This window comes from Limanda limanda, chromosome 14 (genome assembly GCF_963576545.1).
Source record: "Limanda limanda chromosome 14, fLimLim1.1, whole genome shotgun sequence".
Lineage (NCBI taxonomy): Eukaryota > Metazoa > Chordata > Actinopteri > Pleuronectiformes > Pleuronectidae > Limanda > Limanda limanda.
Window position 1 is genome coordinate 16,671,256 of NC_083649.1, and position 111,538 is coordinate 16,782,793.

A 111,538-nucleotide genomic window follows, 5' to 3' on the forward strand; every position below is an offset into this window, starting at 1 on the left:
CTAAAAGCACACTAGATAAGGGGTTTATTTATGGGAAGTACAGGGAAAGGAAGAATTCAAGTAACAGGTGAGTATTTGTCAAGTGACTGAAGGCCAGGAACTGCAATTACAGGGAAATGTAGCTAATATAAAACAAAAACAGGATATAGAGTTCAAACAGAAAAACATGGAAAAACCTGCCTCCTTACTTCTCCTGTGGTGTCATCCAAATGTTGCGATACGCAGCAGTAACTGCAGCTATGCAGCAATGCTACCGGAACTAGCGATGCTTCCGGAAGTTATCGTGTGTTCTCACTGATATTTCTCTATGAGTCTTTCACAACAACGATTCTTGAATGACTCTCGGACTCTGGTGGTAGCTGCTCTTTTCAAAATTTTAAATATTGATTATTGGACTCTCGTGGTTCATTTTATCGCCAGAGACAGGATGGCCGCCACTAGTTCAAGGTTTCATTTGGGAATTTTCAAAAGAGCTAAAAACAGTTTGAACTAGGTCAAGGTCCATCCACAAAGAAAGTCAAATAAACAAGGGGGGAGGTGTCAAAAGGTTGGAGATTACCATCCATCATTTTAGACAGAAGGTCGATCCTTTATTAAGGAAATTAATACAATTTTAAAGTCAATCCTCAAAAATCTCAAATCGACAACTGGAAAGATGATCAAACAACAATTTTTACACATCTGCCGCCATAAAGGTTATTCTGAAGTTGTGGGTTGTAGCCTGCTCATACTATGAATGGTCAGATTAGCCAGCTGACCTCTATCAATCACAGCAATCAAACCACTAGTTATCCATGATATATAGCATTAACTAATTATACACTGTATGAATACATCTTTCATTCAAAATTGCATAGAGACCCCAAAGATTCAGAATGAGGCTGTGACAGCAGCATGTTGTGTGACCTAATTTGTTTGAAACATACTGAGACCTTGAGAAACCCTTAATGTGTTCTAATGGTTTCCATTTATACTAATGAGGACATGTTTAGATGTATTGGTATACAGCCTCTGTTGACTGAGTGAGGCCCCCATAAGACGAGATGAAAATGAATCCTGATAGCGATCAAAAGTCATGAGCACATTTTAATTTGGGTCCTGCCCTGGTCTGATAACCTGGAGAGTAACTGAAGTCAGTGTGTTGAGGTTTCAGTATGTTTTTGTAATGTAGCTAATTTAATGTGAACCCCGCTTCATTCATTCATTGGCCTTCCAACGAGTTTACACTATGATTTAATTTAAGATAACAGTCACATGACTCAATGGTTTGGTTTTACTGCTGAAAGAACTGTGAACACACATATTTACACAAGCTCTGAAAGTGAATGATGTTTGCCAGTTCAAGAAACAAGAACCTGCTCAAATCTCCAGAACTTATCTTTGCCAGAATGTCCCTGTGGTGAAAGAAAGTAGTCAGTTTGTCACAGGTTGTGTTCTCAGCATGAAATGTAACATCCTCAGTGACGCCCACACTGATATATGATAAACTGTATTAGTGTAGTTAAGAGTAACTGTCTCACATTGGTGTAAAAGTGTTCTAAAGACAGCAGAAGACTGTACTGTAATGCTAATGTGTAAAATTTACCTTGAATTTCCAACTGAACTGTGTGACCTGCATGACCTCTAAGGATGAGGGCAGGTGGGCTGAACACTGCCTGTGCTGACTGAGGGGGGGTCATCCTGCACCAGCCTCATTCCTCAACAAAATCCTCACTGTTTAATACACTTTGTGACAGTGGAGTTCCGCTGTGTGTGACTTCAGACGATGTTAAATGAAGTTGTTTGTAAGAGTGACAGTTTTCCAAAAACCCACAAAAAAGGGAGTAAATACAGTATCTCCCATCAGACTCAAACTGAGCTAAGAATTGATATCAGGTGACTTTACTCTGCATTATTTCACCTTTAAATGCTGCTATGATAAATACACAATTTAATTATTTTATTTTCTTTAATTGTAAATCACATGGTGATCAATGTACTGGATTTCTAAAATATATGGATGAAATAGAAAATAAGACTGTGACTTTTGCACAGAAGTAGGTGTGTTATGTATACGATAACATATAATTCATATATGCATGTATCAATTTCATAATGAAATGTAACAATTTCTTTAAGTTTAATCATATTTGTTCAAGGTCGCTACAATATGTTCATCCTTAAACAAAATGTTTCTATTAAATTAAATTATGATCATTATGATTTTGGCTCTTGTGCCACAACACAATTCAGTTATGTTTGCTGACTTCCTTTCAATGGGTTTCCATGGCGTCCAAACCGCAGACAACCTTTAAGGTGTGATTCATCGTATCACGTCTACGCATTTCAGTCTTTACTGTGTCCTTTTAACACTGTTTTAATTAGGGCTCTGACTTATTCACTAAATAAATGATGTTGCTTGAAATGACATGCAGTGGTAATAACACACTTAAGAGCTTGGAACATTATTCACACGTTTATATTTTGTGATACCAGAATTAAACATATAGATACACATAAAAAAAACAGTCTTTTGAAATGTATAACGTCTCACACATTTTGTTTAATTTAAATTCTCTATACTGTGGTGTCCAATCACATTTACTATAGACTAATGGCTATAATCCTCAAACATTAGAAAGGCAAAGACAGTTGAAAAGGTCCAAATATAACTGGTTTCAGCCTTAATCAAATACAAAAAATATGTACAAATATGAAGATGAATCCAATACATCACTGAGAAAAATGGTAGGAAAAATCCCTTCAACACTTCAGAGGTACAATATTTTGAGGTATGAGTGTTCATATATTTATTGATATAGGTTGGACTGAGATTTGTAAACAACCATTCTTAATACAGTCATACAAAAAGAGTAAAACATCATTTAAAATCTTCATATACAAAAATGTGCTACAGATAATAATATGTACACCATTTTAGGTCTGTGAGACCATGTAGGCACAATGAACTGGAACACTTTCCTTTAAATATGTTTGGTGGAGTAAAGAGTAACTCTGAAGTCTTGGTCAGTTGGAAATCCCCAACATTCCCAGAAGGTCAATTTATCAGAAAGTGATTGAAACAGCTTTAATTGATCACCATGTAATTTGAGTTTAACCAAAGCAGTTTTGAAATGTTTTTACAGATTCATGCAGGACAGACTTTCCTACAGAGGTTTGTGTGATTGAAGAGAAATGGGAGGTTTCCCCCCTGACAGCAACATTCATAATTAAGGAGTCTAATAAAGCTAAACTTAACATGCAGACGCTCATTAATCTCATATTCCCCGACACTCACATTCTTTAAACAGCTCTTCATAACAGCATGGAAACATTGGAGCAGGGAGCTTTTATAGCTTTAGATGTTTGATATGCATTTTCATTCCAGATTTTTGGATGGCAACTGTGTAGCTGTAAATTCCTTCATATGTATTAGTTTCATATACAATAAAATACAGTTCAAAAACATCATGTAACTCAAATAAGTATACACATTGTACACAGCACAGGCACACATCTTTTTACAAGTAGAGAGCTGCAACAAATCCAACAAAAAACCATTAAATAAATATCTTCATTCAGTATATGATTGATGAATAGAATTCAGTCATAGATGCAGTTTGACTCATGATCTCTGGTGAGCAGATATAGCTGATTATTTGACTACAGCCCTTAATTTGCCAGCACTATACTGTATACTATATCTATATCTGCTGTGAGGTGTTGGTTAGATATCTCCTCTTGAATTTATCCTTTTGTCACAGTGTTTATTATAAAATTATGATTTAAATAATGTTGATGTGAATCTCTATGCAGATGATACACTGGTTTATCTAACATTTAAGCCAAATTATCTCACTAGGGTTAACATCTGAGTAGTCATTTGCCAGTGAGGGCTGGATGCTACCTTTATCTGAAAATCTTTCCACTGATCAGACCATGGAGAACATCATGGTTTGGCAGATTTGTGGATATTCAATTCAATTCAACATTAATAACACGATTTCAGTGCCATCTTCAAAACAATGAATTTCAAGCTGGCATCCAGTACTGGCCCCTTTCATGAAATGGTACCAGACTAGCCCAAAATCATATATATTGACAAATGCATCTACGTTTTTTTTCCAGCACATTTCAACCAATCACAAATAAAAAATAAACAAATATTACATATTTCCAGTTATTCACAGGCATGTAAACAAGACTAGTTTGCAAAATAAGGCTGGTCTGTCATTCAGTTTTTTTCTTGAGATGTTCAGTGCTGTTATGAATGACAACAATTATGTTTTAATTCTATGTCTGAATGATGAATTATCATCTCTAGTGAGAAGTAATAACATCCACTGTTATACATGGAGCTACAACTGCAAACGTTTGTAAAAGAACTGTGTTAGATGCTCTGTGGAGAGAGATGGATGCAGCTTCTTTTGGATTTACATGTTCCAGTCTCTGTATGGTTGTGAGCATGATGCTGAGATAACCTGTGAGGGGAAATGGAAAATGTTCATTGACAAGAGACATTCAAATAAAATTGTATTTGTTGAAAGTTGAATTAGTTGTACTTACTGCCAAACTCATTGTCAGTTTCCCCTTTTGGTGAGCCATCGTGTATCCTAGCCTGACACCCAGCTGTGTGTGGTGGTCTTCACTCTTTGGGGAAACCCATGATGCCCAGCTGCAGGGTCAAAGTTAAAGTCCAACGCACCGCCGTCCATGAGCGTGTCATGGAGGACGGACTCCATGTCACATTCGAATCTCTCGATGGACATGTTGTCCAGGTCACTGGGAAGCCGCTCCTGATGATGACCGTGTGGGTGACCCAAGTTAAGTTCCCTGTAGCCGTTGCTTCTGCTATAGTTCACTGAGACATTGTGGGCGTGTGCCGGGTGGCCCCGGGGCATCTGCATGCATGTCCTCAGGTTTGTCATTTGAGGAGGGCCCCCTGAAGGACTAGTCAGGGTAGTCAGTGGGATCATGTTACAGCTATTCAAGTCTCGTGAGGTTGAAGGTCCCTGGTTATGTATAGCCTGTGGATTTGCACAAGGAACCGGGTGCCTCTGCGGAAGATTCATCATTTTGACTCCACTGTGACGGCCCACATGGCTCTGGCTGCTGTAAGTGGCCATTAGGCAGCCTCCCATCTCGGTCTGAGACACCAGTGTATCCCTAGAGGCCATCATGTCCCTACTGGCGTCTGCATCTGATGTGAGCAAATCTTTAAGGAGACCAGCAGAGCAGATATACTGGTTCTCATAAGCCCCAAAGCCTGGCTTGGTCTCTGGTAGAGTCTGCATGGGAGTAGGCGAGAAGGAGTTCATCCCCACTGGGCCGTACATGCACTTTCGGTAGTCCTGCTGTGAGTGCTGGGTCAAGCCAGATGAGCTGTAAGGGCTACTCTGGAGCATGGCAGCATTTGAGGAATGTTGGGAGTCAGAACCCAGCGTTTGGTTTTTAGGAGACAGCAGTTGTAGGTTATCCAACAGACTCCCCATGACGATCTCTGAGTCGTGTTGGCCCAAAGTTCCAGCCACCTCAGACAGGCTGGGCAGAGTGGAGGTCATCTTGGGCCCCACTGCTCCAGAATAAATCATGTGGCCGTCAGACTCCCCCAGGTCATCCTGCTCAGGGGGAAAGGGCGAATGGTGACCGCTCAGAGTGCTGGCATCAGAGCTGGTGCGCGTCCTAAAGGAGCTCCAGGTTTCAAAGTCCTCGTTGCTGTGGGAGTTTGGGCTCCCCAGCCAGTTTGAGTACTGGGAACTAGGGCTGCCAGCTCCTCCCTCAACCCCTTCTTGTAGAGCCATCTGGACACAGAAAAACATGAAAGACCTCATAATGACAAGGGTATTATACACTTCAACAGAACGGTGATGACACATTATAAATGAGTTGTACCTTTTTCTTTGTCGCCCTTCCTCTGCTCTTGGCCAGCTTACTGTTGTTGTCCATAGACGCAGCTCTGCGTCGAGGTGACTTTCCACTTTTTCCTCCCTCTGGATTCAGCATCCACCAGGAGCTTTTTCCTGTCCCCTCGTTCTGTATGCGCATGAACCGGCTGTGCAGCGACAGGTTGTGTCTAATGGAGTTCTGGACGAGAAAAGAGTGAAAGTAGTCTGACAATCAAAGTTCTGTCCAGGCATCAATTCAGCTAGAGGCATTAAGAAAAACTAGTTTTGTTTTCCCAACCTAGCTTTTAATGGCACTGGTCCAAAGGTAGGTCAATACATGAAAACATTAAATGTTGATTAAAGGTTTTAAAGTCATGTCATTCAAATAAATACCAGTATTCTTGCACAAGAGTCCTTAACTGTCAGTCATCCCTTGTTGCAGGTGTTTTATCTTGTGGAGTGGAGAGTAAGCTGGTAGTTGAGTGGGATTTCAAAGTCGGCAGAAAAACAGCAAGTATGCATACATCCATATCCACTGCTTACCGTATTATTTCTATCAAGCAGTGTCACAGTTGACTTTATGATGAGGAAGCGAGGATTGGGTGGAATATGTGGGGTTCATTTACTAAATAATTACTCGGGACCTTTGAAAGACAGAGTTAATGAAAAGTATAACAAAATTAAATTGACTAAAAGCACCTAAGGTACAGTTACTTATAGTTACAGCATTTTAGTGCATTTTACCTGATGTTGAGTGGAAACTATTCCAGGTGAAATAACTAAACAGGAAAAGATTGATGAAGGAACTGCATCACACACTCGGCTGAGGGAATAAAACGACGCATCAGCACGAGCGACTTCATCCATCATATTTAAATGTATTTTTATTACATAATTACATGACTGCACAAATGATACTTGGATATGACATCATCAGTTACATGGATCTTTATCTTGGTAATTTTCACGTCATAGAGAAGAAACATATAAAGGATAGGTGAGAATATGGCTGATAGCTAGTAAGAAAGCAATCACAAGAGGTAGGGATAAGGTGGACCCTCCGAACCAAGAAAAGTGGATAAAGGTTGTAAAGGAAAGGTTAAAACATGGCCTAAAACTACAAGAAACACAGCTGGAAGATGAGTGGGAGAAATGGACCTCTTTCAGAATGAAAAACAATGACAAAGACCATGGAGGACACCAACAGATTCAGTTTGTGAGAAGAGAATGGATAAACTCAAGGTGTAATACCCCAAATGCTTATCTTTTTTGTTTGCTTCTTTACTACCGTGTCTCCATCATACTGCTGTACTGTTCATTGAAGTATTTTTAGGTCTATGTGGTTTGACTTTAGCTGTGTTTTTATTGGTGATCCCTCCCCACCCCTCTCAGTATGCAGTATTCATATGTTTCCTGTGATTTCCGAGTTTTATCTGCACAGCCATGTCCCACCCTCCCACTGCTCCAGTGAACTGAAAAAACCCCAACACAGATAAAAACAATAGTGTGATTTTAAAAGACACATAACAGAGAAAATAGATTCGAATCACGACAGCTGTTGGAAAAACCAACCTTGCTTGTGTTTTGTCTTAAACCCCAGGCTTCTATTTTTACAGCTACGCTACTGAAAGAGCTACTTCAGACTGAATATCTCTGGCTTTACCCAACTGCCTCAGTTTTTTTTGTATGTGGTCACATTTGTCCTTGTGTGAACAAGTATACACCTAAAGCCTCACTAGTCCGCTGTATCTAATGCTACGTTACGAGACCGAAAAAAGGACGCGGAGGCAACTCCTGCGGTACAGTAAGACACAGGACACAGACGTAGACTGTACTGCTTTGGTCTCTCTGGACAAAATCGTCCTAATATGCTATTCAGAGCTGTGCTGCATGGTGGGTGCAATATAAAAAAAAACTAAGAGAAGCACAAGATGAACTAGCAGGGAATTTCCCCTCAATACCCATGTGAACCCAAAAACAGCTCCCTGCAGTTAGTGAAGCCAGATGTCCCCAACCGCAGGATTCAACAGGGATGTACAAAGTATGGAGATAGAGACAGTCACATTGAAAACAACAGACAGATTGTCTGAGTGGTTCTCTGAAATGCTTCTCTTGGGTCGGGGTTCGGCGACAGATCCACTCAGCACATCTTATTGACAAAATTTGAGTCGTATTCAATTGAATTGTCATGCTAATTTGAATGTATTGCTGAATTGTTTAATTTAAGACCATAAACATTCCTTTCTAATTGAAAAAAAACAACCACTTGTAAAAGAACAGTCATATTGAGAATCTTTCTGTAAAGTTCATTTCAAAATAAAGCATTTTAGGTAACTGCATAAGCAAGACCAGAAGTGCAATATTTGGAAGTTAGTCCAAAAAGAAGTGGACCATGTTCATCTTACAAAACATTTATCCCAGAGTTAATCAACTCTTGTCTTCTGAAGCCTGATCCTGAAGCACAGAGCTGTGCGTGAATGAGGTTACAGAGTTCGAACTGAGGATGGGGAGGGTGGCAGAGTGAGATGTTTTTGCCGGCAGAGCCGCTGGGGTCAATGAGTTCACTGTGTGCTGAACACGAGCTCCTCAGCCCGCGCTGACAGAGACATGCAAACAGGTTGGATGGAGCAGGAACACAGGAAGGAGGAGAAGCTACTGGAGTAACTCGAGGTGGAGCTAACACACATTTACAGACATGTGCACGCATATTGCCTGGCCACAAAATGCAATGCTCCCTCTGACCTGTGTTCATTTACTTCATAACCTTTTCTCCACCTTTTCTCTCTTTTACTATGATCACAATATGTAACTGAAGACAGGAAATGAGTCATTAGTGGAGGAGCTGAGATCTGAGCAGTGAGCTGCACAAACTCAGACTCTGCAGACTAACTTTTATCTTACAGCCCAAATGACGTGTCTTGCTCACACGCGGGTCATATGCAAATGTGTAGAGGCTCTGATGAGTGCCCACAATAGATCCTGGACTGGATGACTGGGCACTGGGAAGGGGCATTCTCTACTTGGCCTGGGATAATCCTCATCTGAGACAGACCTCACCTCACCCGAGGAGAACAAAAGACATCCCCTGCCTCTTAATTCATGAGGTGCCCCATTCACACATTACTCCCCTTAAAGCCCGACCCAAGGTGCCCTATATGTCTCATTGTTGCTAAACTTCTTTATAGGATGTGTTGTTATGGCTCTTTACTTTTAACAGACTTTGAAGTAGTAAAATATGTGCACCTGTAGCTGCATGACAGCTCATCTGAATGTGGGCCATTAAGAAATCCACAGAAGATCATACGGATTGACCTCTCTTGGCAACCGGGGCCGTTCCCATGCTCAGCTTATGGAGGGCTGTCTGCGACATACATGTTTAAGAGAGAAGCTCTATTGAGTAGTTGGGGCGAGGGATCCAACACAAGCTTGCACAAGAGTTAAGATGCATTACGAACTGTTTGTGTCATGACTAAGTATTGTAATGTGATGCAGATTTGCTTTGGCTCTTTGCTGCTCTTGGCCTGGAGGACAGAACATTTTGCTTAGTGTTGGTGACAACTGATGTTTCTGCACTTAAAGTTTGCCCAGCTTTGCACCATCCAAAGAACTGTTTTAGATGTGTGCAACTATAGCCTTTAATACCTCCATTGACCATATATGTCCCATGTGTATATTTAGCTTACTTTCCCATTGGAAATATTATTTTTCCATAATGTCAATGCAGCTGACACAAACACAAACGCCTGACATGGGGAAGTTTTTTTTTGCTTGTGACTAAATCTATTTACAGTTAATCCACAGTACATGATTGGCAGCATGTTGTAAATGCGTCTCCTTATATCGTCTCCCTATGCAGACATGTGCTCCTGTGAGCCCACCGGCTGCAACCCAGCTCACATACATATTTCAGTTAGAGAATTGTCCCATGTATCCAATGATCTATTAATCATCCGCGGCAATAATCATCATGAAGACGAACTGCTGCAGCATGAAGCGACTCCTCCTACCGGACTTCAAAACAATCGACACAGCTGCTGTGTCTTGTGTAGTGAAGCATGAGGCTCGCAGTAACGGTCGCAGGATAAGTAAACAAACAAGGCCCAGTTGCGGGGCACAGGTGCAGCTGCAGTGAAAGTGGCCTCATTCGCATCGGGTCCAAACAATTACACACCCAGCATCAGACAAAACCACAGACAGGACACAGGATCCCCCAGGAGGCCGACTGCTGGAGGGCAGCTGCTTCTCAAATCAGGAACCTCGGTTTGATATCAATGGGGAGGTCTGATGTTTAGTTAGTGATGACAGACCGGAGGAAAAAATACTTGACCTCAAATTTGCATTGACCACATGCAGCTACAAGCATAATAGAAATAACCGAGACCGTCACTTTTTTTGTGAAATTTACATACGTTTTTTAAAAGCTGAAATTCTAAGCAGTAAAACCACAGGTAGATATTTTCAGTACACTCAAGGTGCAAACTGAAGATGCTTCCTGTGTTACTGTTTTCTCATGTTACAACATTTATATATTTGTGCTACTGCAACGCAATGTTTTAGCATGTCACATATTAACCTCTCAATGGTTTTAACACAAAAATAAAATGAGAAGAAGACATACTAACACGTGGAACAGTATCTCAAGCAAAGAAGTCAGCAAACTTGTTAACTTAACATTAACTTACATAAACTACCAGCAGGTAATACCAGACTAAAAGGCTGTGTCCACAAAACCCCATAACGGTGTGATATAGTGTTCATGAGTTAAACTTTTCTTTCTGCAGGTTAGCAGGCGGGTGTGTTCTAATTGGTGGCGTTGGTCTGACTGTCACAGCAAAAACTCAGGCAGTTTTAATCCAATTTGGAATCAACTTGACAGGTTGGTTGGGGGTGGGGTCACAACCTGCACTATTGTTTTTTGTTTTGTTTTTTATCCATCAAAGGTCCCAGCATGGGATCAAAGCTTAGCCTAATGCTAATGCATGGGAAATACATTGAAACCACACGTGTACTTGTAAAATTCCGATACAGATTGTTATAATTAAAGGTAAAACACAATTTTAAGAAATTACCGTTATTACATTAATAATAATGGTAACAACAACAATAATAGCCTAAGTAGATTCAGGAGTACGCCTACAGAAAAAAATCGATCAATTAATAGAATTCTGCTGTGCTTTAAACTATTTGGTTTGATTTGATTTTAACAGTGCAACAGATATTGAATATTTTAAGCATCTCTGTGAGTCTTTTTTTCTTGGTTTCTAAAACAAATACCAAAGTATTTGTTTTAAAAACCTATATGTTCTATAATTTATTTTATTCTGCAGCAATTGTGTCAGAGAACACTTTTTAATCTTCTACTTCTAATCTCATCAACTTCAGCAATGGGTTCAGCCACTCTTAAGGCAAGACCTTTGAAAAAACAAAAGTTGCAGGGACTGAGGGAGAACGTGATACACTTGTACGCCGGCCAAATCAAAGTCAAAACATTAACAGGAAGTATGCTAATCTGCCAGTAACCACAAAGACTTCTTGACTGGTTTATAGACTATGTCTGCATGTCGGCTGGATCCTTGACCGTCAGAGGAAATAAATCGACTTCTGTTAACTGACTGATTGCAGATCACATTGTCAGTCACGGTAGTTTCCTATTAGTGTTGGATGATGCGTGTGCAATTAGTATCAAAGCCGCGATGCATATTCGTGATATGTGGTTTCAATGGATTGCATTTACTAAACTCTTTCCACGTGTAAAACTAAAACTTGTTATGTAAAGGATATTCACACGATACCAGTTGCTTTAGTTCCCAGCTGCGAAGTTAAAAAAGTAAAAGGTCATGAAATGTATAGAAACATTAAGAACCGCTGTCATACAGCCCAGCAACCGCAACAGAACAGTCAGATATGAGGTGAGTGTAGTATTTGCAGAGATTACAATAAAAGCACAAGCCACTTCCTGACTGTGTCTTCCTGTGCACCCCCCCTTCTCGCCTCTGTCCCAGCGAGCCCGAGCGGACAGGGTTACAGGGTTTGGTAAAAGAATGAAAAAGGCGAGCCAGGAGAAGAAGAGCCCTGCAGCTCAGTGTGGACACCATGTCCCCCTCTTCATAGCTCCAGGGACAATGCAGGCTCCTTCATTAACACTGAGCATCAAACTAAGTGACCTACTTCTGCAGTGGCTTCAAAGTGGGACCGTAACAGGAACAGGAGAGCTTTGTGTTGGGGAGCTCAGCTTTAGATGAACAAGGAGGGGGCAAATGAGAATGACAGACGGCAGATAAACATCCACACGTGATTTACTATTGATGACAAATAATAGTACACACAATATTCCGAAACACCAGGGTGAGTAGAAACTTAATCTTTCACAACTTGCCCACTTTACAGGGTAGAAAGGTCAACTTGTTTTTACAGGATTGGACATCTCACTTCTGATCCTTTCCTCTCTTTCTTTACAGTTTACACCATATTTCTTCACCTCCCTCGGCCACCATGTCCTTGATATTTTGAATAATGGCTCAGAGGCCGGTTTCTCGTTGTGAACATAATATAGAGGGGGATTATTATCCTGCACAGGAGGACAATGTAGAAGCCCACATGCCACAGATTCCAGAGACTCACACATGTGTAGACAGCAGACTGTATACACAGGCCTCAGCCCACCGCCAGTCAGTCAGCTGACTGCTCCCCTCATTCCCTCCAGCCATGGTCGCTCCACTTTGAAAGCCCCTGCCCCAAGCCTCCCTTTCTTCATGGGGTTACTTGAAGCATTCAGTGGGCCTCTTAAGTTCAGGGCAGGCCTCCCTTTTTAACCTTGTGATCCCAAGACAAATAGCTGGCAGTTATTCCGTTTTTGTTTTTTTTATCTACTTGCCTCGTTCAGTAGCAGTTGTATCTTTTCAGGCCCAAATTCATCAACAAATAATTAAAAAGTTGCTTAAATTTAATTCAGTTGAAAATCAAACATTCATTCTAAAATTTAAAATTCAACATTTTTAAGATTTCCCCTTCCAATCCAGATTTTATGGAACATTTTGAATTGCCTGCAGCAATACTAGCATCAAGCTGTCAATGTCAGTATGTAAACATGCTGTTTGGTTGGCATAATATTTAGCACATTCATAACCTAAGTTTGCCACATTGGAATACGAACAATTACTAAGAACATGTGCTATATGCATAGTCATTCTCCTGCCTATTGAGGCTGATGTGAGTGTGGACACTCATCGCTGTATTATAAAACCTCGACAACATGCTTAAAGCCCCAAAGAAAGAATTGCAGCCATGTCTAACAGCCCATTGCACATGTGCAGCAGTGTTTCCATTGCGGACCAGACTTTTTATTAACATTGACTACATTGAGATGTTATTAAATACTTAAATTTGCATAGGAACCTTTTGGAAATATACAAGGCTCAATGATTTAAAATTAGCACAACAGGGAATCCAAGGGAGTCAGTTGGATTTATCCTCTGGGAAGAATGCTAGCTGCCAAATTTCATTGCAATAGATCCAAAAATGGGTGAGATAATTATGTTTACTTTAGTGAGTACTTATACTAGATTTACTCATAAGTAAGTATTGGCCATGGTACATCTGTCTTTTGGCAGTTGGAACAAATTCAGGTGAGACATATTTTTAAATCATGACACTATCCTCTACAAACAGTAGTGTGACCTTACAGTGGAATTTTATGTAACCTGCATTCAACCTGGTCTGCAGGACAATTTGCATTTTGTCAACTTTGCAGTTCCACTTTCATCAGGTGTAATTTGATCCAGGGGATGTCGTTCAAAAGGTTGGAGACTTAACTTTTCCACCGAGCAGCTCAACTCATCCTGAATAAATACTGTCAGTGTTGTCTGTCACACATTTCCACTTGTGCAAACATCAGACACCAGATATGACAATCAACAGGCCACTGACTTGTACAGTAGGGGATTCTATGACAGCCGTGCTGGATGCCAGATACCCAAACTGCCTTCGGGTTGCGTTTCACTATAATAATTGTTTTTACTCACTTCATAAAAAAGTTCAAGAAGGTTGCTTAAACACTTGCTTTGGGGAAAATTACCTCAAAACCTCACTGCCAGTTAATGTGAGAGGTGTCACTTCCTGTTCCATTATATAAGGTCACAGTTCACTGAGAAAAACAGTGCCACTACCAGTAACACGTTAAAGTAGCTAATGTGCTGCAAACTGCCACTCATGCACACATGAATATCCCAGGGGAACCAGTCCTCCCAGTTGGCGGGGGGCCCTGTCTTGTGGCAAACGCATTGTGATCACTCAGCCTCGACACAGCTTTTGGAGGGAAAACAAATAGATCCATGACACGAGGAGGACAGGAAGCTGTAGCGGCACCAGCATCGTCCCCGTCCTGGCCTCCACCCACGTTCAGTTTTCTAAGTGAAGCTGTATAATCACTGAGGTGCAGACTCAATGCCCTCCACCCAGCATGAGGTCTAGCTTATCTCTGTCCCTTGTTACAATCAGGCTCCACACTCACATGCATGAGGATTTTAAGGTCAATACATACATAAAACATAAAAAAGCAGGAAGGTGATTTCTTTAACCAAGTGGTGGGAAAGCTGAAATGGAATAAAAGTGACTTATGTAGAATTAAATGCACAAACAAAATGGTCTGTATATGGTCCCTCCTGTCTGGAACTCCTCTTTTTCCAGCCCTGACCCTCGTGTTTTGCAGGGCGGGGGATGTTAACACATGGCACTGTTTTCCATCCACTCGCCAGGAAATGCATCATAGTTCATTGTGGGGGGACTGTCGTGTTTTTTTAACAGGAAAGTGTAAAAATAACTATTAGCCGGTGGTTCCAAGGCGAGGCGAGCGTGCCAACATTGAGGAATGCAGAGGTTGAAGTCGAGATGTGTTGGTTTAATATTAAAAGATAAACAAGCTGGACCGGCTGTTTTTCACAAAGAAGGTGTTTGCACGAATAAAACTAGAAAGTTACCTAAGGCCCATCTGTCCCTTTAAAGTCAATAAAATGCCATACATTCACAGATGTACACTCAATCTCCTTAATGTTACTGATTTATTTCATCAAGATCCATTAATTATTTCCTAAACAATCAGTGGAAAGGTTTAAAAACAACCCAACCAAAAAACAAATCACAGGGGTGAAAACATAACTTCCTCGGCGGAGGTAGTGACATGGGCTGGATTCACACTGATGTGGGCCTGTGGTATGTGCTCAACATACCATCCTGTGTTACTTTGAAGCCACTGAACAGCAGAATACCCGTTTCCTCTGATACCTACTTGTGTAGATGCTCTCTATATTATTTTAACAATAAATTAGGACTAAAAGATCCATAACACATCTATTAAGAGAGAGGTGTGTCAGAGAACAGAGAGTGGACCAAACATCCAATCGAAAAACAGAGACTAAAATCAGAGTGATATTGTTTTTTACAAAGTTGTATTCCATAAATTTGACAGGTAAGATGATTATGATTGCTTACATGTAGTTGTTTATTTATAACAGGTATGTATAAGATCTACCATCACCTCCGAGGTTCTCTGCACTCAGGAGTAAGTCGAGCTCAGGGCTTCCAACTGAGCAAACCAAAGTTTTCAAGCAACATCAGATGTGCATGATAATCAAAGAGCTGCAAGTATCCGCCCCATGGTTTACAGAGGTTGGTGCTACTGGCCTGTAATTCTGCATACTCTCCGAGTTTCACTTGAAAAAACACATACACCTTCAGCATTAAGGTCTGAGAGAGGGCACAAGAGGAAGTGATGGGATAAAGAGCAGTGATCCCTTTCTCCGAGCTGGAGCATCCGCTGAGGAAACTCTAGAAGACAGGAACACAAAGATATGAGTGCACGGCTCAGGAATGGAGGATGTTTGACGTTGTTCCCAGCGTCCCCTTCTCCCAGCCCCTTCCCCTCCGACACACTCCCCAACACTGATTGAGCTGTTTGTGTCACCTCCTGTTATTGTCGGATAATCACAGAACAGCTAACTACACACACAAAAAAAACAATCTGTCTGCATTCCCACCAGCCAGCGCACCTACATTCAAGAAATTGAATTGCAGAAAGACTAAGAAAAGGAGGAAAGGGAGGCATGAGTCAAACTTTTAGATGGAGGTATCAAACAGTGGAAACTATATATGACTGAGGTTCACAGAGGCATTTCCTGACATAACTTCAAAATGACGTTTCACAAGGATGCAGGGTTGACAGGAAGGGCTGCAAGCTCAAGTACGAATCCGACTCCCAATTTGTTTTGTGCGTTGGTTTTATTTGAAATCGGTGACATTGCTTCTGTCCTGAGTTAATTTGTGTCCTTCACAGTTAATTTCACCTCATCATATGAGACAATAACAAGGCCTTGATCTGTGCTTTTCCAACTTTTCCTTGCTAAATATTTCCAAAACATTTCCAGGCCAAAAAGCACAACCTTTCAAATCGCGGGACTTCACCAAGTTTTCCTGTGACTGTGGAAATGCTGCATAGACCATGAGTCAGTGTTGTGTTGCGGAAAAAGCTATTCTCATTTAAGTTTGTGCAAGATTAGGAAAAGCAACTGAAATCTTTGCTGATCTGCATCTCCGGATTTCAACCACTGCTCAGTCAAGTCAAACCTTGAATCTCATCAGCTACTTGACAGGTGCAAAATACAAGGAAAGACTGGACCTATAATCCTCAGTATTCTACACTAAACATCTAACCAACCGTTATTTTTGCAGTGTGCTTCATATAGAGACAAATATTCTCAACAAATATGTCCAGGATGTTAACATTCAATGCACTCCGCCTGGTGCTGAGCTGGTTCACAGCTGAAGTGTGTTTCCTCACTGACACAGCAGAGAGGCGTGTGCTACCACTGACAGAGGAAACCGCTCCACAACTTCAAAAGGTTACAGAGACGCCAACGCTCATCAGTCAGATTTAACAACCGAAACTCTGTCATGGTTCTTTCTTTTTTTTAACCTTAATACACAAGAAAAAACATTACACCCTCTCTCGGAGATGAGTAAATGGTAATAATAGTAGCGTTATTTTGATGTTTGATCATAATCATTCATGAGTGTGTGCTCAATACCTGCAAGTTAGAACCTAAAACCAGTATGAAAAATGGTATCTGCAGATTGATGATCGGAGAAGAGTTGAATCAGTCCTATTCTGGTGGAGGTGAAAGGTTGATTTTGAAAGGAACCTTTTTAATGAATCTCTGTGCAAAACCAAGCACTTATCGATAAAGCGTACACACATAAAGAGTTGGGAGTGATTGCTATTGCTATTAAGCAGGCAGCCATTACTGCCACAACAGGTTAACATATAGATGCATTAAAAGTGCTGATACTTGCTCCCTCTCTCTCTCTGTAAAATGTGACCACATCACTGACCGTGGCAGAAGGAAACACATGGATGTTACTGATAACAGAACCACTGGATTTCAGCCATCATTGATATTTTTTTAACACCTGTGATATGACATAAGAAAGGCCTATTAATCCACATATTTCCCATTGGGGTACTCAGCACTAGGAGAAGGATGGAGCTGATTTTATTGTTGAGTTTTTTTCTTTTTGGAAGTAGGGCTACTGACACATAAAATCTGCACGATACCTCATGCACAAAATCCCATGCAGCTTTCATAGAACTTGACTGCTCATAATAATGTGCAGAAAGTGTAGAAGGTGAATCAGTGCAACCAGACGCTGATGAAGATCAGCCAATGACATGTCTTCCTGTCGGTTTCTGCACCTTTCTGCTTCCTGCACATTAAGAAAACCAGTCTTTTGAGACGGGGATGGGTCAACCGAACAACTGAGTCATTTATTGCAAAATCTAACATGAGCTCATTTTTGCACAAGAGCCCTAACTCTGTGTTGTGTCTCTTTATTTATAAGTTGACTGGTGTGTTGAGAGTAAAAGAGAGTGAAGAAAACACAAATTCACAAATGGTCTAGCTAAATATGAAACAAGGCGACAGTATTTGATAAGCAGTCACTTGTTCCCACTCCTTTATCAGGCATGATTTATCTATTTTGAATATTTTTTTGTTTAAGTTCAATTGTGGCTGTGCCTATTTCTTACTTACTTATGTAATGATGCCGATGATCCAGCAGTGTTATGCATCACAGAATCCAATCAGTATTTGTATTTATTTCATTTTAGTTATTTAGTTAGAATTACACGTTTGGGGAAACACACCCTTATGAGGAGGTTTCTCCCCAGAAGTTTCCAAAAGTTCCACATTGACACTGCAGGCCTATACATGCCAGGTAATACTTTTTGAACAGTGTTTAATTAACAGTAATATAAATTAAATATAATAGAATGCATATTGGATTCTGTGACACATTACACTACTTTATAAGTATTTATATTGAATGTAAAGAGTGAACATTAGAGCCTTTGATAAGAGAAACCACCAGGGGAGCATCTCAGGTTCATGGAGCCAGTCGCTCACCTTCCAGCCGGCGGAGCTGTTGCTGTCTCCTTTATCCTTGAAGTACGGGACGCTCTTCACCATCCACTCGTAGATCTGGGACAGGGTCAGCCTCTTCTCCGGAGAGTTGTCTATGGCCTTGGTGATCAGGTCAGCGTACGACATGTTGCCCCACGCGTTCCTCCGGGACGAGCTGAGGCCGCTCTTCCTCTGCGCGGAGCCGGCCACAGGTGAGACTCCCGCGGGAGGAGGAGGCACCTGTTGCGGCGGCGGCGGCGGAGGCTGCTGCTGCGGACCCGGGACCTGCTGCTGCTGGAGGTGATGGCGGTGCTGGGGATGCTGGTGATGCAGTTGCACACAGTTTCCGTCCCGACAGTGGAAATCAGTGCAGGGCTTCCCCGGCGGCTTCTGCTCCTCGTACTCCTCATAGTCCTCCTCCAGCAAGCCGAGGCTGCGGATGAACTCGGGGTTTCCCCCGGACTCCTGCTGCACCGACGGGGCCGGGGAGGACGTGTTGGAGCCGGCCGGGTCCAGGAGCTCCGGCCGGGGCAGCGGCCAGGTGCACGACCTCGGCCGAGAAAGAGGCTCGAAGTCCGGGTCTATTTCCACCGGCTGCGTGTGCGGTGGAGGTGGCGGTATCTCAGCCATGGCACTGTCACTCATCCACTCACATACATATATAAAGTATGACTATTAGTGAGTTGACTCTCAGAGCAGTGGGACTGTAAAGTAAGTGTTGAGTTCAGGTTCCTCTGTGAAGTTCACACCATCCCACATTGACTGGTTGTGACCGACCACAGTTTACATGTAGTTAGAATGGAGTGTGGTGCTGCCTTCACGGCCCACCCACAGGCTCAGACGTCTGCCTTTCCACAAGTTCACGACGCATTCATGTGCTTCGCAAACCATGCCTTAAAGGGATAGTTCCCCCCCCAAAATGAAAGTGCACTCATTATCTTCTCACCACTGTGCCGATGGAGGGAGTGAGTGAAGGGACCGAGTCCACAAAACGCTTTTGGAGTCTCAGGGGTAAACAGTGTTGCAGCCAAATCCAATACATTGAAGCAAATGGTGATACATTCGTTTAAACGTAATACACACTGAACCTTTAATGAATTCACCCTGATTTAATAACTATATGCGTCACAGGAGCAATTTATTTCTTTAGAATTTTCAATAAAATTAACTTAATTAATTTAGGATTTATCTAACACCCATCGTTAAACGGTGACTAACGATTATAAAATGTTGTGTTTTCACAGCAGCCATTTTAACAGGAAACAGTAAAACCAAGTGTTACTAATCATGCCCATTAAGGTGTTACCTGACTCATGTTAAAAATGGCTTCCGTGAAAAAGGGTCTAAACAATTCCTTTGACACGTTTCTGCTACACTAACCTGATGTGTCACATTTGGAATCATTATGGAGAATTTGAAGTGATTTGCTGTTGAACAGTTTAGTTTTATTTTATTACTTATTTAATTTCATACATAAGTGTAAATGTATGAAAACATATCCTCTATTTACGGTCTTCATAAGTCAGCCAAAAAAACTGCTGAACTTTATTGATGCCTTTTCCCTTTACTATTATCAATTATTAGGGTCCGAGCAATGACAGGCACTGACAGACAGTCAGGCCCTATTGAAATTGTAAGGATTATTATTATTTTTTTTGGTTTTCAATATTATTTCATACAACTCCTTGTCTTGTCGTTGTCTGCATGGTGTGCTCCATTCTATGAAGTCTATATATAATATGTTGTTGTAAAATATATTTTGAAACATAATGGAGGATCAAAAATGTGATTTGCTTTTGAACAGTTTACTTATAGTTAACTTTCATTTTATTACATATTTATTTTCATACATAAGTGTAAATAAATGATTGGATACTTTATAAGAAATCCACAAAACTGATTAACTCTATTAATGCCTTTGAAAAAAGTCCCTTAACTATTATTTAAGTATTTATAAAATTAAATTTATAATTAAAACATTTTCTATTTGATTTAAAAGTCATACTTATATAAAAAAAGAAACTTATCAAACATCCTTACCAGTTATGGCACCGTAGCCGTTAGTAGTGCCATCTAGTGGATCTTTTGCAAAACAGACATTTCTGAGCATAACCAGGTGTCTCGCCACACAAACACAATTCTTGTCCTGTTCACACTCCGCACGCATACCAGTAAAGAAGTGTTGCCAACATCTTATCATGCCAATCCCAACTGTGTTTAAGGAAAAGTGAACAAACTGTGGAAATGAGGCACTTTAAAATGACGAGCTCTCCGTTTCCACGCTTTCTCAGACAATAGTTCACTGAGGGTGTTTTTAGACCAGGAGGAATCCGCGTGGTACATTGTTAACTTGTTTTTAACTTTAAAAGCACTTCCCCTGCAAAGGGCACACGGTTCAAGGTCTAATAATGCTTGTACTGTAACCCCCGATCTGACGTCCTAGATGCTGTACACACACAACTTTTTTTCACAGCCTGCCTGGAAAAACACCATCAATCATGGTCCCAGCTGTTTGCATTACCTCTGACACTCAAAGAATAGAAAAATATTTTTCAGGAATCCTATTTTCTTTGAATGTGAAGATCCTTATCAACCCAACTAGCTAATAGTCTATTGTTTTTTTATGCACTCTTGTCTGTAAACAGAACTTTATCCAAAACTACAGCTTTTCTAATAACTTTTAAAATAAAGAAGTATGATCACATATCACTAATACAAAAAGTGCTACATTGACAGACTGCTGACAATTACTTCTGTAGCAAGTTTGGTATCCCAGATGCTGAAAGTTTTAATATATCACCACAAAGAGTGGCTAAGTAAAATCTGTTAGCTGCTGTGAATTAATATTGGCCTATGTAAATACAGTGTGAACACATGATCAGTGGTAGATGTGGGCAAATTAAATTGGAGAAAATCCATGTGCTGTATCTTGGCTGCTTTATATAGTTTGCATACTTTGTACAAGCACTTCATCATCAGCAACATTTCAATTTCTTCCATAACAGTTTTCCTCCATCATGTGTCAGGTCAATAGTGAAATTATTTAAGAGTGGTTCTATGGTCTGATCACCATTTGAGAAACAGTTACTGTACAATGGTTGACACTGTGACACAGATGTTATACCAGTCCACTCTAACAAGCCTGCTGAAAGAGTCAAGAAATCAAAACCAGGTTTCTACTGGAATTTGTTAAACTGTTCGAGTGAAGTTAGTGGGGGGAGATAAAGAGCCTGCTTGGGAAATAGTTCTTGCATTCATGTTGAAAAAAATATTGAATAGTCCAAGCTTTAGTTGAGGTAAACTTCAGCCTCCTTGAGGACATCCTCTTTTTGGTGGAAGTAGTCTCTGAACCAGGAGATGTGTTCCCTCTTCTGTAGGACGGTCAGGTAGGGGTTTCTGGAGAGACCGGCCACCACGAGCTCCATGAAGTGACGCACGGGTCCCTGACGGGGGAAGCCCTCCTTCAAGTGTTCATCTAAGAAGACATGCTCGTGGAATGGGACACTAGCTTCCTCCTCCAGGCCTGACATAAGAGCAAGAGCACACCTTCAGTGAAGCCCTCGGACTAACTTCATTTTTTCTATCTATACATATTAAACATAAATACACCATTTATTACTCACCAGCTTCATTGTTGACTGGGTACTGCCACAATTTCCCATCTTTGGTCCACTGGATCATTTCCTCAAGCCCATTTCGGGGCATATGGTTGACTGTTAGAGACAAGCTAAGAGCAAATTCCATGTCCCACAAAGTTGGCCGTGCTGAAAAAAGATTTTGCCAAAGTGACATGAAATGTATTTTAAAGACAAACTTCATGACAACATCCCATGACAATAAGCATCAACAAAAGACTCAGAAGAGACTTCATTCTAAAGAACAAATGAAAACAGTGCAACAAAATCAATAAATGTTGGATAACACACTGCAGAAATATTTCAAAAGGACTACAAAAAAAATGTAGACAAATAAAACAATAAATCATCCACTGTAGGCAGATAGTTAGTAATAAATATATTATTACCAACTGCCGATTCCTCTCCAGATTTGTCAGTAGTGGGTGAGAAGAAGTTAAATCTTTTCCCTCTGAACAGGCTCCTCCAGAAGAACATTAACATGATAAAAACAAGCATTAAACACAATCCATCACAAAACTTCAAGATGTGATAAATGATGTGATAATGATATTTACCTTCTCCGAACACTATCCAGCTCAGCAGTGACTCCTCTCTCATGCGTGTATCCTCGCCCATCTTCATCAAACTGGATCTGATTGGCCGGACGAGAATCCTGACGGTTCTGATTCTTTCCAACCTTCATGTCAGCGATAATTACTCTGTGAAAAAAAGTATTATAAATGTTTATCAAATAAGAAGAAGGCTTTTCTTTATCCAGGTAGAAATCCTGTTCTCCATTCAAATATTCATTCAATCAACAGTCCCATAGTGGAAATGTATGTACGCTGGACTCCAGTGCACATACCCTAAGTTGCTCAAGTCCCCTTTCTTCTGAGCCTCGGTGATAGCCTCATGCTGCCTCAGCTGCTTCAGCAGCTCAGACTCGGCCTGGCTGTGGTTCGGCAGAGTGGACGCTGCAGCAGACGCAGCTGAAAGCAGTTCAGGATCCAGGGTCTCACTGAAAAAACACAGAGCGTGATGCTGGAATCAGTGGGTGAAGTGGGACGACAGCTTCTGATTTCATCCAAAGAAGAAGAATCTAAAATAAATAACTCAGACACAACAAGTCAAGCCCCTCTTTTACCTCTGTGATGAGGCCTCCTCTGTAGCCTTCTGAAACATACTGATGGTGCTTTCCATTGTGGCTGGATTTGATCTGGGGGTGGACTCATAATTTTTCTGCGCTTTCAAGCTTTTGAGCCTCCTCTTATTGGTAACTTCCACCTTCATGGCACCGAGAAGGTCAAGGAGACTCTCCTTCCCAGTCTTAGCTGCATCAGTCATTACTTCCTCTGGCTTTGCCACGTCCTGTTTAATCTTCTCATCCAGCTGCTGCTGCATGGTGCTTCCATCATCTGTGTTTAACACTGCTGGCTCATCCCTTTGTTCCGCCATATTGATGACTTCTCTATCCTCTTCAACTTTCTGCTGAGCCAAAGCTGGGGCTTCTGTTGGGTCTGCATCTGCTTTCTCATCCTGATTAGAGAGGACAACATCGTCTTTCTTTTCACAGAGCCTGACTGAACTTGTGCTGAGGGTTTTGACTCCACCTCCAGTTCCGATCCTATGACAAGAGCAAAACACAGTATATCATCACAAGTGTCAGAAATAACATTGATCATATTGAAATATTCAAGATGAAAACATGACAATTATGATTGAGGTGGGGAAAGTTCCGAAAGGGATTCTTCACAAACTGAATTTCTTCCGTATATAATATTAATAACAACACTTGATACTTTCATATTATGTTAAGCAACATATAACCTACACATCATTAACCTCTGCGTTTTTAATTGACATGGGGAAATTTCATTATCCTACTCTGCCTATTTGCTGTTAGGATCCCCCCCCCCCCCCCCCCATTACAAACTCATCGGTGAGTGAAGCCAGCAGCAACACACAAGCAGCTGTAAACCTGAACGTGAACAATTTCATACAAAAGGTCTTAAGCGTTGTTGTTTTTTTGTAAAATGTGTAAAACGTAAAGCCGCATGAATATCAACAGCAGTTTTTTTCACATCCGGGTTACCATGGAAACGACCTGCAACTGAGAAATGTCATTGAAAATGTCCTGCCCTTGTTTTACAGTTTACTCTCCACTGTCATCTGTTGTCTCTCTCTTAAACAGGCACTGGTGAGTAAGTAGCAGCCATAAGCACGATTTAATAATAATAATGTATGTGTGTGTGTGTGTGTGATCGTGTCAGACTCACCTGAATATCGCAGCCTTGTCGCATTTAGCTGGAAACCCACTCCGCTCGCACACACCCACTGAAGAGCTTCGAGCAGCGAGCACAGTCCGAACTAAATATCTGTACATGTTCGATTCCTGAAGTGTCCTTCCACGCTCCTGACATTTGCCTTTGATGCTACAGCCTTAACTGTCCTCCGCAAACCCGAGGATGACAATGGTTCCGCTGTCCCTCTTTCAAAAGGCTCGGTACTTTCCTCGGGGGTGGAAGTTAGATATAACAAATAGAGTGAAACAATTCAATTTAACCTAGTTTTTTTGTTATAAAAAACACGTGCCGTTAATTCATTTTTACAGAGTTAACTGTTTGATGAACTTAAGGCGGTTACGAGTCCGCATCTGTAGTCTCGCGATGCCTCAACCGGTACGTGATTCAAAATGGCGACGCGATACAAGCGCTTATTCACGAACGGTCGCCAGCTTCAAACCGTGAATAAGTTTCCTCTTTCTGTTTAGAGATGGATATTCACAGAGAAGAATCAGCTTTACGGAACTTCCACTGCTGCAAATCGCACAAGTGACTGTTTTTACTCGTCTCGGTTCCAGGTTGAACTCAGAAAGGAGAGGGACAACTTCGCTCAGGTACAAAAAAAACGTCAGCGGAAGCTAAGTTGTTAGCATGCAAGCTAACGCAGAGCGACTGTATTCCACTGTAAGTTCATTTTAGAATCATGTGCGGTCGCCAGAAGCCCAGTGATCAAAGCCCAAAATTATGGCCGACGTGAAGATGTTGCGTGTGAGTGCATCTACTTTTGTAGAGCTGGTGATTTGCGTGTAGCTTTGTGTTGTTATTCCGTCAGAGTGGTTAACGCGCTTTCTCTGCAGCTCAGTGTGTTTGTTTACACACGTGAAGTATCTACAAAAACACTTAAAACTGCTCGTTTATTGTTGTTGTTCAACACTGTTCCAGGGGGACTGGGATCTGGGTTTACCGAGCTGACTGCAGAACTTACACTTGTCACTCCGCATATGTATTCATGGGAAGTTCAGATGCAACACTTTCAAAATTAGTCATTCATAGTCTCACCGAACCTCAAAACCAAGTTGAACGCTGTGTGTTTTAGTTTCCTACACGTCACCTGGCACACAAGAGGAGATCTCGTGTAATTTCCCCACAATAGCTCACTCTGTGTCCGGGTCCCACAACCTCAGCTAGCGATAGCTGAGGTTCTGTTTTGTGATTGACCTCCTCCTTCTCTCACCAGTGCCCTTCATGCATGACAACTTGAGTTTCTGACATTTCCTGCTCTAGGCAGATACATAACCTACCTGTATCATATTTTTGAAAAATAATTTATTGAGTATCTACATGGAGGAGTCATGAAGAGTTGATTATCAGTTAATATGCCAATATGTTTTATTTTAATATATGAAGTGTTTTGTGTATAAAATGACAGCTTTTATTTTACGTCAGATGTAAGTAACGTATTCAAGTGCCTTGTTTCATTTGACCATCAGTCCAAAATCCAAAGTTACTCAGGCTACTGAAACATGTGACAAAGAAGAGTGAATCCTCACATCTAAAGCAAATATTTGACATTTCTGCTTAAATAATTGCTGAAACTACTTGGTTCAGTCTTGGAAATTCCCATATCAGGATCAGGATACCCGTTCTGTTACCATTTGTCAGTATGTTGAGATTGACACGTGTGCCTTTTTTTTTAGTCATGGCAGAGGAACGACGGCAGAAGCAGTGTACGGTCGTGGTGCCGACAGAGTCCATGAAGGCCATAGCAGAGTCTGTCGGGGTGGGCCAGTTGCAAGAGGAGAGCTGTGTCGCATTAAGTGAGGAGGTCAGCTACAGAATAAAAGAAATTGCACAGGTAAATTGTTAATGATTGAAAAATTATTTTTGTTTTTGGGTCTGTAAATTGTTCAGAAACCACATTCTTGAATGTCATGGTTTGTGTTTTATCTGATATGTGAGTTTAACTTTTGAATTCTTTGTGGTGTTCTTCTTTTCTACATTCTACATAGGATGCTCTCAAATTCATGCATCATGGGAAGAGACGTAAATTAACCACCAGTGACATAGATAATGCTCTCAAACTGAAAAATGTAGAGGTAAGAGACAGTTTTTGTATATGACTCACAGAAGACCGTTTGCACTGCTCACTTCTTTGAGGTTATTTGATAGAAAAACAGGAGTGTTCTGCTCTATGTTTAATTTCTGCAGTCTAAATAAATCCCTCTCTGTTATAGCCTCTGTATGGGTTCCAGTCGCAAGAGTTTATCCCTTTTCGCTTTGCAAGTGGTGGTGGAAGAGAGCTTCATTTCTATGAGGAAAAGGAAGTCGACCTCAGTGACATTATAAACACACCACTCCCCAGAGTTCCACTAGATGTGTCTCTCAAAGGTACCCAGATAATCAGTATTACTCGCCAATCTGTTGTATTGTCTTGTTTAGACTGTATGCTTTGTGTGCTTTGTGTGCTCACACATCACTTTTCTGTTGATCCATAGCTCACTGGTTAAGTATTGAGGGGGTGCAGCCTTCTATTCCAGAAAATCCACCACCAGGTTAATACTGTTTTAAATGTTCTTTTTTTAAAACACAAAAAAAATAGGACAAATTTAGCATCAGCTTTTATTTACTACATTCCAGCATCAAAAGAACAACAAAAGACTGAATCGACAGAACCTCTCAAAGTCGTCAAACCTGGGCAGGAGGATGATGCTTCGATTCAAGGCAAGGGTCAGGGAGCAACATCTGCTGATGGCAAAGGTCAGTATTTCGTTTTGTATTCAAATTAAACTTTTTATTCAGTTTTCTTCTCTCGTCGACCCACATTACTTCCGACTTCCCTTTGTCTTTCTTTATGTTTTTTTTTTCTTTCCTCATTCCATGTTTGTGTCTTTCAGGAAAAGACAAGGGCTCAATAAGGTTGAAGCCACGCAGCACTCATGAACTGTCTGTGGAGCAGCAGCTCTACTACAAGGAGATCACAGAAGCATGTGTTGGCTCCTGTGAAGCTAAAAGAGCTGTAAGTCCCGCCTGAGTGTTATTATAAGTTGTTTATTTTGTACAAGCTGGGTGATAATATATACGTTTTCTCATTTTGGTAATGGCAAACCTGTGCAGCTAAAAAGTTGTCGGTGAAATTACAGAATTTTGACAAATGTGAATATTTTTTCTAACCTTATTTCCCATCTTAATTTTGATTCATTTTCCTCTTGTTTCATACAGGAAGCTCTTCAGAGTATTGCTACAGATCCTGGACTGTATCAGATGCTTCCAAGATTCAGCACATTCATTTCTGAAGGAGTGAGCATCTTCTGCAACTTTTTTCTACTGTTCTGAAACACTACTCACTATGCACAAATGATCCAGTCATATCTCTACCAAAAGCACTGACTTCCTTCTCTCCCTAAAGGTACGTGTAAACGTTGTGCAAAACAACTTGGCTCTGCTGATTTATCTAATGCGGATGGTCAAAGCTCTAATGGACAACCCCACCCTTTATTTGGAGAAATACGTGAGTGAAGAAAACAAAAACGTTTTTTGTGTCATCACATTGTGCACTTTTATTCTAATAATTTTTTTTCTATCTTTATTTTCAGCTGCACGAGCTCATCCCAGCTGTGGTGACGTGTATTGTGAGTAAGCAGCTGTGTTTGCGACCTGATGTTGACAACCACTGGGCTCTACGAGACTTCGCCGCTCGTCTCATGGCCCAAAGCTGTAAAACCTTCAGTACCACGACCAACAACATCCAGTCCCGCATCACTAAGACTTTTACTAAGGTGGGTCACCAAAATATTATGGTAAAGGCAACTATTATTAATAGCGCAAAGCATTAATGTTTCATCTAAAATTATTTTAAATGTTAATGATTGATTCAGTGATGAACAAATACTCAGGTTTTTTCTTTTGCTGCAGATACTGTTTGTTTTGTTAAATGTCACCCTTAACTTAAACAGCTCTGTTTGAAAAACACAACAAACCACAGACTAAAGTATACTAATGTGTTTCCCCAGAGTTGGTTGGATGAAAAAACTCAGTGGACAACACGCTATGGCTGCATCGCTGGACTTGCAGAACTGGGAGCTGATGTGAGTGTGATTCTGTTTTCCCTCAGTCTCTTATCATTTTCTTTCTGTTTTTTGATCGGCACTAACATCCTGATTTCGTCCCCCGTAGGTGATAAAGACGTTGATTCTTCCTCGGCTTACTATAGAGGGGGCTCGCATCAAAGCGGTGATGGAAGGACCAGTTGTCTCCAACATTGATAAGATCGGAGCTGACCATGTTCAAAGCCTTTTACTGGTAATAAAGGAAGCTCTGCAATTAGACACCGTCTCACGGATAAACTTTGAAACCCAAACTGTCACATTTCACTTAATCTAAAACATTTTGTTTTGTTTTTGCAGAAACACTGTGCAAGTGTTATTGCCAAGATCAGACCTCAGCCCGACATGGTGGAGCAGTATCGGGTGGACTACGGTTACCTCGGACCAATGCTTTGCTCCCACGTGATGAAAGCCAGGACTCAAGCAGCACTGCAAGCTCAACAAGTCAACAGAACCACATTAACAATCACACAGGTACATTTCAATACATAATGAAATTCTAAACAAATATGAATGAAGGTGAAATGGTGTAGAAGATGTTTAATAAAGGCCAGTTGTGAATTTCCTGCAGAATAGCCAAACATACACAAAGAATGAGAGCACAACCTGGTTTGGTTTGAAGAGTTGTAAGAAGACCCTGATGTAGAGTGGAACTGAACATTTATAGTATTTTTGGAGGAGATACAGAGTTTAGAGGAAAACCAATTCTATAGCATTCTGTCACACTCACTCATGCCACACGTAAGCCACACGTTTGAGTCGTGGCCAAATAAAACACGCCTCTCCTTATCAAAACCCTTCAATCCAGCTGAGGCGTTTGTTTTTGTAAGGGTTAACAATTTGTCTTTTAGAATCATAAACCAATCATGGGATTTCATAACATATCATTTAGGCGTCAGTACAAGTTGTTTAGTAGTTAATTGTGTTTTCTTTTCTGTGCAGCCTCGTCCCACTCTGTCTGTCTCACAAAGCGGGATGGGTGGCTCGACTGGATCTCGCACTCCCAGCATCATCAAGGTTCCCAGCTCCCTCACCCTGATGTCCCCTCGGCCGGGGACCCCATCGCAGCCATCACCGCCGGCAACAAAGTATATCGTCATGACAACCAGTGGAGGCGCCACCTCAACTCAGCAGGTACTTTGAATCTTCTCAGTTTTACGCTAATGTAAATGTCAATGCTGCAGGTCGTCCCCACAGGGTTGATTCAGGTGCCCACAAAGATAAGATGACAAGATGAAAATGTAGGACAATTGCTACATCAACAGAACAGCTGTGGTTTTATAATGGCAGGTATTTAGTATATTTCAGGAGCATGAATTAAAACTAGAATAGCAAGCAGTAATGTGCATACCTCCGCCAAGGCTCTACAGTTCCCTTAAATTCTTTCAAACTGCATCAAATCTCATGCGTCCAGTAGCTTTTTCTGAATGCTGATAACTTGGACAAAAACATAACCGCCTTGACCGAGGTATCTATTGAAAGCAGACGTTTGAAATGTATAGTTTTATTTCGTATTAACAGAAATCGCTGTGAGCTCTCAGGTCTCAAATTTTAACTTGACGGGACTTCCTGAACCCCCTCTCTTTAAAATCCAAAGTATGGATTTACATCTCTCTTTGTTGTCCCATTCAGGTCATCACCCTCAGCTCGTCCCAGTCAGCCTCATCGATAACCAGCACTGTTCCCAGTGCCTCCTCTGCCTTGCAGCCTTTAGTAAAACTGGAGTCTGGCAGCGGCCCAGGACTGACAGCTTCACGACCTCTGCAGAAGTACATCGTGGTATCTTTGCCCTCATCTGCCTCTTCCTCTTTGGAACCCAAGAGCACCGTGCTCCCAACCTCAATTTCCTCAACCCTACTAGACGCTGGGATGAAGATGGAGCGGTCCGAGTCTCCCGGAGCGAGCACGCAGTCACCACACTGAGACTTGTTTAGGTATTGGAGATTTTGACCATGTCGGTGCAGCTGAACACACAAGGAGGTCACTGTGGGCTGAACTTTAAAAGGGGTAAACTCTGGAGGGGTATGAAGGGGAAAATCTGAACTCTTGACTGAAGAAAGAGAAAATGTGACCAGACATTGTAAATATGTTAATGCCCAATGAAAACTAAAGTCAGTCTGTGAGATCTGTAATGTTTCAGCTTATATTCAAATTGGTATCATGTTCTTTTTTTACTCTAAAATAAATCAGATTTTGTATGAACTCCTTCATCCGATTGTTTTTTATCTGAATTTTTAAGAAACATGTTTCCTAGAATACAGAATATTATAATATCTGTTATTAGTAATGTTCGTCATCCCCTGCTTGTTTTGGTTTAGTGAGTGTTAATAATACAAATATCTGAAGTAAGTCAAAACAACAAATACCCTCGATGTGTCATGTTGACCAACGAGCATGCAGAGAATCCCTTTGATGTCTATCAAACATTGATCTTCTGATGAAATGTCTGACTAGTTTAGATGCTTCATTAATCACTGTGCCTTTGTTTTCCTCAAAACCGCTTGAAAATAATTAACAGTTTTTTGTTGACCGAGCTGAGGGGGGGGGGGGGGGGGTCAGGATCATAAAAAGGACGAGAGGAGACAGCGTTGAATAGGAACATCCAGTGACATCATCTGAGGAGGAAACTGATCTCAGAAGAGAGGAGGCTGAGTAGGTCAGTCACCTGTGAAGACCAGCATCATTTACCCCTGAACCAGCGTGGAGTCATGCGCTCCCTGGGCCGCAGGGATGAGCCAGCCCCACGCCACTACGCTGCCATGGGTGGAACCAGGACACCAGTGGACACAGGAGCTGGGTCCGAACTCATGGGGAAGTTTGGCAGGACTTCAACCACCTATTCGTTGCACAATATCTAATAATATGTACATTTAAAAACTAAAATGAACCATAACCATTTCAAATCAATTATATAAAAAAAAAAAAAAATAATTAAATTAAATTAAAAAACATTTAAATGAAAAATAAACTTCACGCGCACATCCTGCGCAGAAGCCCATTGCGCACATCCTGCGCAGGAATATTTTTTGTTATATATTTTTATTGTTTTTTATAGCTTACAATTTTGTCTGCCTGTGTGTGCATCTGTATAAAGTCCAAAAGTTATTGTGGATGCATGACAGTTTGCGTGTGTATGTTGGGCGTCGCCAACTGGAAATCTCGCCTAGAGTGACAGGAAATCATAAATTTTGTGCTTGAATTAATTCATAATTTATTATATCTTAAGGAACTTAAGTTTCTATCTATCTTAATTCATTTTCTATGATTTATCATATAGTGCATGGATGTTGATAGAGATGGTGAGTTTAGCGGACTGGTATTTATAAGTGTGTACAATTTGGTATAATTTTGGTAAAAATAAAAATCAGGATCTAGTGAATCTAAAAGTGGTTTCTAGGGTGCGTAAAAAGTGGCGTGAGTCCTGCATCTCACGCATTTTTTTACGTGACGTGACTGACGAGTGACGTATTTTGTCCACGATGACTTGCCTTGACGTCATTGTCGCAGGATTGTGACGTACAACTAACGAGTGAATCAAAGTAACGTGTGTCTGTAGTTCCCCACAAAAAAAAAGTTTGCAGAATCGTCTCGGCAGGAACCTTGTGTTGAGGCAGCTGTTTCCTTCCATGCGCGGGCACAGCAGAGAGAAGCTGAACCACTTTGTATCGTTTGGGTCGAGCCGCGTCTGAGAAGCAGAGCAGGTGCGAGTCCGTTAGCTCACAGACTCGAGTCTCACTCTCTCGTTTCTCTGCTGTGGACATGGATTTCAAAATCCGCACTGGGACCAAAGATGACTGCAAAGACATGTCGAGGATGATAAAGGTGAGTGTGTTACAAACCAGAAGGAGAAAAAGTTTGTTCCACTGAGTCTGAGTGAAAACCTGTGATGTCCATTTTCACCACTGAAGTTCACATGTGACTGTTGTTCTCCTTCTGCAGGAGCTGGCTGTTTTTGAAAAGAAGCTGGATGAGGTAAAGACGTCCCATGAAGGTGAGTCTAAAACATTTGCATTCATGTTTTTAAACATATGTTGTCATATGTCTGAACTGTATAACTATATAAACTGTATATAAACGCTATATAAACTGTAGATACTTTGATTAGGTTCATGGTTCAATCCAACTGTTACCTAACACTCGTCCTCACAGGAACAAAAGCATGGGTTATATAATCTAAATACACATCCCATTTTAGAACATAGGACAAGATGGAGAATATCCGTTGTATGTTCTACTAAATAAAAAATAATGTATTCTTCGCTATCGTCTCAGTATCATTACCATTCCAGTGTGTTTTCCCTGCTTTTAATGATCAATATCTGCTGCAAAAAGAGTTGTTGGCAGTCAATGCAAGTGGAGCTGTTTTTGTTGATTTCTTGCTTTGTAACTGACAGTGTATGCATTGTATGAACAGTGTGAGATTAGATATTAAAGAGTATCAAGACGTTAGGATCAGACTTCGGTAATAATTAACATGGGGGAATAAATCAGTGAAGATGTGGTTGTGTGGGTTCACACAGGGTAAATTACCCGTTTTGTTTTCCTGTAGAACTGGAGAGGGACGGGTTCTGCCAGAATCCCTTTTTTGAATTTCTCGTTGCCGAAGTTCCTGAGGAGCATAAATCCAAAGAGGGTAAAGTGTGGATCAAGGACTATTTTTATTGTTGTCTTCCTCATCAGCTGAATATGCATCTTACGCAGATCATAAAATGTCTTTGCTCTCGACGTTTAGCTAATGACCAAATAACCACCAAATCATGACTGTGTCACTTATCAACAGTGTCAATGTAGTTCCTCCTCTCGTTTTGTACAGCCCCACTCTGCACTCACAACACACTTTTTATTTTGTTGTTATCCTTCCTGTTTGTCTTTTCGCTGCTTGTGTTCTCTGACCTTATAGGATTCAGAGTTGTCGGCTACGCCCTTTACTTTTACACCTTCAGTACATGGAAGGGTCGGGCGATGTATATGGAAGACCTGTATGTGATGGAAGAATTCAGAGGTATATGTTATATTTGTAATATTCTTGTATGTTTGCTTATATGCATTGTTTCCAGTTTCGTATTGAACCCAAAAAGTTGTTATACTTCTCATAACAACATAAGAGATCATTTACTTGGTGTTTTGCTCTGCTGCTGCATTGTATAACTGTGTGCAGCATTATTTGCTTTCCATAAAATCTTTATTGTCCATGCAGACTGACTGACCTCCTAGTATTCTAGGGCCTTCTTGTACATACACCAATTTACCTCTTTACCTGATATTTTATTTTGTCAATATTTGTTTTGCAGGAAAGGGTATTGGCAAGGGTCTAATGAGCAAAGTTGCAGAGGTAAGAAAGTTTAGGATTTCAGGCCTAAATTTGCAGGAATACTAGTTGCAGTCTTATCGCATATAAAAGGTATTTTTAAGCAAAAAAACCCTGTTCAAGTAAAGACCAGTAAAACCATCAGCTGTATGGTAGAGAGGTAGAGATGCATGGTTATATAAATGACTGTTTTGTTTGCTCAGATGGGGAAAAAGAATCTGTGCGTGCGGTTGCAGTTTTCCGTGTTGGACTGGAATACTCCTGCTCGAGAGTTCTATACTGCTAAAGGAGCTCGGGACATCACTGAGAAGGACGGCTGGCACTTTATTCGTTTTGAAGGACAGGAGTTCGACGATTTAGCAGAAAGTGCACCTAAAGATTAGTTGTTCTACAAGGAAGATCTACAGTGGATCCAGCTAGGAGGTTATTCTTCATTTTGTTATTTTAATCTTCTAGCAGGATTACACAAAAAAGTCTCAACAGAATTCTTTTGAAACTTGGTGGAAGGGGGTTGTGCCAAGAAAGAGATCATGAACCTTTAGAGCAGATCGATTAAGTGGGCGGATCCAGGATTTTATTTTCACTTTCCATATCGATAATGAATTGTTCCACACTTTTGTCAATTTCTCCAGAAATATTACAGACACCTTGATGATAAAAATAGAAATACTTAGGGAAGTAATATCTATGAGCGTTTATAATTTGGTGCAGCCTGTATTAAGTGCTATTCTAGTTCTCTGTGTTGGAAAGAATTGAATAATATATGTATTTCTCCACTGATCATAAGTCGGTCTCAGTCGTCAACCCTGATGTTTGTACAGAACCAAATGAAACTAAATCTAAACTGACAGAAATGAACTTTGAGATTATGTTTTTACTTGTACTTTCAAATGAGATCTTAAGATCAGAGCTCAGCAGATTCGGAAAATTTTCTAGCGGGTTCAGAACGTTAAATCTCGGTTGCAAGGATCCCAAACTGAAACATGTGCAGTCCCTGATACGGCAGGCGTTCTTGTTTTGACTTGTTATTTCTATCCAATATCTTAATTTCTAGGAATTTTTAAACAACCGTGTGTGCGCTAATCTTTTGGTATCTGAGCTGGCTTCCTCACTCTATAAGGTATTGCAGATTAACATCATTATTTGTATCTTTTTTACCCATTTGTGGGAAAAACGAGAATTAAAACTGCATTAATCAGCGCAATATTTAAAGGATTAGTTGTAATGCCAATGTACCAATGATATGTGACAATGTTGAAGTAATTCAAAGTATTGAAAATATGTCACTCGCTGTACTAATCTAATAGTATACCTTACAAATTATGTCAATGGGTATGTATTCTGTAATCTGTAATAAAGTACATTTTAAGGTAATGTGGGAACATTGGAATGATGGATTTTGTAGTAATTGTTATTTAGATATTTTTGTATTGAGAATGTTGCTCAAGCTAGAGGTAGCTAAATGCACCTGAAATCCAAAGTAAAAGCACTCACTTTTGTTTATTATCATACCCGGGCCATACCAATTAACATGGATGTAGCCTTTTAACTGGCATTAATTCAAACATTTTAACGTATGCTGCTAGTTTATACTAAAACCTGTATTGTGAGTTATACTCACTGTGTTTATGATATCAGTTTGAATGGGTAAATAAAGTTATGTAAAAAGTACAGGAAGTATCTTTCTGAAATTTGGAATCTAAATACTTAATTGTATGTTTGCTGTTTGTAATATAACTATTCAAGTGCAATAATTGTAATATTACTATTTTTTTTCCATCATATTAATTCAACACCATGTGCACTATCCCATATTACTTTCTTAGTGCCACTTTGGTTGAGTTTTATCATGTAACTTTTTCTATTGTTATTTCTGCTTGGCACTGGTTCTGCATTACTCTGCATATTGTGTATATACAAATTCAAAAAATATATCTATTTGTAAAAATATATATATATATTTTATAATTTTAAATTTTGTGTCACTTATATTTTTAGATTGAAAACTTTGTTCTTTTATTATCTGTAAATCTGGATTTTATTCTAACTTGCATCCCCAAAATGTCCTAATCTACCTGTAAACACAAGTACCTCATAACCTTTTCTTCTTCCAGTAAAAAACTGATTCCCGGGCTTGATAGTTAAAAAAACTTTAAGCCTGAGCAGAGTGAGGCCGATAGGAAACAACTGGTCTCATGAACCCAGGTGGTGGTGACACTGGGGCTTCCACTGTAAACTGGTGTGTAGTTTGAATGTTGGATGTAGTACTGGGGGGGGGGGGGGGGGGTCATAGTTTAATCACCTGTGATTGACCACCTCGCCGCCGCGGAGCAGTGAGCCCTGAGCGGGGGACACAAGCTGCCCTCGCCCCGTCACCAGCTCCACCAACCTCGGGGACATGAACTCATTAAGTCCCGCTGCGGTGCTCGTCTCCACTCAGCCCGCCTGAGCTCCGTCTCCTCGGAACATGGCCTGTCGGTTCCTGCTACTTCCACCGCAAACCCTTCCACCGCATACCCTTCCGCATGTCGCTGCCGCTCTCGGGCTGTGACGTGTCGTGCTGACGGCGGCCTCGGAGCTGCTGGAGGAGCGGGGGGCTGTAGCACCACGACGAGCTGGCTCCGCACGTCCCGCCGCTTTGCGTTCAGCGGAGCTCCAGAAACTACACCCTGACCCCTCCTTCTCCGCTCCTCTCCGGCCCGCCCAAATCACACCAAATTCCCGACTGGATCCTGCCCGAGTCTGGGGGAACCAGGCGGCCGCCAGGGGAAGCCGAGACGCGGACCGAGGCCATCCCTGCTGCACCGATCCGGTACGCGGCTCGTTTTTACTTGCGACGAGCCGGTTTGCAGAGCTACGCTTGCATTAGTGCGTGTTCGTGCCTCTTTGTTATTGCATGCATGTGGGCTTTTAATTTATTTCTCTATTGTCGCTGAGAGGCCGCAGGTGGTTTTAATGTTTTCCCTGCTTCCACCAGCTTTGGTTATTAAGATCTAAGATGTCTCTCATCTGCTTTCAGCTGTCCAGTAACAAATGCAGTGCGAGGACAATGGATGAGAATGTCACCAGGCTTGCAATACATTACGAAGAGCCTAAAATAATATTACACGGATCGGGTAAGTCGCCACGTTTGTATTACTGTGCGTTTTTGCAATGTCTGCTAAATATGGTGTTTCAACCAGTTGGATATTTTTGTTTTTCTAGTTAACTTGAATATTAAATTAAAAGTAAAATAGTTTGAATCAACATGTTTGTATTGTGTCATGATGTCATTAGGAAATCAGCTACATTTGATGTACCAGTTAAAACATCCACACCACCAAACCATTGCTCTTGACTGTTCTCTGGTTAACTGGGTCCTGCTGCTTCTTCACAGATGAAGGTGGTGCCGGCGGACAGGAGTTTGTTGTGGAGCTTCAAGAGACTGTGTTGGTGTGGGAAGGTGACGGGGAAGGCATGGCGGTTCACAGGTTTGCCCCGGACGAGCTTGTCATCCAGGACGCTGTCGAGGATGTGGTTTCCGAGTATGTGCACTGCGATGAAGATGAAGACGTTGCTGTAGAAACCTGGGTGATGGCTCTGGTATTTGTAATACTCTTGTTTGTTTGCTTATATGCATTGTTTCCAGTTTAGTATTGAACCCAAAAAGTTGTTATACTTCTCATAACAACATAAGAGATCATTTACTTGGTGTTTTGCTCTGCTGCTGCATTGTATAACTGTGTGCAGCATGATTTGCTTTCCATAAAATCTTTATTGTCCATGCAGACTGACTGACCTCCTAGTATTCTAGGGCCTTCTTGTACATACACCAATTTACCTCTCTACCTGAATTTTTTTTTTTTTTTGCAGGAAAGGGTATTGGCAAGGGTCTAATGAGCAAAGTGGCAGAGGTAAGAACGTTTGGGATTTTAGGCCTAAATTTGCAGGAACATTAGTTGTTGTCTAGTCGCATATAAAAGGTCTTTTTTAACCCCTTATTGCCTGAATTAATTTCCAATTATATAAAAAAATTATTATTTGTGTTTTTGGCTGTCATAGAGATGCTAAATTAAGTGGAGATTGTTAATTTCAATATAGCATATGCAATAGATATACATTTAGGTATGTGGCAAATAAGCGAGATTAGGCATAATGTCGCTAACACATTTTCCAGTCTCTGGTATGTAGATTATTATATTGATGCTGCTTTTGCTTGAAATAACAACATGTTTCTGTACAATCATTGCTGTTCCATCATATAACCCTAACAAATTATATTTGTATTCTGTTTTGCACATAATTCAATGTTGCACACTTACTCTGCACAAACAGCTGTACATAGTCTGTATATCTGCAAAGTTATATTTATTTTGGTTTGATAAGGACAATGCACAGTTCCTTAGCAGTACCAGAGTAAGCTATCATCCATTTTTCATCTGTAGTCCCTGGGTATTATACATTATTATATATATTATATATATTTGATGAACCAAACATCAGATTTACAAACATATAAGGATACTTATACTTATATTCTTCAAAAAATGTGAAGTATATGCACAGGATCCGATTTTATACGATATTTCACCTAAAAAAAAAAAGTCTATTTTTAGCCCCAAGTGCCTGATGTAGCGAATTCGCTACAAACCGAAATCTGCCAATTACATCATCAATTTTCATCACATGAAGTCTATTTCAATATATATTAGCATAAGAAGCAACCAATGAGCTGGTATGTATCTTTTATTTTAGCACAACTTACTCAAATTTGCTCAAATCCCCACATGTAGCAGGCTAAATCTACACAGTCTCCGGAGCTGCACTTCCAGTTTCCACCACCGGATGTATTATCCACTCCGACCACTAGAGAGCTGCAGAGTGCTTCCAATACCTTCCTAGGTATGTGTATTTTCTGCACCATCAGGCATTAGTGGGATACAATCATCACCTCGGCGGCACTCAGACCGGAAGAGGTTTGAGGTGAATTCGCGACATATGTCCGAAAAACCCTGTTCAAGTAAAGACCAGTAAAACCATCAGCTGTATGGTAGAGAGGTAGAGATGCATGGTTATATAAATTACTGTTTTGTTTGCTCAGATGGGGAAAAAGAATCTGTGCGTGCGGTTGCAGTTTTCCGTGTTGAACTGGAATACTCCTGCTCGAGAGTTCTATGCTGCTAAAGGAGCTCGGGACATCACTGAGACAGAACGGCTGGCACTTTATTCGTTTTGAAGGACAGGAGTTTGACGATTTAGCAGAAAGTGCACCTAAAGATTAGTTGTTGTACAAGGAAGATCTACAGTGGATCCAGCTAGGAGGTTCTTCTTCATTTTGTTATTTTAATCTTCTAGCACGATTACAACAAAAGAGTCTCATCAGAGTTCTTTTGAAACTTGGTGGAAGGGGGTTGTGCCAAGAAAGAGATCATGAACCTTTAGAGCAGATCGATTAAAACCCCTTATTGCCTGAATGAATTTCCAATTATATAAAAAAAATATTATTTGTGTTTTTGGCTGTCATAGAGATGCTTAATTAAGTGGAGATTGTTAATTTCAATATAGCATATACAATAGATATAAATTTAGGTATGAGGCAAATAAGCGACATTAGGCATAATGTCGCTAACACATTTTCCAGTCTGGTATGTAGATTATCATATTGATGCTGCTTTTGCTTGAAATTGAATAACAACATGTTTCTGTACAATCATTGCTGTTCCATCATATAACCCTAACCCTCGCTTCCCGTAGAACGTTGATGCGTCCATTTAGTTCTGCCGACAATAAAGGGCAGAAATTGCATTTATATCCTAGCATTATATTTGTATTCTGTTTTGCACATAATTCAATGTTGCACACTTACTCTGCACAAACAGTTGTACATAGTCTGTATATCTGCAAAGTTATATTTATTTTGGTTTGATAAGGACAATGCACAGCTCCTTAGCAGTACCAGAGTAAGCTATCATCCAATTTTCATCTGTAGTCCCTGGGTATTATACATTATTATATATATTATATATATTCGATGAACCAAACATCAGATTTACAATCATATAAGGATACTTATACTTATATTCTTCAAAAAATGTGAAGTATATGCACAGGAATTCGATTTTATACGATATTTCACCTAAAAAAAAAAAGTCTATTTTTAGCCCCAAGTGCCTGATGTAGCGAATTCGCTAAAAATCGAAATCTGTTAATTACATCATCAATTTTCGTCACATGAAGTCTATTTCAATATATATTAGCATTAGAAGCAACCAATGACCTGGTATATATTTTTTATTTTAGCACAACTTACTCAAATTTTCTCAAATCCCCACATGTAGCAGGCTAAATCTACAGCCGTGGCCAAAAGTTTTGAGGCACAAATATTCATTTTCACAAAGTCTGCTGCCTCAGCTTTTATGATCACAATTTGCATATACTCCAGAATGTTATCAAGAGTGATCAGATGGATTGCAATTAATTGCAAAGTACCTCTTTGCCACGAAAATTAACTTATCCCCCAAAAACCATTTCCACTGCATTTCAGCCCTGCCACAAAAGGACCAGCTAACATCATGTCAGTGATTCTGTTGTTAACACAGGTGATAGTGTTGACGAGGACAAGGCTGGGGATCACTTTGTCATCCTGATTGAGACAAAATTGCAGAGTGGAAGCTTTAAAAGGAGGGTGGTGCTTGAATTCATTGTCCATCCTCTGTTAACCATGGTTACCTGCAAGGAAACACGTGCAGTCATCATTGCTTTGCACAAAAAGGGCTTCACAGGCAAGGATATTGCTGCCAGTAAGATTGCACCTAAATCTACTATTTATCGGATCATCAAGAACTTCATGGAAGGTGGCTCAATTGTTGTGAAGAAGGCTTCAGGGCGCCCAAGAAAGTCCAGCAAGCGCCAGGATCGTCTCCTAAAGTTGATCCAGCTGAGGGATCGGGGCACCACCAGTGCAGAGCTTGCTCAGGAATGGCAGCAGGCAGGTGTGAGTGCATCTGCACGCACAGTGAGGCGAAGACGTTTGGAGGATGGCCTGGTGTCAAGAAGAGCAGCAAGGAATCCACTTCTCTCCAGGAAAAATATCAAGGACAGACTGATATTCTGCAAAAGGTACAGGGATTGGACTGCTGAGGACTGGGGTAAAGTCATTTTTTCTGATGAATCCCCTTTCAGATTGTTTGGGGCATCTGGAAGCAAGCTTGTCCAGAGAAGAAAAGGTGAGCGCTACCATCAGTCCTGTGTTGTGCCAACAGTAAAGCATCCTGAGAACATTAATGTGTGGGGTTGCTTCTCATCCAAGGGAGTGGGCTCACTCACAATTTTGCCTAAGAACACCGCCATGAATAAAGAATGGTACCAAAACATCCTCCGAGAGCAACATCTCCCAACCATCCAAGGACAGTTTGGTGACGAACATTGCCTTTTCCAGCATGATGGAGCACCGTGCCATAAGGCAGAAGTGATCACTAAGTGGCTCGGGGAACAAAACATCGAAATTTTGGGTCCATGGCCAGGAAACTCCCCAGACCTTTATCCCATTGAGAACTTGTGGTCAATCCTCAAGAGGCGGGTGGATAAACAAAAACCCACAAATTCTGACAAACTCCAAGCATTGATTATGCAAAAATGGGCTGCCATCAGTCAGGATGTGGCCCAAAAGTTAATTGAGAGCATGCCAGGGCGAACTGCAGAGGTCTTGAAAAAGAAGGGTCAACACTGCAAATATTGACTCTTTGCATAAACTCTATGTCATTGTCAATAAAATCTTTTGACACTTATTAAATGCTTGTAATTGTACTTCAGTATACCATAGTAACATCTGATAAAAAGATCTGAAAAAACTGAAGCACCACACTTTGTGAAAACCAATACTTATGTCATTCTCAAAACTTTTGGCCACGGCTGTACACAGTCTCCGGAGCTGCACTTCCGGTTTCCTCCACCAAATGTATTATCCACTCCGACCATTAGAGGGCGGTAGAGTGCTTCCAATACCTTCCTAGGTATGGGTAGTATCTGCACCATAAGGCATTAGTGGGATACAATCATCAACTCGGTGGCACTCAGACCGGAAGGGGTTTGAGGCGAATTCGCCACATACGTCCTTAAGGGGTTGTTAAGTCGGCGGTTCCAGGATTTTATTTTCACTTTCCATAGCGATATTGCGTTGTTCCACACTTTTGTCAATATCTCCAGAAATATTACAGACACCTTGATAATAAAAATATAAATACTTAGGGAAGTAATATCTATGAGCCTGTATAATTTGGTGCAGCCTGTATTAAGTGCTATTCTAGTTATCTGTGTTTTCTGTTGTACACAAATTTCCTTTGTAAGACCATGTCAAAATAAGCTTCACAGTTCTAGTTTCTGCTGGTTTAACATAAATGTAAAGTCGATATTTGTATAGAGCTGGGTACCCCACTTATGATTTACTATTATGATTGTTAATACTGTGATATCAATAAATGCCATTTTGTGGTTATGCGCTGTCATTATTCCCTAAAAATTGTTTGCATATTGTTTGTCAACATTTATGAATGTATAAAGAAACTTTAATCTAAAGACTTTGATCAGAGCACAATTTGATTTAATGATGTGTGGCAATATCTGTCCAGCAGGGGGCACATTGAGCCTGGTTTTTTGCATTGAATATTTCGGTATGATCTACATTCTGGACTCTTATGACAATCTACGTAAAAAGACACAATTAAACAGGGCAGTAAATGCAGTTCTCTGTTGGTTAAGGAAGATGATGTGCAAACGAGCTCTGTAACCGAAACTCCTTTATTTCATCATTGCTCGGCAGCTGCGTTCATCAATCTTTAATAGAAAGTTAGAATCTCTTATTGAATTTCTCAGGGTTGAGTTCAAACTGTCACTGACAACGACATCTATTTGTGTATAAACAAATCTAGAATAATATATGCAAGATTACAACCAAAAAAATGATAAAAATTCACAGAACTATGAAGACTATGTTTCCATTTGTTGTACCCCCGTTGCTGAAGTTTGAAATCATCATAAAATCACACTTGATGAATCACATTGGGTAAGAGCCTGTTTTCCCGGTTAAAACCAATACATATTTATGTCATGACCACGGCAGAGTCACACGTCACAGAATGTCTCATTATGGTCGATCAATTAGTAATTACTGGAACCTCTTCTAAAGAGACTTATCTCCTTTAAGATGAGCCAGATAAGATCAAGAGATATCTGGATTTGCCATCTTATGTCCCAGCGAGGGAATTCTGTTTGAGCTTTTAACTTCTAAAGGTGACAGGATTCGTCTGAATATGTTGCACAGTAACAACATGTTATGTTGAAGGGCTGCAGGCAGCTGCCAGGGGCCCTGAGCTGTAAGGGCCCCCTTCAAGAGCAGCTGATTACGTTAGTACAGAGTAATGTACATTTTGTGAGACCCCCTTAAATTGTACGTCCAGCTACGTGCGGGAGACTGCAACGACACCTTGATGAGGACCCCCCCCCCCCCCCCCCCATAATGAAGCCCAATGCCACTAGCTTTCTGACAATTTAGATGCCAAAAGAATCGTTTGAAGATTGGAATGATGTGGTTTTCCCATCGCATGATGTTTCTCATCAGGGGCGTTTCTAGGATTGAAAGAAAGGGGGGGCTTAGCCCCTATGGATGCTGAATGTTCGCACGCGCGCAGCGCGCACCAATTTTTTTGGGCTCATTTGGGGCTGCGGATATCCATTGTTTCAGACAGTTCATAGATTGGTTCAATCAGAAAGAGTGTGATTTTTCTCTGTATCTTTGTTTGCATTCATTCAGTATAAGATAACAGAAGTTATCTGTCACCTCTGCTAAAGAATCTTCTTATATCCATCTGGTCAATGAATTGGAGGATATACCGGTACAATAGCGTTTTGAGGGACACTATGACATTTAGTTTTCACTAGCATTAACTGATTATAAACAACAACATTCTATAGGCACTGATATTATTGTTTTAAAATACTAGAGATAGATATAAATGCAAAGAATAGAGAGCTGTCGATAGTTATTTCTTACATTTCAAATTTGCTTGTTCACACTCTTGCTCACTGGAGACATTTTCTAACAAAATAGCTAGCTTAGTGTTAACATAGCTCATTACAATATTCCCTTTCATTTGCCTCAAGTAAACCTAAATTTAAGCAGGTAACAATCGTTAACAACTACAGATAGCCACATTCTGTAACTACCTTTACTTACAATTTCACTCTGTGCATTTACTATGAGCTAAACTCCTTGGCTGTAATCCTGCTGTCTTGATGAGAGACGTTACTTGGCAGAGTGAGAAAGTCAGCGCAGCAGCGATGCAGACTCCCCAAGGTCCTAGTGCCCTTCTTTTATTGTTAAGTATGATGAGAGGCTGTTGGATTGTAATTTGAAGTGGGAGAAATTATACAAAGCAAAAACGCACTCACATATGTAGCATGTTAGAGTTATAAATAACTTGTCCATGTGTAAAACAAAAGTTAAATTTAAAAAAAAAAAAAAAAAACTTTTTTTTTTTTTTTTAAATCCCAAAAATGATTTAGGGGGGGCTGACGAACATTTTAGGGGGGCTTCAGCCCCCCTAAAACAGGCCTAACGACGCCCCTGTTTCTCATTCTTTTCAAGTTGGGGCTCGCCAGGTCCCTCTTCAGGAAATCATGTGTTGTCCATACGTCACGGCAGGAGCACGCACACACGCACATGCACGCGCACACTGGAGATTCGTGCAGATCTTGTGTTTAGGCAGCTGTTTCTTCCATGCGCTCTCGTTTCTCTGCTGTCGACATGGATTTCAAAATCCGCGCTGGGACCAAAGATGACTGCAAAGACATATCGAGGATGATAAAGGTGAGTGTGTTACAAACCAGAAGGAGAAAGAGTTGTTCGCAGTGAACAAACTTTTTCTCAGTGAAAACCTGTGATGTTCATTATCACCACTGAAGTTCACATGTGACTGTTGTTCTCCTTCTGCAGGAGCTGGCTGTTTTTGACAAGAAGCCCGACGAGGTGAAGACGTCCCATGAAGGTGAGTTTTAAACATTTGCATTCATGTTTTAAACATATGTTGTCATATGTCTGAACTGTATAACTATATAAACTGTATATAAACTGAGGATACTTTGATTAAGTTTATGGTTCAATCCAACTGTTACCTAACACTCTTCCTCACAGGAAAAAAAGCAAGGGTTATGTAATCAAAATACACACACGTATTTATATAGGGATCATCTTGTAATTAAAATGTAACTCTGTAGATCACATACCTCTGCCTTTATTTCTGCACCACATCTGCCACATTCTTTTGGAATTTTGTATTTAAAGGTTGATGGAACCATTTGTTAATGTTCAGTGGCTAAGAAAAAACTCTTCCCCTTATGAAACCTAATTAAAATCCGGATGATTTGGATTTTTATTTGGACCTGCACCAAGTTACACAAACTCAGTCCCCATAACAATCCGTTTGTTTGTTTTTCTCACAAGGATCCTTGAATTAAGTTCAATCTGCATCTGGCTTGTATGGCAGCACTATGAAAGTCATGTGGCCCGCTCAGCAGATCAGACATCATTACCACTTTGCCTTTTTAAACTAAACACTGTCCCATTTTAGAAGCTATAGGACAAGATACAGAATATCCGTTGTATGTTCTACTAAATAAAAAATAAATGTATTCTCCGCTATTTTCTACACACAGCTATCGTTCTTTTTAAATTGTCTCAGTATCATTACCATTCCAGTGTGTTTTCCCTGCTATTAATGATCAATATCTGCTGCAAAAAGACTTGTTGGCAGTCGATGCAAGTGGAGCTGTTTTTGTTGCTTCTTGCTTTGTAACTGACAGTGTATGCATTGTATGAACAGTGTGAGATTAGATATTAAAGAGCATCAAGACGTTAGGATCAGACTTTGGTCATAATTAACATGGGGGAATAAATCAGTAAAGATGTGGTTGTGTAGGTTCACACAGGGTAAATGACCTGTTTTGTTTTCCTGTAGAACTGGAGCGGGACGGGTTCTGCCAGAATCCCTTCTTTGAATTTCTCGTTGCAGAAGTTCCCGAGGAGCATAAATCCAAAGAGGGTAAAGTGTGGATCAAGGACTATTTTTATTGTTGTCTTCCTCATCAGCTGAATATGCATCTTATGCAGATCATGAAATGTCTTTGCTCTCGACGTTTAGCTAATGCCCAAATAACAACCAAATCATGACTGTCACTTATCAACAGTGTCAATGTTGTTCCTTCTCTGTTTTTTTACAGCCCCACTCTGCACACACAACACATGTATTAGAGATTTTCATTTTGCTGTTATCCTTCCTGTTCGTCTTTTCACTGCTTGTGTTCTCTGACCTTATAGGATTCAGAGTTGTCGGCTACGCCCTTTACTGTTACACCTTCAGTACATGGAAGGGTCGGGCGATGTATATGGACGACCTGTATGTGATGGAAGAATTCAGAGGTAAAAATATGTTATATATGTAATATTCTTGTATGTTTTCTTATATGCATTTTTTCCCTTAATTATCTCGACTGTGGCAGCCCATCATATTTTAATTTGTCTTAAGACAGTTTCATATTGAACCCAAAAAGTTGTTATACTTCTCATAATCACATAAGAGATAATTTACTTGGTGTTTTGCTCTGCTGCTGCATTGTATAACTGTGTGCAGCATGATTTGCTTTCCATAAAATCTTTATTGTCCATGCGAACTGACTGACCTCCTAGCATTCTAGGGCCTTCTTGCACATACACCAATTTACCTCTCTACCTGATATTTTATTTTGTCAATATTTGTTTTGCAGGAAAGGGTATTGGCAAGGGTCTAATGAGCAGAGTTGCAGAGGTAAGAAAGTTTGGGATTTTAGGCCTAAATTTGCAGGAATATTAGTTGTAGTCTAGTCGCATATAAAAGGTATTTTTAAGCAAAAAAAACATGTTCAAGTAAAGACCAGTAAAACCATCAGCTGTATGGTAGAGAGGTAGAGATGCATGGTTATATAAATGACTGTTTTGTTTGCTCAGATGGGGAAAAAGAATCTGTGCGTGCGGTTGCAGTTTTCCGTGTTGGACTGGAATACTCCTGCTCGAGAGTTCTATGCTGCTCAAGGAGCTCGGGACATCACTGAGAAGGACGGCTGGCACTTTATTCGTTTTGAAGGACAGGAGTTTGATGATTTAGCAGAAAGTGCACCTAAATTATAGTTGTTTTACAAGGAAGATCTGCAGTGGATCCAGCTAGGAGGTTATTCTTCATTTTTGTTATTTTAATCTTTTAGAAGGATTACAACAAAAGAGTCTCATCAGAGTTCTTTTGGTGGAAGGGCATGTGCCAAGAAAGAGATCATGAACCTTTAGAGCAGATCGATTAAGTGGGCGGATCCAGGATTTTATTTTCACTTTCCATAGCGATAATGCGTTGTTCCACACTTTTGTCAATTTCTCCAGAAATATTCTGGATGATAAAAATAGAAATACTTAGGGAAGTAATATCTATGAGCGTTTATAATTTTGTGCAGCCTGTATTAAGTGCTATTCTAGTTCTATATGTTTTCTGTTGTACACACATTTCCTTTGTAAGACCATGTCAAAATAAGCTTCACTGTTGTAGTTTCTGCTGGTTTAACATAAATCTAAAGTCAATCATACTTGTATAGAGCTGGGTACCCCACTTATGATTTACTGCTATGATTGATTGTTAATACTGTGATATAAGACCTTGATCAGAGCACGTAATGATGTGTAGCAATATCTGTCCTTTTGCATTGAATATTTCGGTATGATGTACATTCTGGACTCTTATGATAATCTACGTGAAAAGACACAATTAAACAGGGCTGTAAATGCAGTTCTCTGTTGGTTAAGGAAGATGATGTGTAAACGAGCTCTGTCATTCTCAGGGTTTAGTTCAAACTGTCACTGACATTTATTTAATTTTTGTATAAAACGAAAAAAGATACAAACAAAACAAACCATGATCAAAATTCACAGAACAATCAAAGACTATGTTCCATTTGTTTTACCTCCACTACTGAAGTTTGAAATCATCATAAAATCACACTTGATAAATAGGGATGGGTATCGTTTCGTTTTTATCCGATACCGGTTCCTAACCGATACTTTTAAAACGATACCGGTGCCTAAACGGTGCCTGAACCGATACTTTTTTCAAAAAAGTGCACAAAACGATGCTTGACGAAGAAAGGCTTTTTTTATTGCCAAATATATTAACTGTTTAAAGTAGATTATAAATATAAATAAATACAAAACCCTTTTTAACTCAAAACTATGAATAACATACGAACTGTTAACAAAAGTTTACACTATACTTAAATAAATAAAAATAAATACAAAACACACACACTCAGACCCCCCCCCCGTGTCTCCGCGGCTGGGGCTGTCGCAGGAAGGCTTCGGCCCCCCGCCTTCGTCCCCCTAAAATGCGGTCACTTTTATGAAACATTTCTCGGCGTGGTCTTCGTTCCTCCCGGTCCCGGAGCCCGGTCCCGGAGCCCGGTCCCGGAGCCCGGTCCCGGAGCCCGGTCCCGGAGCCCGGTCCCGGAGCCCGGTCCCGGAGCCCGGTCCCGGAGCCCGGTCCCGGAGCCCGGTCGCGGAGCCCGGTCGCGGCGCACCGCCACGGAGGAAATGCGCCCGGCGGGGGCCAGCCAGCGCCGGGGAGAGGTCTCACGAGGAGATCCTTCCCCCCCCCCACACCTGCACGGGAGCCCTGACGCACGCGGGGTGCGGGCAGCGCGGGGACAAGAGTCTGTCCACCGGCAGTCGCTGGGCCCGGCGGGAGCCGCCGCTTCCCGTGAAGGAAGGAGCGGAAGTGTGAGGAGGCGGGACGAGCGGAGACCTCAGTTTTCCATTGGCTCAGGCACCGAAATGAGGCACCGAAATCTCCGTTGCGTTTCGGTCCGGGTAGGTACCGGGTGTATATTGTATTTGTAAAACAAATAAATATTTCTGTCATGACCACGGCACATTCACACGTCACAGAATGTCTCATTATTGCCGATCAATTAGTAATTATTGGAACCTCTTCTAAAGAGACTTATCTCCTTTAAGATGAGCCAGATAAGATCAAGAGATATCTGGATTTGCCATCTTATGTCCCAGCGAGGGAATTCTGTTTGAGCTTTTAACTTCTAAAGGTGACAGGATTCGTCTGAATATGTTGCACAGTAACAACATGTTATCTGAAGGGTTGCAGGCAGCTGCCAGGGGCCCTGAGCTGAAAGGGCCCCCTTCAAGAGCAGCTGATTAAGTTAGTGCAGAGTAATGAACATTTTGTGAGCCCCCCCTTAAATTGTACGTCCAGCTACGTGCGGGAGACTGCAACGACACCCTGATGAGGAACCCCCCCCCCAATAATGAAGCCCAATGCGACAAGCTTTCTGACAATTTAGATGCCAAAAGGTTTAGGTTGGAATGATGTGGTTTTGCTATTGCATGTTTCTCATTCTTTTCAGGGTGGGGCCCGCCAGGTCCCTCTTAAGGCAATCATGTGTTGTCCATACTTCACGGCAGGAGCACACACACACGCACATGCACACACGCACTGCAGATTCGTGCAGATCTTGTGTTTAGGCAGGTGTTTCCTTCCATGCTCTCTCGTTCCTCTGCTGTGGACATGGATTTCAAAATCCGCGCTGGGACCAAAGATGACTGCAAAGACATGTCAAGGATGATAAAGGTGAGTGTGTTACAAACCAGGAGGAGAAAGAGTTTGTTCACTGGGTCTCAGTGAAAACCTGTGATGTCCATCATCACCACTGAAGTTCACATGTGACTGTTGTTCTCCTTCTGCAGGAGCTGGCTGTTTTTGAAAAAAAGGGCCTGGACGAGGTGAAGACTTCCCATGAAGGTGAGTTTTAAACATTTGTCTAAATTTTGTCCTCACCGGTTCCTGGACCAACAGAAGAGTCAAAAGGCCAGATAGATTTCTCAGTTTTTGGAAAATGAGAGAGAAACCATTTTTGTATGGCCTTCTTAAGGCTCTTATATACTTCTACGTATCCGTTTCTCGGAGAGGTCTCAGCGGGAGACAAAGTGTCTTTTTGATTTTTACTTCTCCGACGACTATCCGTCTAAAAACCATTCCCCGCCAAACCCATAGGTGGCGCAACGGAAGACGAGCTCAGAGAAGCCTACCCCATTTGGGAAGAAGAAGTCCATGTGTCTCTGTTGACATGTTAGCTTGTCCCACACACTGAACCATGGCAACTAACAGATCTAAATAAAGTGACACCCAGCGTGTCAAGATCCTGATGTAATCGTTTCTTAGCGCAGCGGTTCCCCGGTCTTGTTTCCTAACTGTGTTGCTGATTCCACAGCTTGAATCTGCTTGAGGCTACATGTAGCTAGAAGCTACCCGGACCTAGCTCCCCCCCAGCTTCCACACACAGTCAGCAGGGACTCCCGGCACTAACTACTACCCAGTGTTTGCTTCTAACCTGACGGTATTATAGAAACAGTGTCATGATAGAAGTGGAATTAAAGTCGTGACGGCGGGTTCTTGCACTGTTACCACCGCAGTTAGCATGGTGGCTAGCCTAGCCCGCTAGCGCCGTTTTGAAAGCTCGTTATAACCGTATGTGACCGTGCACACATGCCCTCAGTGCTCTAACGAGCCACCGTCAGCCGGACAACTCAGCTGGCTTAACACACACGTCACATTAATCGTAGAATCATAGTTGTGTTCGTGTTTGTTGCTACAAGTAAACAGAAAGTTTGAGGTCCGGAAATACGGAAATGACGTCATACAGAAATGATGTCGTTCGCGGACCAATCACAGCCAAGAGCGGTCCGTCGGGTCTCCAAAATGAAGACGGATAGTTAGAAAAATCAGACGTGTACGAAAAGCTGTCGGAGGCGCTCGGAGAGGACGTTTCACGACGGATAGGGCGGTCTTATCTGTCCGTAATAGAAATAACGGAGAGGCATAAATTGGCCTTTAGTTGACATAACCTCACACCTAAATGACCTCAACTTAAAACTTCAGGGCAAGATCAACTCTGTGTGTGATTTGGTAGCATCTGTCCCGTCTCTCCAGCTGAAGTTGGAGATTTTCAAAGTGGATCTCCAAGAGAACTTTACACATTTTGCAGCAATGAAGCAAATTCCTCCTTGGCTCCACATAAGTTGCGAAACCGCATTCTCAACACTTAACATTATAAAGGCCAAATACCGTTCAAAATTGACATTCTTTTACATTTACATTCCTGTTTGAGAATGACACTCAGTCATTAACTTCAACCTTAAGCACTTTATGTTTGTCTTTGAGTATATTTCATCTTTGTTGATTAAAAGGAATGTAGGCCTTTATGCAAATTCCAAGATATAATGTTTATTGCACTTTGTGTCATGTTTGACTAGAATAGGCATTGTATTTTTGCCAGTATGTGTTTGATTTTGTATTGTTACAAAAGCAACCTTGTGCAATGAACCTGTTAATAAGGATTATTTAGTCAGAGCCCATATTTGTATGTCTCTTATCATCCGGACCCCAGAAGGGGAGGAGGGTTGATGTCTGGACCTCTGCAATTTTAGTCGAAGACCCCTGCTCTAGATAGTCAAGTTTGATCGTCTTCTCGGCACTCCGCCAGGGCCATGACCGACTCTGGCAGTACTATTTGAACCTCAGCATCTGGGGTTCCAAATTTGTAAAATTATACATTATTAGAAATAACTCCTGAAGAGAACAATTTTGGGTTGTTTTGTGTTTCCGTAATACGAGCCTACTATAAAAAGCACTTAGCATTTTTTACTTTGGTACTTGTACTTGTACTTTTGATACTTAAGTACATTTCAACACCAGATGCTTTTTATACTTAAGTACATTTAATATGGGCTACTTTAAGACTTTTACTCAAGTCATTTTCTGACTGGTGACTTTTACTTTTACCTGAGTCACTTTCAGGTAAGATATCTGTACTTTCAAGTACTTTGTACACGACTGACCATTTGTAAGTGTACAGTGGCTGAAAAAAAAACCTCTTCCTCTTATGAAACCTTATCGAAATCCGCTAGATCTGGATTTTTATTTGGATCTGCACCACGTTGCACACACCCAGTCCCCTTAAAAATCCTGTTTTGTTTTTTTCTCACAAGGATCCTTGAATTAAATTCAATCTGCATCTGGCTTGTATGGCAGCACTATGAAAGTCATGTGGCCCGCTCAGCAGATCAGACATCATTACCACTTTGCCTTTTTAAACTAAACACTGTCCCATTTTAGAAGCTAGGACAAGATGGAGAATATCCGTTGTATGTTCTACTAAATACAAAATAAATGTATTCTCCGCTATTCTCTACACACAGCTATCGTCCTTTTTAAAGTGTCTCAGTATCATTACTTTTCCAGTGAGGCATAATGGTACCTGGCACAACCTGAAGAGTTAACCATGTTTATGTTAAACTGAGTTTCCCCTGCTATTAATGATCAATATCTGCTGCAAAAAACTGTTGTTAGCAGTCAATGCAAGTGGAGCTGTTTTTGTTGCTTCTTGCTTTGTAACTGACAGTGTATACATTGTATGAATAGTGTGAGATTAGATATTAAAGAGCATCAAGACGTTAGGATCAGACTTCGGTAATAATTAACATGCGGGAATAAATCAGTAAAGATGTGGTTGTGTAAGTTCACACAGGGTAAATGACCTGTTTTGTTTTCCTGTAGAACTGGAGAAGGACGGGTTCTGCCAGAATCCCTTCTTTGAATTTCTCGTTGCAGAAGTTCCTGAGGAGCATAAATCCAAAGAGGGTAAAGTGTGGATCAAGGACTTTTTTTATTGTTGTCTTCCTCATCAGCTGAATATGCATCTTACGCAGATCATAAAATGTCTTTGCAACACAACACACTTTTCATTTTGTTGTTATCCATCCTGTTCGTCTTTTCACTGCTTGTGTTCTCTGACCTAATAGGATTCAGAGTTGTCGGCTACACCCTTTACTATTACACCTTCAGTACATGGAAGGGTCGGGCGATGTATATGGAAGACCTGTATGTGATGGAAGAATTCAGAGGTGAAAATATGTTTTCTTGTATGTTTGCTTATATGCATTGTTTCCCATTAATTATCTCGACTGTGGCAGCCCATCATATTTTAATTTGTCTTACAACAGTTTCATATTGGTCTACAAAAAGTTGTTATACTTCTCATAATAACATAAGAGATCATTACTTGGTGTTTTGCTCTGCTGCTGAATTGTATAACTGTGTGCAGAATGATTTGCTTACCAAACATCTTTATTATCCATGCAGCCTGACTGACCTCCTAGTCTTCTCGTGCCTTCTTTCACATACATCAATTTACCTCTCTACCTGAATATATAATTTTTTTGTTTTGCAGGAAAGGGTATTGGCGGGGGTCTAATGAGCAAAGTGGCAGAGGTAAGAAAGTTTGGGATTTTAGGCCTAAATTTGCAGGAATATTAGTTGTAGTCTAGTCGCATATAAAAGTTATTTTCAAGCAAAAAAACCCTGTTCAAGTAATGACCAGTAAAACCATCAGCTGTATGGTAGAGAGGTAGAGATGCATGGTTATGTAAATGACTGTTTTGTTTGCTCAGATGGGGAAAAAGAATCTGTGCGTGCGGTTGCAGTTTTCCGTGTCTGACTGGAATACTCCTGCTAGAGAGTTCTATGCTGCTAAAGGAGCTCAGGACATCACTGAGAAGGACGGCTGGCACTTTATTCGTTTTGAAGGACAGGAGTTCGACGATTTAGCAGAAAGTGCACCTAAAGATTAGTTGTTTTACAAGGAAGATCTACAGTGGATCCAGCTAGGAGGTTATTCTTCATTTTGTTATTTTTATCTTCTAGCAAGATTACACAAAAAAGTCTCAACAGAATTCTTTGAAACTTGGTGGAAGGGGGTTGTGCCAAGAAAGAGATCACAAACCTGTAGAGCAGATCGATTAAGTGGGCGGATCCAGGATTTTATTTTCACTTTCCATAGCGATATTGCGTTGTTCCACACTTTTGTCAATATCTCCAGAAATATTACAGACACCTTGATGATAAAAAAAGAAATACTTGGGAAGTAATCTCTATTAGCGTGTATAATTGGGTGCAGCCTGTATTAAGTGCTATTCTAGTTCTCTGTGTTTTCTGTTGTACACACATTTCCTTTGTAATACCATGTCAAAATAAGCTTCACTGTTCTAGTTTCTGCTGGTTTAACATAAATCTAAAGTCAATCATACTTGTATAGAGCTGGGTACCCCACTTATGATTTACTATTATGATTGTTAATACTATGATATCAATAAATACGATTTTGTGGTTATGCTTTGTCATTATTCCCTACATTTTGTTTGCATATTGTTTGTCAACATTTATGAATGTATAAAGAAACTTTAATCTAAAGACCTTGATCAGAGCACAAATTGATTTAATGATGTGTAGCAATATCTGTCCAGCAGGGGGCACATTGAGCCTGTTTTTTTGCATTGAAAATTTCGGTATGATATACATTCTGGACTCTTATGACAATCTACGTGAAAAGACACAATTAAACAGGGCTGTAAATGCAGTTCTGTGTTGATTAAGGTAGATGATGTGTAAACGAGCTCTGTCATTCTCAGGGTTTAGTTCAAACTGTCACTGACATTTTTTTTTTATGTATAAAACAAGATTACAAACAAAACAAACCATGTTCAAAATTCACAGAACAATCAAAGACTATGTTTCTATTTGTTGTACCTCCACTACTGAAGTTTGCAATCATCATAAAATCAGACTGGATGAATCACACTGGGTGAGAGCCCGTTTTCCCGCTTAAAATAAATAAATATTTCCTTCAAGGCCACGGCACAGTCAGAAGTCACAGAAAGACTCATTATTGTCGATCAATTAGCAAGTATTGGAACCTCTTCTAAAGAGACTTATCTCATTTAAGATGAGCCAGATCAAGAGATATCTGGATTTACCATCTTATGTCACAGAGGAGGATTCTGTTTGAGCTTTTAACTTCTAAAGGTACAGGATTCTTCTGAATATGTTGCACAGTAACAACATGTTATGTTGAAGGGTTGCAGGCAGCTGCCAGGGGCCCTGAGCTGAAAAGGCCCCCTTCAAGAGCAGCTGATTACGTTAGTCCAAAGTAATGAACATTTTGTGAGACCCCCCTTAAATTCTGCTTGTGTCAACCTGAATTCCCTTTCATGCATGGACATAAGAAACAATTACAACTCTTTATAACAACACAAACTGTATAGACTTGAACTCAAACAGTTAAAAGTTATCTGAGGATTAGATATTGGAAAATATACAGCAGGTTAATATAGTAGACCTTACTGTACATATAGTCAACATATATTCTGGAGTATTGAAGCAGTTTTAACACTATATAAACATTACATATGCTACACATATGCATACCCCTAAAAGGTTATGATTATATAAAGCCAATAAATCCCCGAATCAAGTTCACTGCTACCACCATATAACTGTACTACTGTGATTAGAAATGTGTGTTCCCTGCTGCTGCTGCCCTCTCATTGTGCATTGAGACTGGGAAACACTGTTCGTCCTCTCTCAAAACAAACTGTCTGGTGACTTTCTTCTGACTCTTCTTGATTTTTCCTCCTGTGCAATAACAATCAGACATATGCATTCCTTCCATAGTTGCTTGGCACAGTCTGAGACGTTTGCACAGTGGACAGCGCGTGTCCTCTGGAGGACTGTTGGTATCGATACGGTCTAAAAACACAAAAAAAGACATGTTTCAACTGGGAGAATATTCACATTGGATTCATGTAGAAACTTCCCAGCCGCAGGTTTACTCACATCTTGTCATCGGTTGCTTTGAATTTGCAAGCACACAACAGACATGAGCCTCCGCAGATGGCTAGTGTGGCTGAGGACCAGCCGATGTACAAGCCCTCTCCGATCTCATACCTGGAGCGATATTAACTCCATGTTAAACAACAGCATCACTTTGTGTCATTCAGTCGTTGTTCTGCTTCTAACAATGAAACATTGATGCACTTTGTGTAGACTTACTTCGTCCCTGGATAAAACTGGTCAAAGAACTCTTGTGTGATGTTGGCTGCGTACCAAGATATAGCAATCATGGTGCTTAACCCTGCAAAAAAGATAACATGGTTTACTGTATAACAGTTGGACATTCTCAATTCAAGTAAAACACATGTTACAAGAAAAAATGTCAAATGTTCATATTGTTTCATGTTTGGAGTAAAACAGAATATGTTAATTTTGGGATCAGCTGAAGTCTGAGAGGCTGTTGAAAAGACTAAAAATAGTTTATGGTTAAATTTTTGCGCCAAATCCTATTATACATTATCTCAAGGCACTTTACATAGGTCAATTAATTTATTAATGAGGCCAATTGCATCAGATGAGGCCAAGGTACATACTAATGACAGCATGAATCAGTTTATTGCAAGGAGTGAGTAATCCATTATAACAACTTTAAAGTTCAAAGTTACTATACAACAAAACTATACTACGTAAATAAAACTGAACAGCGAGATTAATCTTCCGAATTTTATTTTAAAAAAATAAATGTGTATACATTATATATTCAATATATGTATTGAATATGTGTATTATGTGTATACATTCAATTGAATATATACACATAACTGTATTGATTTAGGGTGTAATATCAGTTGTGATTGAGATTTGTTTCATGTGGATGCATTGCTTCCTGCATCACCTTTTGTAATTTACGCAGCTTGAGTCATTCTAACAATCCACAGATATTTGGTAAAGGCAGGCTTTTGTCTATCAGCAGCTTTGTTGGAGTTGGGATAACCTTTTGAACTGGTGATCCATTTTCTGATAGCTTCTTCTGCACACAGTTTGGATTAGTAGACATGTTTACCCCTTCCAGGCCGGTGCTCCGTGTGAAGGGTGTGGTTTCACTCTTTGATTACGTCAATTTCTCATGTGACAAAATGCTTTTCATCTTTAAGGCTCGGCTTTCTGGGACTCAAGATTTTCATCAACATTTTTTGTTAAAAAAAACAACCCAAAGCCAGTCTGCAGTGGTTTGACTGTGTCCTCTGACAAAATATATTCTCATGCTTCTTTGTGACATTGCCATCCCATCAATCCTAATATCCTTACCCTGTAGTAAAAAGAAGACTCCTCCAATTGCAGCAATCCTCCCCTTCAGGATGTAGTTTTCTCCCCCGATTTTTGAACACTTCATTCCTGTGAGAGTTGCCGCGAGCCCAAATGTCCCGAACACAATTGCAGCGATCATCAGCGCCCGGGAGGCCTGAATGTAGCCTGTGTGCAAACATAAAAACAATATATAATAGCACAACTTGTTCTCTTAAGAAACTATGTAGCGTCAGTGAAAGGATTCTCACTTTGTTTAAAGAGAAAAGGTTCAATTCCTGACTAATGAATTTCAGTCACTCGTTTTATCAAAACAAAAGCATGACTGTATGTTGGGATCAAAGGATACATTTCTGTCTGTGATGAGACATGGAAGTGATAAATACCATCGGATGTATAGTCATTAGATAGAAAAGTCTGCCACTTGACTGAGGTTGATAACAAGAAAACGTTGCATTTGTTTTTTGGAAAGTCTTCATTGTAAATCAATATTTTATTTATTCAAGCCATTTAAACCAATACTGAAACAGGCAGTTTTGGCAAAAATGTGTTCACAAAACCTGTGAATTCTTTTGAAAATGTACTATTAGTTCTTAAAAAATCTGTTTCAGGTTATTTATTTTTTTGTCTGCGTTCACGTTGGTTGTGTTTACTTATCCTCTCTCTCTGGTCATGTCTTAAGGTTTATTACTCACATAAGACATAGCAGTATAAGCCTTAGTCGAAGTATTATGAGGTCAGGTTTAAACCAAGTGGAACTGGAAAAAACAATAGCGAAAGATTAACTGAATGGGCTAACTAGTATTTAAGCCTGAGAAGTATCAATCATCGATTCCAATAGAGCTGTTGCTACGTTGCCCACGTACCATTAAGAGCGAGCAAGGATGGAAAGTCCCGGCAGTTGTGAACTCCGGTAGAGTCAGTTGCACAGGACATCCATAGGTTTTCATAGATGGTTGATGTGGTGATAACATTACCATCCACCGAAGAGACCTTCCAGTATCGATTTGGGAGGGCGACTCCGACCATCAACCAGCCCAGAAAGCCCAGGAAGAAGGCAAGCGCTTCCACTGTGGCATTCATATTCCCTTGTTTCTGCTGTGCAACCCGTGGTGAGGTATCCAGAAAGAGAAACACGCAATACAAAACGTAGACTCTCCGAGGTATCTCGCTGCTCAGGCTTGTGGTTTCGTCGGCCCCGTGGTTTCAGTGTGCCACACTGGTTCCCAGTAAACCCCCCCTCCCCCCAGCTAAGATGGTAAAGAAAACTGCAAATCAATGATTCATTCCAAATAGCCCACTTGTGATTTCTGCTATTATCCTCCACACCTTTGTAGCTTTTCAAAGGCTCCATAGGTTTACCTAACCCAAAGGACAAGAGGGAGATGTGAAGTGCAACCTTGGCACCTGCTCACGAATCTCCATAGACTTCAAGCTATTTGTCATCTTTAGTCGTTTGCCTTCAAGCCCTGTGTCAACACCATCAAACCATAATTGATGGGATCCAGGTCCCGTTTTGGCTCCTCACTTCATCTTGTTTCTGAGGGATGATGGGAATGTGGACGGCATTGGGGGTTGATCACTTCTTGACCAGGTTTGCTGCCCCACAGATACCCCTGCTTATCTGACAACAGAAGACTTCTTGTCTTCATTTGTTAACAAATACAAAGTTGTTCATTAAGAGCCACTGCAGCCTCTTGGGCATGCAGAGAAACACATTTGAGCTAAAGCTCTCGTCCACATGGTTTAGACCTCAAGGAAAGGTCTGTTTCTACCGCTTTAAGCTGGACGTATATTATACAAACGATGGCTGGATTTATGGTAAACATTATTTGAAATATATATCTATAAAAGTCACAAAAGAAAATAGTTTTTTTTCTCTTCGTCTGAGTCATAAATCTCAACCTCAGCAGATATTTCACACCTGAATCTGAATATCCACTTCAGTAGAGACATCTTTACAGAGGGTTTGTTCATACATCGTTCATCGCCTCATTTCTATTATAATAATAACGTTTTAGTCAGATAACTCAGCGGAAATCGATTATTATATTGCTGTTGATAGTATTTTATGATTTATGGAGTTAAAATTCCTTTAATATGACAGCAAAGTGAAAACAAGAATTTTGAACCTCAATTGTTCAAATGTCTATTCTAGATGCAAATTAGTGCATACAAATTTAAATAACACCACATTTGCTTATTTAAACATAATTTTACAGAAAACTTCTTCAATAAAATGTGTTTCCTTAATCTTAGCAACAAACTACAAAAGAATACCGTATAAGTGAGTTTGCACGTATAGCATTACATACACTGGATGCATTTAAGGATACCGAGGAAAAGGAAGCAGCTGTACAATGTACTGCTTATCTTATAGCCCTCATAAACCTACCCACTATTATTATTATGGAGAGGGTTTATGACGTTGTTTATTGAGACTGTGTATGCCGACAAATATAATGTAATCCACTACAATATATATATATTTGAAAAAGATATTCATTGAATGTTGAACTCCTCAATAAAACTAAATGTTCTAAACTTTACAGAGACTACTGTGCTGGATTACTGGATTTCACAGCTGCTGTGTAAATCCCCTACAGATTATAGCACACCCTTTGAAAATCATATATAGATATCACATTTGTATTTATTTAGAAAATGAGAGAGACCTATCTGTTAGGCTGTTTATTTATTTAGACTCTCAAAAAAGAAAGATATATATGTGCCTCAATCGAGTCAAAGAATATAAGCCGCATTCCTTTCAGACTGACGTTACAGATTGTAGAATGCACACTCAGCTATTACACACAGCTGTATCATCAGAAAAATTGCAAACATACATAACATTTAAAATTTCAACATAAGATAAAAAATGTCTTGATAATTACCACAAACATTCACATTGCCATTTTCTGTTGAATCAGCAGAGACGTGCTGAAGTGAGTTTTCTAAGATTCTGTCATGAAAAGACTGTGATCATAAATTAGACAATTTCAACTGTTACTCACCTGGGAGAGCGAAAAGGGATGGAAAGTCACGACAGTTATAGATCCCCGTTGAGTCACTTGCACAAGACATCCATAGGTTTTCATATATAGTGGAGGTTGTTATTACGCTGCCCTCAGTGGTGGATTCTTTCCAATACTGATCCTGTAGTGATATGAAAATTAATATCCAGCCTACAAAACCTAGGAAAAGTGCTATAACCTCAGTGATCTCCTCCATGTTGAAAGTCGTCTTCTATTAATAATTAGCAGTACTAAATAGATAATGCCCTGGCATGCGCTCTATTTGCAGCTTCTGTGTCTGATATACATTTTGTGAGTGTGAGAACTGACTCAGGGCTTTTTTCCCTCATGCACTCAAACCTGGACTAATTTGAACATTGATTTGTTGGCTGTAGCTACATTTTAAGTCGGCCTATTCCCGCCCAAAATTGGTGACATTCCACGTGCCTGGCATGTTACAATAGAAATGTAAGTAGGAGTTTTTTTTCTCTCTTTTGATTGGCAGTGCAGTTAATCTCTTGTAAAACAGTTATCACAGCTTCAAATGCACGAGCCAAATAAAGAGTTTGAGACTGCAGTCCTTTGGCACTGACTGCACTGACATGCTTTAAAGACTTCTGCAGGAGACAAAGAAGAGGACAATAAAATAACAATTGTTATAATTTATAAGTTATAATTGTTCATAATATAATTTTTTTTATATCTTACTATATATCTTTAAAATTAATCAATCAGAGAAAAGATTAATGATGTGGTTAATAATTGAAAGCAATGCTCATATTGTACTGTACTTTTTTTTTCTTTTTTCCTCTTATTATCTCATCCTCCTGTCTGCGCATCCTTTTGAGGAATTGGTAGCTTGTGATTTTTAGGGAGGTGATTTCAAGTTCTTATAAGCAAATACTGAATGAATAGAGGGCAGATCAATCACTGGTTGGTCAGTGGGTGATTAATTGAATCCACAAAGTGTTTACTTTAGCCCTGGTTAAGCATTAACGACTCTGCGACAGGACAAAAGATGCGTTGAAATTCTTAAACTCTGCAAATACACTTTTTGTACTGGAGCAAATGATGTCTGTTCTGTTTAAAATAATTGTGTTTGCATATTACAGGACTTTCAGGTGACAGAGGCTGGCCAAAGTCTGCATCCTTTTAACACTCCCTTATATTGAATAATGCACTCTCTCTATCAAGCAGCATATGGATGTGTGCAATAGTGCAATGACGTTTTTTTATAATCCTGTTTGATATTCAGTGTTCAAGAATGAAAACAGTCGTTTTCGTCGTCGTCAAAGCAGATAAAGATGATCATCCTTTGTTTGAGTCATTTTTACGGAGAAACTTCAAACGCACAATTTACAGTCTGTATCTTATCAAGTGTGAATTCTCTATTCCAACCAGTTATCAGAGGCACAGTTCAAAGTACTGTCATATACTTATAATATTGAGCAGACACTCCGGCTTTAACTCCATCTTTTGTCTGTTAATATTTTATTTCCCTGCCCTTCCCCTCAGCTGGCATATTTATTCAGTTGTGTCCGCATTGACCTCCCTGCTTAAAGGGAGAGTTCATGATAAACCTTAAGTGGCTTTTGGTTTTCAACCCCTGACGCTCGCTGGTGATGACTGACACAGGGAATGTTGGATTTTTTTGTGAGACTACAGTGATTTTCCAGTTATTCAATTTCAAATTTTCACGACTGCTTAAGCTGGCTTGTTGTGTTTGTGCGTTACAACTTAATTATTATTTGGTTAAAACATTCAAATTTAAACATTTGATAATTTCACTCGCTGTGTTCCCTGTAGTTGTAATTACGTGGAGAGAGGTTTCAATCTCTAAATTCACAGTATGTCACGTGCAATAAGAAAATGGGAAGTTCTGTGTTGTGAGTGATCAATAGGATTAATCATGTCCCTTAAGAAAACCTGTCACTGTGTTGTCATGTGTTTGTAGCTTAACAATCAGCTTCCCATGAATAAATGTCACATTGATTTAAAAAGATCTTCAGTTACTTTATGTGTATGGAGGAGCACAGAGTGAATGCACACATGGAAAGATAAATATTACTCTTTAAAGTATTAAGTACTACTTATTTGCGGGTCCCTAAATCTATTCACTTGAACTAATATATTGAAGAAGTGACCACAGTTGTCTGACAACCATCAGATACAACGTAATAATAATGATGGTTAAATGAAGCAGTCATTTTTTGGTTGTCCATTTAAAAGACTTTAAGCATTTGAAATATTATCTGTTTGAACAAACCCTGTTCTCCACTAAGCTAAATTTAGATGATATATTATTCCATGATTCACGTGTGGGTTCGGATAAAACTGTTTATATAGTGTAACGTTTGTATAAATTTGAACAGTCACAATTTGTGTACCCAATGAGACAGAGTTTCGATGAAGTCACTGCTTCAATACTCGCCCTTATCAATCAACACGATTACACACACACGCACACAGCACAGAGTGCCTGTCTGTCTGCCTGTTTAACTGTCTGTCTCTCAGCCTGTCTGTCTGTCTGTCCAGGCCGACAGGCTGCCTGCCACTCTGTCTCTCTGTCTGCCTGTCTGCCTGTCTCTCTGTCTGTCTGTCACTCTGTCTCTATGCCACCTGCTGTGAGGACACAGTCCACAGCCACCGGAGCACCTGAGGTCGTAGCACAGACCCAACACTTGTAAAATAACATGGGCGTCTGGTTGAAAGGATTAACATTTATAGTACAGGTGCTCCTTAGGTTCAGGAGACACACGGTCAGTTAATGTTTAGTATTTGTACGTGTAGTACGTTATTTATGAGCAAGATAACCTTCAGAATTGGGTGGCAATACACAGTGATAAGTTGTGTTGCTTATCTAAATTATCCTTGGCCATGTGTCAGAAATATGCATCTGCCTGAGACATGTGGGTGTCCTGAAACGTCTTCCCTCCATCACAGATTTACATCACACAGGTCAACATCTTTTAGCAGAAACTCTGAGGTGGCTCAGTAACTGTTGAGATTCTGTTTAACTACAGTGATCATTCTTTACACTCAAAGCTGAATCTGTTTGGGACACTTATATAAATATAACCTCACATTTACTTTAACTGTTCTTCGTGTTACTTTATAGTTAAGTTTTAAAGGTGGATCTAAAGTGTGCTGTGGTTTAAAAGTTTTTGAATAAAATATAGATGTGTCTTGTTATACAGAAGAGCTTCAAATACAGGACCTATTAGTTTTATATATGTTATCAAAAATGTCCAAAGAGCAAATAAAAATGTCCAGTCCACACATCATTTCCTGAAATTTTTTTGTTAAAATATTGAAAAATGACCATCATTTTCAGTGAAAAAACAAGAAAAATATGTGCATTGTGAGAATATGTACAGCAAATGAATAGCACATCAGTATCTTTCAAAACAAGCCTTTTCTGATCTGCAGTCCCTTCGAGTGGCCATAAAAAACAACATGCAGACATAGCAGCCCTGAGGCCCAAGCAGAGCTCCTATGGGAATACATGCTGATGGATAGGAAACATGTTCCTCTAGTCTACACAATAAAACCAGGTCCTTTCATACTATACCGGATCAGTGATGAAGCTGCTAATATGCAAAGGTAACAGTGAGCACATGTTTCTGTGCTCGTTTAAAATAAACCCTAATCTGTTCTCCCATAACTCCTTATTCATCTTACTCATATGAATATAACTAAAACCTTTGCACAAAATGTATAATGTCAAAAGTTTAAAAGGTCGTAAAAAGTTTTTTCTTAAAAAGAAAAGAAATCCACTTTTATTCCAAGCAGAGAATTACTTGCACGATATTACCTGGAGTTAATGGAAAGTTTGTCAAACATGGATTAAACTGATCAGAGGAAAATTTCAGAAATCAGAAAAAAGAAGCTGATTCCGTGACATGTGAGAAAAAGAAAGAGAAAGTAAGAAATTGCGTTTTTTAAGTAAAATAAAATAAAAGTTCGAGAGTCTTATAAAAACACAGTAAAGACAGAAAAGAATACAAACATGTGCATTGCAAGATTTTATTAATTGCTTCTAACTCATCTATGTAATGTTCAAATATGATCTGCAATATAAGAAATGATAAAATAGTAATTACACAATATTACAATGGCAATACACTTTTCTTTGGTTTACATAATAAATAGTTAGTATTCATATTGTAATGCATGTTGTTATCTAAATTATTCTTATTACATTATCTGCATTGACTCAATGAAATTAATGACGTTTACAGTCAGATCACAGCAGTCAAAACCATATTTACATTGTTACATGATATTCAATCTACAGTAGAGTCATTTGACAGTACCACTAGAAATATAGTACAAATAACATATATACTATATATGTATACATACAGTATATATACACACAGGACTATTTAGGTATGTATGTACATATATGATATATATGTGGCTATGTTGGTCCACTCGTTTTCATGCCTGTGGTAAAGGTAAAGCTATCTATACATTATATATAGCTATATCTTATCATTACAACACTAATACCTATATATATATATATATATATATATATATATATATATATATATATATATATATATAGGTATTAGTGGTGTATAAATATATAGGTATTAGTTGTATAATGATAAGCTTATACAGATTATGGTACAAATGGTTCAAAGAAAATAAACAGTATGCGGCACCAAATGAGCACATACTCAATTTGTTCTCTTGCCCTAACTCACAGCAGGACACACCCCCCACCCTTGGCCTCCACGAAGTTCGGGTCGAGGTCATTGGGCAGCTTTCCGCCCTCGCCCCAGATGTTCAGCTCTCCAAACACACCGGTCTCAATCATCTCCTCCTGCCACGGGATCGGGACGTTACCAGAAGAAAAGTCATTGTAGAACTCGGTGTCCTTGTTATCTAGGACCAGGCCTTTGATTGTGCTGAAGGCGCCCACATCGTCAATGTCTTTGGCGTAGACCATCCTGGGATCGGGGACAAACGGTGGCGGTAGCATGCCTGAAACACAGACGACATTGTTTGAGTCTGTTTTATAGCCGAAGCCTGTTATTTTTGCATGTTGTCTCATTTTGTTTCATTGGGTCTCATCCAGTGAGATTTGACCCAATGAAATCATACGAATCGTCTTCTGCATTCAATAACCTACGTTGCTTCTGAATCTTGGTTTTGTCGACCTCACCCACCTGCATCCAGACGGCCCCAGTTAACCTCTTTAAAGTAGGGATGATTCTTGAGCTCGGAGCAATCATTATTTTTGAAACCGACACGTTTCGCTGGGTCCTTCTCCATCAGGGCTTCACACAGGGCCTTGCACTCATTGCTGAAGGTCGGTGTGTAGGAAACTGCATCGTTCAGGATTCTGCGCATGACCTCATCATTCTCAACCTGAAAAGATATACATGAATTTTGAATATATTTTACAATTTACCACAGAGATTTGGAAATGTACTGTAAGGAAGAGGAGAATTAAAAAATTAGTTTGACTATATATTGACTCGGTACCTTCTCTCCACGAGTTCTAAAGGGCCCTTTGGCAGCAATCATCTCAAACAGGGTGACTCCCAGAGTAAAATAGTCCACTGAGTAGTCGTACTCCTTCTTCTGGAGCAACTCCGGGGCCATGAAACCTATATTCGTCAATAATATGATTTTTTTATTATGGACAATTTCGGAAAAACCTTGTGCGCATGGTATTTTTTTTACAGTAACAATGATCTGGATCATCACATTTCCTCTGTTCTATGCTATTTTTGTTTAATTACTTTAAATTTTATATGGGTTCACTTACCAGGGGTTCCAGCATATCCAGCAGTTTTGTCTTTTCCTGGTGGAAGCTCAACAGCCAGACCCAAATCTGACAGGCGGACGTGTCCTGGGTGACAAGGTTTTCATAACAGCGAATTAGGCCTTTGACTGTTATATAGATATTCACATAATGATACGGTTTATTTGATGAGACGTGATTGTTATGTTCCTGAAATTTTGCCCACATGTTCTCCTGGATTGCGTTGATGGAGAATAGGTTTCCGTGGCAACCAAGAGATGAGCCACCTTCATGGTTCAAGCTAAATTTAACTGCTTAAAGCGACACCATGTATCTTTTTTACCTGAAAATATCACTTTCAGATGGGTTTGATGGTAACCATAATCAGGTGGAGATTAAAAAACAGCATTTATCTTGATTTCTTTATATTTTTAAATTAGGAAGAAAACAGAGATTGATGAATTTGTCAGAGCAGCAGCTATTCTGGTTCAAGAAGCATGGGTAATATCAACCATTTATTTGTTTTTCAGTGAGGGGGGGTGACAACGACGACAGAGTCATAGCTCCTGTCAACAGTCGACTTTACTTTGACTAATTCCATGGAGGCCAACACAACACATGCTGCTGCAGAGGGCGCTGTTGCTCAGTAAAAGCGACATAGTGTCGCTTTAACCTATCAATACATTATGAAAGGTTTTCAACTCGTAGATGTGATAAATGACATGAAAGCCATAGTCACATGGATGAGGACCATATGGTACAGGGACAGTGACTCTGGGTTGTTATGTCACTGTGTCCATGCAGATACACAACACGCTGCAGATGCAAATGTCCTACCTGCATCATCCAGCAGGACATTCTCTGGTTTGAGGTCTCTGTAGATGATCCTGTGCTGGTGAAGGTGCTCCAGCCCACAGATGATCTGAGCTGTGTAGAAACGTGCTCGTTTGTCATCAAAACCAGGATTCTTCTCATCCACATTATACATATGAAACCTGTCAGAGGAGGGAAGTTGTTATTTAACTTTCTGCAACCTCTGTGAAATAAATAAAAACAAAGTAGAGATGGAAAGCTACATAGCTAAATAGTATGTATGTTAGCGGTGGGGTTAAACTACCAATATGCCAATCTATCAAGATAAGAGGGAACACTATTCCTTTGTTGCTAATCTAGATAACACAGTATATACTATAGTCATAGTCAGTCTATATGGATTTTACTGCATGAGTGTGTAAAGCTGTTTATAGAGAGCACCTGAGATCACCACCGTTCATGATAGTCATAACTAGGCAGAGGTCTGTCTTGGTCTGGAAAGCGTAAGCCAGTGTCACGATGAAGCGACTGTGAACCTTTGCGAGGATGCGCTTCTCCACGATCGCTCCCTGAACAGAAAGAACCACCAGAACATGATTAGTACAACAAAACACAGGAATGAACAATGTCAAAAAGGAAAACTCAAACAAAACTACTCTTCAACCACACGCAGGTATTTACTCTGATTATTCCTTTGACAGCAAGGGTCTGGCATGTGTGAGAGATCTATGGCCCTGATCTAACCTTTTCACATTAGACCGTTGATACATATGTGAAAGACGAAAAAGCAAAGCAGCAACTAAATGTATTCATAAGGTTATGCTTACTCGAGGCGCGGCAAACTATTCTGTATGTGCTACAGCGATCCTCAGGCTGTAGGTTTTCTTTACAATAATTCTTCCTCTCTATTTGAAGGTGTGCTAATCAAGAGTCATCATGAGGTTGCCAGTGCAATGAACTTTGGGTTGTTACTCTTTTGTTTGACACTATGAAAAGCTGTTGCTAGGACGATAGATGGCCCTTTACCTCGTAGCCTTTGCGTTTCTTGAGCCTCTTTTTCTCCAGTTTCTTGTTGGCGTACATTTTGCCTGTTGCCTTGGCCTGGCAAGCAAACACTTCCCCGAAACCTCCTTTGCCCAGGACCCTGAAGTCATTGAACCACTCCTCATCCACAGGCTGGCTCTCCAACCATTTGAACTGAACATAGCGCAGGAAGTACATGCTGTTCTTGAAGCCGTCCAGGCCATTCTTCTCCAGGTGTTTGAGCAGCTGCTGCTCACTCTCTTTAAACAGGTCACCGTGGACGTTCTTGTAGTCTTCTTTGACCCGAGTGACAGCCTTCTCCTCCAGGAACTTGCAGAAATTCTTTGATGCTGACTCGTAATACTTATTGACTATTTTTTGGGACTTTTGCACTCTGTCCTTCTCCTGGCATATTTTGTAGTCTTCAAAGTCCTTCCACATCTCCCCAGTGTTTTTATGGGTTGCTTCGCTTTCCAGATACATTTGGAACAGGCGCTTGCCGACGGGCTGCGTGACGCACATGCTGTCAAATTCCGTGTCTACAGTTGTCTTCATGTGTTCACAATCTCTGATGTGCGGCAGTTTCAACCTGGCACGCATCTTCTTATCACGCATGGAGGCTGCTGCAGATCCGTCCACGCTGCCTCGGGCGGACACATAGGCAGAGTTCGCCACCACCGTCTCCAAACCACCGATGTCCATGGTTCCACCTTTTTCTGTGAGGCACACGAAACAGAGAAAAGTCAACAAGAGTGCAACACGCAAACTCACCACTAGATGTCACTAAAATCTACACACTGATCCTTTAATATAACACCTTTTGGGCTACGTTTTGATAACAATAAAGCTGCTCTCATGTTGCATCTTCATTGTTGCTACTCATATATGTATTTTAAAATAATCATTTAAACATAAATTATATCTGTACAAAGTACTTAATAATGACAGGCAAAACATTTGTATTTTGTTTTTATAAAGTCATCAATTATAATTAAGTGCATTGCTCAGGTTATTTTGTTTGACCATGTACTCATAAATATCATATAGTGGGCCTCCTCTGTGCACTTACTGGTTGAGGGAGTACCAGTTTTAGATCATTTAAGGTGAGAGAGAGAGAGAGAGAGAGAGAGAGAGAGAGAGAGAGAGAGAGAGAGAGAGAGAGAGCGAGCGAGAGAGGGAGAGAGAGAGAGAAAGAGAGAGACAGAGAGAGAGAGAGAGAGAGAGAGAGAGAGAGAGAGAGAGAGAGAGAGAGAGAGAGAGAGAGAGAGAGAGAGAGAGAGAGAGAGAGAGAGAGAATAATGTTGTGATGTGCTGCACCCTGCTGTTCAAGAGACAAAAAGTAACAGAGGAGAACTCTTTTCAAATGTTCTGGTGCTATAGGCAGGACATGTAATTAAGCTCGACAGCACTTGCATGCCCACACACTCATTATAAGTAAAGGGATTTGAGGAGCTACAAGCCCAGGAAGCTGGGTTAGCATTAACTCACACTGTGCTGCACAAGGTCTTTTCACTTCCTCAGACTTTTTCACTTCTTCAGATTACCTTCCTGACGATGGCAAACTACAACAAGTTCACCTATTTTTCATCATTGAACATTTTTTGAAAGGAGTTAGCGCTTGTTACACCTGAAGTACTCAAACCATCTTGGAAGCACAAGAAACTTAATTCATTGCATTAAAATGGGACAGGAAATGCAAAGTGTGCCAAGCCTCTCTGGGTGTGTATTACATGTGTATAAGCGGCTCTGTCTTAACCTGGTTCATGTACTGAAAGCCGAAAGTGATACAATCTGTCTCTGCCTTCCTGACTCCGCATAATCCAATTAACACTAGAGATTTACATATAGATGATTAGCCTTCATTTTTACACTCCCTTTTAATGTTTTTACCCGAACATATAAAGTGTAATAAAATATGTTCTTACAGATTTTAGTGCAGTTTTTGCAATATGAAAGAAAAGAAACGTTTGTCATTTGATCTAAAAGGCTTATAATCCTTGCATAACATTCACCCAAAAAACGAGCAGCCTTTATATGCATGCAACGTGTGGAAAATGGGGGGAAATTAATATTGCCAAAATTATCAGGATCTTGTTTTTGATTATGGATTCTGCAATTCATGATGATGAAAAGCCAGAGCAGATTTTCGAATGAGGGACGATTCAATGTAATTTACACCAAAACTATTCAATAATGTCAGCAGGCTAATCTATTAATTTCTCTCCAGTTTTTATTCTACTTACAAAAAGATGGTATTATTAATGAATACTACTTACCCTACTTTCTTGGTGTAGCAGGGACTCAAATGAGAACTTGACTGTAACAAATTAAATCACTTGCTGTCATCCAACATGTATTTTCAACCAGAACAAAGAGAAATCATCTCCGTCTCGTCCGGGTCCTGGAGGGATGTGTCCGAAAGGTCGGGGCATCGAGTGGAGGTTTACCCTGCGCCAGAAATCCTACTTGGTAGTTCATTAGCTGGTGAGGATTACACCCAGCAACTTGGCAGAAGCTATTAGTGTAACTCAGCAGCAGCAGTAATTACTGATTACTGACAGTGAGCATCATTTTACCAAATGTATAAATTCAAGCCGGGTGCTAATGACTGCATTTTATTAGGCTGCGATGTACTGAATTATACCAAAGAGAAATAAGGAAGTCTGAGATACACAGTGACGTATAATCAGTACAGCTCTGAATGTGTTTTGGCACACAGTCACATGAGTGAATCAGGCTGGCACGTTGAAAATGGATTATCTCCCATTCTTGTCCCAGAGCCCGACACTGCAGCATATGGGTTTACGTGATCTTTGAACAATTGTGTGTCTGTTTGAGCTGAGGTACATGAGAAAATAAGGTTTTAATTCACATTAGCTGTAGAAGCTGCATGCACGCCCACACCTGTAGTTTTAATGCATTCAAGAAAAAGGGAGAAACTAATTGTGTTGGGTACATTTGAGGTGAATAGGATTTAGTGTGGAGGAAAGGGAGATGAAGGATTTCAATTAGGCAGCTAAAGAGGATGGACAGTTTCAAACAGAAGAGGAGCTATAAGCAGCTCCTGTTTAACACAAAAATAATAAGTATACACATAGGAGTGTGATGGGAATTCATGGGGGGGGGGGGGGTACATTTTCTTAAACTCTGTTTCACAAGAGTGTCAGTTTACTGTATGGTAATATGCTCTTCATTTTGGTTTCACAGTTAATCCTGCATTCTTACAACAGTAATTGACATGATTGTCAAGTCTGAGTGCCACGGCATCTGTTTACTTTTTACATTGACCGCAAAGTTTCTTTTTTTTCAATTTCAATCACTTAGCCTATCATCTAAAATACAGAAAAGTGACCACTGGTAACATTAAACAAAAACATCCATTACTTCAACAGACAATCAATACATGACAACATGCTGTTACTAGGCAAAAGGCAAGAAATACAATTCAATTTTCTATTTTCTTAATGTTATTAAGTAATGTTATCGGAAATTATGTTGCAAAATTGTTTATATTATGACTAATATAATATATAATATAATATTATAACTAATATAACTTTGAGATGTCTTTTTTCTGAGGACTCAACGTCTGATTTTAGAGTTTTTCCTTTTGAATGCGAGTTCATTTAGAGCTTTGCACAGTAAAAATTCAGCCATTTGAAAGAAATGCAGATTGAACGGGGATACAACAGGTGGCCCCAGAGAAGAAACCTTTAAACCAAACCATAAAATGTAGTCTTCTTTAGGCCTATTTAAGCCCACTTCCTGTCCTGGGCCTTTAGGCTGCTGTTCAAAAGACCCTGAGCATACTCCCATCAATATATACAATAATCCCATTAAAGAGGGTAGAGGTGAAGCTGATTTTATTTTGTAGTCTAATCCAGCTCAGTGACGAAGAACAAACCCACCCACCCAGACAAGGAGATTAGACTTTGGCTCAAAGACACTGACACTCAAATAGATCTGACCACCGCCCTCTTGTCTACAAGTCAAAGGTGAGAGCACAGAATAGAAACTACTCCACTAGGACCTGCGAACGCATCACTGTCAAACAAAATCTGCGTTTACGCCAAGTCTTCATTCCTCAATCTCACTGCAACAAGTCAATCGTTCTCAAATGGCTCGACTAAATAATGAGTTGGTGGTTTACAACGGTTTAAAGGCAAGTCCATAATCTTTTCCTGTTTAATTAATTCAATGTAAAGCAAAAATCCCATTACATTAGCACACACATTGGAAGTGCCGTGCTGCTGGTGATCCTCAGGCCACTGAGCTGTAACTGCTCTTCAGATGATTAAACTGAGATGTGGTTAAAAACAGCCCAAGACGTCACTGTTGTCCCTCTGACAATAATCTCTAATTGAGGGGGATGGTGCTGCCCTGCTGACCCACCTTTTACCCGAACTCACCTGAGAATACTGTGATATCACTAATGAGGAATGTCAGGAGAGGGTTAAAAGCAGGGCCGGGTCTAGGCAGGGGCAAGAGGGGGCCTGGCCCCCTCAAATAAATGTTGTGCCCCCTCAAACTAAATCCCAATTTATAATAATAATAATATAATAAAGCACAATGCCCCCTCAAGATTTGTGGCTGCCCCCTCATACATGCCTGTCTAGACCCGGCCCTGGTTAAAAGTCATCAGATATGGAGAAAATAAATTTTAAGTTCAGTTTAAATATTTTTGAAATCGAACAGGATAAGAGAATGGAGATGTTTTTACAACATTTAATGTACATTAAACTAAATTAATGTTAAGTTATTAATGAGACTTCACCCCATACAATACCAATACACACAAAATAATCATATTTAAAGTATAATGGTATAATTAATGGTCTGTATTTATTTTTACAACATTACAACAAAAGGACTTAAAAGGTAAAGAAAATACATAGTAGAGTTGAATGATAATAAGTATATTAATTGCCAAAACTAACCATAATAATGTGTTTGTGTGTGTGTGTGTGTGTGTGTGTGTGTGTGTGTGTGTGTGTGTGTGTGTGTGTGTGTGTGTGTGTGTGTGTGTGTGTGTGTGTGTGTGTGTGTGTGTGTGTGTGTGTGTGTGTGTGTGTGTGTGTGTGTGTGTGTGTGTGTGTGTGTGTGTGTGTGTGTAACAGTGTCACTAGTTCGGGATGTGGAATGTGGAATGTGTCAACAGCCTTCAGTCAGTGGAAAAAGGAAACGATCTCTTTGACTGGGCCCCTCCATAAACCAGCCAATCACCTGGGGCTTCATTAACAGTTGTACAAATGAAGAGCCATTTTCATTGGCTCAGAGTTTGCGCGTCATACCAACACCGTACTATGCGTGGTACCCATCCTCCATGAGACGTTCAGGGGACGGATATCACGTAAGGAGAAATTATACTACATGGTTATAACTCCATTATTCTGACATACCACATACAAATGATATATTTTCGTCAAAGTGTAAGAACAAATTGCCACAATGTATATATGGGTAGATATATAGTGAAATGAAAAATTTTAAAATTTAAACTTTTTTTTGCAAAGGAAAGGCATTTGTCGTGGCAATTTCTTCAATCCCACTCTACCAACGTGGAACGAGACACAGCTCTCTTACAGTATTGTCACACTTTAATGCTCAGAGCATGGTGCGTACAACAGTTAGTTTGTAATATGCACTCCGATGGGAAACAGTTATTTGTCTTTATGCATTTGGCTCAACCCTCCCACTCTGGTTGGGGTTGTTAAAAAGTCAAAGTTCGGGACTTTCTGATGAAATCCAAACAACAATGCCTTAGTTAAAGCAAACAGGCCAAGATTCATTCAGTAGTACAGGATACAGCATGAACAAGGTCACATTGTATGAGATTCATTCATGATCAATCAACAGGGAAATACACATGATCATATTGTGGTCAAATGTTACATTTCCCTTACACATTATGACAAAATAAACACACACACATTTACTATTGTATTAAAAATGTTAATGAGAAGAAATAGCTGAATCTAAACCTATCATTTAACTAGACACATCACACATACATGTTATTAGTAATTACTTAAAAAAAAAGAATAATCTATATTAACCTTTTGAGTTTTAATGACAACTGAAGGCGACCACAAGTTCTCCTCCATGTTTGGAAGGTGAGGGTGAGGTGAGGGGAATTCAGCTGCAACATGCAACTTCACCACTAGATGTCCCTAAATTGTACACACTGAACCTCTAAAGACGTAATGAAACAGTAAATAACTGTTTAGTTGAATGATATTAAACATAATAATACATTACCAAAATGAACCATAATCACAGCTATACAAAGCAATAAATATAAAGTAACCTAATGTAAAAGTAATCAATGAATTGCATTTCTTTAAAAGGTTATTTTATCACCCTGGTTACATGTGTGGTCTCGTTTTTGCTTGTGTGTTTCGGACATTTATAGAACAGATCCCATGTAACCTACAAGTCATTGTGGGGATTAGGATTTTCCGAGGGGCTCGTGAAGTGCTCTCATGTCTGCCTCCTGCTGCCCTCGCTGAGCTGTGTGTGTGCCCGGTGGGTGTGTGTGTGTGTGTAGAGTGTGTGGGAGGAGGAGGAACGCGAGGAAGGAGCGGCTGGTATGATGAAGAACGGGTTGTCCTGACTCAGTTTCGATTCCCACATCCGTCCTCCCGACTCCCGACGCCTGGCACCGGACCAACGGGACCGACGGAAGCCGGGATGGACTTCGTGCTGAGCGGGTCGGCGGCGTGCGGTGCGTGTCTGTTCACCAACCCGCTGGAGGTGGTGAAGACTCGGATGCAGCTGCAGGGCGAGCTCCGGAGCCGGGGCACGTACCAGGTCCACTACCGCAACGTGTTCCACGCCTTCTACACCATCGCGAAGGTCGACGGGCTGGCCGGCCTGCAGAAGGGTCTGGTGCCCGGGCTCGTCTACCAGTTCTGCATGAACGGAGTCCGACTCGGCTCCTACGCCGTCATCGAGTCGTCCGGCTACATCCACACCAACGGGAGGGTCAGCGGGGTCAAGACCACGTTGGCAGGAGCCTCGGCCGGAGTGGTGGGAGCTGTGATCGGCAGCCCCGTGTACCTGGTCAGTAGCGGGTCTCCTCTGCAGGCCGGTGTGTTGTTACATGACACCTCAAGGTTGAGAGAAGTTAACAGAAGTTTCCCTTCACAGGTCAAGACCCATCTGCAGAGTCAGTCCACGTCCTCCATCGCTGTGGGTCATCAATACAAACACCAGGTAACACAGACACACCCCCGGGGCCGGAGGGGTCAGGTATCCCGGGCTTTCCCTCCTCATGTGTTGCTCCTCTTCCTCCCAGGGGATGATCCATGCTCTGGCAGCCATCTACAGGCAGCACGGCATTCTGGGTCTGTGGAGGGGCTCCAGTGCTGCCATACCCAGGGTCACCGTGGGGTCGTCCGCCCAGCTCTCCACCTTCTCCTCCGCCAAGGAGCTGGTCGTTGACCTTCAGGTCAGCACACGTTTTCTCTCGGAGGTTTCATCATCGGGAACAGGGCGACTGCAGGGGTGTAGTAGGATATATTTGATTGTAGGAGGTCACCAAGGGTGCCCGTCTTCCATATGACTACGCTGTCCAAGAATAAACAGGACTGGGGAGGGGGGGAGGGATGTCTGGCTTAAATGGTCTTTGCCTCACTCAAGATAGAGCTGCTATGAGTATAATTATATCTAAAGCCAAAATACCAGGTTGTAGCTTATAAACTGTGATGTGCGTTTCCCACTTTTTGGAAATATTTCGTCTATTTGTCACTTCATACATTGATCATGTACTAATTATTAAAAACAGGCCCACGGTCAGAAATGCAGGCATAGTGTTAGACGCAGTGTGGTGAACAGATTACAAAAGCGGTCACCGTGACAAAGCGTCCGGCGTTGCACTCGTCTGGAATAGAAATTCGACACCTTTCACTGGCCTCCCCTGCTGGAAAACACGCAGCTTATGCAACGGCTGCACCACTGGGAGCGAGGGGCTTCTGACCCAGCTCTCTTTTCTTTTTAAAAAAGAAGATAGATTTATACTAAAAGCCAGAATCAGTTTTCATTTGACAAGTCAGCTAAAATATTCAGAAAACAAGCAAACCAACTGAGTGTATCATTAACTTGAAATGCCTCATCTCTCAGACTTCCTTTCAGCTACTTTAAGTGGTGGGAGAGGCTGGGGGGGGGGGGGGGGGGTCTGGCCACACATTCCAACATCTCCAGCTGTTCAAATCAAAGTTTCTTAAGGATTCATGTGTTTATAAAAACGTCAGATTGACAGAAAAAGCCTGGTTTGCCTGCTGAGCCTAAGGAGGCAAAACTACATTTTTGAGGTTATTCTTAAGATGTGAATGGTGGTTAGGTAAAAGGGATAGTTCACAGAAAAATGAAAATTCACTCATTATCTACTCACCGCTACGCTGATGGAGGGGCGGGTGAAGTGTGTGTGTCGACAAAGCAATTTTGCAGTTTCAGGGGTTGAATTGGTCAAAGTCAGCAATAAGATTTTGGTTAAGCCGTCCACTATGAATGGACGTCTATGCAAAGTCCAAATAAAGAGATCTCCAACTGCATGTGTTCGACATAGGGACTATAGATAGAACAATTCCTCTGTTTCTCTGAACGTGTGACATCATGAGCAGTTAAAATTAGACCTGGCTGTACACATGGTGGTACCCTGATGATGAGAGCATCATCTCATTTCTTACTTGTGTCCACCTCAGCATGCCTTCCCCGTCCTCCTGTTGGAATTTGTTGCCTCATGACTTTTTTTGTTTTGTCTTTGGTCCCCAAGATTTTCCCAAAGGACAGCTGGTTGGTGGCCCTGAGCGCCGGTATGATCAGCAGTGTGGTGGTGGTGATGGCTATGACGCCGTTTGACGTGGTCAGCACACGGCTCTACAACCAGCCGGTGAACCCTGCGGGCAAGGTGAGGGTCTCCACAGTACCTAGTTTTAGTTTAAAAAAATAGTGCTGTTGCTATGTGTAGCCGATAAGTCCACACTACTACACAACGTTGAAAACAGTTACTTGCAGTAACAACTCAACTTCTTCATAAGTTCAACAAAAGCTGCCAGTTTACGTGAAAGATCTCGTGATATACATTTTTAGGTGCGCATGTATAGACGAGGATTATTATGATACACAGATAAAAAAGAAGCTTGCACGGACGTAGATTTATTTTAGCTTTGAAAAAACAGTTTAAAATTAAAACTGACTAACATGGATGAAGCCATAAGATATACGGACATTAACAACATCTTTTGGCACCAGCTATTCAATGTGTTGGATGTTGCAGGGTCCGCCATTCTTAAAAAGATTATCTAACTGAGCAAAACGTGTTTCATGAACTTATGAGTTTATTACTAAAAGAATTTTAAGAATTATAAACTTTTGTTCGTCAAAAATGCCCGTTCAGACCTGATATCAACATCAGTTTCGGGATTGGATCACAAGTGAACAGCTCTATGTAAAGGTCTCAGGTGTGAGGAGACGATACCAACAGCAAAAGTGAAACGATAGCAGGACAATTTCACTTGTCATACACCTCATTTTATTGGTTTGGGAAGTTTGCCAGACTTGTGGCACAAAAAATCCAAAAGCAGAAGAACAAAATCCGAGAGTAGATCACGCAGGCACACAGAAGCAGCAAGAGACGTGCTGAAGCTAGAGCTCAGGAACTCTGAGCACAAGCAGGGTTCTGACAGACAGCATTACGAAAACAAAATGTGAAATCAGGAAGTCCTGCTCTCAAAAAAAAAAAAACACACTCTCAAATAAAGGAATAAAACCCATTATGGGTCATGTGGGCACAGAAGACAAACACTTCTCCGGCTGTTCAGATCTCCGCTGAATGTCATGTTGTCATGTTTCAGGGGCTGATTTATGAGGGATTCGCCGACTGCTTTTCCAAAACGCTGAAGAAGGAGGGCCTGACTGGACTCTACAAAGGCCTGGGAGCCTCTTACTTCCGGCTCGGACCACACACTATTCTGTCCTTGTTCTTCTGGGAAGAACTGCGCAAAATGTACCGGAAGGACAGATAACACCAGGAGGACGAGGAGACTGGGGGGAAGCGGTAACTCATTAAGCTCAGAGTGCAAAGGTATAATGAGTTTTACTATTATGAGGTTAAAAACCAAGAGATGCTCTGCTTCGTTGACGGGAACGAGAAAACGGAGCAAAGGTAACGTTTTACACTCCATTCAGAAACCAAATAGGTACAGACAAATAGCTCCAGAGAGGAAGGGCAAACTGCAGTGAATTGCAGTGAACAGTTCTGTCTTAAATAGAATATGATGAGAACATGCACAGAGACCAACATACCTCATATACAGATGTAATTCCAATAGATATCTCACAGTGTGCAGTGGGTTCGACAGTGTGAGAACATGAATGGACTCGCAGTGTAAGTGGTAGAGCAAGAAACTTGAAAGACATGGTTGTTCCCTTTGTGCAGGTGAAGGCTGCCTCATGCTTTACGAACCTAGTTATTAGTCTAAACCAGTGTAGAAGCCTCTTTGCTTTCAAGCCAGCTAAAGAGTGCTCAAGAGCTCCTGCTGATCATTGATCCTAAAGTTTGAAAAGATACCAAACACGTGACGCTGAATTTAGAGGAGATGTGTATGATATGAAGTATTGAGTTTGGATGTTTCAATCTGTGTCAATGTACGGTGGCCGAGGAGGGCAAACGCGCTGCAACAGGCCAAAATGTTTTCCTAAGGAGAAAAATGCCACAAATTCATAAGTAAGGCAATTTTTTTTTAAAACATCGATCAACTGAATCATGCTGGAAATAAAAAACTGTCCTGCAGGAAGCAGAAACTAATATTAACTGTAAACACGATGTCAAAACAGAAACTATGCAAAACCCAAAATACACAAACTCTAAAACACAAATTTTACAGAAAACACTCAGCTTATAACCAGTCAAGCCGCATCAACTTACACACTCATGGATATCAGTTTCCTAAATACAAAAAAAAATAAAATTCCTGAATCATGTCTTTAAATCAAGCCGCTCTAGAAGTTAATGGGTTCTTCCCAGGCCCACATCCCACCCTTCCACCACGTTCCGCTGTTTTTGCGTTATCCTGCAAACAAGTTGGACAAACAGCAATGAAAACCTAACCTCATTTGCAGAGGTAAAGATTCTGCAAGCCTCTAGGGGGATCACTAAGTGGAGCAGCTTTAACAGCACTAGTCATAAAAAGATAAAAGTCCAAATGTAAACAATGTCTTTGAATGTGGCATCTTCACTTCATATTTCTTTACATTTTTCATCACTAGTGATTTAAATAGTGTGCTGAGTCTTTGAACATGGCAGCACTGTGGCAAGATAAACACACACACTCCAGCTGACTTTCCACAACAGAAGAGGAGGCTCATGTTACTACTGTCTATTTTGTATGATTAAGTCGGAGCTTTGGTTTTATATGAAGATTTTCATACAGCAGGGGAAGACATTTTATACCTTTTTAAAGCAACTTGTTCTAAATTAGACAAGTAACATAAATTTGACTCTATAACAATCCCTAGACAGGGACAGTTGTCCTTTTAAACAGCTCAAAACAGTTCTGACTAGAAACGTATGCTGTCAAACAAACTTTGTGCCAAAACTTGTGCCATTTATTTTGTTCACATATAAAAATGGCTCATGGGGCCGTAACGATTTTATTTGAAAAGTATTACATTTTTCTGCCTGATTAACACAGTGTGCTGTCCACTAACTCTGGTTACAACTACAGACTACACAGTGAAGGGTTACTGGTTGGTTTATATCATGTAGGATCCTGAGGACTTTTATTTGTAAGTTAAAGGACTGAAGAAAATTGCTGGATTCTGTTACAGTTTTCAGGTTTCTTAAAAGGTCAGAAAAGGTCTCGTCAGTTGTGCAGTGAGTTGATCAGGGTCTGTGATTGTTACATGCGGCAGCTCGGAAATGTTCCATTAATGTATGATAACATGGACTTCCTGTTACCGAACCGACATGAAGAGCAAATAAAAAGTGATTTCATTGTTTCTTTGTTTGGTTTGCACTGAATTACATAGGGGTCAAATAAAATGACTGATGTTTTGCAATGGTTACACTCAGCCCTGCACTATTTGAAAGATACTTCCTGGTGTTGACTTCACACAGCTGAGCAGTGAGTGAATAAGGCTTGTTTCCTCATCAGGTTTCCAACAATCAGCAACTGATGAATTTCCCAAAAGTCAGAATTAGAGAACAGAAAGTAGACTTCACATGAGCTCACATGATCTTAGAATTCGTCATTTTAAATGATAGATTGTGTTTTACATGCAGAAGGAATTTGAAAGGAATCAATCATTTTTGAAACAGAAAGTAAAAACAGTTGTGAAATATGAAGGAAAGTTCGATATTTTGAAATAAGACTCAAGTGAACTGATCGAGCACAAGCAGCCCTGCAGGTCTGGACATCAGGATTAGAAGAATCATGTTTTGTGTTGGAATGTGTTTGCTAATTAGCAGTCAACATGAAGTGTAGCTGGGCCTGGTGGCAATAGTTCTGCATCCCTAGAATCCTAAATTATCCAGAGTCCAACATCCGATGAAGCTTTGAGGGGCCCAAGAGGAGGAGTCCACCCCCTGGACAGCCCAACAGTGTATCACAGGGCCAACAAACCACCATTTCCATTTTCCATAAATTTTGAGTTGACAATGAACCTAACCCCCAATCTGTCTGTGGGATAAATCCAACACAGACAAGAGGAGAACATGCAAACTCCACACAGAAAGACCATCGCCAAGCAGGATTTGAGCCTTCTTGCGTTGAGGCACCACTGCATCACCATGAAGCCCCATTAGCCAAAGTTCAAATCCATTTTTTACTTCATTACGTCATTAGAAGTGGTTCACCCTTCATTATTCCACTTGCAGGAGTAAAAATGTGTTAAAATATCTGAGATTTGTTTACCTCTCAGTGCTAAAACTGGCAGTGACAACAATCAGTAGTTATTTGAGTATCTCAGAGTCCTTCAGAAGGTCGAGTGTGGGACACTGCCAACAGACGTAGAGGGAAAAGCACCCACTGCTTTTCCAGGCGTGTATGTTCGGTTCATTTTGATTTAAAAATACTTGTTTTTTCTGATATTGTATTTCCTGAATGTTCAGACATTCATTCGCAGTATCATGTTCATTCCACAACATAGTTCAGCAGGTATTTCTTGTATCTGATCTGGCAGAAGGAAGAAGGTTAAGGCGTGTTGGTTGTACCTGAAGACAAAGTCACCGGACTGGGAGTTGGCAGAGCTCCTGCACACGTCTCAAGTGTTACTGAACAACACTGGATGTTTTGTTCACAGTGGCTGGAAAAACTCGAGGCCTGGAGGCCAGTCAAGAGGCATGACTCTTGAAAAAAGATCTTACTCAAGAATCTCAACACATCAAACTGCTCCTCCAAAACCTAAGTTATCTTGCATTATTTTAATCGTTAGCTTCGACACGATTTAATAGAGCAGAAAGTGTAGAAAGAGCTGATAAACAACTCCCTAAATACACCCCCAAGCTGAAACTTGCGTCCCGGGTGCTCCAGTGAGATGCTCAGTAGCCGAAGGCACAAAGCGTCACTGGGTGAGTAGGAAAAAGGGCGTGAGGCCTCCATGATCAGTGAGCCTAAACAAATGATTTCAAAATCTAAAAAGTGCACAGCAACCTGGCGACTGCGTTATTTAGGTGGAACACGGTGTTTTCTACATTTTTATGCATCATTTTATCTGATGCCAAATAGAAAAACAACTCAGGAATTCCTGTTATTATCTAACTGGAATCACCACTGTGATGTTGAAGAGGAAAACTAGTAAGTGGCATTGTCTGATCTAAGTGTTTACTTGTGACCTGTGAACAACTTGCACTTCATCCTGGCCTCAAAGCCTGGAGGCATCAAAACCTTTCGGCACCTTAAATCTACCTGTGTATAAAAAGGTGCTTTATAAATAAAATTGCTTGGTCTTACGCATTCAAAATGTGCACGTGCGTTAGAAATGACTCAGACTGGTGAATGTCTGCCAGCATGTGGATGGTCAGTCACGCTGGTCATGGATTAAAAGCGGTGGTCAACAAAGACAAAAATACAAATCAACAAACTCTAACACATGGAAAATTAACACAAATTTTATTTTAACAGTCACACGTTGCTTCCATCGGATTTAGTTTCCCCTGAGAGTGAAGTCATACTGATTTAAATCACTAGATGGCAGCAAAAGATTTTTTTGCAATAAGCAATTAAGAAGCAGGACAATGTGAGGCCTCAGACACACGGCACTTAACTTTGAACTTTAAACTGATCATATATACACAATATTCAAACATTAACATAGAGGAAAAAAAGTGTGGTAATGGCGTCTTCCGCAGAGACTGAAGTCACACTCCCTCTGAGTGTGTGTATTAATATGTACATTATAACATGCAAATAGCTCCCTGTGAAACTATTGGTCCGTCACACATTTATAAAGGGAGAACCCTCCAGCTCTGATCTGCAGTGATGTGAAAATGACACCCATCAAAGCACAAAAACACTGTAAACACATCTGTCACCTGCTCAGCACAGGGTTGTAACTGTGGCTCCACCTGGTTTTTATGGCTACAAAGTCTACAGGCTACACACAGCGCAGCACGGCTATCTTGAACTAGCCATGCCGACTACCTGCTGGCCACCATGCAGACCCACTGAGAGTAGACCGCTCTTAAAAACACACATCCTCAGACACTGACAGGAGAAGCACTTACCCGTGGGTTAACCGATGGATTTCTTTGTTATTAGCTCTCATTAAACAGATTAAAACCTTTTTTAAGTTGTGTCTGTGGTTATGTATTTAAGGGATCTTTCACTGGACACTTTTAGATTGCCTAGACGACACACTGCTCAGAGGAGAGGTGATGGGCGATGTTTTGCCCTGGTCTAAGAGTGACATCTAGTGGCAGAGTACTTTATATGTACGACCTTTAATGTATATCAGAACATAAAATATGTAAGTATGTAAACGTTAACGGCTACTTCCGCGCCAACATCTGGAACAGAATAACAAAAAAGTTCTTATACCGACAGAGTGGTTCTGCACGTGAGCGGACTCGTCAGCATCCTCCACCTCTACTCACTCTTCTTTTTTAGTGGCGGTGCTGCTCCTGTAGCAGAGGACTTGGGCCAGGAGGACGCAGCTGAGACATGCTGACAGTGTGTAGGACAAAGTAGCCAGTGAATATCCGCTCTCCTGTGCACACAGGTTGTTTTCAGTTAGTAAAGGCATCAACTGAACTGAATAATGTAACATGTGCAGCTGTGGGACTGTGCTTGTGTGGAATTCCTGTATACATACCTGGAGAGAGAAAAAGAAAACACTCAGAGACCCTGCCCACGTCAGTAACAAAGACAGGGTGGACAGTTGGCCTGTGTGGCCATTGTAGTAGTTAGTTCCAGCCTGGAGAACCTGTAAATGATAAACGATAATAATCAATGGTGGTAATGAATTCACTCTACTTTGATAAATGAGTTTAAAGTTCAAGTTCATGGGTCTTTCACCTCTGCTACAGAGGATAGGTTTTCACCCCTTTTTTTTTCCTTGTTATTTGCTTTTAGAGAAGTTTACGCAGAACTTACAAGAAGGATTAAGAGGTACGGGTTTAGGGAAGAACCCATTAAATTCTGATGCGGATCAAGGAATTCTTTCTCTCTTTCTTTAACATTATGTGTGTGTAATTTGGTGCGGCTTTGGTGGAGTTACGTTAGTCATAGAACAGCTCAGAAAATGAGCTGGCCAGAAAAGATCTTACCTTGCTTGCGATTAAAGATGTCAAACTGGAGGACTGCATCCATGAGACGAGTGCGATTGGAGCATAGGAGCCCAGGAGGAACATCAGACCGTTGTACGCCAAGAGGAACAGCACTCCTGCAACATTACAAACAGAAAACAGATATAAGATGTAAAAGATGGTAGAACCTTGAAAAACAAAGAATAACAGTAAATAAATAATCAAATGTAAACACGGATGATTACTCAAAAAAAAAAATTAGATGTATAAACAACCATCTAAATTAAAACAGCTCTGTTTCTAGTTGCATTGTAACAAATACCACAAGGTGGCGCTCCATAAAAACACTGAGGGAGTGTCACCAGAAACTCATTTCACATTCAGCTGAATAACAGTGGAGACACACACAAGAATTTGAGAGGAATGTTCTCAAGCAAATCCAGGATTTCCTTTTCCCCAGTTACTCAGATGAAATGTGTTCCATGCAGGATATTCTGGGCCGTTACTCGATTACTTACAGGTCATTAATTACACTCAGGTCTTATATTAGTATCAATCTATAATGTTTAATCCAGGTCTTAATTCCTTATAAGGTTTAACAGACCTGTGAAGAAGCAGTCATCTGATTTATGTTAGTAAAAACATGTTCTTTATCTGTGCTCTGGTAAGCCTTTTTATTGTTTACAAATTACAATACATATTACAAGTGTAATTACAGTCGTGACATGTTGACACGCCCCAGAGGATCTCTGTTGCGTGTCAACATGGACGGAGAAAACATTTGTCAGAACAAGCAGTTTGATAAAAACGCCACTTGTCACTTGTAAGTACAAAGTTATCTGAATGTGTTATCTGAGTCCAGCCTCAACAAAAAGAACATCAAGGGGAGTTTCTCCCCCGTCAGCAATCAGGTTTATTTTTATAGCTGTTTATAGAAGACATCTAAATACAAGGGTCAACCGGATAGATTCAATGAGATGGATAATACAGTCTGATAAAACAATGAAACTTTATTTATTTCAATGCATTCAAAGATTTTTACACCATGCTGCTGTAAATAAATTATTTGAGTGATGTTTGCAAAAAACTGAAGGCAAACAATAAGAAACAATTTTAAAGCAATTTAAAGATCGCATAGCATTAGAGAACAGACACGGAAATACAAAATTCTACAGATGAAAAAAGAGTAAAAACTAGATCAAATTAAAACATTTTAGAATGATTAAAATGCACAGTAAGAGCAGAACTGGGGGAAAAAGGACACCAATAAAATGTGTCTTTCAGAGAGATTTAAAAGAATGGCCTTCGCCTGAGAGCCACATGGAAGTTTAGAGACAAATGCGTTGTTGGTTTTAATCTTTTCTGTATGATTTCTTGATGCTAAAAATATATACTGTACACAATGACACCAGATGTATCCTGAAACTAATATTTGAAGATTGCCTTAGTAAACTGTGCAGCCGTGTGTGCTCACCTTTTAGAGTATCACCACGATAACGCAGGATGAGGAAGGCAATCACAGCGAGCTGGGCCAGCGTGAAGATCCTCTCAGCCCAGGCACTGTGGAGCAGTAAAACTCATGTCAGGGCACATGAAGCGAGGAGAGACACACACCAGCTCTATTGAGACTGAAAACTCTGCAGTGTAAACATGTTAATGGAGCCATGGTCTTTGAACGTTTGATGTAGAATGTAGGATTAGTCCTGCGTTAAGGGAAAAAAGCCCTTGTTGATAAATGTCAGGTAGTAAATATCTAGGTGAAAGGGAATCACGATAAGCACAACGATGATAACTCCTGGGGTCGGTTGTTCAAAATATTTAGTCAATGATAAAGTAGATGATCCGGATTTGGAAATCCCATTTTTTTCTACCCAGGATTAATTAATCCATTTGACTTTTATCCTGGTTACTTTTTAAGATTACCTAACCCGGATAGACTAAACTCTAAATAGGACCAGAATATATGCTATTAGTTATGTGAAGAACTACAGGTTGAATAGCCAATGTGGAGTCACTTTTTTTATTTAAAAAAACTAATTTAAACAATAGGAAAAAAAAAACGTCTTTTTAAACACTCAGACACATAATCTGAGCCACAACAAACATTAACAAATAAGCAAAACTCATTTGTAGATCATTTGTAAATCAATCATGAAAATGTTAAACGTCCATCAGAAAACAGTAAAAGAAACTTTCGTAATTCTTCATATGTGATGAGAGCTGTTGTTTTATATTGACAGTTATTTGAGATATTATTTTATGTGAAGAAAAATATTTTTTGTTTTCTCCCTTTACTTTACTTACAGGGTTGACAGTGAGCCTGATGTGTATTTCATTTACTATAGGATTGTAATGGTGAAACAAATCATGTGAAAAATGTAAATAAATATGTATCGGCACAAATTATTTGAAAATTTCTGTATTTTTTTGTCTGCATTTCCCCACACAAAACATAATCTAAGACATAAGAATATTTAGTTTTGTTGCCAAAATCCACACTGAATCCACCTTCTCCTGGGAGCAGAAGAATCCATCTCATTTGGATCAAATGCATCCCAAATTGATGGCTTGATCCGGATTAACGCGTTTTCAGGATTTGATCCAATCCGCATCACTTTTATCCGGATTAAATCTTTTGAACAACTTGCCCCTGATCCCTTCCACCAAGGAGGTTCTATTTTAACCTCTGTCCATTAGTTGGTTTGTATGTTTGTTTGTAAGATCCACATACAACTTTTCTCTCTGAGGTTACTTCATTCTTTTTCCCTGCTAAAAGGGTTTTTCTTGTTAGTTTTTCCTAAGGACAGAGCATGTCCCACCTTATTCAGCCATGAGACAAATTGTGATATGGGGGTTACACAGATAAAATGTGATAAATAAAGAGAACTGGGAGGTTTGCAACTCAACATTATGTGACACTTATGTCACTTAATGATTCAGTGTCTGAATCCAGTGAATCAGAATAGAAGAAGAACCATCATCTCATCTTAACACCTGTGGCTTGAGGAGGTCAACAGCCTAACCTGGTTTGATCAAAGTGTGCCCTGCAGTAAGAAAACAATACATGGCGTGCTGATTGAACTGATTTTACATCAAATACATACAAGCGAGGGTAGTTGTTGGCCACGGCGTACGCAACAGGACACGACAGGGAATAAAGCTGCAGCAGGACGGAGGAAAGACTGAGGCCGTCTGCACTTCCTCTCCACAGTATCTTCAGCAGCTGAGGCAACGGTGCTGCAGGGAGACAACAGACAAGGAGGTGAGGAGGGGGGAGGACAGACGAGGAGGTGAGAACAGACAAGGAGGTGCAAATTAATTGACTCTAGCACTGATTTGGTGATGCACACGCAGCTAAAAACAATAACTGACACATCCACACTAGCCTCTTATTTCTTATTCCTCCATAACAAACAATGTGGAAAACTAATGTCTTACTCTTAGTAAAAATGTGCATTGAACACCTGGAGATATCGATGACATCACCAGGAGCTTGTGTTTTATCGCTGTTTGCTTCAGCAGGATTAGAAAAAACTAGAAAACTAATGATATTAAAACTCAAAGAAAATTTTTTAATGTCTCCGTTTACTTCTCCGGGAATAATTCTTGGATCTTGATGAAGTACATGATTCATGTTTCGGCTTGGGGACTGATATCTATGAGTGTGTGCAATTTGGTGCAGGTCCACCATAAGGGGAATGTGAGGCCTTGGAAGAGGTATGTGCTCTACTGAGTGTCCTTCTAGTGTTGTGCTCGTCTCCACTACAGCATCAGAGCAATATTTTGGCCAGAGGCTTTACCGTGGTCCGAAAGTGCAAATCATGAAGGCATGGCAAACAACGAAACATGACGGCAAAACACTGAACCCATTGGACAGCGTTGAGCCTTGTGGTTTGGATTTCGTAATGTGTTTGGTTTTGGCATTTGGCGGTCGTGTTGTTGTGCATTTCTTAATTTGTCAGGGTGTTTTGCACTTCTGGGCCACCATAGAGTTTCAGGTTCAGGTTCAAGTGACTTAATTAGTACCCGCAGGTAGATGTTGTTGTGCAGTAACAATAGAGGAGGGCATCCTCAATGACAATCGCAGAAAACAAACACTGACAGGGGGACAGACACACCAGAGACATGACGACAGATGAGGCTTATTTCAGTTCAAGGGCTAAACTCTGGTCAGGACTCAGCAAAAACAAGAAGATCCTAATTTGATCACTGTGTCAGGAAGATCCAATCAATGAAGTCTTAACTAATCATTATATTGTAAAGAGGCGCTGCTGAAATGATACCTGGGATTAAGTTGAGGGATCTCTAACAGGAAGGTGTGTGTGTGTGTTTGTTTATTTGGGGGTTTGATTGATAACGTCCTGCTGCTACTGCCACGTGCTTGAATCAGCTGATACAGAACTCTTACCCAGGAGCGTGTCCAGTAGCATCCAGAAGCCTGCAGCTTTCTTCAGCACATGCAGAAAACACGACACTGTGACAGACAGGAAACAAGATCAGATCAGTCAAACCGCACCTGGACACTGCGTGATGCTGCACAACACAAGGGGGGGGGGGGGGGACACTCGCGATGGGTTTGGAAACATCAGCACGAACTGTCCAAGTCTAAAGTTGCAACACAAGTTTTGAAAAAAATTCTTTAAAGAAGTGGTGGAAAAGAAAACACGCCCCTCCCTCCCTCCTAGGCCTGTGTTGCGCATATCTCCGAAAAAATGTTCCTCGCCACATTCCACATCCCCCCCCCCCCTCCCAAGTTTGCCTCACCGCTCAAACGGAAGTTGACGAAAATCTCCTCGTAGCATCTCTGGGGCATCAGGAAGGTCAGCAGGAACTCTCTGAAGAGAGACATGGTGGATCGGCTGCGGCCAGAGGAGTGCTGCTGTGTGGAGGAGAGGAGAGGAGGGGGAGGGAGGGGAGGGGGGGGTGCTTCACTTGCCCAATGTTTACAGACCAGAGGACACGCAGGACGGAGGCAGTCCTGTGAGGGTCTCTGAGGGGCTGGGGCTCCACAAGTCCAAAGGTTTTTTAAAAGTCAGGCTGCTCCGTGTTTGTTTGGCGTTCAATTCATTCAAATACTACACTGGTACACGTGGGAGGGGATTACAGTTAAAAAAATCCCCTCCAGTAACACGTTTTATTCATCAATTTGTCATTTTCTTTACTATGTAAAAATAATTTAAACGATATGTTAATGCAAAATATAAGTTATGATAATGGATATTGGTTAATGTATAATTAGTTGCTATGGGATGTGTGAAAAGTTAATAAAAAAGGGGATGGTCTTCTGTATTTATGTTATTTATATGAAAAGGGCATGCTAATATAAGATGTATCTTCCTCCTTTTTATTCATGTGTAAGTGTATTGTTTTGTAAAATTGCTTTGGGATTTCACTGAAAGGACCAAAATAAACTAAACTTTAATGAAAGTAACCTAAACTAAACTCAACGTAAAGTAAAGTAAAGTAAACTCAACTGAACTAAAAGAAAACTAAACTATACTGAACATAACTAAAAGTTAACTGTTTCAAATATGTTTATTGGGAAACCAATCACATAACAGAGAAATTAACAGTCGACAGTTATGTTTCCTTTGTTTTTTAAAGAAGGTGAAAAAGTAATCCCTGACAAAAAAGACTAATGACAAAAAAGAATAGCAAGTAAACAAGCAATGCCCTGCATCGACAAAACAGATGAAACAAAAAGGACAGGACAAAAAAGAAAAGAAAAGAAAAAAGACAACCCCCCCCCCCCAAGGAGTGCATCCAACTAGGGACTCAATCAGATTCTCTTTCGAGATGAGAGACCAAAGGTTGCCAGATTTGATCAAAGTCCCTCAACTTCTCTTTCAGAATAAAACGAATTCTCTCCAAATGTAAGGTGTCTGTCAAATCAGTCAACCAATGCTTAAATGAAGGGACCTCTCTCTTCTTCCAGTTAAATAGGATCAGTTTTTTGCTGTTATGAGGCCATATGTCAGAAGGTGCTTTTGTGCACTATTTAGCTTCCTTAGCCCCTCAGATGTTCCCAGAATTATTAAGATAAGATCTGGATCTAGTTGGATCCCCAAAATCAACGAAAAGAAATCAAATATTTCATGCCGATAGTTCTGAAGTTTGGGGCAGAGACCGAAACTATGAGATAGAGTACCCTCCATGGAGTCACATTTCTCACACAAAGGAGAGACTTCAGGAAATATTTTATGCAGCTTCGTTTTGGAGTAGTGAAGTCTGTGCACTATTTTAAATTGAATCAAACAGTGTCGGGCGTTTATAGAACATTCATGGATGTGCTCCAAACTCTCCTCCCAAACATTGGGACGGATCAGGGCTCCGAACTCTCTTTCCCACTCCTCTTTTATCCTGTCCATTTTAGGAAGGCACAAGTTTTGTAGTATCTCACATAGTTGTGAGACTATGTAGCGTGGATTAGGGAACAGATTAAATAAACTCTCTATCTTGTCGGGGTTTACCTTCTCGAAATTAGGGAGGTGTGTTCTGACATAATTCCTAATCTGAAGATATCTGAAAAACTGATTCCTCGGTAAATTAAACTTTTCTTGGAGTTGCTGGAAAGAGGCAAAAGTCCCCTCTATGTATAGGTTACCAACAATACAAATCCCCAATCGTTTCCAGGTGGAAAAGGCCTCATCCAGAGCTGAGGGAGTGAAAGAGGGGTTTGCAGTTATAGGTAGCAGGAATGAAACTGCCTTAAGTTTGAAATGATTCCTCAGTTGTTTCCAAATCTTAATTAAAGCATAAATTACAGGGTTATGTTTAAAACAAAATCTATTGACTGGGACAGGAGATAGTACAACAGCTCTCATAGAATAAGGTAGACAGTCTTCCCGTTCCATCTCTAGCCCATCACAGGGTATTGGGTTGTCATCTAACCAATATACCATAGAGCGTATCCCAGTGGCCCAGTATTATAAAATAAAATTAGGCAGTAACTAAAAGTTTACTAAACTTAACTAAAAGTAACTTAAACTAAACTGAACTCAACTAAAAGTAAGGTAAAGTAAACTGACCTTAACTAAAAGTAAACTAAACTGAACTTGACTAAAAGTTAACCAAACTATACAGAACCTAAACAAAAGTAAACTAAACTGAACTGAACTGAACTAAAAGTAAGGTAAAGTAAACTGAACTTGTCGAAAAGTAAACTAAACAGCAGAGCACATACCTGCATCAAGGCCTAAGAGACGCCTTATGAAATAACACATTCTATTTGGATCTGCATCAAATTTCACACACTCACAAATATCAGTCCCCTAAATATGTCTGACTGTTTCATCAAGATCCAAAAATTATTTCCTAAAAAATTCCAGGGTCCACAACAACATTTCATGGGTTCTTCTACCAAGTTTCTTTGTAATTCATCCAGTAGTTTGTTGTGTAATCCTGCTTATAATTAAACAAACCAACAAACAAACAGACGGGTGAAGACATAACCTCCTTGGCTGCGGTAATTACATCATCCTCTAAAATGAAAGATAAAGAGGACTCTGTAGTCCCAGTATGCAAGTAGGCAAACATTTAATTACTAAAGGAAGTTTCCTGCTTCACTAAGGAGTCCACTCTCTGTGGGAAGTTTGCACATTTAACTTGATCCTTTGCTGCAGGTTGCACACTGGATCATAACGACCTCAACAATTCTGCATATGGATTCACATGGTAAACAGATTTCAGGTGAGCACATAGAAACGTACCCTCCTTCGGCTGATGAATAAACGATGATTCATCAAGTGACAAATGCAACGAACTCCAAATGATGCAGCATCAAGCAAAACACAAACAGTCTGCAGTGGAAGAGGCTTTGAGGTCGACAATTTCCCTGAAATGGAATTTACAATGCAAAAATACACACGAGTGGATCTGAGTCCTGACTCTTAAACTTTCTATGCATGAATATCCTTTTTTTGTGTTTTAATTCCTAGTTATGGAAGTCATTGATTTATTTCCAGTGTGATACATCAAATAATTGCAGGCTGGATTTAATATAAATTTACAACCACATAGAATTGAACACGCTCATAGATATTGTTTCTCTGAATAAGCCTAATGTACCAATGGATTCCTACATGGCCCATTTTCCAGTCTTCCACCAAAAACAGAGGTGACTACAGAACCTCATTGACAGAGGTAATTATGCTGCTCTGAAACTTCACAACAACTACCATGACTTTACCATGACTGTAGTAAAAAAAATATTTTCTGGTGTAAAGACTGAGTTTGCAGGACAAGTTTTTGAAGACAACTTAGTTAAGTGCAATGTGACTGAAGACCTCTTGTCAATCATCTAGTTGCACAATCATTCAAATGCACTTGTCTTGTTGGTCATCATCTCTGAAAACAGGAAGGATGTGAGTGTAAAACCAACTTAACTTTCAGTAGTTAGTTTGTTTTCGCTCAGACAACATGTGTGTCGGGGCGGTAGCAAAATGTGCCCGTTGCATCTCTGGTACTCTGTACCCGTTAATCCTCATATCCATCATCTGTAACATTCTGCTGTTCTTTCCCGGCTGGGACGTCAAGTACAGCAAAGATGGACACATCACCGCGGAGGTGAAGTACCTGGGGGGAATCCTCGGAGGGGGTGTACTGGTGAGTTGACTACTCTCCTGTCTGGGTGTGAAGCTGGAGTCGAAGCTGCTGTGGAACTTTATTCTGAAATGTCATGTGCAGCCTCAGGTTAAACTGTATTGTTTTTTTATTGGTTTGCCATTGTCACTTTTTCTCAGTCCCAATGTAGTGCTTCAGTGATTGATAACCAGAGAGTAACTCATGTTAGGCCTTGGTACGAGCTCTACCGAGTGCCATTCTAGCTGAGCAGAGTTATTACATACCACACATTTTAATACATGATAATCTAATGAGGCACATTTCATGCCAACAGAAGTTTGGATTTCTTGGTGACATATCTGATGCACGGAACAGGAAGTCCATAAAACCTGACCGAGGACTGACTTCACAAACAAACTTATTAATGTATGTTGAACATATTATATGTCGCTGCATCTAATTTCCTGTCCTTCCAGGTGTTAATCTCAGGTCTGTACATCCAGCTGGCTGGAAACCAGAGGTGCTGCCACGGTCGCATTAAGGTGAGTCAGTCAGAGGGAGGCAGGTGTTAAGTAAAAGTTGAAAAGGGCATATACGTTACTGTAGGTAACATTATTTGGCCAAACTATTATTTCTAAGGTAAAGAATGAACTGCCACGTATGTATCGGACACCAGTCAAGTGGAGAACTCAGTGATGAAATTGAAGAAACAAAAAAGTAGAAATGCTGCGTAGTGCTGCGTCACCACTGCAAAGCGTTTATGTCAAGATCGATAAGATAATACACAACCACAGCACAGTGCATTTCTCCTTTTTACACAGAAGCACATTTATTTACAAGGCCAACACCCATGCGTTATTACCCATGACTGACACTGGTTTCAAACTCTCATATTCTTATATAAATATTAACCCGTGAATATTTTGTATTACCAAATATCTAAAAGAAGTTTTTCTAATTTTTAGTCATGAAGCAAAGCTGTCCCATAGATTTTATTCTGTAAACATGGAAGATTCTCAAGGCCTAATTAAAAACAAATCCAAACAGAGAGTGAGATACAACAGTTTAATTTCAATATGTACACTAACTGTGTCACAATTAAACTGAATGGGTAATTATTTTAACATGGTTTAATGTAATTATGGGACACTAAATATAGGAAAGATAAAAAAATGACTAAAGTATAAATAAAACACTTTTAAGGGGACTGTTCATTGTTCATTTATATAAAATAAAAGGAGACGACCCTTCAGTTTAGTCTTGATGGTTGGAAAATAAAATTAACCCTACATCAGTGACCTGATATGTTGGAGAACAAATAGGTGAATTATACAGTATATGTTTCTAACCTTCACTTCTCATTCAAATTTCTGCAGATGTTTGTATCGGTGTTGTTCGCTGCAGTGGGCCTGGTCGGCGCCCTCTACAGCTTCCTCGTAGCAGCACTCGGTCTGACTAACGGGCCCCTCTGCAAGGTCCAGGGCGAGTGGACCACACCTTTTAAAAACAGGTGACAGCAGAAACCATTTCATACGTGGCATTTATCAACCTGATCAGTTTTACAGCCTGTTCTTGCACACACAGTACCGCGTCCTACCTGTCCGACTACAAGTCCTGGAGCGAGTGCATTGAGCCCAAAAACGTGGTGAAGTTCAACATCGCACTGTTCGTGGCTCTGATGGCCATCGGCTGCCTGCAGATGATACTGTGTGCCGTTCAGATCCTCAACGGACTGATTGGCTGCATCTTCGGAACCAGCGGGATTGAAGACGTTGAAGACGTAAATACACACACACTTCACTCCTCCATGTTGTCAGGATTCAGAGGTTGTGTGTTCTGAGAGGATCAAGTTCAGCTCCACTCTTTATTGCCTTGAATTCTATTTTGTTGTTATACTTTTCTGCTTGTTTGCTTCCTCCCGTACAGCCGGCGTAATATCCTGGTCGAGAGGGCTCTGATCCTTGGCAGTGATCTGAGGAGTCGACTCACGCCCTGGGCCGCCGAACGAGATACTGAAATTCTACCTTCAACCGTGGCATATTTCACATTCCTGTGAAAAGTATTCGAAAATAATTCATGCTGATTGTATGATCTAATTGGTTTCAAATAAACGCTGCTGAGCTACATTGCTGGGCTGTGATTAATCATTTAGGCCGATATCAATATTTGGCTCGTAGACAAAGCAATAAATGTCAGGGTGCCCTTGAGTGATTGCTGCTTACATAAAGTACAGGACAAAGTTCTTCTTCGGTGACGCATGATTTTCCAGATTATATTATCGCAACACATCTCAATCAGTACGGTTTCAACACTGATAATGATGGAGATGATTCAGGGTCATATAAACTTACTGTTGAACATCCGGCTTACTGGTTGGAATACATATCATAACCATCAAAAGTAGCATCCGTTGTATGAGAATAAAACCAGATATTTCTCCAGACATGGCCTCGATTGAATCAGCTCCTGAGGATCTGCACAGGAAAACAATGCCAAGGAAATCATGTATCATGTACATCTTTATTTCATCCCCACACAAGTATTTGTTTGGATTTACAGTATAATTGCAAATGTCAGGCTGCTTTGGAAGGACAAAAAGGCTTCATATGTTGGTGTAATTCAGGTAATGGGGCAAATATAAGAAATAGTCAATAAACTCATCAATAATAATTTAACTTCTAAATATCTTGAATGAGAAGATGAGCTATACAGCTTGAGTCATATATTCTCTGTGGCTTTATTCTGCTTCTGAATCTTCTTCAGAGTAATGGTGACTGTCTCTTGAAATGAAAAACAGATTAATACAATACTTTCCCTCATGGCAGCAAGGGAACCCAGCATGCTTTCCATATTTGCCGCGGCCATCACTGAAGAGTTAAGGCGGCCTCGCCCCTGCGTTGCTAGGAAACATCGCATGTTTTGGGAGGCATGGCCTCATCTTCCTTTTTTTTTCTTCTGCTTTCCCATTTTTTAAATATGTCATTTCAAACACCCTTCGATTTTCTGATACAACACACGAGTACAGTGCTTCCTGGAGAAAGGAAAAAAATGCAGCCCACCCCTCAGGTGTTTAACTAAGGACAATGTGTCAATGTCAATGACACATTGTCCTTGTTCCGCTGAGCAAGCCACAGGTCTAAAGTCCAACTGTGCGGTAATACGTGACTCACTAAGTCAATAGTTAATGCAGAAGGTGGAGTAAAATCATGTCTCTCACACTGAATCTTCGATCGATCACAATTCATTAGCACTTTGAATCAATTAACTACAGAACATGAAGGAAATTCAACATACTCAAGTGTAGTGCGCGTTTCAGAGACTTGATCACTGAGCCAAACAGGAGTTTGTACTAATGATGTGACCACCAGCCCGACTCACATGATCTGAACGGATCTATATCTTTAATTTTATTAAAAAACGCAAAGTGCATGTACACATTAACTCTAATAGCGGAACAAAACAAGCAGTGTCTCTAGGAGATACCATGGAATGAGTCACATTTACTGCTGCAGCCTATCCCACCCTCTGTTTGCCCTTGTTATCGCTTCGTCATTACACCTCCCACACCCTAACATCCCTCACTGGGTTCAGTCTTCTGCTATCTTTCCAAACACATTTCCCTCCTCCGGTCACTCTCAGGCAGGACCTCCTACGAAGGAGTTGATATAAAAGTTACAGAGCCAGTTTTTTATTTATTTTACTACACCAGCTTTTCTGTCGGGCAACATGTGCACCGGAAAATGTTCCCGTTTCGTTGCGATTGCTCTGTACCCGTTGGTGCTCGTATCCATCATCTGTAACATTCTGCTGTTCTTTCCCGGCTGGGACGTCAAGTACTCCCAAGATGGATTTATCACCGAGGAGGTTAAGTACATGGGGGGACTGGTTGGAGGGGGTTTGATGGTGAGTTCTTCTTCTTCTTCTCTCCTGTCTGTTACTGATGGGTTTGACTCTGGGGTTATTTGGACAGCTGTGAATTCCTTTGTGGAGTGTTCAGTGCAGCCTCTGATAAATGTTTTTTCTCATATGCAAACCCAAAACCAATACATTCTGGCTTCATATGATCTTCAGAGTCAGAGTTTTCTCCTTCCAGATGGATTTTGTGCTGCATTATACTCACACGAGACGCATCTAAATCGGACTGAAGCAAAGTGCGGAAAGATTGAATGAATTTAGCAGCATTCTAAACATCTCTTGACATATTCTATACGATTTTGACTTTACGAGTAAGTGAGAAAGCTCAATTGTTGTGTGAGTGAAGTGAACTGAACATGTCAACTCCTCTGTGCTGTTACAGGTGCTGCTGCCAGCTCTCTACATCCACCTGACGGGGTCACAGGGTTGCTGTGCCAATCGCTGTGGGGTGAGTCAGTCAGGAGTGAAAATTAGTTGTTTGAATTAGCAATATGTATCACTCCTACTGCTGCTTATTTTAATATATAATTGAACAACATTTAAGTGTATCATTCAGGCCAGCCACACTATGTTTATGACTGCATGGTGTTGCATCACACACACACACAATTGTGAAGCGGGCAAAGCTTGTTGATTCCTTATAGTCTACGGTTAATTCTTGTGTGCAGTGACTTGTTGTTTTTCTGGCTGTTGAGAAGTTATGATAACACCAGTGTCATAGTGGTTAAAATATGACAATAGGAGCAGTGTAAATAACAAGTGAGACTTCTTCGGAAATACAATAAGAAAATCTAACAGCACGTGGAACATGTTTGTGCCTGTTTGATTTAGCTTTAGTGAGGAGAGGACTAAGCAGATACACAGCACAAATCTCCCATTTTGATAAGAGTGGGAAAATGCTGGGAGGAAGAGGAGGAGGGCGAGAATGTTGTTAATTCCAACAGAGATATTTCTGACCTTTGTTTATCATTTCACCTCCGCAGATGTTTTTATCCATCGCGTTCGCCGGAGTTGGTGTGGCCGGTGCCCTGTACAGCTTGGTCGTGGCCGGGCTCGGCCTGCAGAACGGCCCCTACTGCAAAGTCCTGCTGCTGGGTTGGTTGACACCATTTAAAAACGGGTGAGCCACCAGAGTAAGGTTCTGACGACAATGTGACGTAGATGTGAACCTTAATAAACGTTGGATTTTTTGTTTTGCCATAGGGAGAAGAGTTATCTGACTGATTCCACTGCGTGGGGATTGTGCGCAGAGCCCAAAGACATTGTTGAGTTCAACATTGGACTGTTCGCCACTCTGCTGGCCTGTGGTGCCCTGCAGCTCATTCTCTGTGCCGTCCAGATGATCAATGGGCTCTTCGGCTGCCTGTGTGGAACCTGCACCGACAAAGGGGTAAGATGAAGCTGGTGTCTCATGAGGAACAGGAAGAAACCAGACCTCTGTCAATGTGTCCAAGTTCACAGATTTCTCTATAAATCAGGTCGTTTCCATTCTAACTCTGGCTTTTCTGGTGTTTTCAATACTAACAGCAACTGTGAGTTCCTGAAAGTCAAGTGGAGCCACCTGCTGGAGGGGTGAGGATCCTTCTCCCTGGCTGCATCTGCTTAAAATGCTCGTAGAAATTGTAGTTATTTCTATGACCCTTTTTTTTATATTTTTGTGTGTTTTCCATGATTCATACACTGTTAATTTAAATAATATAGAAACTTCGAAATGTACATCAATGTATTATGGTATTTTGTGAAAATAAAGTTTCTAATCCGTTCTGATTATATGGAACATTTTTAATAAATTGGTTTAAAAAACAACCTCCGAAATTTTGTGTTGTTTCACCCAAAAATGCTTTAAAGACACATAAAAGCTAGGAAAATAAAATAAAGGACAAAGTTCATCTCTAGCAACGCATTTAATGTAGGTTATATTACAACAGCTGGATTGATCTCTATACAAATCTCTAAATTTCATCTCAAACTGTTGAAGTTTTCTACATAAAGTCCCACATTTCTCATTTAAAATTGTAGGAATATGAATGATAATTCTGAATTGGCAACTCCTAAAAGCACTGGCGGAAAAAACAGATAAAACATCTTACGCTTTGAATGCAGTGTGCAAATGACACATTACACAAGGCAGCTGAGACGCTCTCATTGACCTGTACACAACAACAAAGGTTATACAACAAAAAAGGCAAAATCTAAGAGATTTAAAAGGCAAAACACTGAGTCTCCTGATGAGTGGAGACAACAGGAGTGGAATAATAACATGGTGAAATAAAAACAGTCAAACAACAACAAGATTTCGAAATCATATGACCAGTGATATGAACATGTTTAGGCTCAACTATTAACACTTGCTGGTTGTCATTGTGGTTTATTTCAAGGTAATGGAAACTGATACGTTTTCAGTCAACACTATTTGAAAACCAAAAGCTACTTAGTGTGAAAATTAAGCAAATGTCAGCAGATGTAAAAATTTTTTTTTAACACAACGAAAACAAAACTTTGAACCTGAACCTCTGAAGCTGGAAATATGTCATGACAACATAATTTTGGCAACTTAAATGGATTAGTATACGACACTTCACTAGTTTCCTTTCAAATAAAATCTGAATGTAAATGAGCTCAAACAGGGTTTTAGGATTAACAAAAAGGTAAAGAAAGCACAACCATTCTTGGTTTCCGCTGATAATACACTGATAAACCCACAATTCCATTACTGCAAGTTGATCCTTAGTCCTGCAAACTGGACCTTTAAATAATATCTTTAAACCTATCATAGTACTTCTCATACTCAGCGAGTAAAGAGCGATTTTGAATGACTGGCAGATAAATACTTCTGTGCGAATCCGACTTTGTTGAGGTAGACATAAAACAATAAACCGGAGTTTCGACATTCCCTCGAAAAGAGGCTGGTTGATGTTTTTCAGTACATTGTGCGTGATTTCCTCATTGCACTGTAGAATTTTAGGAGTGTTAAAAAGGATATTTAGATCTAAAAATATATTAGGTTTTAAAAGATGTGAACACTAAGATATTTTCTTCAGTTAGAAAGAGATGGAGTGGGTCAGTTTTTTAGGTACGTTTAAAAAAAGTAGGAACCGGCAAAAACCACATCCTACACATTACAAGCTTCAACTGGAGTTCTGTTGAGGGCTTTGGCTCTGATACCAGTTCGTATTTTTAGTTATCAAACTGCTTCATCATGAGCTTCCGGCTGACTTCGTAACCCAGGAAAAGTGCACCGTTGGCAGGGAAGGTGCGGACCATGGTGGGGGTGAGACCAGAGTAGAGCGCCCTCACACCTAGACACGAGAAACAGCAGATGTTACAGAAACAGCAGCGTTTCCATTGAAGAATGCTTTCGCCAGATCTCAGTGAGATGAGAGAAACAAAGCGAAACTCCCCCTACCTTCACCACGAGCGATGGTCATGAAGGTTTTGAAGAACCCAGCCTGTTTGCCCGTCATGGACATGACCTGGATCCGAGATTTGACACAGTCCATAGGATAGACCACCAGCCACAGACATGCCCCCCCGAAACCCCCGCTGAACATAATTGGAGCCACACCTTCGACATACAAGGAGACAATAGTACGTTAAATGTGTGGGAGGGTGAAAACCAAATATTTACCTGGAAAAAACATGTTTTGGATGGGTAATAAACACTCAGCCCTGTTTAAGCTGTAGCATTAGTAACCATTTAAAAAAATAAGTATTTTTTTCAACAATCATCAACATGCCATAAAAATGTCTTTCTCTTTGTTTGTGAGGTGACGTTTGAGCGGAATATTCTTTAAGTACCTAAGTCGTCCTTGTCACATTTCATGTAGTCTGCGAAGGTGGTGCGGCTGAGCTCGTAGGCGCCGAAGAAGCAGAAGTACCCAGGGATCTCTCTGGCTATGGTGGTGGTCAGGCCCTGGAAGAAGCCGACCGGTCCCTCGTTCCTTATGATGGATCTCACCACAGACCAGACTGTGCTTTAACAGAGGAGAGGAGAGTAGGGACTGGTCAACGCACAAGCCACATATAGTTATTTGGAGATTAATACGTTTTCCCAAAAAACATCACACAAGTTATTACATTAATAAGATACTATATAATATATACTTAATATACATAATATACAAATATACAAGAAAAAATGTACCAAATAACCATGGTAAAAGTTGTGAGATGGAGATGAACAGTGAATGTGAAATAGATGTTTTAATCTGTATGTGTCCAAAATATGACTTTTAGGACTTTTTAAATGTCAGCATTTTTTTTTATTTCAGCTCTTAAACATTAAATTGCAGTATATACATCTTTTATTTAATCTCAGAACTACATTCAATTTAAATTGGTACAATATCATATTAGCTGTATACTTTTTTTGGCATAACTTCAGATACTAATTAAGACAATATGCAACCCCAAAAAAAGCATGTAAGACTTAATAACTAACAAAATTATATTTAAACACCACTTACTTCTGGCTTTTAGCTATCTTTCCTGACGCCTCCATTTCATACATGGCTTGCAGCCGACACTTAACCAGCTCAGTGGGGCAGAGAACTAGCGAGGAGAAGATGGATGCTATTGAGCCAGCACAGGCTTTCTGCACATCACTAACCGAGAGGGGAGGTTAAAGAGAAAGACGTTGATTCATTGATATTTAATAACAACAAGTGCAAACAAGAGTGACGGCCTGGTTACTGTGGCTCTACCTCAGCGCAGCTTTACTGTCCAGTCCGGCCGTGAAGCGGATGACCTGCTGGCAGAAGCCATAGCTCATGAAGAGCACGGAGTTCTCTGCGATGTTGGCCATCAGTGCCGGCGTGGTGCCCTGGTAGAAACCACGAAGACCCACTTGTTTGTAGGTGGACGTGATGCAGTGGACGAAACCCCGATACATCGTAGGGAAGGTCTGCATCTTGACCTTTGCCGTGTCCAGGGGCTGCCCACTGAAGACACACGCAGCTCCCCCTTAGATAGAAAACAGGCCACCCTTAAACAATAGAACAGCTGTGACACAAACTGCAGGAATCAGTGTGTGTGCTGTGGAGCGAGACAACAATCGCGGAGGGCTTTACACAGGGTTGTGCTTCAATGAGCAGTAATAACACTCAATAGAAATCCAGAGAGAAACAAGCCGGAAAAAAGACAGGAGTCATCAAAACGTATCAGACAAAGCCACTGAGTGGATCAGTCAAGCTGCAGACGAGCAGGGTGATTAGTTCCTAGAGATTGAATACTGTTATAACACTGTGATTGTGTTTGAGACAGAGTAACTGTAGTTACCTACGGCTCCTGCAGAGAGATCAATGAAGGCCTGGACTGCCGGGTGGGGGGCCATGGTGTCAGAGAGGTTGTCAGAAGAGGTTTCTCTTTCAATCAACTACCTAGTAAAGAGAATACACACATTACACACACAGCTCACCTCCTCACTCCACTCACATTATAACACCACTGCATCTTATCAGAGCAGTACTGTACTCATTTGTTTTATTCAAATACTCCTGAGACACACATTATTATGTATAGATTATAAAGTTAACTGCAATGAAGACACAATGAGAGCCTGACCTATATATTGGTGACCCGCTGATATGAGCCTTTCACAGACAAATCAGCATTTGTTTGACGATATGCGAGGATATGAAAACCTATATTTGACTCAATAAACAAAACAGAAAAGATGTGCTTTTGGGATATTTTGTAAGAAAAAACTGTTTTTAATTTCTTTATTCTAGTTCTATGTATATGGTTGTATTGTGTTTTCTTCTAGAACGCTTTGGAACTCGGAACTTGAAACTAATCATCTGTCAACTTATTTTTGCCAAATAGCTTCTACATGATTGTTCTCAGCTTATGTTTCTTTTACCCTTTCTTTGGCCATTAATTCTAAATTATGTGACAGTATTTAGTTCACATTGACTGATCTTCACAAAAATCGATACACAGCTGCATCATGACCAGACAAACAAAAAAGTCTCAAGAGCCATTATGAAAAACCCAACAGAAAGCTCACCACTTGGCATTTAGTGGCCATTTTTTCGAATTTTTACTTTGACAAACTTGTCCAAGGGCTTTAATCAGATCAACATCAGTGACAGTGTCTAGGACAGGTCGTAGATCAAAGGAATCTTTAATCTCTTTCAAAGGGGACATCTCTCTCTCTCTCTTTCTCTCTCTCAGAATTGGGACATTTCCTCAACCGTTTAAACATTGATGTACGGCGAAGTTTCATCCTTCGCCAAAGGAGACAATGTTGTCATAACTCCACTGTGCATTGTCCTATCACCACCAAACTTCTGTGTCATGATCAGAGTCCAAGCCTGAACAGCTTCATGTGTCAATAAAACAGGAAGTACTTTGTAATCCACTCTGCATTATCCAACCGGCTCTGAACTACTGACCTATGATCCCAATCCTGAACTGAACAGCTCCATGTATTAATATTAGTGCATGGTCATAGCGCCAACTACTGATCAGTGTGAAAATTAAGTTGTAACATGTCCAATTGACACAAAGTTGCTCGCGCTACTACATCTATAGTTATTAAAATAATATTTACGGTTAAACTGTAAAATATCGAGCCTCAATAACATTTCTTTGTCATAAAAGTACTGGGTCAGGTATTGACATCTCAGGAATCACTCCCATTATACATATTAGATGATATGTTAGTATCAGAATTTGTTTTTACCCCTACATTTGGCATCAGAGGTTTAAACAAGATACTGTTCCCATGAAGTGGAAACAGTGACGGAAACAGAACGAGCTTATTGACATGTGAGGGCACAGGCAACGAGCAACCGCTTAGATATTTTGACACTGCCTATATTAGATGAAGCAATATGGGTTTCACTGTGTTCTCTCAGCCTTTTGAAGAGGTCATACAGGGCAAATCACAATGTCACCCAATCTAAAAACACTCTTTACACACATACGATTGTGTAAATCTGAGAGGTTTCTCCTACACTAAACGTAAAGCTCCGTGTGTCTGGTGAACAGGACCGTGCAGAGCTCCTGTCCCTGCTGAAGTAACAGAGGTGCTCTGTGACAGCCTGGACACACGATCCTCCATCTTAAAGCTTCTCTACCACCACGGGGTGACGATCACTTCCCTACTTATCTACACACACTATCCACTGTTTTACTATCAAACCAGATCGGGACAGTGTGACACGTGTGAGCCTCCACTGTTATCTGGCTAATGAGGGGACAAGGTCAAGCAGCGTTTCCTCTGAAGAGGCTAAGACATGTAGCATGCTAACAGCGCCCATGGGTGAAGGAGGGAAGCCTCTGGAAAGTTGCTGGTTTCTTCAGAAAGCACCGTTAGCTGCTGGGTGTATGAAGGCTAAACAGGTGGTGTTAAAGTTAGCTAACAGACCTTTTGTTCGGAGCATCAGAGACACGTCACACACCAGGCTGCTGCTGCTGCTGCTGAGGGGGGGCGATGCTAACCACGGCTGGCTGCATGCTCACCGACCACCCACTGAATAGAAGTCACTGACGCGGCTGCAGTACAGACACAACCGGTTGACCTGACCGTGCTTTCTCACGTCCAGCATCAGCAGCCCCCGGCTCCTCTCCCTCGATGATGGGGTCCGGCCGCCTGTGATTGGACGAAAGGAGGCGAGAAGAGGAGGTGGTTGCTTGCTGTTGCGTGAGAGGAGAGGAGAAGAGAAGAGTGAGGTGTCACTCTGCGTGAAACTCCAGGCACCAAACCCACCTTCGCGTTACGAGTCTTTCTGATACTCGAATGATCATTTCCATACAATAGACTTGTGCGACACACGTTTATGATAAATATCGATTATAATGAAGTCAATATATTAATTTGTATGTGTTTATCGTTAGTTGTTTATCATGGTTGTCTTTAATATTGTTGTACATTTTCCCTCGATTATGTTTTTGTTGTAGTAGTTGTGTTAAATGTAAGATACCGTTATTTCTTCTTTGGGTTTTATTTACTCTTCGACAGAGTAATGTAAATGTTCATATGTTCAGATATTGCAACTGAATCATCTTTTCAATTTAGGATCTATGTTGAAGCTTCCGGTTTGCGAGGGCTGCATTGTTTATTTTAAAACTTGAAATGTACAAATATCAAGGCATTGGAATCCTGACAAATTAATCCAGACAACGAGGCACATTATGCACAATGAAAAAACGTAATAAAAACAATAAAATCGTAGGAAAAAAGCTACGTTTTCGGTATTCAGGTTTAACTGGGGATCATGGCAACTGGTGATTTGTTGTCTTTATTCCAGATGTTGTCGGTCGGTGGCAGACTCGGTCGCGGATTCGTAATTTTCCCAAATTGCCTGTGTCTGTAATGCGGGGATACACTGAAGGTGTCGTTGAATTAAACATCAAACAAAAACCCATCACGAGTTAATGTAATTTCTCCGTGTCAACATCACGTTTAGACAACTACGTAAATCATATGGAGACTGATCCTGTGAGTAGACACCGCAAAAGCTTTTTAACACATACGATTTATATTGTTTTCTCAACGTGATGCTGACACGGACACATTACACTTCATACACAGGCGCTTTGTGAAAATGACGAATCTGCGACCGGGTCTGCAACTGACATGCAACATCTGGAATGCAGCTTATAGGTGCATTACCGCCACCTACTGGACTAAATTGCGAAATGGATTGGCAGAAGAGAGAGAGAGTAGGGTGTGACATGCTGGAGCAGATACCATCTTTACCCTGGTGCAGAGGTTTGTCCAGACTTCCTACCGATGTAGAACTTCCTCCTGCAACTCCAGGGGTTCTTGCAGGTCTCGTGTCTCTGCACTGATCAGCTTGTAAAGACCTTCACAGTTTTGGCGTGTGTCAATGAGCAAGATGTCGAAGGCGCCTCGACTCGTGTAATGAAGAGAATGTGAACCATGAGGCTGACAAAGGTCAAAACAGCTGATCAATGAAAGGCTTTTTCCTCTCACGCTTTTAATACCGCCTCTCCTGCTGTTTATATCCACTACATTATCAACAATCCATGGAGTTCTGATATAAGTTGGAATGGACCAACCAAAATTTGTTTTGTTCCCAAATGAAGTTGTTAAATCTTTCTTTTACCAACTTTTCAAACTCGTTTTTATTTGCTCTCTTCGATCCAACAAACAAAATGTCCATAACTATTGTTATTTTTGAGATCATGATTTGTTTCATAAAGTTTTATGACACAGCATTAGAGCACAAATACAAACAAAATGTTACAGATAGGGTAAAACAAGATCAAATAAATAATTAAAGACATATTTAGTATTGTTTGCCTATAACTTTTAATTCTAACTCGTAAAGCACCTGCTGCTGTTTTTGAATGGTTCCATATATGAATAAAGTTTATATTTATTATTATATTTATGAATTCTATTTTGTTTCTATGCTGTTTGCATGAAAAGAGAAGGCCACAATAATGAAAATGTGTTTGTGCTCTTTGAAATCGATCAAATGTAGACGGATGAAAAAGCTTTTAGTTTACTGATTAGGGCAGAGCGGGCTAAAATGTTATCAATATAAAGATGTTAGTGTCAGTGGATGTTGACAGTTATCACAGTAAAAGTTTAAAGACCTATTTTTGCTCCTGAGTGAAGGTTGTTGTTTTAAACTCTTCTTTAAAGGTCCAGTGTGTCAGATTTAGGTGAAATAGATCTATTGGCTGGAATTGAATATAAAATAATCCTAGTGATGTTTTCATTAGTGTGTTATAATCTAAATTGTATTAATTGTGTTTTTTCTTTAACCTAGAATGGGTGCTTTATATTTAAACACTTTCTATTTACATCAGGAGCAGGTCCTCTCTATGGAGGCCGCCATGTTTTTTTTTTTTTTTACAGTAAACCAAAATGGACAAATTAAACACTTTTTGAGTTTTTATGACAACTGAAGGCTATAGGTTCTCTATCATGTTTGGAAGGGAAGGGTGAGGGGCATTCAGCTGCAACATGCAACTTCCCCACTAGATGTCACTAAATTCTACACACTGAACAGATAATGATAAAAACTTCATAAACAGTAAAACATTCTACAAATTTGAGGTAGACCAATTATGTGTTATATCTCAATTGTCTCCGCAATATATATATATACATTTATATATATATATAACTGTTGTTATTTAGTTATAGATTAAATTAGAATTATACTGCAATAATATTGTTTTATCACCCAGCCCTAATTGATAGATAACTGCAAATACTTTAGCAATAGCAAGTTGACCAGGCCTTTATTCCCGTGTTCACCTTTACGTTTGTGATTAAACCTACAATATAATAAAGGCCCTCTGCTGTTTTTCACCTGTGAACTGAAATGCTGCCAAAATACCATCTGTTTAAACAGAGTAGCTGGGGATTTAACACGTGCACCCTCTGTCCACAGGCTTATCCTTACACTCAGACCAGCGCTGGCTTACAGCGGTCTAGACTCAGTTGACTTCACGTTTAACACCTCACCACCTCAAATTTATAAGTTCAACAGACACACAGTCAATAAAAGACTCAGATTGTCCTCTTTTTCATATCAGTTTTCCTTTTATCAAAAAACAAACAAAAACATTGACGTTGTCTACATCACAGACAAGAATCATCAATATTCTGTGTTAAACCATTTTTGCCATGAACAGAATGAACCCCATGCCCGTCCCTCCCCTGGAGCTAACTCCTCTATACACAGTATACTTTACATCCCGATAGTTCCTGTTCAGTCTTTTTACATTTTACATCATTATCAAAGTATTAATAGCTTTAAAATACATCTTTCCATTGTAGTTATAATAGCTATCCTGATTGTACATACAGTATCATTTCCCACAGTTAGAACCTGTTGAGCAAATTTACGTGCCTCGCTTTCAACGATGCATTTACAAAATATTCTGAGGAGCCGACGCGAGTCTCTCTCTGTGTCATCAAACCGAAATGCTCGGCAGGATTCTGATGATTCGTAAAGCGAGAAGCATTTTCCTGCGTGCCATGAGGATGGAAACGCATGCAGAGAGCTTCACGCTGATAAAGTAGTTTTGAATACACAACACATCTGAATGATATTTACCCCCCCAAGAAACTCCACAGCTTTGATTTGGTGCCTTCCTCCCTGTGTGGCGTCAGTAATATGCTGAACCCGTCTCAGACTCTCCAAAGGGGCTTTAGGACCAACTGTTACGTCTGCTCGGACTTGAGATTATGAGGTACAGTCAGAGAATCTCGGTAATCCCCAATTAGAAGAGCTACAGTGACGGAATAACAAAGAGATTATAAAAGATCACTTTAACAAAAGAGTCCAAGAATCAGAAAAGTGGAACCAGTCCACGTATTTGTATGGATTTGTTATACAAGAGTTTGGAAACAAGGCTCTCAGTACTGAGCACAAACTGTTGGCAGTAGTGGGCTGTGCTCGAACACTATACATTTTTGCTTCGTAAGATTAAAAACAGTGACGTATAAGCGCCTGACAAAATGTGTTTGTGTTGGTTTGTGTCAGCACTCCTCAGTCCTGCATGGTCACAGACTGTATATGTAAAAACTTTGGCACCAGAAACACGTCCTGTACATGGGAGATGTTGGCCGGGTGTCGGGCACATCTCTCCGTCTGAATACTAAAGAAGCGTGTGGAAGACTTGGTTTCTCCGGGAGCTGGTATGACGGAAACGTAACTGAATCATGACACCAGTAATCACAGCCAGGCACTTTCAGATGTGAGTCGAGGGATGGGTCAGTCACAGAGTAACCTCCGGACTGAGCAGAGTAAATATCTTTTTTTTCTTCTTTTTTTTTACCTTCAGGGTTCAAACGCTCAAATTGGTTTTCACTTGTAACAGCATGCAGGCGAGTTGAGCATCTAATATGCATCTGCAACCGGGTTCAGAATGATTTGACCGGTGGACCAGAAAACAGAAAATTCTAATCTAAATGTGGGAAAAGCTACCGGTGTGAAAAACACATCAAGAAAGCCTTCTATCTTTGTACCCTGTATACACGCAGCCAGAGCCCTGGACTGGAGAGTTCGGTCACAGCGATTCGTGAAAACGTTTGGCACCAAAACAACATCCAGTAGACATTTTCTTTTTTCATATCCGCTAGCAACACGTGTTGATTCACAAATGTCCACCAGCGGCTCTGGATACAGTACGCAACCAGTCTTAAACCATAAGTAACACACCCTCAAGAAAAAACACTGCTTGCTTAAAGAACAGTTTGACCTTTAACAACTCACACTTCGGCCCAGAGGCAAATGAAATCTGACTGAGTTTGAGTGTCTACTCTTTGCAAATGATCTGTACCTCCACCAAGGAGGTTGTGTCTCCTCGTCTGTGTTTGTTTAATAATGAGCAGGAAGACACAAAGTCTACAGGACGGATTTCCACGAAACTTAATGGAAGGATGACGTATGGGTCAGGAAAGAACCCATTACATTTTGGTGTGGATCCCCCCCCAAACTCCCCAGTTTGTTTAGGGAAAAAGTCATGGATCTTGATGTAGAAAATCAGGCACATTTAGGGAACTGAAATTTGGTGCAGCTTGATTACTTTAAGCGAACTGTTGGCCCTTGTTAGAGTTCAGCACTATGACGCCATTCTAGTTTGTTTGTGTTTAAATCTGCAGGATTACGCAAAGACTACTCAATCGATTTCCTTTTTTATGGAGGGCTGGAACATTAATCAAGGATGAACCAATTTAATTTTGGTGCAGATCAGGATCATTTTCTTTAACATTATGAGAAAGGGGTTTTCGGCATTTTCCTTGATTACTCAGAGAATAATTTATGAATCAGACATGTTCAGGGGACTGATATTTACTAGTATTCGTAATTTGGTGCAGATCAAACAAAGATTTCAGATCTAGTGGTTTCATGAGGAGACTGTGGGGCCTTGGCGGAGGTGTACGCTCTCTGATACTAACAGTATACCTCTGAATTGTTGTTAGACTTTCTGGTTTTTGGCAATTTGTTTAGTAATAAGTGTGAGCTGGAGTGACACTGGCTCATAGTTTAAAGCAAGTCCTATGTGTGAGTGAAGGGAGAAAAATAAAGTCAGAGAGAGAAATAGAACTATTCACTCCTCCTGAGAACTGAATCCACTTCTTGTCATCATTCACATCTAAATAATAAGAGCAACACATGAGTGTGTTAATGCTGTTTTAGCCCAGATAAGCACTGAGGAGTCGATATTTCTTCCGGGTTCAAAATATCCTGCAAACCTCAAAAAATGTATGCAAACCTTAGATTTTTTGTCGAATACTAGGTAAGATCCTGTTTTGACTGTATTGGTTCTTGTACTTGCTCTAAAAATAGGGAAAGTTAAACTGCAGGAAGTCCTTGAAAAACTCAATTTAAAATCTGTACAATGTAGAATTCATCATTTTTTTTCTTTGCTTTGTTTTTTCTTCTTTTTTTTAAAGATTTATAATATTATTTGTTTTATTGGCTGGCCAAACCTCAGCTTGATAGAGCCAGACAGAAGAGTGAGGGAGTGCTTACATTGTGGCTGATGTGTTAGGCACTGCAAAAAATAATGAGATTTTTTTTTCTGTTTCTGATAAGTAAGGCAATTTGATCATGGTTGACTGATAGCAGTAGAAGTTGCAGTCTGTCTTCTGAAAAGTTTGAACGTATGCAGGATTTAGACTCGAGAGAGAAACAACACTCCTTTTGTATTCATTTTCACAACCCATTTTAAGATTACCTGTGTAAAAACAGCTACAATCAAAAATGAGGCACTTTATAAAAGAGTATATAGTTATCTAGGCTATATAGTATTAATCATTATATGTATACTGTTTACCTTATATACCATTGTAATGTGTCACTTTATATCAGAGTTGGGTTCACTGTTGTGCAACTGAGGAAGACAACCTGCAGTATGCAATAGAGTTTCTGTCCATCTACTTGTGTACTATAGTATAAACTATAGCATCATATACAGTTAGAATAGAATAGAAAAGCACAGTTGCCAAAAAAGTATTTACACTGCGACACACTTCTTCAAAATACTGTATATAATCTAGTTTCGTATTACTAGAAATTGTGTGTAGCTTCATAAGTGGAGTGGGGTTTTAGACTAAAATCCAACTGACTACTCAGACTGGACCTTCTCACTTCCTCCTCGTGTGACATGACAGGACATTAGTTTAGTTGCATAACTGAAGCTGGATGTGTAAAATCCTGTATATCCTCTATGTATGCACATCTGGAGATTCAGGGAAAAAACTCAACTCTATGTGAAAAACACAGAATTACAGCATAACTATTGTTTAAAGTTGCAGCTCTGGGCAGAACAATGTTATGTTAAGGATGTAAAATGGCCTCTATTTAGATCTATTTGTGCAAAACGCAGCCGACATACTTCTAACTAATATCAGGAAGAGAGGCAGCATCTCACAATTGCATCCCTGCACCGGTCGAATTTAAGATTCAGTGTATGCGTCTTGTATTTCTTTGTTTTTAAAGCTTTAAATGACCTGAAGCCCCCCAGTTCACCTCGGAGCTTCTCTGACCCCTTTCTGCTCCTAGAGCCCTCAGATCCTCTGACCAGCTGCTCCTGTCAGTCGCTTGGTCCAGGCTACAGGCTAAAGGTGACCTCGCGTTTACTGTAGCTGCCCCCAAACTCTCAAACAAATAATAAATGTTGCTCTTCCATTAAAGAATTAAAAGTCCAGCCTAAAACGCCCATATTTTGTGAGGCTTGTACTTGTCTTTAAGTCTTTTTATTAACTTTTAAAAATTGAATTAAATTGAATTCTCTCTGTGTTTATATCGTACAGCCCTTTGTTCGACGCTGGTTGGTAAAAATGTCTTTTATAACATGACTTAAAAATAATTTATGACCTGAAAATTGAAACCTAACTTTTGCATAAGGTTTTGGGGATTTTCGTCATTAACCTTCTATATGAATATAAACGGGAAACTATATCGCCATTGAATTCATGTCATTAAATTGTACCTCAGACATTAAGCACACTTTGAAATCCTTCAGCAGCACAGTCAAAGTGGTCAAGAAGTATAAAGGCTTTTTTGGGCAACTATATGCAACATATTAAATATGTTTACAGTGACAGAGCGTGTGTGAGTGTATGAAACCTCTCTTCTTATTTGGAGTAAAAGTGACACCTGATGAGCATTTGACTTTAAAAATAGACAAAGGATAAAGCGGCATAAATGCTACCTGCCATTTTGAGCGTTGAGTTAAATGATATGAAAGAAAATACCTCATGCACTTATAACAAATGAAAATATGAAATAAAAAATTCACAGATGGACTTTAGCTATGTGATTTATGATTATTCCCTCTGCCGAGGAGGTTAATTGTTGATCTGAAATAATTTTATCGAAATATGTTGTATGGGCCAAGAAAGAACCCATTAACTTTTAGAGCAGGATCAATTTAGGAGGAAGATTCTGGATTTCTTCCCACATTTTTATGAATTTATCAGGAACTAATGCAGAGATCATGGAGAAAATACTTATGTAACTTATATCAACGAGTTTGTGAAATGTGGTGCAGCATGATTGGATTTAAGGAATGGGACTGTTGGGCCTTGGTGGAGGTATGTGCTCTACTCAGTGCCATAGAGCGCATAGCTCCACATACTCAGGGCTGCTATGATCAGCGTAATGAGACCACCTGAGAACTCGCACAATTACATATTTGACTGTCATCCTCTATCTATTGAAATTAAATGATGATCAAATGTCACTTTTGTTCAAGACAAGGCTAAAAACACCTTTCCGTTACCGTGTGTGTGTGTGTGTGTGTGTGTGTGTGTGTGTGTGTGTGTGTGTGTGTGTGTGTGTGTGTTTGGCACACATTTGGTTGACAGAAAACCGCAGACAGGATGGGGATGTGTTTTCCATGGTTTCAGTGTTCGTGAGCGTGTCACAGCGGCGGCGTCTCACTCATATCCAGGACGATGATGATCAACAATCTAGAAGGAGAAAAAAAAAGCAATTAGGATCATACATTTAGGTTTTTCAAAGTGTTAATTTTTTTTTCTTTGCTGAAGT

General features: G+C 40.4%; 13 protein-coding genes across 14 annotated transcripts; 7 read left to right on the top strand and 6 right to left on the bottom strand.

Annotated features, from left to right (window-relative positions):
* Positions 1 to 3,695: 3,695 nt before the first annotated feature.
* LOC133019404 (forkhead box protein O1-A-like) lies at positions 3,696 to 19,030 on the bottom strand. Its single transcript, XM_061085885.1, has 4 exons — positions 18,317 to 19,030; positions 5,872 to 6,063; positions 4,546 to 5,780; positions 3,696 to 4,460 (listed from the first exon to the last, which is right to left on the bottom strand). Exons 1-3 carry the CDS (start codon positions 18,956 to 18,958, stop codon positions 4,593 to 4,595), a joined length of 2,022 nt encoding a protein of 673 aa, XP_060941868.1. The 5' UTR covers positions 18,959 to 19,030; the 3' UTR covers positions 3,696 to 4,460; positions 4,546 to 4,592.
* Positions 19,031 to 21,235: 2,205 nt separating this feature from the next.
* On the bottom strand, positions 21,236 to 24,358 carry mrps31 (mitochondrial ribosomal protein S31). The gene is made up of 7 exons (XM_061085980.1): positions 24,207 to 24,358; positions 23,075 to 23,554; positions 22,796 to 22,948; positions 22,506 to 22,649; positions 22,338 to 22,411; positions 21,937 to 22,077; positions 21,236 to 21,836 (listed from the first exon to the last, which is right to left on the bottom strand). Exons 1-7 carry the CDS (start codon positions 24,311 to 24,313, stop codon positions 21,601 to 21,603), a joined length of 1,335 nt encoding a protein of 444 aa, XP_060941963.1. The 5' UTR covers positions 24,314 to 24,358; the 3' UTR covers positions 21,236 to 21,600.
* A 277-nt stretch (positions 24,359 to 24,635) lies between these two features.
* taf6 (TAF6 RNA polymerase II, TATA box binding protein (TBP)-associated factor) lies at positions 24,636 to 30,517 on the top strand. The gene is made up of 15 exons (XM_061085821.1): positions 24,636 to 24,826; positions 25,910 to 26,067; positions 26,222 to 26,308; positions 26,447 to 26,600; positions 26,708 to 26,764; positions 26,850 to 26,969; positions 27,107 to 27,228; positions 27,432 to 27,509; positions 27,619 to 27,720; positions 27,806 to 27,988; positions 28,223 to 28,297; positions 28,386 to 28,511; positions 28,616 to 28,789; positions 29,258 to 29,449; positions 29,948 to 30,517. Exons 2-15 carry the CDS (start codon positions 25,912 to 25,914, stop codon positions 30,236 to 30,238), a joined length of 1,917 nt encoding a protein of 638 aa, XP_060941804.1. The 5' UTR covers positions 24,636 to 24,826; positions 25,910 to 25,911; the 3' UTR covers positions 30,239 to 30,517.
* Positions 30,518 to 31,833: 1,316 nt separating this feature from the next.
* On the top strand, positions 31,834 to 35,013 carry sat2b (spermidine/spermine N1-acetyltransferase family member 2b). The gene is made up of 6 exons (XM_061085754.1): positions 31,834 to 32,137; positions 32,255 to 32,306; positions 32,865 to 32,948; positions 33,216 to 33,317; positions 33,607 to 33,647; positions 33,827 to 35,013. Exons 1-6 carry the CDS (start codon positions 32,075 to 32,077, stop codon positions 34,004 to 34,006), a joined length of 522 nt encoding a protein of 173 aa, XP_060941737.1. The 5' UTR covers positions 31,834 to 32,074; the 3' UTR covers positions 34,007 to 35,013.
* A 9,390-nt stretch (positions 35,014 to 44,403) lies between these two features.
* On the top strand, positions 44,404 to 46,818 carry LOC133018981 (thialysine N-epsilon-acetyltransferase-like). The gene is made up of 6 exons (XM_061085321.1): positions 44,404 to 44,466; positions 44,593 to 44,644; positions 45,614 to 45,697; positions 45,973 to 46,074; positions 46,419 to 46,459; positions 46,639 to 46,818. Exons 1-6 carry the CDS (start codon positions 44,404 to 44,406, stop codon positions 46,816 to 46,818), a joined length of 522 nt encoding a protein of 173 aa, XP_060941304.1.
* A 2,428-nt stretch (positions 46,819 to 49,246) lies between these two features.
* On the top strand, positions 49,247 to 53,376 carry LOC133020008 (thialysine N-epsilon-acetyltransferase-like). Its single transcript, XM_061086608.1, has 6 exons — positions 49,247 to 49,309; positions 49,426 to 49,480; positions 52,295 to 52,378; positions 52,540 to 52,641; positions 52,968 to 53,008; positions 53,188 to 53,376. Exons 1-6 carry the CDS (start codon positions 49,247 to 49,249, stop codon positions 53,365 to 53,367), a joined length of 525 nt encoding a protein of 174 aa, XP_060942591.1. The 3' UTR covers positions 53,368 to 53,376.
* Positions 53,377 to 53,540: 164 nt separating this feature from the next.
* Positions 53,541 to 60,331, bottom strand: LOC133020007 (claudin-15-like). Of its 2 annotated transcripts, none has more exons than XM_061086606.1 (5): positions 59,725 to 60,331; positions 56,714 to 56,878; positions 55,625 to 55,706; positions 55,409 to 55,519; positions 53,541 to 55,321 (listed from the first exon to the last, which is right to left on the bottom strand). In XM_061086606.1, exons 1-5 carry the CDS (start codon positions 59,939 to 59,941, stop codon positions 55,222 to 55,224), a joined length of 675 nt encoding a protein of 224 aa, XP_060942589.1. In that variant the 5' UTR covers positions 59,942 to 60,331; the 3' UTR covers positions 53,541 to 55,221. The 2 variants fall into 2 exon arrangements, with proteins under 2 accessions (XP_060942589.1, XP_060942590.1); XM_061086607.1 differs by lacking the exon at positions 59,725 to 60,331 and adding an exon at positions 57,577 to 57,793.
* A 3,972-nt stretch (positions 60,332 to 64,303) lies between these two features.
* Positions 64,304 to 68,415, bottom strand: grk1b (G protein-coupled receptor kinase 1 b). Its single transcript, XM_061085673.1, has 7 exons — positions 67,325 to 68,415; positions 66,740 to 66,867; positions 66,323 to 66,480; positions 65,510 to 65,593; positions 65,224 to 65,348; positions 64,905 to 65,106; positions 64,304 to 64,719 (listed from the first exon to the last, which is right to left on the bottom strand). The coding sequence occupies exons 1-7, from the start codon at positions 68,021 to 68,023 to the stop codon at positions 64,436 to 64,438; spliced, it is 1,680 nt and encodes a 559-aa protein (XP_060941656.1). The 5' UTR covers positions 68,024 to 68,415; the 3' UTR covers positions 64,304 to 64,435.
* Positions 68,416 to 73,852: 5,437 nt separating this feature from the next.
* On the top strand, positions 73,853 to 79,304 carry slc25a35 (solute carrier family 25 member 35). Its single transcript, XM_061085586.1, has 5 exons — positions 73,853 to 74,383; positions 74,471 to 74,536; positions 74,619 to 74,771; positions 76,095 to 76,229; positions 77,176 to 79,304. Exons 1-5 carry the CDS (start codon positions 74,012 to 74,014, stop codon positions 77,344 to 77,346), a joined length of 897 nt encoding a protein of 298 aa, XP_060941569.1. The 5' UTR covers positions 73,853 to 74,011; the 3' UTR covers positions 77,347 to 79,304.
* A 2,111-nt stretch (positions 79,305 to 81,415) lies between these two features.
* On the bottom strand, positions 81,416 to 87,960 carry LOC133019196 (mannose-P-dolichol utilization defect 1 protein-like). Its single transcript, XM_061085587.1, has 7 exons — positions 87,831 to 87,960; positions 87,475 to 87,540; positions 86,171 to 86,303; positions 84,541 to 84,626; positions 83,088 to 83,203; positions 82,634 to 82,744; positions 81,416 to 82,528 (listed from the first exon to the last, which is right to left on the bottom strand). The coding sequence occupies exons 1-7, from the start codon at positions 87,913 to 87,915 to the stop codon at positions 82,412 to 82,414; spliced, it is 714 nt and encodes a 237-aa protein (XP_060941570.1). The 5' UTR covers positions 87,916 to 87,960; the 3' UTR covers positions 81,416 to 82,411.
* A 3,524-nt stretch (positions 87,961 to 91,484) lies between these two features.
* Positions 91,485 to 93,563, top strand: LOC133018982 (transmembrane 4 L6 family member 4-like). The gene is made up of 5 exons (XM_061085322.1): positions 91,485 to 91,670; positions 92,105 to 92,170; positions 93,005 to 93,138; positions 93,213 to 93,408; positions 93,555 to 93,563. The coding sequence occupies exons 1-5, from the start codon at positions 91,485 to 91,487 to the stop codon at positions 93,561 to 93,563; spliced, it is 591 nt and encodes a 196-aa protein (XP_060941305.1).
* A 1,633-nt stretch (positions 93,564 to 95,196) lies between these two features.
* LOC133019233 (transmembrane 4 L6 family member 1-like) lies at positions 95,197 to 97,349 on the top strand. The gene is made up of 5 exons (XM_061085635.1): positions 95,197 to 95,531; positions 95,926 to 95,991; positions 96,527 to 96,663; positions 96,747 to 96,933; positions 97,071 to 97,349. Exons 1-5 carry the CDS (start codon positions 95,355 to 95,357, stop codon positions 97,077 to 97,079), a joined length of 576 nt encoding a protein of 191 aa, XP_060941618.1. The 5' UTR covers positions 95,197 to 95,354; the 3' UTR covers positions 97,080 to 97,349.
* An 85-nt stretch (positions 97,350 to 97,434) lies between these two features.
* Positions 97,435 to 103,003, bottom strand: slc25a15b (solute carrier family 25 member 15b). The gene is made up of 7 exons (XM_061086084.1): positions 102,916 to 103,003; positions 100,821 to 100,921; positions 100,247 to 100,505; positions 100,010 to 100,147; positions 99,342 to 99,517; positions 98,950 to 99,108; positions 97,435 to 98,842 (listed from the first exon to the last, which is right to left on the bottom strand). Exons 2-7 carry the CDS (start codon positions 100,873 to 100,875, stop codon positions 98,721 to 98,723), a joined length of 909 nt encoding a protein of 302 aa, XP_060942067.1. The 5' UTR covers positions 100,876 to 100,921; positions 102,916 to 103,003; the 3' UTR covers positions 97,435 to 98,720.
* Positions 103,004 to 111,538: the final 8,535 nt, after the last annotated feature.

Bases quoted from the DNA above. Each gene is read 5' to 3' on its own strand.
- mrps31 (XM_061085980.1), bottom strand. From the start codon at position 24,313: ATGTACAGATATTTAGTTCGGACTGTGCTCGCTGCTCGAAGCTCTTCA. The intron at 23,555-24,206 runs GTGAGTCTGACA...CTCTTGTCATAG, and splicing joins GACAAGGCTGCGATATTCAG to GATCGGAACTGGAGGTGGAG. The intron at 22,949-23,074 runs GTAAAAGAGGGG...GTGTTTTTTCAG, and splicing joins GAGGAGGCCTCATCACAGAG to TGAGACCCTGGATCCTGAAC.
- LOC133019233 (XM_061085635.1), top strand. From the start codon at position 95,355: ATGTGCACCGGAAAATGTTCCCGTTTCGTTGCGATTGCTCTGTACCCG. The intron at 95,532-95,925 runs GTGAGTTCTTCT...GTGCTGTTACAG, and splicing joins TGGTTGGAGGGGGTTTGATG to GTGCTGCTGCCAGCTCTCTA. The intron at 96,664-96,746 runs GTGAGCCACCAG...GTTTTGCCATAG, and splicing joins TTGACACCATTTAAAAACGG to GGAGAAGAGTTATCTGACTG.
- slc25a15b (XM_061086084.1), bottom strand. From the start codon at position 100,875: ATGGCCCCCCACCCGGCAGTCCAGGCCTTCATTGATCTCTCTGCAGGA. The intron at 100,506-100,820 runs GTAACTACAGTT...TTTCTATCTAAG, and splicing joins TCTCTCTGCAGGAGCCGTAG to GGGGAGCTGCGTGTGTCTTC. The intron at 99,109-99,341 runs GTACTTAAAGAA...TGTATGTCGAAG, and splicing joins ATGTGACAAGGACGACTTAG to GTGTGGCTCCAATTATGTTC.
- slc25a35 (XM_061085586.1), top strand. From the start codon at position 74,012: ATGGACTTCGTGCTGAGCGGGTCGGCGGCGTGCGGTGCGTGTCTGTTC. The intron at 74,772-76,094 runs GTCAGCACACGT...TTGGTCCCCAAG, and splicing joins AGCTGGTCGTTGACCTTCAG to ATTTTCCCAAAGGACAGCTG. The intron at 76,230-77,175 runs GTGAGGGTCTCC...GTCATGTTTCAG, and splicing joins CGGTGAACCCTGCGGGCAAG to GGGCTGATTTATGAGGGATT.
- LOC133018982 (XM_061085322.1), top strand. From the start codon at position 91,485: ATGTGTGTCGGGGCGGTAGCAAAATGTGCCCGTTGCATCTCTGGTACT. The intron at 92,171-93,004 runs GTGAGTCAGTCA...AAATTTCTGCAG, and splicing joins GCTGCCACGGTCGCATTAAG to ATGTTTGTATCGGTGTTGTT. The intron at 93,139-93,212 runs GTGACAGCAGAA...TTGCACACACAG, and splicing joins ACCACACCTTTTAAAAACAG to TACCGCGTCCTACCTGTCCG.
- grk1b (XM_061085673.1), bottom strand. From the start codon at position 68,023: ATGGACATCGGTGGTTTGGAGACGGTGGTGGCGAACTCTGCCTATGTG. The intron at 66,481-66,739 runs GTGCTCTCTATA...CTCCTCTGACAG, and splicing joins ATGAACGGTGGTGATCTCAG to GTTTCATATGTATAATGTGG. The intron at 65,349-65,509 runs GTAAGTGAACCC...TGACGAATATAG, and splicing joins TGGATATGCTGGAACCCCTG to GTTTCATGGCCCCGGAGTTG.
- sat2b (XM_061085754.1), top strand. From the start codon at position 32,075: ATGGATTTCAAAATCCGCACTGGGACCAAAGATGACTGCAAAGACATG. The intron at 32,307-32,864 runs GTGAGTCTAAAA...GTTTTCCTGTAG, and splicing joins GGTAAAGACGTCCCATGAAG to AACTGGAGAGGGACGGGTTC. The intron at 33,648-33,826 runs GTAAGAAAGTTT...TTGTTTGCTCAG, and splicing joins TAATGAGCAAAGTTGCAGAG to ATGGGGAAAAAGAATCTGTG.
- taf6 (XM_061085821.1), top strand. From the start codon at position 25,912: ATGGCAGAGGAACGACGGCAGAAGCAGTGTACGGTCGTGGTGCCGACA. The intron at 26,601-26,707 runs GTACCCAGATAA...GTTGATCCATAG, and splicing joins ACTAGATGTGTCTCTCAAAG to CTCACTGGTTAAGTATTGAG. The intron at 29,450-29,947 runs GTACTTTGAATC...TGTCCCATTCAG, and splicing joins GCGCCACCTCAACTCAGCAG to GTCATCACCCTCAGCTCGTC.
- LOC133019404 (XM_061085885.1), bottom strand. From the start codon at position 18,958: ATGAGTGACAGTGCCATGGCTGAGATACCGCCACCTCCACCGCACACG. The intron at 6,064-18,316 runs GTGAGCGACTGG...TTTCTCGTCCAG, and splicing joins ACAGCTCCGCCGGCTGGAAG to AACTCCATTAGACACAACCT. The intron at 5,781-5,871 runs GTACAACTCATT...TTCTGTGTCCAG, and splicing joins GAAGGGCGACAAAGAAAAAG to ATGGCTCTACAAGAAGGGGT.
- LOC133019196 (XM_061085587.1), bottom strand. From the start codon at position 87,915: ATGTCTCTCTTCAGAGAGTTCCTGCTGACCTTCCTGATGCCCCAGAGA. The intron at 84,627-86,170 runs GTATGTATTTGA...ACTGCTCCACAG, and splicing joins GCCAACAACTACCCTCGCTT to TGCCTGGGCTGAGAGGATCT. The intron at 83,204-84,540 runs GTGAGCACACAC...GTAATGTTGCAG, and splicing joins TCGTGGTGATACTCTAAAAG to GAGTGCTGTTCCTCTTGGCG.
- LOC133020008 (XM_061086608.1), top strand. From the start codon at position 49,247: ATGGATTTCAAAATCCGCGCTGGGACCAAAGATGACTGCAAAGACATG. The intron at 49,310-49,425 runs GTGAGTGTGTTA...CTCCTTCTGCAG, and splicing joins ACATGTCAAGGATGATAAAG to GAGCTGGCTGTTTTTGAAAA. The intron at 53,009-53,187 runs GTAAGAAAGTTT...TTGTTTGCTCAG, and splicing joins TAATGAGCAAAGTGGCAGAG to ATGGGGAAAAAGAATCTGTG.
- LOC133020007 (XM_061086606.1), bottom strand. From the start codon at position 59,941: ATGGAGGAGATCACTGAGGTTATAGCACTTTTCCTAGGTTTTGTAGGC. The intron at 55,707-56,713 runs GTAAGGATATTA...TCTTTTTTGCAG, and splicing joins AGTCTTCTTTTTACTACAGG to GGTTAAGCACCATGATTGCT. The intron at 55,520-55,624 runs GTAAGTCTACAC...ATATCGCTCCAG, and splicing joins CAGTTTTATCCAGGGACGAA to GTATGAGATCGGAGAGGGCT.
- LOC133018981 (XM_061085321.1), top strand. From the start codon at position 44,404: ATGGATTTCAAAATCCGCGCTGGGACCAAAGATGACTGCAAAGACATA. The intron at 44,467-44,592 runs GTGAGTGTGTTA...CTCCTTCTGCAG, and splicing joins ACATATCGAGGATGATAAAG to GAGCTGGCTGTTTTTGACAA. The intron at 46,460-46,638 runs GTAAGAAAGTTT...TTGTTTGCTCAG, and splicing joins TAATGAGCAGAGTTGCAGAG to ATGGGGAAAAAGAATCTGTG.